General features: G+C 49.8%; 1 protein-coding gene and 1 non-coding gene across 3 annotated transcripts; one reads left to right on the top strand and one right to left on the bottom strand.

The window, feature by feature from the left end:
- The first annotated feature begins 13224 nt into the window (after positions 1–13224).
- Positions 13225–99265, top strand: EMCN (endomucin). 2 transcript variants are annotated; one of them, XM_029077131.2, is made up of 10 exons: positions 13225–13628; positions 54429–54602; positions 59239–59319; positions 62658–62789; positions 87645–87698; positions 90444–90539; positions 92478–92502; positions 93546–93607; positions 95349–95422; positions 98017–99265. In XM_029077131.2, exons 1-9 carry the CDS (start codon positions 13559–13561, stop codon positions 95381–95383), a joined length of 729 nt encoding a protein of 242 aa, XP_028932964.1. In that variant the 5' UTR covers positions 13225–13558; the 3' UTR covers positions 95384–95422; positions 98017–99265. The 2 variants fall into 2 exon arrangements, with proteins under 2 accessions (XP_028932964.1, XP_028932963.1); XM_029077130.2 differs by having other exon boundaries at positions 13226–13628; positions 87642–87698.
- TRNAR-UCG lies at positions 48622–48693 on the bottom strand. Its single transcript has one exon. It is a non-coding gene; the product is annotated as a tRNA-Arg (tRNA).
- Positions 99266–101188: the final 1923 nt, after the last annotated feature.

Consider the following 101188-nt stretch of genomic DNA (forward strand, 5'->3'; position numbering starts at 1 on the left):
CCCAAACCCTCGTCTCACCGGCTCTACGAAGCTCGCGTTCCGAGCTCGATTGCTAGGGACACTTCTGGTCTGTCCGAAGCGGTGGTCTTCCAGTTTTCCTCCGGGATGCGGCCTCGTCTGCGGTTTCGTTTTATGGCGGCCCTAAAGCGTTCCCTCTGCCCCTTTTGTTATCAGTTTTTCCGTTCGCCCTCCATTAAAGCAGCGGCTTGGCCGGCTTGCTCTCTTTAGTTCTCCTCACCGCTCCTACTCAGCTCGGACACGATGCGGTGACCGCGGTTTCCGTGCTAGGAGTCCGGCCGAATTCCAGAACGGCATTGTTCTTGATCCTCTTTTGTCATTTGATGTTCAAGCTGGCTCCCTCACTGGCAGTCAATCATATTTACTGAGCGCTTACTGTGTGCGGAGCACTGTATGAAGCACTTGGAAGAGTACAGTATAACAATAAAAAGGATACATTCCCTGCTCACAATGAGCTTACGGTCTAGAGCGGGAGACAGACACCGATATAAATAAATACCCTTATCTATCCCCCCGTCCCAGCCCCGCAGCAGTCAGGGTGAAAATCAGGGCGACGCAGAAGGAAGTGGGAGAAATACCAATGATAATAATAACTGTGGCATTTGTTAAGAACTTACTATGATCCAGGCACTGTACTGAGCACCGGGGTGGATACAGGCAAAATGGGTTGGACGCGGTCCCTGTCCCACGTGGGGCTCACAGGCTCAATCCCCATTTTACAGGTGAGGTAACTGAGGCACAGAGAAGAAAAGTGAGGTGCCCGAGGTCACACAGCAGACGATTGGAGGAGCCAGGATTAGAATCCGTGACCTTCTGACTCCCAGGCCTGTTCTCTATCCGTTATGCCACGGAAAAGAAAAAGAGGACTTGGTGTGGATTCTTTTGGAAACCCACGCCCTCTCCAGTGAGAGAGATGGTTAGATTACAAGCACTAATAATAAATAGTAATTGTGGTATTTGTTAAGCGCTTACAGGCACTGAACTAAGCACTGGGGTGGATACAAAGAAATTCATTCATTCAGTAGTATTTATTGAGCCCTTACTATGGGCAGAGCACTGTACTGAGCGCTTGGAATATACAAATCGTCATCAGGCGGGACCCAGTCCCACGTGGAGCTTCCAGTCTCAATCCCCATTTTACAGATGAGGTAACTGAGGCACAGGGATGTGAAGTGACTTTCCCAAGGTCCCCCAACAGACAGGTGGCAGAGACGGAATTAGAACCCACGACCTTCTGACTTCCAGGCCCGGGTTCGACGCACTAATAATAATAATGTTGGTATCTGTTAAGCGCTTACTATGTGCAGAGCACTGTTCTAAGCGCTGGGGGAGATCCAGGGTCGTCAGGTTGTCCCACGGGAGGCTCACAGTTAATCGCCATCGGGCAGATGAGGTCACTGAGGCCCAGAGAAGCGAAGTGACCTGCCCACGGAACCCCCTTCCTCCGACTCCTAAACCCGAGCTCTTGCTACCAGGCCATGAGCTCCATAAATGCAGTTGACTGATGGTTCTGCATCTGAACTGACCTGTAGTGTAGACCTGTGGAGAGCGTCTGTGCCAAATATTGGCCCAGACAAAATCTTTTGCCGTAAAGGACACTTGGAGCCCAATCTGGGATGAGATCACACGCGCGCCCCTTGTAAAACCGAAGGGACGCATTTGAACGGACGCCTCCGCTGTCTATTCCGGGCTGATACCCGCAAACTCGGCTGAGAAAGCGTGTGTTTTTCCGCAGATTCCCGATTCTCGGCCTCCTGACCGTGGTCTGGGCTCAAGGCGGGGAGAGCTATCGCACCCGTCTCGTTTCAGAGGAGAGATCGGAGGCCGAGCAACCTATCGTAGCCATGGCGTTTGAAATAAGAAACTGTAAACCGAGCAAGCGGAGACGGATGGCGAAACACCCTCGAAAACGAACTCTCCACACGTGCGACTAATTCTTAACTGAGAGTGCGGGGGGGAAGGGGGTGGGTGGGAAACGGCGTGTTCTTACGAACTCTCGGTGAGAAACTACAGATCTCTCAGGAGTGACTAGGGATGATTTTCTGGGACGTGTTTCTCCTCGCTAGAAAGACTGCCGGGAGCACGAGCTGTAGAAAACATTTCGTTCCCCCATCTCTCTGACAGGCACTGGGAAGGGGAAACAGGAGAAGGACGAAAATGGCTGTGATAGCAAGAATGCTGCCGACACCACACTTCGCTAAAGCAGCGGGAGGATGGCGAGGGTATTTTGGCACAGAGTCATCTGTCCCCCCCCTTTTTTTCAAGTACTTGTAAGATCCTTTACCGTCAGGTGGGCTTAGGACCGAAGGATCGTCTTCACCAGTTGGTGCGTTAGGTTCGCTAGTTCGTCCTTTCGACTGATTCAGTCGTTTTTATTGAGCGCTTACTGTGCGCAGAGCACTGTGCTGAGCGCTTGGGAGAGTACACTATAACAATAAATAGACACGTTCCCTCCTCACGTCGAGCTCACGGTCTAGAGGCGGAGACGGATATTAGCGGAAATACATAAATGACACCCCTGCCTTGGATTTGCGGACTGCCGGGCTGGGACCCTCAAAAGGAATGAGAGAGGGGGATGTGAGATAGAGAAAAAGTCACTCATGCCCGCCGGCCTCCCGGCGCAGTCCGGCAGAATGACCCGAACGTAGAGAAGCGACGTGGCCTAGCGTTCTAATCTGGCTCGCCCATGTGCCCGCGGGGTGATCTTGGATAAGTCACTTTACCTGTATCTCAGTTTCCTCCCCTGTAAAATGGAGGTTCAATCAATCAACCATATTTATGGAGCTCTTACCGTGTGCAGAGCACTGTACTAAGTTCTTGGGAGAGGACCCGAGAGATCTGGAAGTGAGAAGACCACACTGTCACAGAGAGCCTCTGGGTAACTAATCAATAAGTATCTAATTAATGACGCAGATGTTAAGCATTTACTTTGAGTCTTTCGATTGACAGCCCCTATTCCATCACCGAAATTTTGAAACTTCTATTTCCAGAGTATCTGAATTGGGTTTCAGTTCATTTTGTTTAGGACGAATTTCCTCTCAGTTCATTACTCTTTGTGAAACCTAAAGCATCTGGGATGGTACGGGGGTAGATGAGAAGGCAGAGGAGAGATGAAGTGGCAGGGAGGAGGAAACGTTAGAAAATGAAATGTAAAAATCCTTACAAGTACCTTCGTGGATTGTGTCCAACCTGGTTTGCTTGTACGGGGGAAGCGGCCTGGAGTGGTGGATAGAGCATGGGCCTGGAAGGCTGCAGGTCCTGGGTTCTAATTCCGCCCCTGCCGCTTGTCTGCTGTGTGATCTTGGGCAAGTCACCTCACTTCTCCGGGCCCCGGTTAGCTCATCTGCAAGATGGAGGTCGAGACCGTGAGCCCCTCGTGGGACGGGGACTGTGCCCAACCCAGTTTGCTTGTATCCGCCCCAGCGCTTAGCCCGGTGCCTGATCCAAAGTAAGCACTTAATAAACGCCACCGTTATCGTTATTATCCTCCCGGCATTTGGTCCGGGGCCTGGCGTGCAGTAAGAGCTTAAGAAATGCTGTCGGAAATGACCCGACAGCGTAAGACAAGACCCCGGGGCTCAGTACGGGGCTTGGAACGTAGTAAGAGGTTAGCAAATGTCAAAGTTCTTATTACTGTCCCTTCTTTTGAAGGGTGTGCACGCGGGAGGATCGTGTGGAGAAACAAGGTCACAAGAGAAGCAGCGTGGCTTAGTGGAAAGAGCCCGGGCTTGGGAGTCAGAGGTCGTGGGTTCAAATCCCGCCTCGTGGGACTGTGGGCCGGTCACTTAACTTCTCTGTGCCTCGGTTACCTCATCTGGAAAATGGGGATTAAGACCGTGACCTCACGTGGGACAACCTGATGACCCTGTATCTCCCCGGCGCTTAGAACAGCGCTCTGCGCGTAGGAAGCGCTTAACGAATGCCAACATTAAGTTAACAATACGGTCCTGGCGTTGCAAGTTCGCCGAGGGTAGGATCCAGAGACTGCTTAGCGAATGCTCCCACAGTAGCTTCCCAGGAAAGTGCTCTGCACTCCACGGTGACCAGTAAAGTGCTCTGGACTCAGTATAATGTCCTGCACCCAGGAGACCCCCAGTTCGGGGCTATGCATGCAACAGTCATTTAATAAACGTTAGGGAATGAATAGATTATTTTTCTTCTTCTGTAATCGCTTTGTCCGAGGCAGACCTGCGATATCGCACTCAACTGCCCTTCAGATTGAAATGGGTTTTACCTCCGGAGACGCTGAGCCCCGTGCAGGGCATTCTGTGCCCCACAAAGACTCGCCGAACGTGTTTATGAGGTGCGCATCCTGTCTCAAGCTACCGAAATGGGAAACAGTGACTCAGTGTGAGCCTCTCGGAATGCGAAAGGCTTGCGACGATCACATTCTTGGCTGCCTCGGAGGAAACAAAACAGAAGTGTGTGTTCGGGCCAGTCCCGGATTTTCCAAAGGACTGAATCAATCTCCCACTATCTCTCCAGACACGAACCTTCTTCATTGTGTTTGATTAGGGTGAGGTCATTATTTTTGGACGGGATCGCAAGGATGGATGGTGTGGGAAGATGATACACAGAGTCCGCTTCAAGCTTTGATTGCCTGTTGGTTTTCTGTGTCGGTGAACGGTGGGAGATTGTGGGATGGGAGAGCAGCAGCTGCTGGACATTCTCTCCTCACGTGAAAAGACTCAGAAGACGGTGTAAGTAGTAATAGGAGGAGGGGGAGAAGGAGGAGGAGGAAGAAGAATGGTAGGAGTAAGCCTAGTAGTGGTAGGGAGTAGCAGGACTAATAATAGTAAAAGTATTAGTAATAGTAATATATAATAATAATGATAATAATGGTGGTATTTGTGAAGCGCTTACTATGTGCGAATCACCGTTCTAAGCGCCGGCGGGATACAGGGTGATCAGATTGTCCCCCGCGGGGCTCACAGTTTAAATCTCCATTTTCCAGATGAGGTAACTGAGGCACAGAGGAAGTGAAGTGACTTGCCCAAAGTCGCACTGCTGGCAAGCGGCAGAGCCGGGATTAGAACCCATGACCTCTGACTCCCAAGCCCAGGCTCTTTCCATTAGTGATTGGTGATATTAATATACAGTAATAGTTGTAACAGCAGCGGCGGCGGAAGGAGTGGATAGAGTCCGGCCTGGGAGTGAGAAGGTCATGGGTTCCGATCCCCGCTCCGCCACTTGTCTGCTGTGTGGCCTCGGGCCACACACGTCGCTTCTCTGTGCCTCAGTCGCCTCGTCTGCAAAATTCATTCAAAAGTATTTATTGAGTGCTTACTATGTGCAGAGCACTGTACTAAGCGCTTGGAATGAACAAGTCGGCAAAATGCGGGACAGGGGCTGTGTCCAAACCGATCTGCTCGGCTCCACCCCAGCACGTAGCACAGCACCTGGCACACGGTGAGCACGGCACAAAGACCGTATTATTATTATTATAGAGGATGACCGGGATAGGAAAGGAAAAACGATACTAATGGAGGTGTTAATCACTTACTAGGTACCGAACACTGTTCTAAGAGTTGGGGAAAAGGCACGATAATCAGATCAGACACGGTCCCCGCGCACACGGGCTCAAAGGCTAAGGGGGAGGAAGAACAGGGAATGAAGAGCCATTTCGCCAAGGAGGAAACTGAGGCACGCGGAGGCTAAACCACTTGCCCCGGGTCACACAGCAGGTAAGTGGCAGAGCTGGGATTAGAACCCAGGTCCTCTGACTTCAAGGCCAGTGATCTTTCCATTAAGTCAGGCGGCTTCCCAAAAATATCGGCCGTACAACATCTGGCGCTCAATCTTTACTGGACTGTCCAACATAAAACAGGGTAGCTGACCATCCTACAAGAAAAGTGTACGCATGTGGACCCCTGCCGTGTCAGCTGTGGTCGAGTACCTTTCCTTAACGAGTTTTCCCCATCGTGGGATCTTGCCCGAACACAAAAGTAGAGGGAGAGAGGGTGGGGCGGAATCAAGACATCTAATCCCCCCTCTGCCACTTGCTTGCTGTGCGACTTTGGGCAAATTACTTAACCTTTCTGGGTCTCTGTTTTAGTTCTCTGTAAAAACGGGGCTTCAAAAACCCGTTCTAGATCAGTGCCGGGCTCGTTCTCTAGGCCGTGAGCTCCTTCTAGTCGGGGTACGTGTCTACCAACTCTGTATTCTCTCGAGAACTTAGTACAGTTCTCTGCATTCAGAAAGTGCTCAGTAAATACCGTCGTTTGATTGTCTTCCTGTGTAGACTGTGAGCTCCATTTGGGCTGACTATATTGGCTATACCGAATGCTTAGCACATAGTAAGAGCTGCACAGATATCACTCTTATTATTTAGAGAGTGATTGAGATCTATTCATCGAGTGTGTAAGTGTATAATAATGATGGTATTTGTTAAGCGCTTACTACGTGCAAAGCACTGTTCTAAGCGTTGTATGTGTGTGTATATACATATATAGAGAAGCGCCCTGGAGTATTTGGCCTGAAAGTCAGAAGGTGGTAGGTTCTAATCCCAGCTCTTGGCTGCTGGATGACCGTGGGCAAGCCACGTCACTTGTCTGTGCCTCAGTTCCCTCATCTGTGAAATGGGGATTGAGACCGTGAACCCCACGTGGGACCGGGACCGCGTCCAACCCGATTTGCCTGGACCCACCCCAGCGCCTGGCACTCAGTAAGCGCTTACCAAATACCACCGTTATTATCATTCCAGAAACGGGCACATACGCAGACAAAGAGAGTTGCTCTCTGTCTGGATGTTGACGCCTCCGAGACCGACGTTCATCTGTGAGCGAATGTGAGGCAGTAAAGATCCGGAGCGGAATCCGCAGTCCTGACCGCACCAAACGTACAGATAAATACACACCCACACCCACACAGAGTCTGCTTTGTTGTCTGTGCCTCCTGACTCTGCGTCTTTTGTCTCCTCATCCCACTCAGGCGTGTTTCAGAGCTTCTCCTTTCTGGATGCCACTGTGCACCCCGGTCCGTTTGACGGTTTGTCTCCCACATTTCGGTTCAAACGGGCCCGTTCGTTCATTCCTTCAATCTCATTTATTGAGCGCTTAGTGCGGGCGGAGCGCTGTTCTGAGAACTTGGGAGAGTCCAAAAGGACGATACTGTCTGAGTGTGAACGTCGAGAAGCGGCGCGGCCCAGTGGATAGAGCGTGGGCCCTGGGAGTCGGAAGGTCCTGGCTCCAATCTCAGTTCTGCCAGTTGTCTGCTGCGTCAACTCGGGCAAGTCACTTCACCTCTCTGGGCCTCAGTGGCCTCATCCGTGAAATGGAGATTGCGGCCGAGAGCCCCACGTGGGACGGGGACTGTGTCCAACCTGAGTTGCTTGTATCTACCCCGGCGTTGAGTTCGGTGCCGGGTAATAGTGAGTGCTTAATAATACCATTATTATTATCATCACCTCTATTATTAAAGCCAACGATCACCATTTGCTGAGCACCTATTTGGTGCTGTGCACTGCCCTAAGTGCTTGTGAAGAACAGAATAACCTACTGACATGCTTCCTGCCCACAGGGAGCTTGAATTCGGGGAGAGAAGACAAACATAAAATCATTTATATTACAATTTTTTAAAAAAATTGAGTGGGTGTCTCCTCTCTCATTTTTTTGGTCCCATCCAGAGCAGGATTCTGGGTGACTTTCTCTTCCCCATCCAGACTTGTCCCATAACAAACAGGATGACAATCATCTCTTCAGACCAGCCATTCCCCGGGACCCAGGAATGTTGACACAGGGAGGAGGAAAGGTAAATATTGTTAAATGTAAGAATGAATTGTGGTGGAGCAGGATTATGCGGGTGGAATTTGTTTTTTTTAAAAAATGGTATTAGTTAAGCGCTGGGGTAGATTCAAGATAATCAGGTTGGACAAAGTCCCTGTCCCCATAGGACTCACAGAGAAGTTAAGTGACTTGCCCGAGATCAGACAAGTAGCGGAGCTGGGATTAAAATCCAGGTCCTCCGACTCCCAGGCCCATGCTCCTTTTTTTTAAGATATTTGTGAAGCACTTACGACGGGCCAGGCACTGTACTAAACGCTGGGGTAGATACATACTAATCAGACGGACACACTTCATGTCCCAAACGGGGCTCACAATCTTAATCGCCACTTTACAGATGCGGCGACGGAGGCCCGCAGAAGTGACTAGCCCGAGTAAACACGGCAGACGGAAGCAGGATCAGAACCCAGGTCCCCTGACTTGCAGACCCGTGCTCTTGCTACTAGGCCACATTGGTTAGAGAATGGGAGCAGTTCATCCGGGAAAACTTCCTGGAGGAGACGGATCTGGAGCTGAGGTAATAATAATAAGAATAATAATAAATCGGTGGTATTTGTGAAGCGCTTACTGTGTGCCAGGCTCTGTACTAAGCACTGGCACAAGCAAATCGGGTCGGACACGGTCCCTGTCCCACGTGGGACCCCCGGTCTCAATCCCCATTTTACAGATGAGGTAACTGAAGCCCAGAGAAGTGAAATGAGTTGTCCAAGGTCACACAGCAGACGAGCGGCAGTACTCCTGCTGACGCCCGGGGCCGGTGCTCTGACCACTTAGCCATAAAGGAGGGAAGGGAAGGAGCGTGGCCTTTACTAGTGGAGGATGGGCAGGGCAGATCACTAAGTGGTAGAAAACAGGTCACCGGGCGGCTCCAGGGCTGGATGAATGTGAGATTCTGGGGGTTGTAGCCCGGGGCCTTGTGCAAAGAGGGTCTCGTCGGCTTCCACCGACGCCCACACCATAGGGCACGCTTCCCTGCAGCCTCTGTGGCAGGGCCTTCACGTTGCACCCATCTTCCCTCATGGTGACCAGGTTTTCTGGCTCTCAGACCTGGACTTCTTCATTCATTCATTATTCATTCAGTCAAATTCCCTGCCCAAAATGGGCAGTCTAGAGTGGGGGAGGCAGACATCAATACAAATGAACTGAAAGATCGATAGGTACATAAGTGGTGTGGGGCCGGGACGGGGGGAAGAGAAGAGGGAGCAAGTCAAGGTGACGCGGAAGGGAGTGGAAGAAGAGGAAAAGGGGGGCTTAGTCAGGGAAGAGATGGGCCTTCCCTGAGGCTTTGAAGTGGGGGAGAGTCACTGTCTGGTGGATTTGAGGAGGGAGGGCGTTCCGGGCTGGAGGCAGGATGTGGGCCAGGGGTCGGTGGCGAGACCAACGAGATGGAGGCCCACGGAGAAGGTTAGCGCTAGAAGAGCCAAGTGTCCAGGCTGGGCTGTAGAAGGAGACAATCAAGGTGAGGTAGGAGGGGGCAAGGTGATGGAGTAGCGAGGCCTAGTGGAAAGAAAACTGGCTTGCGAGTCAGGGGAGGTGGGTTCTGATCCCCCTCTTCTGCTCGTCCGGTGGGTGTCCTCGGACAAGTCGCTGAACTGCCTCTTGGCTTCCTCATCTGTAAAATGGAGATTCGATACTTGTCCTTCCTCCTCCGTCCCACACAGGACAGAGTCCGTGTCTGACCTGATTATTTTCAATCAGTCAATCAGTCAGTGGTATTTATTGAGCACTTACTGTGCAGAGCACTACGCTGAACGCTTGAACGAGTACAACAGGGTTGGTAGACACGCTCCCTGCCCACAGTGAGCTTCCAGTCTAAAGGAGATTTAATATAAATAAATAACGCACATGTAATTTACAGGCATGTACACATGCACCTCGGGGTTGAGGGCGGGCGAATACCAAACGCCCCACTTTATATCTACCCCTACGTCTGGCATGTAATAAACGCTGACCAAATTCCACAACTGGTATTATTCCTGTCAGGAATGTTTTACCTTAAAGCTTCAACCCACTACAGACCCAGGTGAGAACGGCTTGGGAAAACCAGTGGGTCTGCCAAAAACCAGTCCGGGAGAGACCCTAGCGAGAAGAATTCCCCCAGCCCTCCTCACGGCTCAGCTCAAATTCTCTAAAATCTCCACGCTCTGGTTCCGGCGAAGGCAGGAGCAGGAAGTGGGGCGATGTGAGCAGCTGCAGTCCAGTGTGACCTCACCCTGGATTATTTCTGGAAAGTGCGCAGGATAATCTCTCCCCTCACACCGCTCTCTTTATCCTGGCCAGGATATGTCTCGGGGAAGGGCAACACTGAAGCTTTCTGAGAAAACCCACTCCGGAGAAATTGGAAAATGACCCTCCCTCAGTCGCACGGAGGATCTTGGGCTTCTCTTTTCTCGCCTATTCTCTTTCAGAGTATCCGTTAAGCGCCTAAGCTGTACCAGCAACTGTTCTAAGCGCTGGGGTAGATACTACATAATCAGGTTGGAAACAGGCCCTGTCCCACACGGGATTCCACCGCCTTACTCCTCATTTTACGGGAACTGAGGCCCAGAGAAGTGAAGTGACTCACCCGAGGTCACACAGCAGACAAGTGGCGGAGCCAGGATTGAGAACCCAGGTGCTTCGGCCTCCTGGGCCCGGCCTCTAGCCATCACGTGGCCAAAGCTGCTTCCAGCTCCGTCTCCACCTCTTTCTTGTTTGTGGTTTCTCTCATCTTGCTTCGGGGCAGAGAAGGGAGGTCGAGGTCCCCCCCCCCCCCCCCCCACCCCGTGGGACGCTGGAGCCTCCAGGATCTGACCCAGGCTGGCTCCACAGACACCTTCGGTCACGTGATTTAGAGCTGGATGTAGCCTCAGCACCCGCGTGCTCCCTGACGATCCTAATTCTGATATCTGCTAAGTGCTTTCCCTGGATCAGACACCTTTCTAAGCACTGGGGTAGATATGAGATCCACAGGCAGGATACAGTCCCTGTCCCGCAGTTTCAACTGGAGGGAGAAGGTTTTAAACCCCATTTTACAGACGAAGTACCTGAGGCCCAGAAAGGGGAAATGACTCGTTCAAGGTCCCACGGCAGGCAAGTGAAGGAGCTTGGCCTAGTGGAAAGAACCCAGACCTGGGAGTCAGAGGACCCGGCCTTTAGTCCTGCCATCCTGCCTCTGCCCTGTGCCGGCCGTATGACCTTGGATAAGTCACTGCCCTTCTCTGGGCCTCAATTTTCTCATCTGCAAAATGGGGGTTCAATATGTGTTCTCCCCTCTACTAAGACTGTGAGCCCAGTGTGGGACAGGGACTGTGTCTATCTTGATGGCTCAGTGGAAAGAGCCTGGGCTTTGGAGTCAGAGGTCATGAGTTCGAATCCCAGCTCTGCCACTTGTCAGCTGTGTGACTGTGGGCAAGTCACTTAACTTCTCTGTGCCTCAGTTCCCTCATCTGTAAAATGGGGATGAAAACTGTGAGCCCCACATAGGACAACCTGATTCCCCTGTGTCTACCCCAGCGCTTAGGACAGTGCTCTGCACATAGTAAGCGCTTAACAAATACCAACATTATTATTACTCTGGTGCTTAGCCCAGTGCTTGACCCAGAGGAAATGCTTAATAAGCATCACATTATTACCAGGGATTTCGGGGGGGCTTGGGGGCCAGTGCCAGATGACACTTTGGGTGATGAGTTGAAACTACCATCGGTGATTTCCCCAGGAAGGTATAGCTTTATAATAATAAGAAGAATGGTATTTGTTAAGTGATTACTATACGCCAAGCACTGTTCTAAGCACTGGGGTAGGTAGAAGGTAATCGGGTTGGACACGATCCCTGTTCCACACGGGGTTCATTCTTTCTTTCATTCATTCAGTTCATTGAATTGCATTTACTGAGAGCTGACTGTGTGCAAAGCGCTGCACTACAGTCTCGCTCCCCATTCACAGACGAGGTAACCGAGGCACAGAGAAGTTAAGCTACTTGCCCCAGGTCACGCAGCAGGCATTTGGCCGATCTGGGATTAGAACCCACATCCTCTGACTCCCAGAGCCGTGCTCTTCCAAAGTCACCTTGGGCATGTTATTTCTGACAGGGAGCCCAAGCACTGAACATCTGGGAATTTAGTCAGCTGATGTCTTATCTGCAAAAGCCTGTCGTTCTTCACCACACCTGTTTAGGCTTTCCGTATTTCTTTTTCCGAAGAGCTTTTCCGCTACTGACCACTCCACCCTGTGAGGGTAGGAGAGATGGGTGACACTGTCATACTCTCCCAAGAGCTTAGTTGGTCACTCAGTCAGATTTACCGAGCGCTTTCCGCGTGCAGGATGCTGTACTAAATGCTGAGGAGAGTACAGAACCAGAATAAGCAGACACATCCCCTGCCCGCAAGGAGCTTACGGTCTAGAGGGGGAGACAGACATCGATAGAAATAAATTATAAATACGTATATAAATGCTACGGGGCCGGGAGGGGGGATGAATAAAGGGAGTTAGGGTGACGCAGAAAGTCAGCGAAGGCACTCGGTAAAGGCTCAGTAAGTAAATGCCACCGATCCATCGACAGCTCGTTACGGACAGGGACCGTGTCGGCTAATTCTGTTGTTTTGTACTCTCCCAAGCGCTTAGTTCAGTGCTCTGCACGTAGTGAGTGCTCAGTAAATGCCCCTGATCGATCGACTGACTGAATGATTGTCCAAAGTCACCCAGCACCCCTGAAGGAGGAGCAGAGCCTGGAGGCCAGCCATCCGCCACCGGCCTGAGTCAAGCTCTCTCCATCAGGCTACTCTGCCTCTTGAGAAGCGGTGTGGCCTGGTGGAGAGAGCACGGGCCCGTGAATCGGAAGACCTGGGCTCTGATCCCAGCCCCGCCACTTAGCCGCCGTGTGACCTTCGGCAAGTCACTGAACTGCTCTGTGCCTCGGTTTCCTCATCTGCCAAGCGGAGAACAAATGCCCGTTCTCCCTCCTTCTCAGTTCGAGAGCCCCGAATGGGACAAGGACTGTGTCCCAACTGCTTCTATTGTATCTGCCAAAGTGTTTGGCACATAGTAAGTACTTCGGAAATGCCAATTAGGACAATTATCAACGCCCTACTTCTTTTTATTGCCCTTTAGCGTTTTTCCTCATTCTCAAATTGGAAGGAGAAGGGAAAACTTTAGCGATTAACTGGCTCCTTGCTCCGGGTTCAAATAATAATGGCATTTGTTAAGCGCTTACTATTTGCCAGGCACTGTACTGAGCGCTGGGGTGGATGCAAGCAAACTGGGTTTCACACAGTCCCTGCCCCCCTCGAGGGGATCATCCCCATTTTACAGATGAGAGAACTGAGGCACAGAGAATGCTCATTAAAGAGCCACACCTGACCTTGTTCCAACCCCATTAATAAGCCACTCCTTTAAAAGCCTTCCACAGGGCCCTGATCGACCCCCGGTAAGAAAGCCGTGAGATCCCCGCTAAAGAAAGCTCTGCTTCTATTCCAAACCTTTCCTGACCTCTTTGTTGAAGAAGGACAAACTAACGTACGAACAAAAACACGGGTGCCTGCCAAAGGAAAAAAAAAAAAAAAAGGAGTTCCTGTAAAGGATTGAAACAATAAATCTCCTCTTTGCTGAACTCCCAGCGGGAGAGTGTGTGGATTTCCTGCCGTTCTTTATCAAAGCCCCCAAAATAAGCAGAAATATGGGCAGAGGCAGCTCTCAGGCAACGCACCTTTTCCATTTGCTAATTGGGCCCTGCGGGGAGTGAATCCCTAGCCGGGCTCGGGAGGGCGAGAGCCTCAGTCGCCATGAAGCTGCTTCAAGTCACCTTCCTGTCCCTCTCTCTCTTCAGCCTCAGCCATCTGGATGAACAACCGAGTAAGTGTCCACCCACCCGCCTCCCTCCCTCGCCCGCCTCCGGTAGCCGCCCTCACTGGCCACCCGGGCTCGCTTCTCTTCAGCGTGGTTTGGGCTCACCCGGGACTCTGCCGTTCAGCGCGTGTTGCCCGGAGGGGAGGAGGGTGCGCGCGGGACCCCGGAGGCCCGGCCTGACAGGAAAGGCGACTTCTCCGGGGGTCTGGCGGACAAGGTTGGACGGGCCCTGTCACAAACGCACGTTGGATAGTCAAGTCTTCGCGAGAGAGCTCTGTTGGCCATGTACCTTTCCCCCAACTCTCAGCCTTTGCTTCTCGTTGGAAGATGACTGGAGGTTTGACGTGTTGAAGGGAAGCCCTGTGCTTAGTCAATCCAGTTTTGAATTTCTTTCGGAGCGCCGTGGTGTTCAGGGGAGCGAAAGGGCCATCAGTCGTGCTACCGTACTGGTAGAGAGCCACTGGTAAAGGAAAGGACCCTACTTAGTGGCTTTTTAAACGTTCCCCGGCCGAGGGAAACAGCGAGGGACCTCCTGGTTGGACTTCTAATTTTGTCGTGGTGGCTCCACCTGGAAAAGTTTCTGGCTCAAAAACCTGCCCGGGATAACAGTAAATGTTAATTGTTATTGCCTGGCCAAGTGGAGCGTTGTTTGTGGAAAGATCATAGAGCAAATATTTTTCTCTTGTTCCTCCTCAATCAATCAACTGTATTTATTGAGTGCTTACTGGGTGCAGAGCATTCCTCACAGCACTTGTTGAAAGGTCCAGGGGCAAAAGAAGCAGAGACTGTTTAGTTTGGGGAGTCTTTCTGTGGTATTTGTTAAGCACTTACTATGTGCCAGGCACCCTAAGTGCTGGGGTAATCCGGTTGGATGCAGTCTATATCTCACAAGGGTCTCTCGGTCTTAAGCCCCATTTTAAAGATGAGGTAACGGAGGCCCAGAGAAGTGAAGTGACTTGCCCAAGGTCACACAGCCGACAAGTGGCAGAGCCAGGTCTCGAATCCTTTTGACTCCCGGGCCCTGTGCTCTACCCACTAGCCCACACTGCCCCTCGTTTCCTCCACACTGCTCCTCATTTCATTCTAAGTTCCCTGGTGAGAGTTGCTACGGCGACAGCCCTGTGTTAAAAACCGCGTTGTTGTTTTTTTAAGTGGCAGGCACTGTATTAAGCACTGGGGTAAGATACAAGATAAACGGGTCCCACATGGAGCTCACAATCTAAGCAGGAGGGAGAACAGGTCCAGAATCCCCATTTTACAAATATGGGAACTGAGGCCCAGAGATGTTTAGTGACTTGCCAAGGTCACACAGCAGGGGTGTAGCTGAGACTAGAACCCAGGTTCTTTGACTCCCGGGTCCGTGCTTTCTTCCCCCAGGCCGTGCTGCTACTCTTTTGGCCGTAGGAGCCCAAAGTGGGAAAAACTGAGATGCAGCCAATTAGGAAATTACAAATTCTTTGTGGCACCTGGGATTTGCACTTCAGTCATATGGGCCTCTTTTCCAAATGCACGAAGAGGCGGCTGACAGAAATACCCGTGGCCACAAAGAACACGGCGTCTAAATTCGCGTCATGTCACTGCAGACTCGCAGCGTTCGTGTTAGACTCCTGTTTATCCTCTGGGTGCCAGCATCAGTGAATAAACAGCCTTCCTGTCATTGTCAGACCTGGAAGGAATCAGTCTTTCTTCGGAAAGCCGTGTGGCGTCGGATCAGTCGAAGCGGAACGGAACCTGCAAAACTGAGGTCCTGGAGGTGAAGGAGAGATCGGGATGAGGTGGCAGGTTTATGAATTTCCCGACTCCCCCCCCCCCGGGGAACGCCCACAGACAAACAGGACCCCGGGGCTAAGTGGGCTTCGTTGTTCTGAGGTGGGAAAATTGGTGGCCGTTGGACGGAGAGCGGTTAGGCCTGGTGGAAAGAGCCGGGGCCCGGGAGTCCCAAGACCCGGGTAATAATCCCAGCTCCACCACTACTTTTTTAAAATTATGGTATTTATAAGACAGTTACTCTGTGCCAGGCACTGGGTAGGTACGAGAAAATCAGGTTGGACACACATCTTGTCTCATATGGGTTTAGATGTAATGAAATCAAACAACGCCACAGGTAACTCGCTAAGAGGGATCCAGACGTCTTTCTACCCAGCCCCTTCTCGCAGCCGGAAGAGTCCTCGCCCCTTCCATCTATTCAGATGCGGAAGTATTTCCATCCCTGTGGTCATTTTGGTTGGCCCGCTCTGACCCTTCTAATAATAACGATCAGCTGTGTGACTGTGGGCAAGTCACTTCACTTCTCTGTGCCTCAGTTCCCTCATCTGTAAAATGGGGATGAAGACTGTGAGCCCCACGTGGGACAACCTGATTCCCCTGTGTCTAGCCCAGCGCTTAGAACAGTGCTCTGCACATAGTAAGCGCTTAACAAATACCAACATTATTATAATGATGATGGGTTTTGCTAAGCGCTTACTATGTGCCAAGCAGCGTTCTAAGCACTGAGGTAGATATAGGGTTATCAGGCTGTCCCACGTGGGGCTCACAGTCTTAATCTTGAGAAGCAGCGTGGCTCAGTGGAAAGAGACCGGGCTTGGGACTCAGAGGTCATGGGTTCTAATCCTGGCTCCGCCACTTATCTGCTGTGGGACCTCGGGCAAGTCACTTAACTTCTCTGTGCCTCAGTTACCTCATCTGGAATGGGGATTAGAACTGTGAGCCCCAGGTGGGGCAATCTGATCACCTTGTATCTACCCGGCGCTTAGAACAGTGCTCGGCACATAGTAAGTGCTTAACAAATACCAACATTATTATTAATCCCCATTTTGCAGATGAGGCAACTGAGGCACAGAAAAGATAAATGACATTCCTTGGATAATAATAATAACGGCGGTATTTGTTAAGCACTTTCTTCATGCCAAGCACCGTGCTACGTCCAGGGATAGATACAGGCAGATCAGACGGAGTCCCTCTCCCACGGGGGGTTCACAGTCGAAGGGGGAGGGAGATCAGTTCTCGAATCCCCGTTTTACGGATGAGCAGATGGTTGCACGAGCAGGAGAGTGGTGAAGCCAGAATTAGAACCCAGGTCTCCTACTTCCTAGCCCGGGGGTCTTTCCGCTAGGAAATTTCCCTCTAAAACTTTCGATTTCTGTCTTCAAAGCCTGCCAGATGGGACTGGCAGAGAACCGGCCTTAGCGCCCCATCTTTCTTTTCCCCCAGAAATCACTCGTCCCAGAAGCTTCGTATTTTTGTCCAAACTTAGACGATCCATTCCACTGGCCTGCTCAAGTGATCCTGGGAGGGAAGGTTTAAGAGAGCTGTCATCATTAGGAAACTCACAGACTGTCAAACAGATCACCATCCCTTGCACAATACAGTAATTCATTTCCAAATAACGCCCTTGGAGAAAAATAACTGTTGTTCTTTCCTCCTTCATGACATCCTTGACATCAGATTTAAATAAATCCTGTGTTTTTCTTCTGGTTGCTTGTTCACCTTCCCACATTCTCGTGGGAGGCATTCTCTGCTCTGTGGGCGGTTCCGTATTGTAGCGTCTCAAATCTGAGGATCTCTTGAACGGCTTAAGTGCATGTGTAGGTGGGGGAGGGGGAGGAGTAGTGAGGAACTTGGAAAAATGCTGAATCCCCACACGGGAACTGTCACTTGCTCCAAAAGCGTACAAAACTGGTCGTGAAACGGGGCTGGTTTCTATAGCACGTTCCCTGGGGGAGCAAACTCTGACCTTTAGTCTCCAGACCGTAAACTCCCTTTAGTCTCTAGACCGTAAGCTCGATGTTGGCAGGGAATGTGTCTATCTATTGTTCTATTCTATTTATTGCTATTGTTCTTGTCTGTCCGTCTCCCCCACGTTAGACTGTGAGCCCGTCAAAGGGCGGGGACTGTCTCTATCTGTTACCGATTCGTCCATTCCAAGCGCTTAGTACAGTGCTCTGCACATAGTAAGCGCTCAATAAATACTATTGAATGAATGAATGAATATTTTACTCTTTGAAGTGCTTAGTACAGTGCTCCGCATGTAGCAAGCGCTCAATCAATACGATTGACTGGTCTGTAAGCTCCCTCCTGTCAGAGAACGGGTCACCCAACTCCGTTATATTGGATTCTGTTTTATTGCACAGGAGAAGTAGCGGGGCTGGTGGAAAGAGCACGGGCATGGGAGTCAGAGGACCTGGGTTCTAATCCTGCTCCGCCATTTAGGGCCAGTCACTTCACTTCTATGTAGCAGAATGGAAGAGTAGATAGAGCACGGGCTTGCGAGTCTGAAGGTCTTGGGGTCTAATCCTGGATCCGGCAGTTGTCTCCGGTGTGGCCTTGGGCAAGTCACTTAACTTCTCTGTGCCTCAGTCCCCTCATCTGAAAAATGGGGATTTAGACCGCGAGCCTCTTGTGGAACAGGGCCTGTATCCACCCCCGTGCTTAGTACGGTGACGGGCACATAGTAAGCACTTACCAAATATGTGCCTCAGCTCCCTCATTTACAAAATGGGGCTTCAAAATCTGTTCTCCTTCCTCCTTAAACTGTGAGCCTCATGTGGGACCCGTTTATCTTCCATCTACCCCAGCCCTGAGTACAGTGCTCTTCACAAAGTAAGTGCTCAGTTAGTGTGGGGCAGCCACATCGGATATTTAACCTTTCATTCATTCAGCCGCATTTATTGAGCACTTACTGAGCACAGAGCACTGTACTAAGCGCTTGGGAGAGTACAGTGCGGCAGACACATTTCCCGCCCACAACGAGCTCACGGTCAAAAGGACGGGACTGACGTTTCAGTCTTTGACCTCGTTAAGTCTTCCAGATATTTTGTAAGTTTAAAAATCGGAGACTTCCGACTCCCTTATCCCGTAAGGTGTTCCAGGCCAGGGGCAGGACGTGGGCGAGGGGTCGGCGGCGAGACAGGCGAGATGGAGGCCCAGTGAGAAGGTTAGCACTAGAGGAGCGAAGCGTGCGGGCTGGGTTGTAGAAGGAGAGAGGGAGGTGAGGTAGAGGATAAGATGATGGACTGCTTTAAAGTCAACGATGAGGAGTTTTTGTTTGATTCAGAGGTGGATGGGCAACGACTTGAGTCTTCTGAGGATGGGGGGGGGTGAAATATCCTGAATGTCTTTTAGAGACAAATGATCCAGGCAGCAGAATGAAGTATGGACTGGAGTGAGGAGAGGCTCCAGGCTGGGATGTCAGCAAGGAGTCCCCCGACTCTCAGGTCCATGCTCTTCTCGATAGTCATAGTAGAGAAACAATGTGGTCTAATATTTCTACTACGACCTCTTACACTATATTACTATTATGTCTACTACAGTTAATACTACTACTCTATTAATCTAATTATTCCTCCTCTCCCTCCTGGCCCTTCTCCTCTCCCTCCTGGCCCTTCTCCTCTCCCTCCTGCCCCTTCTCCTCTCCCTCCTGGCCCTTCTCCTCTCCCTCCTGGCCCTTCTCCTCTCCCTCCTGCCCCTTCTCCTCTCCCTCCTGGCCCTGCTCCTCTCCCTCCTGGCCCTTCTCCTCTCCCTCCTGCCCCTGCTCCTCTCCCTCCTGCCCCTGCTCCTCTCCCTCCTGCCCCTGCTCCTCCTCCTCCTGGCCCTTCTCCTCCTCCTCCTGTCCCTTCTTCTCCCCCTCCTGCCCCTTCTCCTCTCCCTTCTTCTTACTAGTCCCACTTCTGCTATTACTACCAATTCTCCTACCACCACGACTTTGTTTTGGACCAAAGAACTAAATTTCCCATTAGTGATAGCTCCTGATTCTACACTTTAGACCTTATTGTTTCCCTGGTAATCTCATTCTAAGATTCCTCCTCCTCTCAGGCAGTTAACTGCCCTCCCTACTTCAAAGCCTTTTTGAAGGTTCAGCTCCTCCAAGAAGCCTTCCCTGACTAAGCCCTCCTCACCTCTTCTCCAGCTCCCTCCTGCGCCGCTCTTACTTGCTCCTTCATTCATCCTCCCTCCCATCCCCACAGCCCATAGGTATGTATCTGTAGATGTTCTCCCTCTAGACTGAGAGCTTGCTTTGGGCAGGAATGTGTCTGTCTGTTGTTACATTGTGCTCTCCCAAGACCTTAGAACAGTGCTTTGCATACAGTAAGTGCTCAATAAATACGACTGAATGATTGAATGAAATCCCCTTCTCTCCATCAACAACTTGGAGTCATTTCCCACCTCCAAATTTCAGAGGAACTTTCTCCCGCCTGTAATTGATGTTCCGTGCCCGTGCAGGTGGCGTCGAGCGTGCGGAAACACGCCTCTGGCTCGTTTAGAGCCATCTCATGATGGGCCAGAAATGCCCAGTGGATTTTAGAAGGAACTCATTCGGGCGGAGGGGGAAGGCAGGTGAGGTGGTTTCTCGGATTCCTTCTCACAAAAGCAGCTTCCGCCCGGGAAGGACGAGTTGGCTAAATCAAATTTAGAAAGAGTTCCTGTGGGGTGGCTGAGCTTCCTGGCCCGGGGGTGGGGTTGGGGGAAGGACAACTGGATTGTAGGAAAAGCAGCCAGAGGCCTCTGTTCTGCAGCTTCCTTCCAATGCAGGGAACCAAGCCCACACAGAAGCAGCGTTGCTCTCGACATCTTTCCCATTTATTAATTTTTTTATGGTATTTCCTAAACTCTTACTTTGGGTCAAGCACCGTTCTAAGCGCTGGGGTAGATACAAGAGCAGCAGCATGGCGTAGTAGATAGAGCACGGGCCTGGGAGCCTTCTGGTCATGGGTTCTAATCTCGGCTCCGCCACTTATCTGCTGGGTGACCTGGGGCAAGTCACTTCACTTCCCTGTGCCTCAGTTCCCTCATCCGTGAAATGGGGATTACGACCATGAGCCCATGTGGGACAGGGCCTGGATCCAACCTGATTATCTAGTATCTACCCCAGAGTTTAGTACAGCGCCTGGCACAGCGTAAGTGCTTAACAAATGCCACATTTCATTCATTCATTCAACCGTATTTATTGAGCGCTTACTGTGTGCAGAGCACTGTACCAAACGGTTGGAACGTACAATTCGGCAACAGATAGAGACAATCCCTGCCCAACAGTGGGCTCGCGGTCTAGAAGGGGGAGGCAGACAGCGAAACAAGTATATTAGACAAGGTAATGATTCCCCATTTTATAGTTGAGGAAACAGAGATCCAGAACAGTGAAGTGCCTCACCCAAGGTCACACATCTGGCAAGTGACAGAGCCGGGATTAGAACCCAGGTCCTGTGATTCCCGGTCCCATGCTTTTTTTTACAAAGCCACACTGCTTCCCATACTTTGGGATGGATATGGATGTCTAATCTTGGTCTTTGGTCCCCCAACCCAATCTGCCCAGGGAGAAATCCCTAAAGATATCCAAACTCATGTTTATTAGCGATCTAAATTGACTCCACCTCCGTGAAAAAGGGACTTTCAAATCCAATAAAAACTCCGAGATTGGGTCCCCTCTTTTTCTCCTCCAGAGATCAGCACAGTGCTTGGCACATAGTAAGTGCTTCACAAACACCACAGTCATTAGTTTTATCACTAGCTCCCTTTTATGGTATTTGTTAAGCGCTTACCACATGCGAAGCACGGCGTGAAACACTGTTCTAAGTGATCGGGTAGATATAAAGTAATCCCGTTTGGATCCCTGTCCCACGTGGGTGTCCCAGTCTCAATCCCCATTTTACAGATGAAGGAACTGAGGCACAGACAAGTGAAGTGACTTGCCCAAGGTCACGCAGCAGGCAAGTGGGGGAGCCGGGATTAGAACCCAGCTCCTTCTGACTCCCACGCCCGTGCTCTGTCCACTCGGCAACGCTACTTCCTTTTCCCGGCACTCTGGGCGGACGGGGAGTTCCCACGAGCAGAAAGCTCTGGTCAGCGGCCGGTCAGAGGTCAGGGGATGAGTCACTGCTGGAAGGCCTGTCGGGGGCGAGCCCGCGAAAACATGGAGTTTGGGACGTGGGATGGCAGGCTGCCCTGGGTCCCCTGATGGGTTTGGATTGCCCGTCCACCTCCGCATCAAACAAAAACTCCTCACTATTGGCTTGCAAGCCCTCCACCACCTTGCCCCCTCCTACCTCACCTCACTGCTTTCCTTCTCCAACCCAGCCCACACACTGCACTTCTCTAGCGCCAACCTTCTCGCTGGGCCTCCATCTCGCCGTCGACCCCTGAGCCACGTCCTGCTTCCGTCCAGGAACGCCCTCCCTCCTGAAGCTGACGGTCAATGGCTCTGCCCCTCTTCAAAGCCTCAATGAAGGCACCTTTCCTCCAAGAAGCCTTCCCAGACTAAACCCCCCCTTTCTTCTTCTCCCACTCGCTCTCTGGGTCACCCTGACTTGTTCTCTTCCTACCCACAGCACTTAAGTACATAACTGTATTTATTTTTTATCAGCGTCTCCCCCCACCTTCTAGACTGTGAGCTTTTCGTGGGCAGGGAATATGTCTGTTCATCGTGGTACTCGCCCAAGCATTCAGTACAGTGGTCGGCAAACAGTAAGCGTTCAATAAATCCCGTGAATGAATTAATGAATGAGTCTGCTTGATGGACGCCCAGGAGTGCCAGGATTCAAGAGTTTGAGGGATCCGTTCCCCTACTTCTCTCGCCCGGGGTGGGGGGTGACCCCTCTGTGGCTGGGAAGACAGCAGGGAGACCCTCCCTAGGGGAAGACAGAGAGGAGGCTTCGCAGGTCAGGCCTGGAAAGACCCAAATGTGATTATCTTATTTAGGGATTAGTTCGAGACAATTGAAATATTAGGGTTTGGGTAATTAAATCGAGCGTATTAATGAGCTACTTATGAGATATTCGGCTCTTTTTTTCCTTCCTTTCATGTTTTGCCCCCTCTCAGTTTTCAAAAGATAATTCTGCGGGATTCAGGAGTGGAAAGACTGCAAGTTCGGAGAGATGAGAAGGGAAGAGTTTGAACAGAATAGCTTTTTTCACGTACACTACTCCGGGCTCTACTTGGGGAAGCGATATTGTTCGAACCGCCGACGAAGCACAGTTACGCGTGTGTGGGCAGAAGGTGTTTAAGGGATGTCTTGCAGGGAGTTTGCTCATCTCGGTCCCCTGAGAACGGAGACATTATCTCCTGGAAAACAAAAATGTCATCCCAACTCGTCTCTGGAGATATCCCTCTTGTACCAAGACACCTGCCTCTCCCAAACGATCTTCCAAGAAGTGAAATCTACCTCCCTTTCATCCGGAATGTTCTGTCTTCATATTCATTGATCGGTGGTATTTATTGAGCACCTGCAGTGGGCAGAGCCCTGAGCTGAGCGCTTGGGAAAGTATAGTACTACCTCGGGCCTGGAATGCCCTCCCTCCTCACATCTGCAAAACTAGTTATTTTCCCCCCTTCAAAGCCCTACTGAGAGCTCACCTCCTCCAGGAGGCCTTCCCAGACTGAACCCCCCCGGTTCTCTGCTCCTCCTCCCATCCCCATCACCCCTACTCCCTCGCTCCCCGCCCCCAAACACTTGTATATTTATGTATATATTTATTATTCTATTTATTTTATAAGTGATGTGTACATATCTATAATTCTTTTTATCTGTTTTGATGCTACTGAACCCTGTCTACTTGTTTTGTTTTGTCTGTCTCCCCCTTCTAGACTGTGAACCTGTTGTTGGGTAGGGATTATCTCTCTCTGTTGCCAGATCGTACTTTCCTACTGCTTAGTACAGTGCTCTGCACACAGTAGGCGCTCAATAAATACAGTTGAATGAGTGGACATGATCCCTGGCCTCAAGGAGCTTCTGGCTTCCGTGGGGGAGACATGAAAAATAATTTACAAATAGGTGGGGATGGGGAGCTGAGAAACCGGGTTCCAATCCTGGCTCCTGCACTCGTCCGTTGTGTGACCTTGGGCAAGTCACTTCACCTCTCTGTGCCTCAGTTACCTCATCTGTAAAATGGAGATTAAGACCGTGAGCCCTTGTGGAACAGGGACGGTGTCCCACTTGATTCGCTTGCATCCCCTTCAGCGGTCGGTACAGTATATACCACTATTATTATTATGATTGCGTGCTCTCCCTAGTGTTTAGTGCAAGGCCGTGCACATAGTAAGTGCTCAGTAAATATGATTGATTAATTACGTAAGTGAATTCAAACGCAAGTGGGGTAGGCAGTTGTGAGTGAATCGATCAATGGTATGTATTGAGCACTTACTGTGCTCACTTTAAGCACTTGGGGAGGAAAATATAACAGCGTCGGTAGACACATTCCCTGCCCACAGTTTGCTTCCTGTCAGGGTTGGGGCAGGGTGGAAGTGCTGAGACTGCAACTGGGAGGCTATCAGGCAGCCAATCAATAATGTTTATTGAGCACTCACTCTGTGCAGAGCACTGGTGCAGTAGTTAGCCAGCACGATCCCTGCTCTCAAGGAGCTGACAGTCTAGCCGGAGAGACAGGTGCTAAAATGAATTACAGGTGGGGGAAGCAATAGACTACGAAAATGAGTACATACTAGTTAAAGGTGTGAGGATGAGAACTCCAAAATTCAAAGTCATGTGGAAAGGCAGTAGGGGAGAACTGGGCTGGGGAGATGAGCGAATAATCAGGGAAGACCTCCTGAAGATGAGGGGCTTTCAGAAGAGCTTTGAATATGAGATCTGACCTAGAGAAAAAGAAAAAGGAATAATAATGTGGGTATTTGTTAAGCGCTGACTGTGTGCAGAGCACTGTTCTAAGCGCTGGGGTAGATACAGGGTAATCAGGTTGTCCCATGTGGGGCTCACAGTCTTAATCCCCATTTTACAGAGGAGGTCACTGAGGCACAGAGAAGTGAAGTGACTTGCCCACAGTCCCACAGCTGACAGGTGGCAGAGCTGGGATTCGAACCCATGACCAGTAAGTGGGGAAAGCCTCCTGAAAGAAGTGGAATTCCAGAAGGACTTTGAAGGTGGTTGAGTCAAGCAATCCCAGGTATTTATTAAGCACTTCCTAGGTGCAGAGGACTGTTCTAAGCCCTCCGGAGAATACGAGAGAAGATGAGCAGAGCTGTAGTCTGGTGGACATGAACGGGGTGGCATTTCGGGCCTACTTCGGTGCTCCTCCCCATTATTCATTCATTCACTGTCATTTACTGAGCGCCTACCGAGAACAGAGCACTGTACTGAGCACTTGGGAGAGTACCATAGAACAGTAAACAGACACCTTCCCTGCCCAAAATGAGCTAGACTGGAAGCCCTGTGGGGAACAGGGACTGTGTCCAGTCTGATGACCTTGTAGTAATAATAATAATAATGTTGGTATTCGTTAAGCGCTTAGTTAAGTTATTCATTAAGTTTTCGTTAGTTAAGTTAGTTAAGTTATTCGTTAAGTGCCGAGCACTGTTCTAAGCGCTGGGGTAGATACAGGGTAATCAGATTGTCTCCCATGAGGCTCACAGTTAATCCCCATTTTCCAGATGAGGTAACTGAGGCACAGAGAAGTGAAGTGACTTGCCCACAGTCACACACAGCTGACGAGTGGCAGAGCCGGGAGTCGAACTCATGACCTCTGACTCCCAAGCCCGGGTTCTTTCCACTGAGCCACACTGCTTGTACCCACCCCAGCGCTTAGCGCCGTGTTTTGGCCCATAAAAAGCACTTGACAAGTATCACAGTCTTCAGGATCATGACGAGACCGATGATGCGCTTCTCCGACCAGGTGGCAGGACCTGTAAACTCCCCCCTGGTTCTTCCATTCGGGCTCTCATGGGTTTGTCAGTGTTGGTGCCCAGGGTGGAGAGGCGGGTTTTCTTGAAGAAAACACCCTAATTGGTGACTAATGCTGTCAGTTAATCAATCAGTGGTATTTATTGAGTGCTGACTGCGTGCAGAGCACTGTTCTACGTGCTAGGGAGAGGACAATACAGCAGAATAAGCAGACACGTCCCCTCCCTCCTCAAATCCGACAGTCACTTACTCTCCGCCATCTTCAAAGCCTTATTGAAGGCATGTCTCCTCCAAGAGGCCTTCCCGGATGAAGCCCCTTTTTCTCATCTTCCACTCCCTTCTTCATCGCCCTGACCTGCTCCCTTTACTCTCCCCCATCTCCATCCCAGCTCCACAGTCCTTATGTCCATATTTATCATTTTATTTATTTGTATTAAACTCTGTCTTCCCCCCAACTCTAGACTGTGGGCAGGGGAATGTCACTGTGGTTGTATTGTGCTTTCCCAGGTGCTTAGTACAGTCCTCTGCACGCACTAAAGGCTTAATAAATATGACTGAATGAACGAATGTTCCCCGCCCATAATGAGCTTACAGCCTGGGGGTGGGCAGACACGTTTATGAATAAATAAGTAACTTTACAGTAATTGAAAGACACGTACGTGAATGCTGCGGGGTTGGGAGTGGGGAAGATATCAAAGGTCCTGAGGTCACAGATGGAAGTATTCTCCCTGCAAAATGACCTGGTACTCTATAATAATTATCATTATTATTATTGTTTTTATGTTTAAGTGCTTACTATGTGTTGACGACTGTTGTGATAAGCTCTGGGGGAAGATGATACAAATTCATCAGGTCACATCCAGTCCCCGTCCCATTTAGGGCTCACGGCCTAAGTAGGAGGGAGAATAGAGAGGGATTGAATCCCCATTTTACATTTGAGAAAATTAAGGCACAGAGAAGGGAATTGATGTATTGTACTTTCCCAAGTGCTTAGTACAGTGCTCTGCACACAATGGCAGAAGCGGCATTCATTCATTCATTCAATAGTATTTATTGACCGCTTACTATGTGCAGAGCACTGTACTAAGCGCTTGGGATGAACAAGTCGGCAACAGATAGAGACAGTCCCTGCCGTTTGACGGGCTTACAGTCTAATCGGGGGAGACGGACAGACAAGAACAATGGCACTAAACAGCGTCAAGGGGAAGAACATCTCGTAAAAACAATGGCAACTAAATAGAATCAAGGCGATGTACAATTCATTAACAAAATAAATAGGGTAACGAAAATATATACAGTTGAGCGGACGGGTACAGTGCCGTGGGGATGGGAAGGGAGAGGTGGAGGAGCAGAGGGAAAAGGGGAAAATGAGGCTTTAGCTGCGGAGAGGTAAAGGGGGGATGGCAGAGGGAGTAGAGGGGAAGAGGAGCTCAGTCTGGGAAGGCCTCTTGGAGGAGGTGATTTTTAAGTAAGGTTTTGAAGAGGGAAAGAGAATCGGTTTGGCGGAGGTGAGGAGGGAGGGCGTTCCAGGACCGCGGGAGGACGCGACCCAGGGGTCGACGGCGGGATAGGCGAGACCGAGGGACGGCGAGGAGGTGGGCGGCGGAGGAGCGGAGCGTGCGGGGTGGGCGGTAGAAAGAGAGAAGGGAGGAGAGGTAGGAAGGGGCAAGGTGATGGAGAGCCTCTAAGCCTAGAGTGAGGAGTTTTTGTTTGGAGCGGAGGTCGATAGGCAACCACTGGAGTTGTTTAAGAAGGGGAGTGACATGCCCAGATCGTTTCTGCGGGAAGATGAGCCGGGCGGCGGAGTGAAGAATAGACCGGAGCGGGGCGAGAGAGGAGGAAGGGAGGTCAGAGAGAAGGCTGACACGGTAGTCTAGCCGGGATATAACGAGAGCCCGCAATAGTAAGGTAGCCGTCTGGGTGGAGAGGAAAGGGAGGATCTTGGCGATATCGTAGAGGTGAAACCGGCAGGTCTCGGTAACGGATAGGATGCGTGGGGTGAACGAGAGGGACGAGTCAAGGATGACACCGAGATCGCGGGCCCGCGGGACGGGAAGGATGGTCGTGCCATCCACGGTGACGGAGAAGTCTGGGAGCGGACCGGGCTCGGGAGGGAAGATGAGGAGCTCAGTCTCGCTCATGTTGAGTTTTAGGTGGCGGGCCGACATCCAGGTGGAGACGTCCCAGAGGCGGGAGGAGATGCGAGCCCGAAGGGAGGGGGAGAGGACAGGGGCGGAGATGTAGATCTGCGTGTCATCCGCGTAGAGATGGTAGTCAAAGCCGTGAGAGCGGATGAGTTCACCGAGGGAGTGAGTGTAAATGGAGAACAGAAGAGGGCCAAGAACTGACCCTTGAGGAACTCCAACAGTTAAAGGATGGGAGGGGGAGGAGGCTCCAGCGTAGGAGACCGAGAATGATCGGCCAGAGAGGTAAGAGGAGAACCGGGAGAGGACAGAGTCCGTGAAGCCGAGGTGAGATAAGGTATGGAGGAGGAGGGGATGGTCGACAGTGTCAAAGGCAGCAGAGAGGTCAAGGAGGATCAGAATGGAGTAGGAGCCATTGGATTTGGCAAGAAGGAGGTCACGGGTGACCTTAGAGAGAGCAGTCTCGGTAGAGTGGAGGGGACGGAAGCCAGATCGGAGGGGGTCTAGGAGAGAATGGGAGTTAAGGAATTCTAGGCATCGATTGTAGACGACTCGTTCTAAGATTCTGGAAAGGAAGGGTAGTAGGGAGATAGGACGATAACTGGAGGGGGAAGTGGGGTCAAGAGCGGGTTTTTTTTAGGATGGGGGAGACGTGGGCATGTTTGAAGGCAGAGGGGAAGGAGCCCTTGGAGATTGAGTGGTTAAAAATAGAAGTTAAGGAAGGGAGGAGGGCAGGGGCGATGGTTTTAAGAAGGTGAGAGGGAATGGGGTCCGAGGCGCAGGTGGAGGGGGTGGCGCTTGCGAGGAGGGAGGAGATCTCCTCTGAGGATACTGCAGGGAAGGATGGGAAAGTAGGGGAGGGGGTTGTTGGGGGGGAGGGGAGAGGCGGAGGGGTGACTTTGGGGAGCTCAGACCTGATCGTGTTGATTTTCGTGAGGAAATAGGTGGCCAGATCATCAGGGGTGAGAGATGGGGGAGGGGGAGGAACAGGGGGCCTAAGGAGAGAGTTAAAGGTCCGGAACAATCGGCGGGGGTGACGGGCATGGGTGTCGATGAGGAGAAGAAGCTTTGCCTGGCGGAGGAGAGGGCAGAGTTAAGGCAGGAAAGGATAAATTTGAAGTGTGTGAGGTCGGCTCGGTGCTTGGACTTTCGCCAGCAGCGCTCAGCAGCTCGAGCATAGGAGCGTAGGAGGCGGACGGAGGAGGTGATCCAGGGCTGTGGGTTAGTGGAGCGAGAGCGGCGGAGGGAAAGGGGGGCGAGAGAGTCGAGATGAGTAGAGAGGGTGGAGTTGAGAGCGGAGACCCGATCGTCGAGAGTGGGAAGAGAGGACAGGGCGGCGAGGTGAGGAGAGATGCTATTGGAAAGACGGATGGGATCGAGAGAGCGGAGGTCTCTGTGGGGCCGTAGCGAAGATTTGCAGGGGGAGGGAGTGTGAGAGATGAGGCAGGTGAGAAGGTTATGGTCAGAGAGAGGGATTTCAGAGTTGGTGAGGGAGGAGATAGTGCAGCGGTAGGAGATGACGAGATCGAGGGTGTGACCGAGTCGGTGAGTGGGCGCGGTATGGTGGAGGAGGAGGTCGGCAGAGTCGAGGAGGGATAGCAGGCGGGCGGCAGAGGAGTCGTCGGGTACATCCGTATGGATGTTGAAGTCTCCGAGGATCAGAGTGGGCAGAGAGAAGGAGAGGAGGAAGGTGAGAAAGGGGTCAAGGTGGTTGAAGAAGTCGGAGGTGGGACCGGGAGGGCGGTAGATGACGGCGACAAGTAACTGGAGTGGGTGGTAGAGGCGAATGATATGGGCTTCGAAGGAGGGGAAGGAGAGGGAGGGGGAGGAGGGATAGTGCGGAAGCGGCATCGGGGCGAGAGGAGGAAGCCGACGCCTCCTCCCTTACCGGTGAGTCTGGGGGAGTGGGAGAAGGAGAGGCCTCCGCCGGAGAGAGCGGCGGCGGAGACCGTGTCTTCGGGAGAGAGCCACGTTTCCGAAAGGGCGAGGAGGAGGAGAGAGCGGGAGAGGAAAAGGTCATGGATGAAAGGTAGCTTGCCTGTAATAGAGCGGGGGTTCCAGAGGCCACACTTGAAAGTAGCTGTGGGTGCAAGGGGAGGAGGGGGGGAAGGGCGGGGGGAGGGGAGGGTTTGGATGGGAAGGAGGTGGCGGGGCCCTGGACGAGGAGAGGGGGATGAGGGGTGGCGCTGGGACAAGAGGACTGGGATGGGGCATGGGTGGGGAAGAGAGAAGGGGGGAGGGGGTGAAGAGGGGGTTTGGTGGGGGGAAGAGTAGGGGGAGGGGGAAGAGGGGTAGCGCTGGTAAAGTGGGGTTCTAGGGCGGGAGAGAGGAGGGGGGGAGGAGACAGAGGAGAGAGCGGGAAAGAGCTGAGCGAGAGAGGGGAAGGGGAAGGGGAAGGGGAGGATAGGAAGGGGCGGGAGGGAGGAGGGGGGGAGGAGGGACATGGCGAGGCCAGAGAGGTGGGTGGCAGCACTGACAACAATAAACAGTAATAAACGAAATCGGTAATATAGCAACATGATACAATATGATACAATACAGTGGTGCTAATATAGCAACATGATACAGTATGATACAATATAGTCGTGTTAATAAAAGGGGTGATGACCAGGGTCGGGGGTAGACTCGATTAAGGGGCGACCTGATCAAATTCAAAATCTGACGACAATAAACAATAAAAAGCGAGATCGCAAATATAGCAACATGCTACAGTAAGGCACACTACAATAGTGTTAATAAGCAGGCGATGACCAGGGTCGGGGGACGAGCCGACCCTACCCGATCAGACTCCAAGTCAAGCGGCCAGCGGCCGAGAGAGTCCCAGAGCTCATGACCAAATAACCCTGTGGCGGCGGGGGGGCCCTGAGGTTGTCCGGGGTGGGTGGCGGCCGTAGGCGGCGGCTAAGGTAAGGTAACATGGTGAGAACAAGGACGTCGTCGCCCGGGGCGGGGGCGGGAGAGATGAATCACCTCAAGAGGGAAAAGGGAGTGAGGCCTTCCCAAAATGGCCGCCTCAGGCAGAGTGGGGGCTTCCTAAAATGGCCGCCTCGGGCGGAGTGGGGGAGCGGTTGGGGAGCACAATGTCCCCGGGCCCGAGCAGGGGGACACAATGTCCCCCGAGGACACAATGTCCTTGGGGCCGAGAAGGGGAGCACAATGTCCCCAGGATCGAGAAGGGGAGCGCAATGTTCCCGGGCCCGAGCGGCGGGGGGGGCGAGTGGACTGGAAGCTGGTGGCTGGGGGTGGAAAGAGCATGGGCTTGGGAGTCAGAGGTAGTGGGTTCTAATCCCACCTCTGCTACTTAATTCATTCAGTCGTATCTATCGAGGCCTTACTGTGTGCAGAACGCTGTACTAAGTGCTGGGGAGAGTGCAGTATAACAGTATAACGGGCACAGTCCCTTCCCACGGTTAGCTTAACAGTCTAGAGAGGCAGGCGGCCCTCGACCTGTGAGATGGCTAAGGTTGTTTCGGCCGCTCCGTTAAAAGTTGCCCGGCAGGAACTTGCCAAAAGCTCTGCCCGCAGGGAGCCTTTGGTAAATCACAGCCGTCGACAAAAACGAGCCAGACGCATTTTCATGATGTCACCCGGGGAAGTTAGGAGGGGGTCTCCGGGGACGCAAGAACGATACCGAGATACAAATAAAGCTCCGGAGAAACGAATCCCGGGAAAGCCTAAGAGAGCCGCCCAAGCCCGATTCCGTTGCCCATCCCACAGAGTAATCCACCAGCTTGCCTCTGTCAGCGGCTCTCCCGCTCTCCCTTCTCTCCAACCGGCTGCCGCTTCTGCTTCCACAATGATAACTGTGGTGTTCGTTAAGCGCTTACCGCGTGCCGGTTACTAAACTAAGCCCTGGGGTGGTTACAGGCAAATCGGGTTGGACACATTCCCTGTCCCACGTGGGGCTCCCACCCTCAATCCCCATTTTACAGATGAGGGGGCCGAGGCCCAGAGAAGTGACTTGCCCAAGGTCACACAGCGGACAAACGGCGGAGTCATCTTCTGACACCCAGGCCTTTGTTTCCCGTGTGGGACAGGCCTGTGTCCGGCCTGATTAACTTGTATGATAATAATAATGTGGTATTTGTTAAGCCCTTACTATGTGCAGAGCACCGTTCTAAGCGCTGGGGTAGATACAGGGTGATCAGGTTGTCCCACGCGGGGCTCACAGTTTTAGTCCCCGTTGACAGATGAGGGAACTGAGGCACAGAGAAGTTAAGTGACTCGTCCACAGTCACACAGCTGCCAAGTGGCAGAGTCGGGATTTGAACCTCTGACTCCCAGGTCCGGACTCTTTCCACTGAGCCACGCTGCTCCTCGTATCTACCCCAGCGCTTAGAGCAGTGCTTGACGTGTAGCAAGTACTTAAATACCATCAAAAAACCCTCTCTTGTTGACTGGTGTTCTGCCGGGAAAGTATTTCAAGTGAAGCAACTACGTTTTGCCTTCTGTAGATTTTCTCTGGAGTGTTTCGTGCCACTTCGGTTCTGCCTAGAGATAAGGGAATGGTCTTGCCGACGACCTCTTGAAATCCCTTCCAACTCTAGGATTGAATGATTCTGTATCTGTGAGTTTTCTACCATTCCTTCTGCGAGATAACGTCACGGCGAAAGGGTCGCTGATATGAAATCTTTCCTCGAATTCTTCCCGGATTTATCTTGCTTCGGGTACCTCCTGTTTTTCCTAGATATGCCAGCTATACAGAACGGACTGTCCAAGGCATTCCAGTGTGTTCACATCCTTCGAGTATTTTCACACGGGGCTTTCGGGAAATGTCTGTTCTTCGGTGCGACGGCCGATTCCCCCTCTGAGGGGGTTGGTGTTAACCGGTCTTTGTTAGGGGATTCGTCAAGGAAAAGCAATAGCCCGCATTCTAACTTGTTAATTATTTGCGTATTCATTAGATGATCGAAAGCTGACAGAGCCGGACCATTCAGTTTAATTCCTGAGCGAGTCTTCAGTCCCCTCCCTATCAATTAATAATCCGATCGATCGACAGTATTTATTGAGCCGTCACTGTGCAGAGAACAATATAACAGTAAACAGACACATTGCTTGCCCACATCGAGCTTAGAAGCAAGCGATCCAGTGGATAGAACATAGGCCTGGGAGCCAGAAGGATTTGGGTTCTAATCCCGGCTCCGCCACTCATCGGCAGTGTGACCTTGGGCAAGTCACTTCACTTCTCTGGGCCTCAGTGCCCTCATCTGTGAAGGGGGGATTAAGATGGCGAGCCCCATGTGGGACATGGACTATGTCCGACCTGATTAGCTAGTAACCACCACAGGACTTGATAAAAAGCCTGGCACATAGTAAGCGCTTAAATTCCATAAAAAAAAAAAATGTGGTCTTTTAGCTTTTTCAATACCCCCCATCCCCATTTTGCCCTTGGTTGGTTTGATGTTCAGTAATTAATCGTCAGGCTATTCATTAGAACTCCGTCAACTAAAGATGAACTCATTCCATTGGTTCAGAGAAGCAGCGCACGGGCTTGGGAGTCAGAGGACGTGAGTTCTAATCCCGGCTCTGCCACTGGTCTGCTGTGTGACCCTGGGCAAGCCACTTAACATCTCTGTGCCTCAGTTACCTCATCCGGAAAATGGGGATTAAGACTGTGAGCCCCACGTGGGACCTCCTGATTACTTTGTATCTACCTCAGCTCTTAGAACAGTGCTTGGCAGATAGTAAGCGCTGAACAAATACCATTATTATTATTATATTATTCTCTAGACTGTAAGGTCCTTATGGGCAGGGATTGAGTCTCCCTACCCTCTTATACTGTCTTCTATTTATTTGTTTTGATGTCTGACTCCCCCCAAAGACTGCGAGCTCATTGTGGGCAGGGAATGTCACTGTTTATTGTTGCATTGTACTTTCCCAAGTGCTTAGTACAGTGCTCTGCACACAGTAAGCACTCAATAAATACAACTGAATGAATGAATGCTCTCCCAAGCATTTAGCACTGTGTTCTGCACATAGAAAGTGCTTAATAAATACGACTGATTCACTGATTCCTCATTTTACAGATGAGGCAACTGAGCCACAGAGAAGTGAAGTGACCTGATCAAAGTCACACAGCAGACACCTGACAGAACCAGAATCAGCACCCAGGTCCTTTGACCCTCCCCGGACCTGTGCTCTTTCCACTAGGCTTTTCCGATGAACAAAGTCCCTCCTGACCTGTCCCCTTTTAGATTCCATCTGTAAAAGTGCTTCACTCTCAAGTATCCGTGCTCGTTCTCTCTTTGAAAATGCCAGTCTCCAGAAGCCAGGAATAAAGCTTTCAATGAGTTATATTTATTGAGCACTTACTGTGTGCAGAGCAATGTCCTAAATGCGTGGGAGAGTACACCGTAACAATCTAACAGCGTTTGTGTTATTCTACCAGCAGCCTGGTACAGTGAGTATTCATTCGGTTCGCTTATAAATCATTCCGTTGCCAAATCGTACTTTCCACAAGCGCTTAGTAGAGTGCTCTGTACACAGTAAGCGCTCGATAAATACGACTGAATGAATCCGGTTGCGGGGTGGCTTTCGCGGCCAAGACACAGTTTCAAACCACCATCCGCAAGCCCGACAGCGACATTAGCTAGTCACAGCTCTGTCGTACTCCCTGATCTCAGATGGTTTGTGAGGGCCCAAAGGCAGAGGGACTAATGTACGTCCTCACAAGCCCCCATCCGGCTCTCTAATTCTAAACAATAATAATTATTATTATTGTATTTGCTGAACACTTACTATGTGCCAATCACTGTTTTAAGTGCCGGGGTAGATACAAGGTAATCAGGTTGGACACAGTCCCTGTCCCTCATGGGGCTCACAGTCTTAATCCCCATTTACAGATGAGGGAACTGAGGCACAGAGAAGCTAAGTGGCCTACACAAGGTAACACAGCAGACAAATGGCAGAGATGGAATTAGAACCCATGTCCTCCGACTCCCGAGTCCCTGCTCTTGTCACTCAGCCACGCTGCGAATAAATGAACTGTGGATATTTACATAAGTGCCGTGTGGCTAAGAGAGGGGTAAATAAAGAGTGCAAATCGAGGTGCAGAGGCGGAACAGAAGGAAGTGGGAGAAGAGGACATTAGGGCTTAATCGGGAAAACCTTTTGGAGGAGATGTGCTGTTGACAAGACTTTGAAGGCGGGGAGAGGGATAGTTTCTGTCCGATCCGCAGAGGGAGGATGTTCCAGGCCAGAGGCAGAATGCGGGCAAGAGATCGGAGACCAGATAGACGATATCGAGGTAGAGGAGGTAGGTTGGCATTAGATGAGAGAAATGCACAGGCTGGGTTGTAGTAGGAAAGCGGCAAGGTAAGAAGGGGAAAGGTGATTGAGCGCGTCAAAGCTAATGATAAGAAGTTTCAGTCCGATGCAGAGATGGGTGGGCAACTGCTGGAGGCTCTTGGAGTGGGGAACTAAACTCTTTTGTAGAAAAATGAACCAGGCAGCAGAGTGAAGTCTGAACCGAAGTAGGGAGAGACGGAGGAAAGGAGGTCAGCAAGGAGGCTGAGACAGTAATCGAGGTCGGATAGGATAAGTGCTCGGATAAACGTAGAAGTAGTTTGGATGGAGAGGAAAGGGCAGATTTTAGCGATGTTGTGAGAGTTGAACGGACAGGATTTGATGAACGATTGAATACACGCGTCGAATGAGATGAGCCGAGGATAACGCCAAAGTTAGGAGGGTGGTGATCTACAGTGATGTTAAAGTCCAGGGAAAGGGAAGGGTTTGGGTGGAAAGAAAAGGGGTTTTTTTTTGGACCTAAGTTTAATGTGCCAGCAGGACATCTGAGTAGAGACGTCCGGAAGGCAGGAAGAAGTTTCAAGCCCGCAGAGGAGGAGTGAGATTAGGGCTGGAGATGTAGATTTGGAAAACATCTGCAGGTAGAGACGGTAGTTGAAGCCATGAGCGCGAATGAGTTCTCCAAGGGAGTGGGTGTAGATGGAGGATGGAAGGGGACCCAGGACTGAGCCTCGAGGGACCCCCACAGTTTGGGGGTGGGAGGCCGAGAAGCCCGTGAAAGACACTGAGAATGAACGGCCAGAGAAGTAGAAGGAAAACTAGGAGAGGAATGTGAGCTCTAGACTGTGAACTCATTTTGGGCAGGGAATGTCCAAGCACTTAATACAATGCTTTGCAGAGAGTCAATGCTCAATACATATGATTGAATGAATGAATGAATGAATGGGAGGAGAGCGCCACTGTAGCCGAGGTTGGAAAATTTTTCCAGCAGTAGAGGTTGGTTGATAGTGTCGAAGGTAGCTGAGCAGTTGAGGAGGATTAGGATGGAGTAGAAGGCGTTGGATTTGGCAAGGAGATCATTGGTGACTTTGGAGAGGGCAATTTCCGTGGAATGAAGGAGATGGAAGCCAGATTGGAGAGGGTCAGGGAGAGAATTGGAGGTCAGAAAGCGGAAGCAGTGGGTGTCGACAAACTCGCTCAAGGAGTTTGGAGAGGAATGGTAGGAGGGAGACAGGATGATGCCTGGAGGGAGCAAGGGAGGGTTTTATTTAGGATGGAAAGACATGAGGATGAGCATAAATCCTACCCCCGCCTGTTTAAACTGTGAGCCCTATGTGGAAAAGGGACCTTGTCCTACCTGATTAACTTTAATCTACCCCAGCTTTTAGAACGCTGCTTGACACATAGTTAAGGGCTTAACAAGAATAGTAATAATACTAATTAAAATAGTTACAGTGATAATAATAATTTGGAGAGGAAAGGTAGGAGGGAGATGGGGCGATGCCTGGAGGGAAACGTAGGGTCAAGTGAGGGTTTTATTTAGGAGGGAGCTACATGAGAATGAGCATAAATCCTATTCTTGCCTGCTTAGACTGTGAACCCTATGTGGAAAAAGGGAAGGTGTCCAACCTGATGAAATCTACCCCAGCTTTTAGAAAAGCGCTTGGCACATAGTTTAACGGCTTAGCAATTATAATAATAAAAGTAGTCATAATAATAACAATAATACTACTTCCGCTATCGCCTCAGGTAGAATTCTGGATAATAATTATTATAATCCTGAATTCTACCTGAGGACGTAGAAGGGCCAAATGAGGCCACAGGCTCCTGAGGTTCAGCCCAAGGTACCCAACCTAAAAGTCCTTCACCCCTCACCCCTCACCGTGTTTCCCATCGAGTGAACTTCCACTACTGTAGCCATCCCTCCTCCTTTCCCCGCCAAAAGTCCCCCTCAAGACGTCCTGGGTGGAGCATGCCTTCCTCCATAATGGTTGCCCCTCCATTAATACAACTCCCTCTCCGCCCTGCAGCTCCGTCATGACGCTGAGAACAGGGTGAAGGACGCTCGTGACGGCTGCGGATCTGGCCACCTGGACTCGGCTTCAATAATTTGGGAAGGGGATGGGGGGGAGAGGAGGGAATCTTCCCTCACCTGTCCTCTCCTCTCCTCCCCTTCTCCTGTCCCTCAAACCCTTGCTTGCGAGAGAGCCGACCCAAGCGAAGCCACACCTGCCGTGGCCCTGAGACCACCCCGGTCATTCGGTCGTATCGAGCGCTTACTGAGAGCAGAACACTGTCCTAAGAGCTTAGAAGAGTACAAAATAACAATACACAGACCCATTCCCGATCCTGGGGGCCCCCGAGCAGAGTGACCCCAGATATTAGCTGGCTAACAACTCCGCTGCTTAGCCTTAGCTAATTGCCCCAGCCATTAGGATTCCTAAATTGATAGCCAGGGGATTAATGACCGCTAAAGATCGGGGCCACCCTGGGCAGGAGCACTAGCCCTGAATTGGGAGCTCATTAATAGCCCCTGGGCCAGGAGAATGGCACAGAGGAGCCAGTTCGTCAACGGGGGTCCATCGGTGAAGCCGGAGAGTGACTCCAGGGTTGTCACAAGCAGAGCGATCTGGCATCACGTGGGGACCCCTCAAAGAGACATTCATCGAGGGCCAGCATAGGAGATGAACACGACCCCAGGTTGTCCCCCAAAATGTCTACGTTTTGAGTGCGCAGAGGGTGGGAGGAGTGCGGCGTCGGTGGGCTGTGGAGACTGGAGGTGGAATCTCTTTAGTTGCCATTGTTTTTACGAGATGTCCTTCCCCTCGACTCTATTTATTGCCATCGTTCTCGTCTGTCCGTCTCCCCCCGATTAGACCGTAAGCCCGTCAGACGGCAGGGACCGTCTCTATCTGTTGCCGACTTGTTCATTCCAAGCGCTTAGTACAGTGCTCTGCACATAGTGAGCGCTCAATAAATACTATTGGATGAATCTCTGGAGATGTGGGCTTCTGGGGTTGGGACTTCAGAGAATATGACTTCCTTCTAAACCGACTATCCAATGGCGATATTTTGAGGATTAAATGAACTGTAAATCTGGGCGATTACACAATTTGTTTTACCAAAAGAGCAGGGAGTGAGGGGGAAGGTAATGTTTTTTAATGATTCTATAAATCCCACACACTCTGACCAAAAATAGAATACAGAATTGGGAAGCACTTCAGATAGGGCAGATAGCAATTTTATGCCAAAAGAACATTTATTGTTATAAAAACACCAGCAACTTGACTTTGTTCCATAAAACTTTCCAAATCAAGCCGAGGCAGAAAGGAGACAATCCACCAATCAATCAGTCATATGAATTGAGCACCTACCTTGGGCAGAAGGTTCTACTGACCATTAGGGAAAGTCCTCTGAAACAAATAGACATGTTTCCCTGCCCTTAAGGAGAGTTGCAGTCATTTAAAGGTAGGAGACAGAAGGAAAATGGGATGTTTAGTGGGAGTAGGGTGGGCCTACTGGAAGGTAGGAGTCCTGACTAATTCCCTGTGCTTCAGTTTTCTCATCTGTAAAATGGGGATAAAATCCCTTCCCTCCTGCTCTCATAGACTTTGAGCCCCATGTGGCACAGAGAGTATCTTGAATCTATTTAAGTAGTAGCAGTAGTTGTAGTCTTTATTGAGCACCCACTTGGTTGGGTGCACTGTACTGGACGCTGGCGAGGTATGAAGTAAAGAAATGACATTTACCTTGCCCACACAGTGCTTGGCACATAATAAATTCTCACTAAATACCATCATTATGGTGCATATATTTTACTACACTGTACAGTAGCACACTATATACTGTCAATCAATCATATTCATTGAGCACTTACTGTGTGCAGGACACTGTTCTAAGCGCTTGGGTGAGTACAACACCATGATATAACATTCATGCATTCCCTGTCTACAGATATATATATATATATATATATATGTGTGTGTGTATATATATATATAATGAATATATATATGCGTAGACAGATGGAAAGACAGACAGAAAAATAGACAGGTGGACAGGTAGACAGAAAAATAGATCTTTAAGTCATTGCCTACAGGTATGATGTACAACATATGCTATTGTATATATTATTACTAATGGGCGAGTAGAAAGCAGTGGAAATTGTCAGGTTTGAGTGACAACTGAGAACAACTCAACTGTTTAACCATTTCAGGGGTCTCTGAGGTTCATTCATTCTTTCAGTCGTATTTATTGAGCGCTTACTGTATGCAGAGCACTGTACTAAGCTCTTGGAAAGTACAACTGAGATCAGAAACAGGGTCAACTTCCTCAGGATTGACAGGAAACTCTCAGTGTGGCAGAGCAGAAATCTGGCCAAGTTGGATTTGTCTATGGAATCCTGGAAGAGATTCCACAAGAAACAGCTTATTCTTGAAAATGCCCAACCAGTCTAGAAGAAGATTCTGCTATAACCTCGGTAGAACCTGTAATGACTTTGATGAAAATAGTCCCATGCAGTAAAGGATAATGATTGAAGCATAGTTTCCCACAGGAAGCATAAAAGGCATTAAAGCATTCCCAAGAACAGCAAACTGACCCAAATAATTTATTTAAAAATCATGATTTCAAAAGCTAAGTGATCAAATGACAATATGAAGATCACCCAGTAATGAAGGATTTTTTGGGATGCTTTTCCAGGGGAGGCCTGGATCCTCGAGACAGTCTAGAAGAGGAGACCTACTTTAATAAAAGTGAATAATTTATAATACATAATTTATAGCTATGTAAGATCATCCCTCTAAACTGTAAGCTCACTGTGGGCAGGGAACGTGTCTACCAACTCTGTTGTATTCTAATAATAATGTTGGTATTTGTTAAGCACTTACTATGTGCAGAACACTGTTCTAAGCGCTGGGGTAGAGACAGGGGAATCAGGTTGTCCCACGTGGGGCTCACAGTCTTAATTCCCATTTTACAGATGAGGTAACTGAGGCACAGAGAAGTGAAGGGACTTGCCCAAAGTCACACAGCTGACGAGCGGCAGAGCCGGGATTTGAACCCATGATCTCTGACTCCGAAGCCCGTGCTCTTTCCACTGAGCTACGCTGCTTCTATTCTCCCAAGCGCTTACTCAGTGCCTTGCAAACAGTAAACACTCAATAATAATAATATTTGTTAAGTACTTACTATGTGCCAAGCGCTATTCGAAGCACTGGAGCACTATTCTAAGCACTGGACAATAAATACCATTGATGGATTGATCACAATCAAATGGTTTAAAGTTCCTGAATTCCCAAAAGCAGATCAGGCTCTTTCTGGTACCCAGCCTGTGAGACAACTACTGTTTCAGGCGCTTTCTCAAGGGCAATTTTCCAAATATTCCCAGACCAGCATCTGGAGCCCTCGGGAACAGGATTAGTGTCTTTGGAGATAAGAAGATGACCAGGAAGTCCATCTTGAGGTCCGAAGTCAGAGCAAAGCCAACGAGCATCTCAAAACAATGGTTAATCTGGGAGGAAGGGTGGAGAGAGTGATCAAGTGAGGGCTCTGTCGTTTGTAAATTGTCTTTCTGCAGATCTCTCGGTGGGCAGCTCTTCCTAAATTGATCCTGCACACTCCATCACCCACAAGGGAGCCTTTCAAAGGCAATTAATAAACAGCAAAATCTCCTTCCATGTTTACTGAAGGGAGCTTTCTCTCCAGACGTGGTCTATGGCCCACAGTTTGGAAAATAATTCTAAATGGGGCTGGACTTCACTTGCCCAGAGGAATCGCTTCCTATAGTAATAGTGGGATTTGTAAGCCTTTACTCTGGGCTCAGCTGTGAGATATCAATTAATCGGTGGTATTTCTTGAGTGTTTACCGTGTGCAGAACACTGTACTAAGCAATTGGGAGAGTGCATTTAACAGAGTGGGTGGACATGTTCGCTGCCCACAAGGAGTTTACAGTCTTCAGTGAGCTGTAATGATAATAATGGTATTGTTAAGCACTTATTACGTCCCAGGCATTGTACTAAGCGCTAGGATCGATCCAAGCAAATCTGGTTGGACCCAGTCCCTGTCCCACGTGGGGATCGCTGTCTTAAACTCCATTTTACAGATGAGGTAACCGAGGCCCAGAAAGGTGAAGTGGCCTGCCCAAGTTCACACAGCAGACAAGTGGCTTCTGGCTCCCAGGCCCTTGCTCTATCCACTAGGCCATTTTGCTTGATGTGATACAGTCATATCTGCAAATATCATTTGATATGATCGGTATGATGCAATCAGGTGACCATGTATCAGAAAGGGCTTACCTTCTATAAGGGAGGGAAAATGGGTATATAATCCCTATTTTCCAAGTAAGGAAAGTGAGGCCACAGAAGTCAAGAGACTTACCAAGGTCACACAGCAAGTGAGTGGCGGAGCTGGAACGAAAACTTGCTATAGTACCATATGATGCGATGATAGATGTGATGCAGTCAAACATAGACCATGGCCCACGAAGGGGTCACAGTCTAAAGGGGAGGGAGAGCAGGTAGGTAATCCCAATTTTACAGAACCAGAGAAGTCAAGTGACATCCCCAATGTGTCTGCTTCTTGTTGTACTGCATTCTCTCAAGCGCTTAGTACAGTGCTTTGCTCACAATAAATGTTCAGTAAGCACAATTGAATGAATTAATGAATAAATGAATATGATGAATTTCAGGCTGGAGAGATATGGAGATATACTTCTAAATGACCTACTTAAGGACAAGTTCCCTGGAATTAATAAATTAGTGAGTGCAGAGCACTGTACTAAGCACTAGGGAGAGGTTCTAAACCCTGCTCTGCCTCTTGTCTGCTGTATAACGTTGGACGAGTCAGGTAACTTCTCTCTGCTTTTCATTCATTCATTCAGTAGCATTTATTGAGCGCTTACTATGTGCAGAGCACCGTACTGAGTGCTTGGAATGCATATCCTTCATCTGTAAATGGGGATTAAAACTATGAGACATGGACTGCATCCAACCTGATCAGCTTCTATCTACCCCAGTGCTCAGTACAGCGCCTGGCACACAGTGAGTGTTAAACAAATACCTTGATTACTATTATTTTTATTATTATCCTAAGGTGAGAAGATGAGAATTACAGGAGATAAGTTAGCCGGGGAAGTCTTTTGGGAGCAGTTAGGATTTTAGTATGCCTTTGAAATCGGGGAAAGTGGTAGACTGTCAGATGTGAAGAGGAAGGGCACTCCAGGCAAAAGGGAGGATGTGAGGAAAAAGGGATCAGCGGGGAGAGAGAGATGAGATGGAGGCCTCGTGAATAGGTGTGGGGCTAGAGAAGTGGAGAACGTGGGCTGGAGCGTAGTGAGACGGGAGCGAGAATCGGTAAGAGGCGGAGATCGAAGTTGAGGGTAAGGAGTTTCTGCTTGCGGTGGAGATGGATGGATGGCTTTATTTACCCTCTCTACTAAAATCTAATTTATTCCAGAAAGACTTCCCTGACTAGCTTCTCATCTTGTCACCCCATCTGCCCTCTCTCCTGTGTCACCTACGCATTGAATCAATCAACAGTATTTACTGAGCACTTAATGTGCCCCGAGCACTGTACTAATTACGTGGGAAAGTACACTACGGCAGAGTGGGTAGAGACATTCCCTGCCTACAGTGAGCTTCCAGCCTAATAAGCTTACACTTAAACCTTCTTCCTAAGAACATAGATTTCTCACCCCACCCCTACAGTACTTAGGAACCGAGTCTTATACTCTGATGCTTCCCCTTTCCCGAAATTTATTTTGATGTCTGTAACCCTAACTTGACTGTAAATTCCTAGAGATCGAGGATCACGTCTAGTTTACAGCGTTGTTCTCTCATAAGAGGTTGGTACAGTGTCCTGAACTCAATAAGCGCTCATTAAATACCATTGATCTATTGTACTCTCCCCGATACTTAGTGATCGGCACACTCTGGGCACTTGGCAAATACTCTCGACTGATTGGGAGCGTAAAGGCTGTAGGGACCAGGTCCCGTGCATGTGAAACAGTGTGGCCTAGTGGAAGGAGCACGGGCCCGGGAGTCAGAAGACCTGGGTTCTACTCCCAGCCTCTCCACTTACCGCTGTATGACCTCGGACGACTCACTTCGTTTCTCCGCGCCTCAGTTCCCTCACCTGCAGAACAGGGATTCAAGACCTGTTCTTCCTCCCACTTAGACTGTGAACCCCATTTGGACCTGATTATCTCGTATCTTCCCTCGCGCTTAACACAATGCTTGGCGTATAGTATGCCCGCTTAATGTATACCGCAATTACGTTCTTTAAGCGTTTCTAAGCCCAGTGCTTTTCGCCCTGGGGACAGTTGCCATTCCTTGCCTGAAGGAAGAAGCTGAATTATATCTAGCTGACAGCAGATGACTGTTTGGAAAAAGTTTATAAAGTTTTGGGGCTCCTTTGGTAATATGGGAAGCAGTTCTGAAGTCCAACTGCACCGGTGCAAATTTATTTAGCAGCTTGTTTTCAGAAAAGCCCACTTTTACAACCCCAGATGAATCGTTCCATTAAAAACAGGGAAGGAAAGAGAAATCAAACCTCACCCTGCTCTTCCAATCCCACTCCAAGACCCAGTCATTAATCCAGGCACGACAGTGTTTTTGCTTCGTCACTATTAAGAATATCGCGCTAGCTTTCAGTCGATTCCGAACAATAAGGATGCAGTGTGACCTAGCGGGAAGTTATTCAGTCAATGAGTCAATCTTCTTTATTGAGCGCTTACTGTGTGCAGAGAACTGATTCTCTTTCCCTCTTCAAAACCTTACTTAAAAATCACCTCCTCCAAGAGGCCTTCCCAGACTGAGCTCCTCTTCCCCCTCTACTCCCTCTGCCATCCCCCCTTTACCTCTCCGCAGCTAAAGCCTCATTTTCCCCTTTTCCCTCTGCTCCTCCACCTCTCCCTTCCCATCCCCACGGCACCGTACCCGTCCGCTCAACTGTATATATTTTCGTTACCCTATTTATTTTGTTAATGAATTGTACATCGCCTTGATTCTATTTAGTTGCCATTGTTTTTACGAGATGTTCTTCCCCTTGACGCTGTTTAGTGCCATTGTTCTCGTCTGTCCGTCTCCCCCGATTAGACTGTAAGCCCGTCAAATGGCAGGGACTGTCTCTATCTGTTGCCGACTTGTTCATCCCAAGCGCTTAGTACAGTGCTCTGCACATAGTAAGCGCTCAATAAATACTATTGAACTGTACTTGGCGCTTGGGAGAATACGATATAACAGAAACATTCCCTGCCCACAGTGAGTTTACAGTCCAGGGGCAAGCCTAAAGTCTAAAGAGTGCGGGCCTGGGAGTCAAAGGACCTGAGTTCTAATCCTGGCTCTGCCATGTGTCTGCTGGGTGGCCTTCGGTGAGTCACTTCACTTCTCTGCACCTCAGTTACCTCATCTGTAAAATGGGGATTAAGACTATGAGCCTTAGATGGGCCAGTGACTGTGTCCAACCTGATTAGCTCGTTCCCGCCCCCGTGCTTAATTCTATGCCTTAACACTTAACAAATTCCATGAAAAGGGCTTCAGTACCCCAAGAAAGAAAAACTCTCCATTACTCAACTGGGTCACCCTGGAGACAGATATAATCAAATAGAAAGTAACTCTGTTATTTTCTCTACCGAATATATTATTTCCCCCATGATTCAACAGATCAGCTCCCTGTCTCTCCTCCCTTGCCAAACCGTACGTGGTTCTAACTCGATGAGGCGTGGGAGGGAGGATTCAGCCGAGGGATGGAATCAAGGATGCTGTAGCTTGCGGCGTGTCCCGGAGGACAGAATACTCTCGAGTTTCACAACCGACTGGGACACAGGGAGACATCCCAAACCACTTGATGATTGAATTGTCTGTTGACCCCCTAGGTTCTTGAGTGAAGAGTGCTCTTGACCCCCCCTTGTCACGGTCACTGGAAAGCAACGCAAGCCGTTGCGGACTGAATTCCAGCGGTCACAAGGAAGAGAGCAGTCGTGCTTTCTGTGACAGGAGGGAAAGATGAGAGGTCCTCTGAATGAATACTCTATCACCTTAGCATTACTTAAGTGGCTTCTGCCCGCGGTATTGGAGGAAGCTGAAAGAGATCTTTGTTCTTTTACCTTCAGAGAGGAAGCTCTTTTCTTTTTTCAAATGGTATTTGTTAAGCCCTTACTATGTTACGGGCACTGTAGGAGCGCTGGGGTAGCTTCGAGATAATCCGGTTGGACACAGCGTGTCCCACATGGGGCTAACAGTCTTAATCCCCACTCATTCATTCATTCATTCACCCGTAATTATTGAGTGCTCACTGTGTAGAGCACTGTATTGTGAGCTTGGGAAAGTACAATGTAACATTAAACAGACACATTCCCTGCCCACAGTGAGCTTACTACAGCTCTATGTTATTATTATACCCCATTTTATAGATAAGGTGACGGAGACACAGAAAAGTTAAGTGGCTCCCCCAAGGTCACACAGTGGTGAAGTCGGGATTAGAATCCAGGTCCTCTGACTCCCGGGCCCGTGCTTTTTCCACTAGGCCCCACAGTTGATTTTTTTAGGGGGCTGATCAAGCCATAAACTGGCAGACTCCTCCTCATAAATAATAATAATTACAATATTTATGAAGTGATTTCTATATGCTAAATGATGGGTCAGTATTAGTTCATTCAAAGCTGCGTGGAAAGAACCCTGGGCCAGGAGTCAGAAGACCCGGGTTCTAATCCCGCCCCTATCACTTGTCCGTTGGGTGACTTTGGCCCTATCCCTTGGCTTCTCGGAACCTCGGTTGCTTCATCCATCAAATGGGGAATAAATACCTCTTCTTCCTCAATCATTCAGTGGTATATATTGAGTGCCGATTCTGTGCAGGACACTGTACTAAGTACTGGGGAGAGGACAGCACAATAAAGTAGACAGATCTCTGCCCATAGGAGCTTACAGTCTTATGGAGGGAGACGGATATTAAATTACATTACAGATGGGCTTTATGTCTCATCTGATTGCGTTGTATCTATCCCTGTATTTGGCAAATACTATGTGCTTAACAAACAAAATTATAATCATCGTCAGATCAGACCCATTTCCTGTTGCACGTGGTCACCTAGCCACAGGATAGATCAAATCTTCTTCCATCGAAATCAATCAGTAACATATATTGAGCACTTACTGTGTGCAGAGCCCTGTACTAAGTGTTTGGGAGAGTATTCATTCATTCAATCGTATTTATTGAACTCTTACTGTGTGCAGAGCACTGTACTAAGCGGTTGGAGTGTACAGTTTGGCAACGGACAGAGACAGTCTCTGCCCAACAACGGACTCACAGTCTAGAAGGTGGAGACAGACGGCAAAACAAGTAGCTAGACAGAGTAGAATGGCACAGTAGATAAAGCAGGGGCCTGGGAGTCAGAAAGTGATGGGTTCTAATTCCGGTTCCGCCACTCGTCTGAGTGACCTTGGGCAACTCACTTTACTTCTCTGTGCCTCTGTTACCTCATCTGTAAAATGGGGATTGAGACTGTAGGTCCTACTTGGGACAGAGCCTGCGTCCAACCCCATTTGCTTTGATCCAGCCCAGCGCTTAGTACGTAGTAAGCCTTTAACCAATGCCACAGTTATAATCACAACTATTACAGTATAAGAGAGAAGGTAAACATTTTCCCTGCCCACAGTGAGCTTACAGTCTGGAGGGTGTCTAACCTACTCTGCTGTGATTCAGAAAGGGAGAAGCAGGGTTTCAGTTCCACCTCCAAATTATAAATTCCAAATCAGTGGGGTCTGAATTTACTATAGTTTTACTATGAAGTTCAAATAATTTTGAGACGGTCCTTTCCGGGTACGGAAGCAGCGTGACCTTGTGGAAAGAGCATGGGCCTGGGAGGCAGAGGATCTGGGTTCCAATCCTGGCTCTGCCACAGGCCTGCTGTGTGACTCTGGGCAAGTCACGTAACTTTCTTTGTGCCTCGGTGACCTAATCTGTAAAATGGGGATTCAATCCTACTCCCTCCTACTTACACTGTGAGCCCCATGTGGGACAGGGATGTGTCCCACCTGATTAACTTGTTTCTACCCCACCACGTAGAACATAATAAGTGCTTAACAAGTACCACAATTTAATTAAAAACGGCCATCAATTAAGGACTTCAACTGAGGAGAGGGATAGCAGAAATTTGGGATTTTAATTTCTCCTTTCTGCACATTTTTAGGTCTGAGTAATAATCTATTGCCATAGATTACTGTTAGGAATCTAGTAGTACTTTTATGTCAACTCCAGTGTATAGTAAGCACAAATACGGCATAGGGTATAAAATATAGTAAAGGCTGAACAGATATAATACAATCCATATATATAAAACACACACACACCCTTCCCTCTCCCCCCGCCCCCTCCCCACACAAACCCCTGACCCTGCCTTTCACTATGTCATGTCAGCAGGGACCTGGTAACAGAATCAAAGTCACAGACGGAGGGACCAAAGTCACAGTCAGAGTCCGTCTGCTTCAGGGGCAGGTGAATGAAAGCACCGGGAGGGTAAAACAGAAGGAGACCCCCAGAGATATATATTCCACGACACTCCGTCGGTGTTTCTTTTTCCCAAATTAAAAGACGATAGTTTGGCGGGTCAAACCCTGGGCTGCTTCCATCTTTTTTTCAAAATAGACCACCTCTACAGCTTCCACCTTACGTAAATTTCACCTGGCCGTTCTCCTCATTCCGAGCGAACGAGATGTTTGCGGTCTAGGGACGCATGCTGGATTTCTCTCTCCGTGGGGGCTGCTGGGGAGGAGGGTTGGGGAGCTCTCCCCTTTCTTTGTCACAGCGGAGACCCAGTCGATCGATCATATTTACTGAGAGTTTACTGGGTGAGCAGAGAGCTGCACTCAACGCTTGGGAGAGTTCACTGAAACAGCGTTGGCAGAAACATTCCCTGCCCACAAGGAGCTTACAGTCTAGAGGGAGAGACCGACCTTAATATGAATCACTAAATTACGGCTGTGTCCCTCAAAGTGCCACCAGGAGGAGGGAACGGATTTCCCCCTCCTGCTCCGTGCGACAACCAAGGGATGTCCATCCTGTTCCCCCATTTCTCCAGGGGGTCCCCGATCCCCTTTCACAATCCGGGGTTAGCGGTTTCCCTTCTCCGGTCTCTGTTCTGGGGAAGTGAGGACGAGTTCTTTTCAATACTCAGCTGACCCTCTTATAGTGTGCCCGTGGACCAGTAGGTCGGCCAGTAGGTCTGGAAGTGCTCGGAGGGGACGTCCCGTACAGTGACGACGGCAACAGTTTCCTTTTAGGTGTTGAATAGTAGTCATGATAATAATAATAAGGCTATTTGTTTAGTGTTTATTACATGCCAAAAACTGTACTAAGCACCAGGGTGTAGATACCTATGGATCAGTTCCTGTCACGTATGGGGCTCGAAGGCTAAGGAGGAGAAAGAACAGGTAGTGAATCCCCATTTTGCAGATGAGGTAGCAGAGGCCGACGGATCAAGCGCTTAGTACAGTGCTCCGCGCACAGTAAGTGCTCAATAAATACGATCGAATGAAGTTAAGTGACCGACCAAAGTCACACAATAGGCAAGTGGCAGAGCTGGGATTAGAACCCAGTCCTGCGGTTCAAAGCAGCACGACGTGGCGGATAGAGGAAGGGCCTGGATGCCAGAAGGTCTTGGGTTCTAATCCAGACTCTGCCACTTGTCTGCTGTGTGGCCTTGGGCGAGTCACCGTCCCTCATCTGTAAAATGAGGATTGAGATTGTGAGCCCCATGTGGAACAGAGACTGTGTCCAACCAAATTTGCCTGTATCCACCCCAAAGCTTAATAATAATGTTGGTATTTATTAAGCGCTTACTATGTGCAGAGCACTGTTCTAAGCGCTGGGGGAGATACAGGGTAATCAGGTTGTCCCACGTGAGGCTCACAGTTAATCCCCATTTTACAGATGAGGGAACTGAGGCACAGAGAAGTTAAGTGACTTGCCCACAGTCACACAGCTGACAAGGGGCAGAGCTGGGAGTCGAACCCAGGACCTCTGACTCCGAAGGCCAGGCTCTTTCCACTGAGCCACGCTGCCTGGCACATAGTAAGCTCTTAACAAATACCATACTTATTATTATTATTATTATTATTATTATGAGAAACAGCGTGGCTTAGTGGAAAGGGCACGCGCTTGGGAGTCAGAGGTTGTGGGTTCCAATCCCGGCTCCTCCACTTGTCGGTTGTGTGACCTTGGGCAAGTCACTTAACTTGTCTGTGCCTCACTTCCCTCACGTGTAAAATGGGGATTAAGACTGTGAGCCCCATGTGGGACAAACTGACTACCTTGTATCTACCCCAGTGTTCAGAACAGTCCTTGGCACATAGTAAGCACTTAACAAAGATCATTATTATTATCATCCACTCCGGTTTAAATTGTTGATTTGTTCCTATATGTATCACCTTTTCCCATTGCCCAGCTTGGGCCCTTGTGGACTAGGTTTAGATCTGAATTCGTATCTGGGAATCTTTTCCAGTGCTAAGTACTGGGCTCTACACCTTGTGAATCCTGGATCGGTGATCTTGACTTTTATTGATTAATAAATGTCACCACTCACTTCAGTCTTTCACAATACCCTATGGTACATTAATATTATTAGAAATGATGACAATTATGCTATTTGTTTAGCACTTACTCTGTGCCAAACACTGTATTAAGCCCTGGCGTAGATGCAGGATAATCGGATTGGACACAAACCCCGTCCACACAATACGCACAGTCTAAGGGAACTGGCTAAAACAAAGGCGTGGAAGTCAGAAGGACCTGGGTTACAATCTCAGGCCCGCCACCTGTCTGCTGTGTGACCTTGGGCCAGTCACTTAACTTCTCCGTGCTTGGTACCTCGTCGGTAAAATGGGAGTCCCACGTGGGATATGGATTACTTTGTATCTATCCCAGCATTAAAGTACAGTACCTGGCATAGAGTAAGCACTTAACAAATACTATTTTAAAAAAAACGGGCAGGGAGAACAGGTTTTGAATCCCCGTTTTTCAGATGAGGAAACTGAGCCACCGAGAAATTAAATAATGACAGTAACGATCGGTGTTAGCAAGCTAGTGGGGGAGCCAGGATTAGAACCCAGGTTCCGGGTTCTGTGACTTCAAGGCCCAGCCGTGCTCTTGCTAATAGACTATGCAAATCACGTTGTCAAGTGCACAGTAAGCGCTCAATGAATATGACTGAATGAATGAATGAATTAATTAATTAGGATTCTGGAAACCAGGTCATCTCAAGATCAAAGGATATGGTAGTTCTAAGTCACTGAATTTTTCAGGGTAGGTTGTGTTTGAGCTTCAGTTCCATTCGGGGCAAATCTGTGGTCTGGCATCCAGCTACAGACCGGCTGCAGGTGGTGGAAAGGTTGCATTTTAATAGGCAAGAAGTCTACTCTTCATCCTACGAGCCTCCTCGCTGACCTCCCTGCCTCCAAACTCTTCCCGCGTTAGTCCGTACTTCACGCTTGACCCCGAATCATTCTTCATTTTGCACTCATCTCCCCTATCCTCCAAATCCTCCCGTGGTTGCCCTTTCCTCACCAAGCACCAACTCCTCATCATGGACTTCAAAAAAGCCAATCCACTCTCTTCCTCCTACTTATCCTCACTCACCGTCCACTTCACCCCAGCTCACACCTTTACACTGTGCCTTGTTCTCATCTCTCCCACCACCGACCTCTTGCTTGTACCCTCCCCGCCCCCGCTCAGAATTCCCTCCTCCTTCACATCCGGGCCGACGGCTGCTCTCCCCTTCTTCTAGGCCCTTCTGAAGCCACGTCTCCTCCGGGGCGGAGAAGATCTCTCATCTCCACATCCTATTATCCCTCTACTGCCGACGCCACTTCTTCCTCATCTGTGCACTAGAACCTCACCTCATAATGGATCAATCAGTGATATTTATTGAGCACTTACTGTGTGGACAGCACTGTATTAAGTCTTGAAAAGTCACCCTTTCTTGCTCCACTGCAGTAGCACTTCAGTTCATACCGCTACCCTGACCTGGAATTTATTTTAGCATCCAACTCCCCCCCTCCTTGATTATAAGCTCCTTCAATCAATCGATCAATCGGTTGTATATATTGAGCACTTACTGCATGCTGAACACTTGGGAGACAACGATAGAACAGATCTGGAAGACGTTCCCTGCAGCGTGGCTCAGTGGAAAGAGCCTGTGCTTCGGAGTCAGGGGTCATGGGTTCGACTCCCGGCTCTGCCACTTGTCAGCTGTGTGACTGTGGGCGAGTCACTTCACTTCTCTGGGCCTCAGTTCCCTCATTTGTAAAATGGGGATTAAAAGTGTGTGAGCCCCACGTGGGACAACCTGATTACCCTGTATCTACCCCAGCGCTTAGAACAGTGCTCTGCACATAGTAAGCGCTTAACAAATACCAACATCATTATTATTATTATTACAGGGAGCTTACAGTCTAGAGGGAATATCCCTTGATGTCTACATTATACTCTCCCAAGCGCTCAGTACGGTGTTCTACACCCAGTAAATGCTCAATAAATACCATCGATGGATTGATCGACTGACTAGGTGCTCGTGAAGTACAGAATAAAGAAGCGACCAGCTCCCTTCCCACAAGGAGCTTACACTCTAATGGTGAAAGAGGAGTACAGAACTATTTAGAGGAGCCGTCAAAGGAAATAATTAAATGTACATCCCGATAACCACTATCCGAACGTGATGAGGATGGGCTGCTATCCCTTTTAGGGAGTGGAAAGTGAGAGCGTGTGAAGATACATCAGAGGTGGAAAAAGCTTTTCATTCGAGTAAAATCTGTGAAAATTCAGCCCCACGACTTCTATAATTGCCCACCTTCCAGATAGTTCCTAGCTGTTCTATCTAGACCCAGCTGATGTTACCTGCTCACACCGCTGACACCAGCGGTCTTAAAAGTGAAAAAAATCAATCGCCAACTTGACACTCTGCCATCAGCTGACAAGGTGACATTTCTTCTGGCTACACCTGGATAGGCCAGCCTTGGAGACCATTAGCACTCAGGTGTTCTGTTGTTTTATTTTTGTGAGTGCCGAATGTCGGCGAAATCCAATTTTTCCTACCGTAGAAGGTGGCCACAGGGGTCTAGGGGAGCTGATTTGGTTTTGTGCACTAACCAAGTTCCTTAAGCCCTCTTTTCCAAACTCCCTCTCTCTTCCGCGTCGACGACGTACACGGATCTGTACCCTTTAAGCCCATGATTATTACCCCCCTCTCAGCCCCACAGCACTCATGTACCTATCCATAATTTAGTTACATATAATAGTAATAATGTTGGTATTTGTTAAGCGCCTACTATGTGCAGAGCACTGTTCTAAGGGCTGGGGTAGACACAGGGGAATCAGGTTGTCCCACGTGGGGCTCACAGTCTTAATCCCCATTTTACAGATGAGGTAACTGAGGCACAGAGAAGTGAAGTGACTTGCCCACAGTCACACAGCTGACAAGTGGCAGAGCCGGGATTCAAACTCATGACCTCTGACTCCAAAGCCCCGGCTCTTTCCACTGAGCCACGCTGCTTCTCTATATACTCTATATACTGAGATCTGTCTCCCCTTCTAGGCTGGAACAATAATAATTGTGGTATTTAAGTGCTTACTGTGTGCTCAGCACTGTACTAAGCACTGTGGGTTTGGGAGTCAAAAGACCTGGCTTCTAATCCCGGTTCTGCCACTTGTCTGCTGTGTGACCTTGGGCAAACCACTTCGCTTCTCTGTGCTTCAGTGACCTCATCTCTAAAATGGGGAGTGATACTGTAAGCTCCACTTGGGACAGCCTGCTTACCTTGTGTCTACCCCGGCGCTTAGAACAGTGCTTGGCAGATAGTAAGTGCTTAACAAATACCATAATTATTATTATTATTATCAATAGGAGCAGCAGCTGGGCCTCAGTTACCTCATCTGTAAAACGGGGATTGAGAATGTGAGCCCCATGTGGGACAGGGACTGTGTCCAACCCGATTTGCTTGCGTCCACCCCAGCACTTAGTACAGAGCCAGACGCAGAGTGAGCGCTTAACAAATAGCATAATTATTATCATTATTACCGAATGAAACTCTAGAGATGAAAGGGATTTCTCCCGAGTCTCACTGAGAAATCCGCCAGCTTGGTTCACTGATGGTTGATGCTTAGTCACCTTCAGAAAGGATCCATCATCCTTTCCAATTCCAGGATTCCAGATCCTTTGGTCTTTGGGATGTGAGAGAGAATGAGGGGGGCGGGGAGGGAGGCCAAGAAAGGGGAAGATCTAGGGGAGAGGAGGAAGGGAGGATGGGGGGAATCAGAAGCGATAAGGGAAGGAAAAGGGGAGGTAGCAGGGTCTAATATCAAAGCAAGGACACACTGCCCTGCTGTGTGACCGTGGACAAGTCACTTAACTTCCCTGTGCTTCTGCTTCCTCATCTGAAAATGGGAATGAAATCCCTCTCCTCCCTTCATCTTGAACCGGGAGTATTGTGGGGGACAGAGTTGGTCTCTGATGCTTAGCACAGTGTTTGATGCCAAAAAAAGCCCTCACTGTGAAAGCCGTGGCAGATGGTGACTGTATCCGATCTGCTCAGATCGCACCATCCCCACTGCTTGGCACATAGTAAGTGCTTAACAAATATTGTTCTAGTCCCACACATTCAACCGGATGATCGGTCGATCAACGGTTTGAATTCATCGAGCACTTAGTGTGTGCAGAGCAGTCAGTCCGGTCGTATTTATTGAGAGCTTACTGTGTGCAGAGCACTGTACTAAATGCTTAGGAGAGTACACTATAACAATAGCTTAACAACTTAATCGTTTAGTTATCAATTATTAGTTATTAATCGCTTAGTGATTGATTATTAGTTATTAGTTGTTCATTGCTTAGTACAGTGCTCTGCACACATCCTTACTATATTAGTAATGCTATTTGTTGAAGAACAGTGTGGCCTGGTGGAAAGAGCATGGGAATCAGAGGACTTGGGTTCTAATCCTGGCTCTGCCACTTGTCTGCTGTGTGACCTTGGGCAAGTCAGTTAAATAATGGACTGTGCCTCAGTTATCTCATCTGTAAAACAGAAATTCAATAACTGTTCTCCCTCCTACTTAGATCGTGACTCTTGTGTGAGACAGAGATTGGGTCCGACTTGATTATCTTGAATCTTCACCGGTGCTCAGAACACACAGTAAACACTTAACCAATACCTTAATAATGATAATGATCATTATTATCATTATTATCATGATTACAGACATGAGGAGCTAACACTCTAGTGGGGGAAACACATGAAGCAGTGTCGTCTAGTGGATAGAGTACGGGCCTGGAAGTCATAGGACCTGGGTTCTAATCCTGGCTCCACCCCGGTCTGCTCTGTGACCTTGGGCAAGTCTCTTAAATTCTCTGTGCCTCAGTTCCCTCATCCGTCAAATGAAGGTTAAGACCGTGAACCCCGCGTGGGACGCGGACCGTGTCCAACCTGATTGGCCCGTATCTGCCCCAGCGTTTAAAATGGAACCTGACCAGTAGTAAACTCTTAACGCTCAATCATTATCACACGTGTCCGGCGCGTAGTTAGCGCTTGACATATTAAAAGATAATACGAATCATTGTACGGGCAACTGATTGTGCAGATACACGTGAGCAGGTCGGTCTAGGGAGCCTGTCGAATATCGTCTGGATACGTGTGGAACCCGGAACTCCAGAGCTCCCGCTGTCAAAGAGGAGTGGGGAAGGAGCGTGATCTAGGGGCCTGGGAGTCAGAAGACCTGGGTTCTAACCTCCGCTCGATTGTCTGCTTGTTCAGGTAATATCACCACCTCTGTAGCCCCGAGTTGGACTAAGCAGGAGACGGATGCAACGCCAGCCTCGACGCCGTCGGCATCGGACACGGTCTTGACGACGCCAGTGACGTCGTCAGAAACCGCTGTTGCCTCAACAACAATCTCTCCGACCACAGGCCGCAACGTCGCAACGACAGGTGAGTCTCTCTCGCCTCACACACCCTGGCGTCCCTCCTGACGTTCCCGGAGAGGAGGCAGGCGCGTACACAGACTGCGACTTGTTCAGTCGGTCTTTGTCGGGTGTCCGGCGACTGAATGCCTTGGTAAACGGGGCCCGGGGGAACGTCATGGGGGAAGACGACGGGCGGCGTCGACGTCTCGTGCGGTGTTTCCCGTGGTCAGGGACGGTGCTCTCTGAAGAGGAGGGGGAAAGGAAACGGAGAAACGAAAGGTTCAGAGACAAAGAAGGGACAGACAGCGACAGAAAGGGAGAGGTCTGCTCACGCTTCATCGTCTGTGAAAGCCATGGCAGACGGTGACTGTATCCGATCTGCTCAGATCGCACCTTCCCCAGTGCTTGGCACATAGTAAGTGCTTAACAAATATTGTTCTAGTCCCACACACTCAACCGGATGATCGGTCGATCAACGGTTTGAATTTATCGAGCACTTAATGTGTGCGGAGCAGTCAGTCCGGTCGTATTTATTGAGAGCTTACTGTATGCGGAGCACTGTACTAAATGCTTAGAAGAGTACACTATAACAATAGCTTAAGAACTGAATCGCTTAGTACAGTGCTCTGCGCACAGTAAGCGCTCAAAAAATGTGATTGAATGAACAACAGAACACACCCATTCCCTGCCCTCAGCGGGATTACTTTCTAGAGGGGGAGACTGACACTAACTGTACTAAGCGCTTGGGAGAATGCAATATAACAGAGTTGGCAGACACGTTCCCTGCACGCCACGAGTTTACAGTCTAAAGAGGAGCTTAGAGTCATTTGTCCGCGACCTTGGGCAAGTCACTTTGCTTCTCTGGGCCTCAGTTACCTCATCTATAAAATGGGGATTGAGACTGTGAGCCCCATGTGGGACAGGGACTGTGTCCAACCCGGTTTGCTTGTATCCACCCCAGTGCTTAGTACGACGCCTGACACACAGTAAGTGCTTAGCAAATACCGTAACTATCATTATTATTGGTAAGAAGCAGCTTGGGTTAATGGAAAGACCACAGGCCTCGGGAGACAGAGAACCTGGGTTCTAATTCTGGCTCCGGTATTTGCTTTTCATTCATTCAATAGTATTTGTTGAGCGCTTACTATGTGCAGAGCACTGTACTAAGCGCTTGGAATGTACAAATCGGCAACAGATAGGGACAGTCCCTGCCCATTGACGGGCTTACAGTCTAATCGGGGGAGACAGACAAAAACAATAGCAGTAAATAGAATCAAGGGGATGTACATCTCATTAAAACAATAGCAGTAAATAGAGTCAAGGTGATGTACATCTCATTAACAAAATAAATAGGGTAATAAAAAATATATTCAAATGAGCGGACGATATACAAATTTGCTTGCTCTGTGACATTCGGGAAGTCACTTCTTAACGTCCCTGGGCCTCAGTTTCCTCATCTGTAAAAAGGGAATTCAATGCCTGGTCTCCCTTCCAGTTAGAATAAGGGCCCCATGTGGGACAGGGACTGTGTCCAACCTTATTAACCTGTATCTACCCCAGTGCTTAGAATAGTGCTTGACATATAGTAAGTGCTTAAAAAAATACCATAATTATGATTATTAATTATTAGATGAGGGAGAGATCAGGGAAGACTTCCTGGAGGAGATGGGGTTTTTAGAATAGTTTCGAAGATAGGTGAGGCGTGAATGTCGTGGGTAAAGAACGTGTCTGCCTACTCGGTTGTACTGTGCTTTCCCAAGATCTCAGTATAGTGCTCTGCATAATAATGTTGGTATTTGTTAAGCGCTTACTATGTGCAGAGCTCTGTTCTAAGCGCTGGGGGAGATACAGGGGAATCAGGTTGTCCCACGTGAGGCTCACAGTTAATCCCCATTTTACAGAGGCACTTAGAAGTTAAGTGACTTGCCCACGGTCACACAGCTGACAAGCGGCGGAGCCGGGAGTCGAACCCATGTCCTCTGACTCCGAAGCCCAGGCTCTTTCCAGTGAGCCACGCTGCATATAGTAACCACTAAATAAAAACCACTGATGACCAAGGAACTCTCAGTAGCTCACTGATTTTATCAGCGACACCGCATATATTGACGCATCAGAAGCATCACCTTTAAACCAATCTGCCCAGAACTTGCTAAGCCGAGCCCAGAAAATGACACTTTAGGCACGTTGGCTTTGAATACTGGGGGCAGCTTGGCCTAGTGGAAAGAGCAAAGATGGGGTTTGGGACCCCGTTCTGCCCCTTTTCTGCCACGTGACCTTGAACAAGCCATTTAACCTCTCTGTACCTCAGTTTCCTCATCCGTACAGTGGAGGTGAAATATCTGTTCCCCTCCTTATACTGTAGGACAGAGCCTGTGTCTGATTTGATTCATTCATTCAATCGTATTTATTGAGCACCTACTGTGTGCACAGCACTGTACTAAGCGCTTGGGAGAGTACAATACAACGATAAACAGACACATCCCCTATCCACGATTAGCTTACATCCCTAGAGGAGGGGAGACGGGCATCAGTAGAAATAAATAAATGAGAGGTATGGACATAAGTGCTGTGAGGCTGGGATGGGGGGAAGAACCAAGGGAGCAAGTCAGGGTGATGCAGAAGGGAATGGGAGAAGAGCAGCCTCTGCTCCATCCTAATCCTCCTTGACCTCTCTGCTGCCTTCCCTTTCCCTGGAAACACTATAATAATAATGTTGGTATTTGTTAAGCGCTTACTAGGTGCCGAGCACCGTTCTAAGCGCTGGGGTAGACACAGGGTAATCAGGTTGTCCCAAGTGAGGCTCACAGTCTTCATCCCCATTTTACAGATGAGGTAAGTGAGGCCCAGAGAAGTGAAGTGACTTGCCCACAGTCACCCAGCTGACAAGTGGCAGAGCCGGGATTCGAACCCATGACCTCTGACTCCAAAGCCCGGGCTCTTTCCACTGAGCCGCGCTGCTTCTCTGACACTGTCCTCTCCTGGGTCTCCCCCTGTCTCTCTGGCAGCTCGTTCTCAATCTCTTTTGAGAGTTCCTCTTCTGCTGTCTTCCCCCAAGCTATGAAGTCCCTCAAGGCTCAGTCCTGGGCTCCCCCTTTATTCTCCATCTACACCCACTCCCTTGGGGAACTGATGCCCTCCCGTGGCTTCAACTTCCATCTCTGTGCAGATGATTTCCAAATCTGCATCCACAGCCCTGATGTTTCTCCTCTGCGGTCTCGTATTTCCTTCAGGATATCTCTACTTGGATGACCCGCTGACACCTCAAACTTAACTTTTCCAAAACGTATCCCCCCCCCGAACCCCGCCTCTCCTCCCCCCCAACTTTCCCATCACCGTAGACAGCACCACCATCCTCCACGTCTCACAATCCCGTAACCGTGGGGTTATCTGAGACTTATCTCTCTCTCCAACCCACGTATTCAATCTGTCTCCAGATCCTGTCGGCTCTACCTTCACGACATTGCTAAAATCTGCCCTTTCTTCTCCATCCAAATTGCTACCATACTAATCCCAAACATTTAGCCTCTCCTGGCTTTGATTACCGTGCCAACCTCCTTGCTGACCTCTCTGACTCCTGCCTCTCCCAGCTCCATTCCGTACTTCACTCGGCTGCCTGCATCATTTTTCTACAAAACCATTCAGTCCATGTTTCCCCACTCCTCAGTAACATCCACTAGTTGTCCATCCACGTCCACATCAAACAGAAATTCCTTACCATCAGTTTCAGAGCAGTCAATCACCTTTCGCCCTCCTACCTCACCTCCTCTTACAACCCAGCCCGTACATTTCGCTTCTCTAATGCCAACCTACTCACTGTACCTCCATCTCGTCTATCTCACCTCCGACCACTGTCCCACGTCCGGCCTCTGGCCCGGAACTCCCCCCTTCTTCAAATCCTTCAAATCTCCCCATCTTCAAAGCACATCTCCTCCAAGTGGCCTTCCCTGATTCAGTCCCCATTTCCTCTCCCTCACTCCCTCCTGCATCCCCTTCCCCCTTGGATTTGCACCCATTATTCTCCCCTCCCTCAGTCCCACAGCACTTTTGTGCATATCCTCAATTTCTTCATTTAAATTAACGTCTGTCTTTCCCTGCAGACTGTAAACTGACAAGCCGGGAACGTGTCTCCTTCCTCTGCTAGAATGTACTCTCCCAAGTGCTTAGTACAGTGCTCTGCACGTAGTAAGCCCTCAATAAATGATTTATTGATTGATTAATAGCAATATGATGCGTGCTAGTTCCCCACTGGCCAGCCGTCGTCCCTTAAGCAGGTGACCAGCTACACAAGGAGCGATATTTCCCTTTCCTTCTCATCCACCTACTTGGGAGCATTTCTTCTGGCAGGTGGGATGAGAGCCATGCCGGGTCTAGTGGAAAGAGCCGGGGACTTCCCGTGAGTCAGAGGACCCGGGTTCTAATCCCTCCACTTGGCTGCTATGTGACCTCGGGCTTCTCTTCTCTGGGCCTCAGTTTCCTCAGTACAGTAAGGGAATTCAGTATCTGTTCTCCTTCTGGCTTAGATTGTGAGCCCCATGTGGGACCTGATTATCTTCTATCACAGCACTAGGTACAGCCCTTAGCCCATAGTAAGTACTTGACAACCACTATAATGATCGTTATTAATATTATTACTACTAATAATGTCATTTTTGCATTCACAGCTGCAGATAGTGTGAAAACATCATCGAGCAAACCTGTGACTACAGCATTCAACATATCTGACTTCACCTCTTCTATGGACAGTAGGTGCTATTTTGTTCTATAATCTTGTTCATAAAGGAAATTGAACTACTACACCTCTCTACTAGAGAAGCAGCGTGGCTTAGTGGCAAGAGCCCGGGCTTGGGAGTCCGAGGCTGTGGGTTCTAATCCCCTCTCCACCACTCCCCAGCTGTGTGACTGTGGGCAAGTCACTTAACCTCTCTGTGCCTCACTTACCTCATCCGTCACGTGGGGATGAAGACTGCGAGCCCCACGTGGGACAGCCTGATCACCTTGTGTCTACCCCAGCGCTTAGAACAGTGCTTGGCACATAGCAAGCGCTTAAATGCCATCCTCATCATTATGACTACTTCCATCCCCACCACCGTGCGTTCGATCGTGTCTGTTGAGCGCTTACTGTGTGCGGAGCACTGCACTAAGCGCTCACCAGTACTACTCCATGGAGGAACTGGTTCGGCACCAGGCGTACGTAGACTGAGTTAAGCACCTCACCGGCAACAGGGGTGAGCAGAAAAATCAGCCAACCCAAAGAGTGAGCAGAATGCACTAACGTCTAACCAGCCTCGGGTGTGAGCAGGCAAAATTAACCGGCAAGAGGTTTCGGCAGACTGCGTTATTCTCTAGATCGTAGGCTCGTCGTGGGCCAGGGAAGTGTCTACCAACTCTGTAATGTTATGTTGAACTCTCCCAGGTTCTTAGTGCTCTTCCCCGAGAAAGTGCTCAATAAATACAACTGACTGATGGGAAATCAGCAGCAGGTATGAGGAGATTGAGTTGACCAGAGCCAGATGAGAGCAGGCTGAGTTAACCAGCACCAAGGTGTCAGGAGATTGAGTTTTCCAGCCCCATGTGGGGCGGGGACTGCGTCCGACCTGATTAACCTGTATCTAGCCCAGTGCTTAGAACAGCGCTGGGCATATAGGAAGTGCTTAACAAATACCATCTGGGTGTTATCTGTGTTATCTGTGCTTTGTCAGCTGTTCTCCACAGGACTTCAGATGCTTGGGCAGACCTGTGGTCATCGGACCCAGCCCCGGAGGTGGATTTTGCGTGGGGTCGTGAGGGGGCTTGGGAGTTGACCTCAGCAGAGACTAATTTCTCATTCATTCACTTATTCATTCGATCAATTGTATTTATTGAGCACTCGCTGTGTGCAGAGCACCGTTCCAAGCGCTTGGAAAGTACAATTTGGCAACAGAGACCATCCCTACCCGACAACGGGCTCGCAGTCTGGATTTCAAGACAGACATCTCCAGACCCTCAGACACCTAAATCCACCCTCCCCACACTAAATCCACCCCCCGGGCTCCTTCTTATGGCCATAGGTCTGCCCAAGCATCTGACGCCGATAATGCCCAACTGCGAGCCGGGAGTCTTAATGATAGTATTTAAGCGCTTACTACGTGCCAAACACTGTTCTAAGCACTGGAATAGATTCAAGGTTTTCAAGTTGGACCCAGTCCCTGTCCCACGAGGGGCTCGCGGTCTTAATCCCCAGATGAGGTAACTGATCACTATCCACTGATCGATTGTTTGAAAAATTTCTAATTCTACTTCTCCCGGTTCTCCTGTTTCTACCACTATTTCTATTTTACTATTTACTACGGCTTTTCGCTCCTATTTCCACTTCACCACTTCACGTTGTCTTACGGCGTCCAGTCGCGTCCGCCCGATAACGACGCCACGGACGCAGCTCTCCCAGAACGCCCCGCTTCCATCTGCAATCGTTCCGGTAGCAGATTCAGAGAAGCAGCGTGGCTCAGTGGAAACAGCCCGGGCTCGGGAGTCAGAGGTCATGGGTTCGAATCCCGCCTCCGCCACTTGTCAGCTGTGTGACCGTGGGCAAGTCACTTCTCTGTGCCTCAGTTACCTCAGCTGTGAAATGGGAATTAACTGTGAGCCTCACGAGGGACAACCGGATTACCTTGTATCTCCCCCAGCGCTTAGAACAGTGCTCTGCACATAGTAAGAGCTTAACATATACCAACATTATTATTATTAAAAATCTGGAGGTGGTTTATCATCGCCTCCTTCCACTCAGTTAATGAGTCTCTGCCTTCGACTCTCTCCCGTGAGGCTGCCTGTACTTCTCTTATTATTGGTACTAGCATTTTTATTGCTATTACTATTTCTACTTTTATGACAACTATTATCCCCAAGTCTGTAACCTCATTATCCTCTAGACACTGAACTCGATATCCTCTGGAGTCTAAACTCGTTATGGGCAGGGAATGTATCTCCTAATTCTGTTGTGTTTTACTCTCCCAAGTACAGTGCTCTGCACATCGGAAGCGCTCAATAAATACCAATGATTGATGATTTAGAGAAGCAGCGTGGCTCAGTGGAAAGACCCCGGGCTTGGGAGTCCGAGGTCATGGGTTCGAATCCCGCCTCCGCCACTTGGCATCTGTGTGACTGTGGGCGAGTCACTTCACTTCTCTGTGCCTCAGTTACCTCATCTGTAAATTGGGGATTAACTGTGAGCCTCACGTGGGACGACCTGATTACCCTGTATCTCCCCCAGCGCTTAGAACAGTGCTTGGCACATAGTAAGCGCTTAACAAATGCCAACGTTAGTACTATTATTATTATTTCTACTAAACTACTCCTACTAAGACAACCACAACTACAGCTATTACTATCACGCAATCAATCAGTGGAATTGATTGACTGCTTCTATGTGAAGAGCTCTGTACTAAGCACTTGGGCGAGTACAATACAGCACTGCTATTGCTATCATTCATTCAGTGGTATTTATGAAGTGCACACTGTGTGCAGAGCACTGTACTAATAATAATAATGTTGGTATTTGTTAAGCGCTTACTATGTGCAGAGCACTGCTCTAAGCGCTGGGGTAGATACAGAGTAATCAGGTCATCCCACGTGAGGCTCACAGTTTATCCCCATTTTCCAGATGAGGTCACTGAGGCACAGAGAAGTGAAGTGACTTGCCCCAGGTCACCCAGCTGACAAGTGGCAGAGCCGGGATTCGAACCCATGATCTCTGACTCCCAAGCCCGGGCTCTTTCCACTGCGCCAGGCTGCTTCTCAGCGTTTGGGAGAGTACAATAATGGGGCAGGGATTGTCTCTCTCTCTGTTGCCCAACTGTACATTCCAAGCGCTTAGTCCAGTGCTCTGCACATAGTAAGCGCTCAGTAAATACTATTGAACGAATAATAAACGGATAGATTCCTTGCCCACAATAAGCTTACAGTCCTGAGCGCCTGGGAGACGACAGTGCAAAACCGCTACCGTTCGTCTTCCTCCCCCTTCCTCCTTGTCTTCTTTTCTTTCTCCTCCTCCTAATATTAATGCTGTCGCTACCCCCACCATCTGACAACTGTCCTGGCGTTCCAGATGCGAAAGTCAAGAGCACTCCGTCAAGCAGCCCCCAGGAGAACGCATTCAGCACAGTAAATGCCAGCGCGCACCTGTCAAGCATCCAAGCTTCAACCCCCTCAGCGACAAGAGCGAATACCAAGCCACGCGGTAAGTGACGAGATGGGGGGCGGAGGGAGGAGGGACGTGCCCGAGTCTGCGAGTTAAACAAGGGGACCACCCCGGGGTGAAAGCAACGTCCTACTGCCTGACCTCGTCGTGGACGGGGAACGTATCTGTTGTCCTCTCCCGAACGCTTAGTACAGTTCCCTGCTGACCGTAAGCGGTCAGTAAGTACCACTGATTGACCCAGCAAGGTCTATCTAACGCTAGGACAAGGCCAGGGATTGGGTCTACCACTCTATACCATCCATTCAAAAGTATTTATTGAGCGCTTACTATGCGCAGAGCACTGTACTAAGCGCTTGGAACGGACGAATCGGCAACAGATAGAGACAGTCCCTGCCCTCTGACGGGCTTACGGTCTAATCGCTCTCCCAAATGCTTAGTACAGTGCACGGCAAGAAGCTGGAGCTCAGTACATACCGTCGATGGGGTCGAATGAGAGCACGGCCCTCCCCTTCTGTCCCTTTGAGTCCACGGCCTTGGTCTAAAAGGGAAGGAGCTTCCGGTTTGGGGAGAGGGAGGGATCGGGACTGACAGAAGCCACACACTCCGACACGTCTCTGCTCCCTAAGGGTGAGGATGGTGCCGGGGGAGGGCACTTCTGACGGTGCGGGGATGGCTGTCGCTATGGGGGACGCTGAAGGGGAGTCAGCCTGCGCCATGGATAGAGCACAGATCTGGAAGTCAGAAGGAACTGGGTTCTCGTCTCGGCTCTGCCGCTCATCTGCTGTGTGATCTTGGGCGAGTCACTTCGCTTCTCGATGCCTCGGTTCCCACATCTGTAAAATAGGCGTTAAGACCGTGAGCCCCACGTGGGACAGGGACCGTGATCAGCTTGGATCTCCCCCAGCGCTTGGGCATCTTGAGCCCCGTACTAATTCTGTGTGCCGAACACTGTACTAAGCGCTTGGGAGCCTACAGTGCAACACTATTACTGCTATTATTACTCCTCCTCCTACTACGACTACTTTACCACCACCACCTCAAAGGGGCTCAAAGGGAAAAAACATCCAAAATGCAGAATTTGGGCTCCTACGATCTGCCCTGGCCAAGAAGCATAGAGGCCGCTCCCAGGAGGCTTTCAAGATTCTTAATTTTCCTTAGATTCACGCGTCAACGCGCCCTTCAGCGGAATCCAACTGGGGCAGGGGAAAGGAAATGTAGGGAGAGAAGGGAAGGAGGAGGGTATCACACCACAGAGTTGGTAGACATGTTTCCTGTCCACAAGACATTTTTAGTTGTCTAAAACAAGATGAAACCCCCTGCCGCAAGGCTAGTGAAAAGATCGTGGGACTGGGGAGACCCAGGTTCTAACCCCGGTTCTTCCACTTGCCTGCTGTATGTGTGTGACCTTGGGCAAGTCACTTGACTTCTCTGGGCCTTAGTTTCCTCATCCGTGGAGATGGAGACTCAAAGCCTTTTCTCCCTCCCCCTTAGACTGTGAACGCTGTGTGAGACAGCAACTTGGTCCGATCTGAGTGTATCGTATCTACCCCCACGCTTAGCACTGTGCTTGGCACACAGTTTAGCACTTAACCAATACCGCAAGTATTATTACTATTACCGTTTTGCATACACAACACATCACAACTCCTATCACAGATGCACAAACCGACCTAGCATCCCGGCCCTTCAGCCTTCCCAGTTTACTCAGCCAGCTGCAATAAGTTCAAAAAAAGATCCCAGCAGGGGCTCCAAGGGAAAAAAGCATCCAAAATGCAGAATTTTGGCTCCGATCTGCCCTGGCCAAGAAGCATAGAGGCCGCTCCCGGGAGGCTTTCAGGATTCTTAATTTTCCTTTGATTCACGCATCTCCGTGCCCTTCAGCGGAATCCATCTGGGGCCGATTTTCTTTCCTTCACCTTAAGACGTAGCTGGAAATGGCTGCCCTCCAAATAGTTAAAAAGCAACCAAACCCCCAGAGAAACAGTTTTACGAAAGGAAACTCAACCACTTCCCTCGAGGTTTTTGACGCTCTGCGGGGACCAGCTGAAAACGAAAACCTTTGCCATCTGCTGTTCCATTAACCGGACCCTCCGTAACCTGGGCCAAGAGGCCCCGACATGGCGGCTCACTGGCCTTTCCGCCCCCGCCAGGATTCAGTTTGGCCCGTTGAACACCTTTCTTGTAAATGATGCGTCTGGTGGAAGCGGTCCCAGAATTCCATGCTGTTGAGCCCAGCTGCCTCCCTTTCCCACCCCTCGCGGCTCTGGAAACTGGCCCGGGATTCCATGCTGTTCAGCGCAGCTGCCCCCTGCCCCTCTGGAAACTGTCCCAGAATTCCACACTCTTCAGCAGAACTGCCCCAGCTCCCGGAAACCGTTCCAGGATTCCATGCTGTTCCACACGGCTGTTCCCTCCCACCCAACCTACTACCGAGGAGGCTGACGAGAGCCGAGGAGACAGTTGGAAAACCTCAATCTAGCAGTTGCAGGAGGCTGCCCTTTATCTTTCCCTTCCTGTCCGGCAGCTGGGCCCCTTCCCCTTCCCAAACATCTGGCCGTCGGCTCCTTTAGACGGCAAAGAGCCGAAGAAGGCATTGGCATCATGTACAAGAGAGCCTGAGAGACCCAACCGTGTGAGAAGTCTCTAGGTAACTCCACCCGCCGGAGACTTGCCTGTCAATGGATTGTGGTGAGTTTTCCTGAGCGACGTGGAGAACCATTTGTTTCCGTTTCTGAGCTCAAGCTCGCTCTCCTTCCTCACCCCATTACTGAGAGTGCTTTCCCCTTTTGGGTGGCTGACTCTGGAGGAGAACACATAAAAGGTAGCGCGCCAGTGATATCTGATTCCCTGAATAAGACGGTCAGGAGCCGGATGGTGAGGGACTGGTTTAGTCTCAGTTTCCTCACCTGTAGAATGGGAATAATTCACCTGACACGCAGGATTGTTGTGGAACGGTAACCGTGACCAAGGAGAACGATTCTTGATGGTGGTGATATTCGCTGACCATGCCTGTTCTTTCACTCAATCAATTGTAGTTATTGAGCTCACTGTACCAAGGACGGTATAATATAGCAATATAACAGAGTTAGTGGACATATCCTCTGCCCAGAGTGAGCAAACCATCTAGAGAGGGAGATAGACATTAGTATAAGCAAATAAATTGCAATTAAATAATTAACGCTGTGGGGGTTTAAAGGTGTGACTAAAAGGAGCAAATTAAGAGGACATGGGAGTGGGAGAAGAAAAAAGAACGGCTTAGTCAGGGAAGGCCTCTTGGAAGAGATGTGCCTTCAGTAAAGCTTTTAAGGTGGGGAGAGCAAATGTCTGTCGAAAATGAAGAGGGAGGGCATTCCAGACCAGAGGCAGGATGTGAGTGAAGGATTCGATCAATCACTGGTATTTACTGAGCACCTAATGCACAGCACTGTAGTAGAGCTTGGGAAAATACAATGCAAAAGACTTGGTAGGCATCATCCCTACCCACGAGAAGCTTACAATCTACAGAGGGAGATGGATGTGGAAGTCAGTTATAGATACGGGGTAATAGAAGGTGAATAAAAAGTGCAAACCCAAACGAAGGGGGCTGTGATGAAGCAGCGGGGAAGGAGAGAAGTCAGAGGGAGCGAGAGGACCTGGGTTCTAATCCCGGATCGGCCACTTGCCGTCTGGGTGACTCTGGGGGAGCCACTTTACTTCTCTGTGCCGCAGATACCTCATCTGTAAAATGGGGTTCAAGACTGTGAGCCTCATGTGGGACAGGGACCTGTGTCCAACCTGATTAACCTGTATCTATCCCAGCGCTTAGAACAGAATAGATACAGGGTGCAAAGATACGTTTTTAAGTGCTGTGAGGCTGAGGGTGGGGTGAATATCAAGTACTTAAAGGGTACAGATCCAACTTCATAGGTGACGCTGAAGAAGTAGGGAGTAGAGGAAGTGAGGGCTTAGTCGGTGAAGGCCTCTTGGAGGAGATGATGATGTTGGTATTTGTTAAGCGCTTACTATGTGCCAAGCATTATTCTAAGAACAATATAAGCTCTAGACACAGGGTAATCAGGTTGTCCCACGTGGGGCTCACAGTCTTAATCCCCATTTGACAGATGAGGTAACTGAGGCACAGAGAAGTAAAGTGACTTGCCTAAAGTCCCACAGCTAAGTGGCAGAGCCGGGATTAGAACCCACCATCTCTGACTCCCAAGCCCGCGCTCTTTCCACTAAGCCACGAGCTGGGATTCGGGGAGGGATTCGAAGGTGGAGAGAGTGATGGTCTGTTGGATGTAAAAGGGGAGGGGGTTCCAGGATGGAGGAAGGACGTGGGTAAGGTGTCGGCGGTGGGATAGATGAGAGGCTGATTTGCCCCTGGAAGTAGGCTATAAGCCCAAAGCCCTACTCAAAAGAGCTCTTTCTACTCGCTTTATAAACAGATTTAGCATATTTACTCTCATTCTTAGGAATCGAGTGCAAAAAAGCCATAAAACACTGGTTCTCCCGAGACCGTGACTGCTTCTTCCTGAATAGTTTAGCAGACAGAATGCCTGTAGATAGACTGTCAGAAACCGTGAAGCGACTGATCGAAAACTGCCGCAGTCCTTTAAAGAAGTCCAGGTCCTGGTCAAAAACGGTCCGTCCAAGTGCGATGCTTTTGGGAAAAAATCGTGATCCGCATAGATCTAGATGAGACAGACAAAAATCAATCGATCCATCGATAGTATTTATTGAGCCCTGACTGTGAACTGAGCACCGTACTAAGTACTTGGGAGAGAACAATATAATGGAGCTGGCAGACACGTCCCCTTCCCCACAAGGAGCTTACGGTTTAGAGGGAAACAGACATTAATATAAATAAATGAATTACAGATAGGTAAATATTGTGGGGCTGAGGGCTGAATAAAACGTGCAAATCCAAGTGAAGGGGGAAACGCGGTGAAGCAGCGTGGCCTTGTGGAAAGAACCCAGGCCTGGGAGTCAGAGGATCTGGTTCTAAGTCTGGTTCTGAAGCTCCCTAAGAAGCAGGGGGTAAATGGGTCCTGTCTTGGGGGCCGGGAAAGCCCAGGATCTTATCTGTCAGTCGGGTGGATCCGGGATCTTACCTGTCAGTCAAGTGGATGCGATGTTGTCAAGTTTCCCTAAAATCCCGCCCTGTGATAGAACTCACAGTACCTGAGACCAGAAGGCAGAAATTGTGTCTACCTTCTTTACTGGACTCCTCCTGTTGCTTAGTACAAAGCTCTGCCCATGGAAAGCGCTCAATAAATACCACCGACTGATCGATTGTTCCCTGTTTGGAGCAACCCCTCCTAGTGAGAAACGGCGTGGTTTAGTGGAAGCAGCGCGGGCTTGGGGGGCAGAGGTCGTGGGTTCTAAGCCCGGCTCCGCCACCTGTCAGCCGTGTGACTTGATTTCTCTGTGACTCAGTTACCTGATCTGTAAAATGGGGATTAAGACTGTGACCCCCACGTGGGCCAACTTGATTACCTTGTATCTACCCCAGCGCTTAGAACGGTGCCTGGCACATAGTAAACACTTAACAAATACCATTATTATTAGTGTTACCTTGGTATCAGAGTCTGCTGGAAGGAGCCTTTCAGAAAGCCCCAGGCGGAGCTGACAAACTCCCTGTCCGAGTTTAATTTTATTCCTCTTCCCATTAAAGGACCAAATTCTGCTAATGGCTCCATCCTGAGACCTCTCAGGGAGGGGTCTACAATTTGGTGAGGTGGCGAAGGTTGAAGGAGTGTGATTTCACTGCTGCTGTCCTTTCTTCCTATCCTCTCCTCCTATCGCTCTGGGCACTCATTCGAGGTCTCCTTCGCGGGCTTCTCCTCTCACCCCCTAACTGTGGGGGTCCCTCAAGGCTCAGTTCTGGGTCCCCTTCTATTCTCCATCTACACCCACTCCCTTGGAGAACTCATTCGCTCCAGTGGCTTCGACTACCACCACTACGCAGATGATTCCCAAATGAACTCTCCAGCCCTGATCGCTCTCTCCGCAGTCTCATGTTTCCTCCTGCCTTCAAGGCAACTCTACTTGGATGTCCTTCCATCGCCTTAAACTTCAAGTGTCAAAAATAGAACTCCTTATTTCCCACCCAAACCCTGTCCTTCCCCTGACTTTCCCATCATTGTAGACAGCACCACAATCCTTTCTGTCTTACAAGCTTATAACCTTGGCATTAGCCTTGACTCCCCTCTCATTCGATCCACATCTGTCACTAAATCGTGGAACCCTTCACCACGTTCCCGCCCTTTTCTCACCATTAAAACTGTGATCACAAGAGACTAAACGTTTATCCTATCCCACCCTGATTACTATATCAGCCTCCTTGCTGACCTCCCCGCCTCCTGTCCCTCCCCACTCCAGTCCGTACTTCACTCTGCTGCCCAGATCCATTTTCTCTAAAAACATTCAGCCCATGTTTCCCCACTCCTCCAGGCCCTCCAGTGGTTGCCTATCCACCTCCACATCAAACAGAAACTCCTCACTGTCGCTACTCTCCTACTTCAACCCAGCCCGCACACTCCACTCCTCTAATGCCAACCTACTCACTGTACCTTGATCTCGTCTATCTCACCCCTGACCTCTCGCCCACATCCTGCCTCTGGCCTGGAACCCGCTCCCTCTTCAAACTCAACAGACAGTTATTCTCCCCACCTTCAAAGCTTTATTGAAGGCCCACCTCCTCCCAGAGGCCTTCCCTGACTTAGCCATCTTTTCCTCCTCCTCCACTCCCTTCTGTGTCACCCTGACTTGCTCCCTTTATTCATCCCCCCATCCCAGCCCTCAGCACTTAAGTACATGCCCAAAATTTATTCATTTATAGTAATATCTGCCTCCCCCTCTAGATTGTAAACTCATCGTGGGCAGGGAACATGTCTACCAATTCTGTTGTACTCTCCCAAGTACTTGGTATAGTGTTCTGCACACAGTAGGTGCTCGGTAATATGATTGTGCATTGTGAGCAGGGAATGTGTCCATTATATTGTTTGTGTTTTACTCTCCCAAGCGCTCAGTACAGTGTCCTGCACACAGTAAGCATTCAATAAATACAATTGATTGATTTGACCCACAATGAGTTCGAGTTTGGCACTAAGCCTTGGCAACCCCCTTTCTTCCACCTTAAAACTTGGAACCTAGGCGGAAGGGGATCTCCGAAGGCCGAGGGCTCCACAAATCACAGACGGGAATCCCGGGGCCATAATTAACAGATCCGTTGGGAAACGGGCCCAAAGAGTTAACGGCCCAGTAAGTTACTTAGCAACTCTTGGCTGGGTTCCCATGGAGACTCAGCTCAAGCCGGGGAGATGTGACAGGCAAATGGAATTTGTCAAAAAGCCATCGATCCTGGTTTAGTGACCTCTCCAGACCGAGAGTCATGTTGTCACTGGGGGCTTATGTTTGTTTCCTCCACAACATCTGTAATTCCCCAAGACAGGAACCCCCTTAAAGATGGGGAGGTAATGCTCTTTCCACTTAGACCCCATGGCTTTCCAGGAGGACTTTTCTCCTCTCTCTTTCTCTCCCTCTCGCCTTCCCTTTTTTCTTTCCTTCACTCTTCCTCCCTTCCTCCCCTTTCCCTCTCACTGCATTTCTCTTTCCCTTTAAAAAAAACTATGCTATTTATTAAGCACTTACTCTGTGCCAGGCACTGTACTAAGTCCTGGGATAGATACAAGCTAATCAGGTTGGACACCATCCGTGTCCCAAATAGGGTTCATAAGCTGAAGTCAAGTGACTTGTCCTGGGTGACACAGCAAGCCAAGTGGAAGACTGGGATTAGAACCCAGGTCCCCTGACTCTGATCCATGCTCTTTCCACTTGGCCACCCTGCTCCTCACTCTTCTGCTCCTCCAGCCCAAGCCCTGGGGGGGCTTTTTTTTTTAATGGTATTTGTTAAGCACTTACTATGTGCCAGGCACTGTACTAAATGCTGAGGTAGATAGAAGCTAATCAGGTTGGACAAAGCCCATGTCCCACAGTGGGCTCACAGTCTTAATCCACATTTTACAGATGAGGAAATTGCGGCCCAGAGAAGTGGCGTGACCCAGGCACAAACTATCCGCCTGGGTAGCAGAAAGTAGCAGAGTTTAAAGAAAAATATACAAGTGTTACATGGAAGCGATTGTACCTAAGTATTTAGGGGGTGGGGCTCAAGTTCACAGGTGTCACAGAAGTGTTGAAATGACGGTGGGGAGAGGAGAGATCAATCAGGGAAGACTTCATGGAGGAGGCATGATTTTTCTTAGGGTTTTGAAGATGGGAAGAACAGGATATGAAGGAGGAGGGAGTTCCAGGAAGGAGGTAGGACGTGAAACAGGGATCATCAGCGAGAGAGAGGAGAACGAGGCACAGAGAGAGTAGGTTGGCCTTGGAGGAGTGAACTGTGAGGGCCGGGTTGCAGTCGGAGAGGAGCGACATTAAGTAGCATGTGAGAACTGACGAACTGCCTTAAATCCGACGGTGAGAAGTTTCTGCTCGATGCAGAGAGGAATGGGCGACCGCAGAAGCTTTTCAAAGAGCGGGGAGATGCGCCCACCATGACTCCCGGTGTAATCCAGAGGATCCCTTCTCGTTTCTCGACTGGAACCCTAAATCTGCTGCATTCTGTTCTGTCATTACTTTAACCCTGGCCCTGTTTTTTGAATGAAAGTTATCATTAGTAGTAATAATAATAATAATGAATGTGGTACTTGAGTGCTTACTATGTGCCCGGTATTATTCTAAGTGCTGGGTTCGATATAAGGTAATCAGGTTTGGAAACAGTCCCTGTCCCACATGGGGCTCACAGTCTTACAGTTGAGGAAAGAGAGGCACAGAGAACAGAAGTGGCTTGACTAAGGTCACACAGCAAGCAAGTGGCATAGCTGGGTCCTGACTCCTAGGCCCGTGTTCTATCCACTAGGCCACACGACTCATTTAAGATTTCAACTAATGCATTTTTGGAGAATGTCATTGAGGGGAATTCTGCTATCTCAACCCAGTAGGGGCATTGGATGGTTTTCAGGAAGCCTCTTTGGTCATGGGAATTTCTGAGCAATTAATTCTTGTTCCCCGTACCAGAGAAGCAGAAGGTCCAAGGGGATAGGACAGGGATCAGCTGGAGGGAGTCAAAGCAGAATGGTCAGCGCTTGGGATAATCTTCCATCCCTACTCCAGCTGTTGCCACGACTGTCACAGAATCTCCCTCATCCTCTCCAGTGGCGGCCATTACCACCCTTCACCTCCCCCTGGCATCTTCCCTGACCCTGACAAATAGCAGAGGAGAGAAAGGAAAACTCAGAGAGGATCGGGAGAGAGGGATTGTAGCCGGGACCACAATAGCTGGCAATAGGTCACTGTGTCCCGACAGGTTATCACCCAAGCTAGCAGCAAGAGTGTCCCCATCCAAAGCCTGGAAAATGGAGAAAAAAGATTGCGCGCCCCGTGTAGGGCGGCGACTGCGTCCAACCTGAGGAACCTGTATCTACCTCAGAGTTTCGTACAGTGTTTGAAAAATAGTAAGCACTTAGCAAATACCATCTTTATTATCATCGTCATTATTATTGCTATATGCAGAAAACCATACTAAGTATTTAGGAGAGTACAATCTATCAGAGTTGGTAGACACGTTGCCTGCCCAACATGAGCTTACAGTCTAGAAGCCCGGAAGGACGAGGAGCAAGAAGACGGGTAGGGACACAGTACACCACGATGGCGGTAAAAAGTTTTTTCCCCCCTGTGTAAAACCTCTTTATGGCCGAATTAATAACTGGATGTGCAGCTAAATGTGAGTGCAGAGCACAGAGGTTCTAGAAGATACTCAGGTTACCATAATGAGGCTGTTGGGAATTAATGGGGGAAGGCTTCCAGGAGGAAGTGGGTTGTTAGGAGGGCTTTATTGATAATAACAATAATGATGATAATAATGATAGTAACAATAGTATTTGTGAAGTGCCAAGCAGTTTTATTTGAGCGCTTACTGTATGCAGAGCACTGTAAACGCTTGGGAGAGTACAGTACAGCAATACACCAGACACATCCCCTGCCCACAGTGAGCTTTAAGTCTAGAGGGGGAGACAGACATTAATATAAAAAAATAAATCACAGCTATGTACACAGTGGACTGAGCTCTGGGCTAGGTAAAGGACACAGCCCCTGTCCCACTGTGGCTTCGATGACTGAAAAATCTCTGGTCGTGACGGAGTTCTGGATCGGGGAGCAGTATGAGCAGCATGGCTTAGTGGAAAGAGCACGGGCTTGGGAGTCAGCGGTCATGAGTTCGAATCCCGGATCTGCCATTTGTCACCTGTGTGACTGTGGGCGTCACTTGACTTCTCTGTGCCTGTTACCTCATCTGTAAAACGGGGATTAACCGTGAGCCTCACGTGGGACAACCTGATTACCCTGTATCTACCCCAGCGCTTAGAACAGTGCTCGGCACATAGTAAGCGCTTAACAAATACCAACATTATTATTATTATGAGAAAGGGGAGTAATGGGGGGGTCTCAGGAGGAGGTAAAATCCAGTTGGAAGGTGAGACTGGGAGGAATGAAGGTGAGCTGAGAAATAGCGGCTCCAGGGAAGTCGACGGGAGAGTCGAAGAGTACTGGTGGGGAGCCTTGAAGCCAACGCTTGGAAGGGATGGAGAGGAAAATGGGCAGCCATTGGAGGTATGAAGAGTGGACAGATGGGTACTGAGTAATGTTTCATTCATTCACTCATTCGATCAAATTCACTCAGCGCTTACTGTGTGCACAGCGCTCGCACTCAGGGCTCGGAAGAGTATAATACAACAAGAAAGATACATTCCCTACCCGCAACGAACTTACCGTCGAGACGAAGGCAGCAGGATGGGGAATGTGGGGATGTCTATTCTTTGAGCACTTGGGATTCACCCCACCTTCAGCCCCATGGTACTTAGGTACACATCTGCAATTTATTTAGACTGTAGACTGTAAGCTCCTTGTGGACAGGGAACGTGGCTAGTAATTCGGTTATATTGTACTTTCCCAAGCGCTTAGAACAGTGCTCTGCGCACAGTAAGCACCCGATAAATACCATTGGTTAACCGATTGATTTTTGACGTCCTTTCCTCTCAGCCGAACAGATCCCACTCAAACTGCCCTTATTGAGCTTGGATAAAATGCGTGTCGATATGACCCTGTTCTCCCCACATACCATCCATATTTTTGAGAGGAAAAGGTGCATTGCAGACTTTATGGCGTGAAGCTTAGAAAAATTCCAGAGACATGATCAGGGTGATTGGATTCACTGGGTTCAGTTTTTATTTTGTAGTCTAGCTTGCTTTTTAAAAAATATATTAGGTCATTCTCTGCAGACTGTGTGGAAAAATAAAAGGGAAGGATTACACTTGAAAAGGGAAAAGAGATCAAGATTCTCCCTAGTGTGGTGATTTTTTTTTTATGAATGTCAAAAGCTTCACTGCACCAAAATGATGCAGCCCAAAGTGTAATAAGCAGAGTCGGGGCGGGGGTTTAATTCCCAAGCGGTGCAGAAAGATTCTGTCGGGGACTCCTCCGTCATGCAGAACGTAAACGATACAGTGAAATCTGTCTACCCAAACAACCGCATTCGAAACTTGCTTTTCCGGAGAAGGCGGACGAAAGGAGTCATCCCAAGATTTGTTGTATTTATTCTTATCAAATTGCTTTTCCATCCAGCCTGGAGAACTCGATATTGCAAAAACATATCCCTAGATCATTTAAGATATGGATTATTGTATTCTCTTTTTCCTTTTCACGGTTTTCTGGCAACGTTGCCTAGTAGAAAGAGGCCAGGAGATTTAGGTACTAGTCCACTCGACTGTAAACTCCTTGAAAGCATTGGATCATGTCTGATAACTCTATTGTAATAATAATAACTTATTATTATTATGATATTTGTTAGTTATGTGTCAAGCAATGTTCTAAGCACTGGGGAAGATGCAAGTTAATCAGACTGGACCCAAGTTAGCAGGGTGGCTTAGTGGAAAGAGCCTGATCTTGGAAGTCAGAAGTTGTGTGTTCTAATCCCGGCTCTGCCACTGGTCTGCTGTGTGACCTTGGGTAAGTCACTTATCTTCTCTGTGCCTCAGTTACCTCATCTGGAAAATGGAGATTGACACTGTGAGCCCCATGTGGGACAACCTGATGACCTTGTATCTATCCCAGCTCTTAGATCAGTGCTTGGCACACAGTAAGTGTTTAACAAATACCATCATCATCATCATCCCACATGAGACTTACCATCCAAGTAGGAGGGAAAACGGGGATTGGGTTCCCATTTTACAGGTGAGGAAACTGAGGCACAGAGAAGTGAAGTGACTCACCCAACTTCACACAGTGGGCAAGTGGCGGAGCCAGGATTTGGGGACTAGGCCACCATCCACCAGGCCACACTGCTTCCCTGTTGTAGTCTCCTTGGCAGAGGGCTGTGCCCGGAAAATGCACTTAATGAACAGTATTAATAATGTTGGTATTTGTTAAGCGCTTACTTTGTGCCGAGCACTGTTCTAAGCACTGGGGTAGACACAAGGGAATCAGGTTGTCCCACGTGGGGCTCACAGTCTTAATCCCCATTTTACAGATGAGGGGAACTGAGGCACCGAGAAGTTAAGTGACTTGCCCAAAGTCACACAGCTGACAAGTGGCCGAGCGAGGATTCGAACCCATGACCTCTGACTCCAAAGCCCGTGCTCTTTCCACTGAGCCACGCTGCTTCTCTGCTTCTCAGTATTGATCAGTTAACCCTGACTCTGCCACCTGACAGCTGGGTAACCAAGGGCAAATCCTTCAACTCCTCGGTACCTCAGTTTCCTCATCCGGAAAATGAGAATACAGTAGACGCACTCTTCCCACATTGCATGGGACGGGGGCAATACCTGGTATTGCGATCTTTTTCAACTCATCCTCTACACCCTAAACGCCCTGGAGGCAGGAATCATGCCAACCAACTCAGTTGTGCTGTAGTCTCCCAAGCTCTTGAAACAGTGATCTCCACGAAGTAAGTGCTCAATAAATACCATTCATTGATGGGAAAAAAAACCACCATTTGCTTATAATCGATCACCTACCTTTAAAGTTCCTGAATCGTCAAGAGGGTTTCTTCACAGAAAATCCTCTGAGAAATAGTTCCGGAAAGAAATCTGGGACGTTTCAGGGGCATTTGTCAAGACTCGTTATTTACTCCGCCAACCTTCCGTAAATTCACGCCACAGCCACCACAGGAAAGGTTGTAGATAATGATAATAGTAATAATGGTGTTTGTTAAGCGCTTACTATGTGCCAAGCACTGTTCTAAGCACTGGGGTAGATACAAGGTCATCAGGTTGTCCCACGTGGGGCTCACAGTCTTCATCCCCATTTTACAGATGAGATGACTGAAGCGCAGAGGAGTTAAGTGACGGCAGGCAAGTGGCGGAGCCAGGATTGAAACTCATGACCTTCCGACTCACAGGCCCGTGCTCTATATCCATTATGCCATGAAGCTTCTCAGAGGGAGTCAGAGGACCTGGGTTCCAATCCCGACTCCCTGCGGCCCGGGGTCCGGCAGCCAGACCCTGTGGCCTCGGCGGCCACCGTGGCCACCCAGAAGCCCTCCGTTCTGTGGAGGCCTCACACTGAGGCTGCTTCCGCCCTTCCCCACGCCGCAGTGGGAGGCGGGACGGGGTCGGGGAACATTTCAGGAAGTTGAGGCAGAGCCTCTATTAACCGAACGGGGTCTTCATCCCGATCTGCAGTCTGGAGACGGGGAAGGAAAGCGAATCCGTGGAGCCAACACAGACCCTCGCTGTGGTCTGTGGAAAATTCCTCGACTAGATGACCCGGGGGAACCGGTCTAAGGCTGGGCCCTCACGTTCTCTGGGATTTGGGATAGATCTGAAAAGAGTTGATGAGGGAAGGCAGAGGAGACGGGGGTGGACGGTTGTTTCCAAACCCTCGAAACCTTTCTCTAGGCAGCGATGCACACATAAGGCTCACATTCCAAGGGGGAAGGAGAACGGCCTTTCCAACCCCTTTTTACGGATGAGGCAACCGAGGCACGGAGCAGTAGAGTGAATCTGACACAGGCAAATGGTGTGATTTGAGTTCCGGTTTCCTGACTCCCAGGCCTGCGCTCTTTCCACTAGGTCATCTTCTGCTTCCAAACGTGGAATGAATCAGAGCGAGAAGCCCGAATATATGCCGAGCTCTTCCATTTGACATTTCCCCAGGCCCTTAGAATACCACTAATAATAATTATGGTACTTGTTAAGCGCTTACTAGGTGACAAGTTCTGTTCTAAGAGCTGGGGTGGATACAAATTAATCAGGTTGGACAGTCCCAATTCCTTATGAGTCTCTCTGTCGAAGTACGAGGGAGTAGGATTGAATCCCCGTTTAACAGATGGGTTAGTTGAGACACAGAAAGGTTGACCGAGGTCACACGGTAATAATAGCAGTGATAATAATTATAATATTTGTTAAGTACTTTCTAGGTGATTAGTGCTGCTCTAAGCGCTGGGGTAGATAGAAGCAAATCAAGTTGGACACAGTCCCTGTCCCACAGTGGGCTCACAATCTTCTTCCCCATTTTACAGGTGAGGTAACCGAGGCACAGAGAAGTTAAGGCTCGAGGTCACGTAGCAGACACGTGTAAAGCTGGAATTCGAACCCAGATCCTCCCGACTCCCACACCCGACCTCTCTCCATTAGGCCACTCTGCTTCTCACGTGTGGCAAAGGCAGAATTAGAACCCAGATCTTCTGATTCCCACACCTTACTTTTTCCGCAAGACCGCGCTGCTTGTCTAAAAGAAATCCATTATCACCCACACCGACTACGTGTAGGAAAAACACTTCCGAGGCACCTGGGAAGCTCAGATTTGGGAAGCTGATGGCCAATGCCGATGGAACTCTATGGAAGTATCAACGTGGCTGAGTGGAAAGAGCCCAGACTTGGGAATCAGAGGTCATGGGTTCGAGTCCCGGCTCCACCACTTGTCAGTTGTGTGACTGTAGGCAAGTCACTTAACTTCTCTGTGCCTCAGTTACCTCATCTGTAAAATGGGGATTAACTGTGAGCCTCACGTGGGACAACCTGATTATCCTGTATCTCCCCCAGCGCTTAGAACAGCGCTCTGCACATAGTAAGCGCTTAACAAATACCAACATTATTATTCCCCCGATTAGACCGTAAGCCCGTCAAAGGGCAGGGACTGTCTCTATCTGTTACCGATTTGTACATTCCAAGCGCTTAGTACAGTGCTCTGCACATAGTAAGCGCTCAATAAATACTATTGAATGAATGAAAGTATGCACATTTGACCTTTGCAAAGATGAATTCGATGGGCAGATAATAATAATAATAATGTTGGTATTTGTTAAATGCTTACTACGTGCCCAGCACTGTTCAAAGCGCTGGGGTAGATACAGGGAAATCAGGTTGTCCCACGTGGGGCTCACAGTCTTAATCCCCATTTCACAGATGAGGTAACTGAGGCACCGAGAAGTTAAGCGACTTGCCCAAAGTCACCCGACTGACAGGTGGCGGAGCCGGGATTAGAACCCATCGCCTCTGACTCCTAAGCCTGTGCCCTTTCCACTGAGCCACGCTGCTTCTCTATCTGCAGATATCTCTAACTGCATAGCGATGGGAGACAGATCACCCTTGGTAGTCTTTTTTGTCGGTTTCTGTGCAAAAGAGCAGAGGTAAAGTGTGACCGATGGGTTCGGTGAACCGGGCATGATGAGAGGAATTCCAGATAATCCTAGCGGGATTGTGCGTACTCAGAGCGTGAGCGGCCCAAAGCCTGCTAAGGCCCCGGCCTCACCCGTGAGTCACGTTTTTCTGCCATCGATCTGCCCGTCTCCTCCCTTCCCTGGATAGAGCCCGGGCCTGGAAGTCAGAAGATCACGGGTTCTAATCCCGGATCTGCCACTTGTCTTCCATGTGGCCTTGGGTAAGTCGCTTCACTTCTCTGTGCCTCAGTTGCCTCATCTGTAAAATGGGGATTGAAACTGTGAGCCCCACGTGGGGCAGGACCTGTGTCCAATCTGATTTGCTTGTATCCACCCCAGAGCTTAGTCCAGTGCCTGATACATAGTAAGCGCTTGACAGATAACATTATTATTATTATTATTTTTATTCTCTGGATCTTGATGTGAGCTGGAGGGGCTCAGATGCCCTGGAGGTTAGGAGAAGGACTCCTGACTCCCAAAGACTTTCCGGATCCCGCTGATTATCCCGATCCAATTACCCGCTGCGTGACCTCGAGCAAGTCATTTCTTTGCACCTTGGTTTCCTCATCCACGGGATGAGGATTAAATATTGTTCTCCCTCCCCTCTGAACCGTGATCCCCCGTGTGGGGCAAGAACTGTGCCTGATCTGATAGTTTGGCCTCTACCCTGGTACTTAGAAGCAGTATGGCCTAGTGGAAAGAGCACAGGCTTGGGAGTCGGAGGACCTGGGTTCTAATCCTGTCTCCTCCACCTGCCTGCTGTGTGACTTAGGATAAGTCACTTTACTTCTCTGTGCTTTGGTTTCCTCAGCCGTAAAACGGGGATTAAATCTTCCTCCCTCCAGTTTAGACTGTGAGCCCTATGTGGGACGGGGACTGTGTTCAACCTGATTATCTCGTACCTACTCCAGCACTTGATACAGTGCGTGGTGCTCAGTGGAAAGAGCACGGGCTTGCGAGTCAGAGGGCGTGGGTTCAAACCCCGGCTCTGCCACTTGTCTGCTGTGTGACGGTGGGCGAGTCACTTAACTTCTCTGTGCCTCAGTTACCTCATCTGTAAAATGGGGATTAACTGTGAGCCTCACGTGGGACAAATTGATTACCCTGTATCTACCCCAGCACTTAGAACAGTGCTCTGCACATAGTAAGCCCTTAAATACCAACATTATTATTATTATTGCACAGTAAGCACGTAACAAATACCATAAAAAGTACCAGAATTATTAGTATAGAGAGCACTTAAAAATATCACAATTACGATTTCCAGGTGGCCAAAGAGAAAGGGTAACTTGCCCATTTTCAGACAGCCTCCACTTGGAGGGAAAATAATTTGCAGGCCCCGGTCGGTATCAGAAACGGGCCCCGGCTTTCATTTTCTGAGAAACGAATGAGCAAATTATGAATCGGCGAGCTACTGAGCGTGTACTCCGTGAGGGGAGGCAGTGTTACCTAGTGGAAAGAACACAGGACTGACCATCAGGAGCCCTAGGTTCTAAATCCCACCTCTGCCACTGGCCTGCTGCTGGGTGACCTTGGGTTAGTCCCTTATCCTCTCTTTGCCTCAGTTTCCTCATCTGCAAATGGGGTTGAAACAGATTGTGGAGGCGGGAACTGGGTCCAGTTGGATTATTTTATATCCAGTCCAGAGTTTAACACCTAGTGGGTCAGTAAATTCCCAGATAATAGAAAATGTTAAGCATTGGCAAGAAGATCCAGGTTCCTGGGCTGACAGCCAAGGCAGATAAAGTCAGGTTCAGCTCCAGTTCTGGTCCCTCTTCTTCGGGTCCTGCCGGCCGGCTCCTTGCTGCTGACCCCCCAACGGGTAGGAAAACAGCTGATATGTAGATTTTGCAGACACATTCCATCTAAGTTAGTTTTCTAATTTTTTAAAAAATGGTATTTAAGTGCTTAATATATGCCAGGCACTGTTCTTGTACTTTCCAAGCGCTTAGTATAGTTCTCCGCACAGAGGAAGTGCTCGGTAAATCTGATTGAATGAATGAATAATCACTGGGGTAAATATGCAGTAATAATAATGGTGGTATTTGTTAAGCGCTTACTATGTGCAAAGCACTGTTCTAAGCGCTGGGGAGATGCAAGGTGATCGGGTTGTCCCACGTGGGGCTCACAGTTTTAATCCCCATTTTACAGATGAGGTAACTGAGGCACAGAGAAGTTAGGTGGCTCGCCCAAAGTCACACAGCTGACAAGCGGCGGAGCCGGGATTAGAGCCCATGACCTCTGACGCCCAAGCCCGGGCTCTTTCCGCTGAGCCGCGCTGCTTCTCTATCAGATCGGACACAGTCCCTGTCCCACATGGAGCTCAAAATCTTAATCCCCATTTTACAGAGGAGGTCGCTGAGGCCCAGAGGAGTGAAGCGACTTGCCCGAGGTTACGCAGCAAAGTAGCAGAGGCGGAATTAGAACCCAGGACCTTTTGACTCCCGGGCCCAAGTTTTATCCGCTAGGCCACACTGCTGCTGCTGCTGTTGTAGTTGTAGAGTAATGGTAGTGAAAGTATGGATGAGGCACCTACCCTGTACAAAGCACCGGGCTGAGGGCTGGGAAGATGAAAATTAATTGAAGTCCCCATCCCTGGGGGCTCACGGTCTTAGAATAAAAGTGGGCAGGAGACTCCTCAGGCAATATGAAATCATCTAAGTACAAAAACACAGCTCAGGGTCCAAATAATAATAATAATGTTGGTATCCGTTAAGCGCTTACTATGTGCAGAGCACCGTTCTAAGCGCTGGGGGAGATACAGGGTGGGCTGAGAACCAATCAATCATTCGGTGCGTATTTCTCGAGTATGGTTACTGGATGCCGAGCACCACACTAAGCACTTAAGAAAGTACAAGACAACAGAGCTGGCGGTCCTGATGCCATCCGTCAGTCAGTCAGTCACGGGTATTTATTGAGCTCTTACCGTGTGCAGAGCACCCTGCTAAGCGCTGGGGAGAGTACAGTAGAACAATAAACAGACACATTCCCTGCCCACAATCAGCTCACAGTCTAGAGGGGAAAGAGACTGACAGAAATGGATGAAAGGATTGGCTCACTGGAAAAACGTGCGTTATCCGTGGATCGCATTTATTCGTGGCACCCTTTCCCCTCCCCGATGCTCTGCCGTCTCAGAAACTACTCGAGGACAGCCTACTGGCTGGTAATAATACTCCTAAGAACTTACTATGTCCCCAACACCGCACTAAGCGCTGGGATAGATGCAAGCAAATCGGGTAAGACACAGTCCCTGTCCCAAAAGGGCTCCCAGTATCAATCCCCATTTTCTAACTGAGGCTCAGAAAAGTGAAGTGACTCTCCCAAGGTCACACAGCAGACAAGTGGAAGAGTCAGGATCGGAATCCATGACCTTCTATTCCCAGGCCCGTGCTCCATCCGTTACGGCACACTGATCCTCAGCACGGGCTAAGCACTGTGTTAAACACTGGAGTGGATTCAAGGTAACCAGACCGGGCACAGTCCCTGCCCCACATGGGGTTCACAGTCTAAGAGGGAGGGAGAACAGGTGTTTAATCCCCATTTGACGGATGAGGAAACAGGCCCAGAGAAGGTGTTGTAAATGGTTTCTTGCTGAATTTCTCCCCTCTGCTTCTTTCCTTCCTTTGCTTTGGTCCTCCAGGGCTTAAAGCATTTCCCGCCCACGTTCATGTTGACTCCAAAACTTCAAGTGAGTCACTAAGTGCATTAAAATAGGGCGGTTGCTTCCCAGATCCTCCATCTGTCCAACCGGATCTGCTTGCATCCGCCCCAGCGCTTAGTACGGTGCCTGGCACTTAACAAATACCATCATCATCATTGTTATGAGGGTCGGGGTCCGGGCTCTCCTCCCCCTTTATGTTTTGCATTTCATTGTTCCATAAACATTCTGGTCTCTAGGGGCTGGGCTTTCATCCTTTGTAACTCTAGAGTTCCAGGGACCAGGATTTGGCTCTCTAGAAGAAACCAATCTCAGGAGGAGAGAACATTTAGCCAGAGGCTGGGATTCCCCTGGGCATTTGCAAAACCTGAGCCCTCTTGGGGCAATAGTGTGGCTGACCTGATGACGGAGGGAATGAAATCCTTTCTCGCTCAATTGTCAGGAGGCCCGGGATAGTCTGGTTCCGTAAGATGGCGACGGCTAATCACCCCCAACTGGAAAATAACCCTTCATTTCCTGGAGAGCCCTTACTCAATCACCTCCTAAGTCTTTTCTTCTTCAAACGATAGTCTTTAACCTTTCTGCAGCCTGTAATTCTTTTTCCCAGCTCTTAACCACCTCTACTGTCCTCTTCCGAATCCTTTCCCGGAAGCAGTGTGGTCTAGCGGGAAAAGGACGGGCCTGGAAGTCAGAGGGCCCGGGTTCTACTCCCTGCTCGGCCACTTGCCCGCAGTGTGACCTTGAGCAAGTCACCTAATTTGTCTGGGCCTCGGTTTCTTTATCCGTCAAAGGGGGATTCACTACCTCTTCTCCCTACTTAGACTTTGAGAGCTATGGGGGAAAGGGACTGTGTCATTTCTTGATCACCCAGAGCTCAGTACAGTGTTTGACCCATATGAAGGGCTTAACAAAATACACGGTTATCATAATTCACATCCATCCTGTGACACAAGGAAAAGGAAATGCCTTCTTTGTAGCAAATGCGGAAACAAAAACCCAAACTGTGAAAATAAGACTCCTAAAAGGATTCAAGCAATCCATCGCATCAATCAGTGGTATTTAATGATAATGTTAATAATGTTGGTATTTGTTAAGCGCTCACTATGTGCCGAGCACCGTTCTAAGCGCTGGGGTAGACACAAGGGAATCAGGTTGTCCCACGTGGGGCTCACAGTCTTAATCCCCATTTTACAGATGAGGTAACTGAGGCACAGAGAAGTTAAGTGACTCGCCCACAGTCACACAGCTGACAAGTGGCAGATCCAGGATTCGAACCCATGACCCCTGACTCCCAAGCCCGGGCTCTTTCCACTGAGCCTTAGTGGTATTCAGTGGCTTCAGCTACTTCACCTGTAAAATGGGGATAAAGACTTTGAGCCCCACGTGGGACCACCTGATTATCTTGTATCTACCCTAGTGTTTAGAACAGCCCTCGGCACATAGTAAGCGCTCAACAAACACCATCGTCATTATTATTACTAAGTGCTAGGGTGGATACATGCAGATCACAGACTGTCCCTGTAAATCAGTGGCACTTCTCTCCAGAGCTGGAATTCATTCCTTTATTTCTACGACTGTCCGTCTCCCCCTCTAGACCGTAAGCTTGTTGTGGACAGGGACTGTGTCTGCTCTGTTGTTCTCTCCCAAGCACGTAGTACAGTGCCCTGCACACAGTAAGTGCTCAGTAAGTACCGTCGATTGATTTATGGAGCCCTTATATGCAGAGCACTCTTTCTAAGTGCTTGGGAAGCAACGTGGCCTAGTGGAAAGAGCACAGGCCTGGGAGTCACAGGGCCTGAGTTCTAATCTCAGCTCTGCCACTCGTCTGCTGGGTGATCTTGAGCAAGTCACTTAATGGCTCTGTGCCTCAGTTCCCTCATCTGTAAAATGGGAAATTGAGACCGTGGGCCCCACGTGGGACAACCTGATTAGCTTGTATCTACCCCATCGCTCAGTACAGTGCCGGGCACATAGTAAGCACTTAACAAAAGCAAATAATCATTATTATTATTATCTAATCCCAGTGCTAAGCAGCTTGATATATGGTATAATTATTGGTTTTTTGTTAATAAAGTGGATACTTAGCTCGATAAGGCTGGTCTAGATAAACTATCAAGGTCCCTTCCTTCACGAGACATCAATGATTTTAGGGTCGAAATTGCTAAAAATCATCTCTCACCAAGGCATAACTCGGTTCTGAGGACCTTTGGAATGGATCAGCCAATCCACTAGTGACATTCGTTGAGCACTTCCCATGTGCAGAGCAATAATAATTGTGGTATTCGTCAAGCTCTACTATGTGCCAGGCACTGGACTGAAGTGCGGGGGTGGATTCGAGCAAATCGGGTTGGACCCAGTCCCTGTTCCACATGGGGCTCACAGTCTCAATCCCTATTTTACAGGTGGGGTAACTGAGGCCCAGAGAAGTGAAGTGACTTGACCAAGGCCACACAGCAGACAAGTGGCAGAGCCGAGATTAGAGCCCACGACCTTCTGATTCCCAGATCCGGGCTCCATCCTCTCCGCCAAGCAGTCGTTAGAGTCCGCAGGCACCATCCTTGCCCTCAAGAAGCTTACAGTCAAGGGTAGTTGTTGAGTGGTTTCAGCGTGCGGAGCACACGTTCAGTTGTTTTTATTGCGTACTTACTGTGTGCAAAGCACTGTAGTAAACGCTTGGAAGAGCACGATATAACGGAGTTGAGTACCCGACCCTCGCCTTCGTGTTTCTGGCACGATCTCTGCCAGGCCAGTGTCAGAGCAAGTACTGAGTCTCAAATGGGGCCAGACAATTCATTCAATCATATTTACTGAGCACTTACTGTGCGCAGAGCACCGTACTAAGTGCTTAGCACTGCATTAAGCACTTAAAATAATGATGGCATCTGTTAAGCGCTTACTACGTGTCAAGCACTGTTCTGACCATTGAGGGAGATACAAAGTAATCAGGTGGTCCCACGTGGGGCTCACAGTCTTAATTCCCATTTTGCAGATGAGGTAACTGAGGCGCAGAGCAGTGAAGTGACTTGCCCAAGGTCACACAGCAGACAAGTGTGGGAGCCGGGGTTAGAACCGACATCCTTTGACTCCCAAGTCCATTTCCTTGCCGCTAAGCCATGAGCCGGCGTGGGCGACCCACGGGCTTCGGCGGATGCTGGCGGAGGGCGGATCCCAGCCAGAGGCGAAGAAGCGGAAGTCTTGGATGAGCAGGGAGATATCATTCGTTCATCCAATCGTATTTATCGAGCACTTGTGTACAGGGCACCGTACTAAGCGCTCGGCAGAGTTCGCTACAACAGTAAACCGACACATTCTCCTCTCTAGACGTTGGCTCGTTTGGGGCAGGGGATGACACTGTTTATTTTTGTATTGTACTTTCCCAAGTGCTTACTACTGTGCTCTACACACAGTAAGCGTTCAATAAATACGATTGAACGAATGAACGAAACTTCCCAGCCCACGACGAGCTTCCAGGCCAGGGAATGTTGGAATGATCCTTTCTGAAGAGCAGCAGGGGTCAGCCAAGTCTGGGAGAAATAACTGACCCCCCTCCCCGGCTCGCAAGTCTTGGGCGACCTTGGCAATTGCCCCCTACTTTCCCCCTGCTCTGCTTCCACTAAACCCCGGATCGCCCCTTCGCTCCCCTAATACCAGCCTGCTCGCCGTGCCTCGATCTCATTTTTCACCTAAGACCCTTTGTTCACATAAGGACTCCCGTATCCTTCATAATAATTACAGTATTTGTTAAGCGCTCACTGTGTGTCGGGCACTGTTCTAAGCGCTGAGGTAGATACAGGATAAACGGGTCGGGCACGGTCCCTGTCCCACATAAAACTCGCGGTCTGGATCCCCGTTTTCCAGATGAGGGAACTGAGGCACAGAGAAGAGAAGTCCTTTGCCCAGTCACGAAGCAGACAAGTGGCTATGAGAAGCAGGGTGGCTCAGTGGAAAGAGCACGGGCTTTGGAGTCAGAGGTCACGGGTTCGAATGCCGGCTCGGCCACTTGTCAGCTGTGTGACTGTGGGCAAGTCACTTGACTTCTCGGTGCCTCAGTGACCTCATCTGTAAAATGGGGATTAAGACTGTGAGCCCCAAGTGGGACAACCTGATTCCCCTGTGTCTACCCCAGAGCTTAGAACGGTGCTCGGCACATAGTAAGCGCTTAACAAATACTAACATTATTATTATTATTATTACTTCTCTGGGACTCAGTTACCTACCTCATCTGTAAAATGGGGATTAAGACTGAGATCCCCATGTGGGACGATCTGATTACCTTGTATCCCCCCCACCCCGGCGCTTAGAACAGTGGTTGGCACATAGAGCTTAACAAATGCCATCATTATTACTGTTATTTTTAAGTGATATGAATCACATCTCCTCCAGGAAACCTTCCCTGACTAATCTCTCATCTCCCTCCCTCCATTCCCCATCACTTAGGCCCTTGAGTCTTCACCGCCCTCAACACATAGGCGTTCACGCCACCCCACGGCACATAAATACATATCCTTATACTCAGTTGTTTCTCTTTTTGGTCATTGATTTTAGCGCCTCTCTGCCCCTCTTCTCGAGGGTGGGATACAAATGTACTAACTCTAATGTGCTCTCCCACGCTCTGAGTATGGTGCTCTGCACAGAGTGAGTGCTCAGTAAATGCCACTGCTCTACAGACCACTAACTGGGACTCACTGTTACTTTATTGTTACTCCCACAACTGGCCTGCCTAAAACTGCTCCATCACCTTCCTTGCTGCTGCTAGAACAGACCGGAAAGGACGCCGGGCAGGATCTTTGTGATTCTTCCCTCCCTCCACCCCTTCTCCCCGTTATTGGTATATGTTGTTAAATACTTAGATGTCCGGCACTATACTAAGCACTGGGGTAGATACTGGACCCGATCCCTGTCCCACACAGTGCTCACAGCCTTACTCTCCATTTTATAGATGTGGTAACTGAGTCGCAGAGAAGTGAAGTGACTTGCCCAGGGTGACCCAGCAGTCAAATGGCAGAGCCAGGATTGGGACCCAGGTCCTCTGACTCCCAGGCCCTCACTCTTTCCATTAGGCCCCGCTGCTTCTCCTCTTTCACCTGCTCTTCCGCTATCACCAAAACTGACCCGAATCCTGGGAGGGTCTGAATTGGCTTCACCCGAATCAGATGTCAACCAACACCGCTGCTCAGATGTCCGTAAAGCCACCCACGAGGATTTCAGTCACGAGGAAGGAAACTCGGGCCCAAAATTTGCCTATTCACCTCAGAAATCAATTCCCTGTGGTAGATTTCTCCAGTCTCTGAAGGAAATAAAACACCTCTTTCTCTTCTAAAGTCTACATCCTAAGGACTTAGAGAATGGAAGCTTAGAAGAATACACTTAGAGAAGGTCTGATCTATTCAGATAGTTCCACCTTGGGAAGGTCTTTGGGGCCGTGGGCAGTGGAAAGGTCTTTGGGCCTGTTCCCCAAGTAGCCTGCCTGAAAGTTAAGATTGAGGGAGCCGGTGAGCTCCACCTTTCCCTGAGATTAATTCCTCTTTTTCCTTCGCAGTAGAATCGAGCACCGTGAAAAGCACCAGCTCCCCTCTCGCCAGCCCTGCCTATTCCGGTGAGTAAATATATTCCTGCTTCATTTTGTCCCCCCTTTCGGTTTGCCGCTGGCACGAGCCCGTGTGCGTGTGTGCCTCCGACAGCCTTATCTCAACCCTCCCTGCATCCTGGACCCCATTAGAATCTCTGCGTCCTCCTCCAAGAAACCTTTCAGATCGAAGGAGGGTTCAGCTAAAGGCTGACTGGTTGCCTTTTGTATCCTAGGACACCATAATTCCTTCCCAGGACTGAGGAAGAAGTAGACTGTGCACAGAGCGCTGTACTAAGCACCTGGGAAAGTACAGTCGATAGTAAACGGTGACATTCCCTGCCCACAGGGAGTTCGCAGTCTCCCGGGGGGAAGACAGACATCAATCCAAATAAATAAAACTACAAATAATAACAATAATAATAATAATGTTGGTATTTGTTAAGCGCTTACTAGGTGCCGAGCACTGTTCTAAGCGCTGGGGTAGACACAGCGGAATCAGATTGTCCCACATGGGGCTCACAGTCTTAATCCCCATTTTACAGATGAGGTAACTGACGCACCGAGAAGTTAAGTGACACAAATATCTAACAGATATCAAATTAACACTGAAAAATTCTCACCCCGGATTATCTACGGCTTCACTGATATCTTGGCAAAGGCCCCAGCCGACGGTGCCGGTAGAAAGATGTTTTTCTCTGTCATTTATTTATTTTTGTTAATGTCTGTCTACCCCGTAACTCGTTTTGGACAGGGAATGGGTCTATTTATCGTTAGAGTACCCGCTCCCTAGTGCTTAGTGCAGTGTTCTGCACACAGTAAGTGCTCGATAAATACAACTGACTGAATCTAAGCTACGGAAATGTCCATCCGGGCGGGATGGAAGGCGGGTTATCCAACCTGGCTGTGCAAGGCCTGCGGGGAAGACACCAAACCTGATCGACAAGCTGAAATCCCTGGGAGCAGCAGTGTGGAAAACAAGAGATTTTTGAGAGAGAAAGGCTGCTTCAATCTGCCGGGCGGGATACATTTTGATGATGTATCTTTACTGCCTCAACCTTTTCTCTTCTGCACCCTCTTCCCTTGTCAGAAAAGAAGATGGATGCTGGGAAAAAGAGAGAGATGTCTTATTTTAAGTAGCGGGGAAGAAAGCTCTCCCTTTTCTATTCCTGATCCAAACCGCCGTGGAAACATCCGTCTCGGGTGCCCAGTTCCCCGGAGATGTTGGGTTTTAACTGTTGACTCATAGAGAAGGGCTCTTGTTGGCCCTCACGCCTTCTGGGCCTGGATAGATGCAGCTGTGGGGAGATGGCAGCAGTCGATCCTCTGGCTCTGGGGCTAGACGCCCCTCTCCCTCCCCCATACCTGCTGTCTGAACCCAACAGCATCCCCACAGCGGTCCGGGAAGGCCGGAAGGAAAAGGGAAGGAAAATGTTCCTGCTAAGAGTGCCTCTCTGCCTCACAGGAGCAGCAAGCCTGCCACCAAGCGGGTACGGGAGAGGTGGGAACGTTCCTTCGGAGAGGGGAATTTCTCCGGATCCGCTGGAATCCCGACAGGGAGAAAAAGAGTCCCTTGGCTTGAGGGTGGGATGGGACGTGGAGGCAGGTGAAACCGTTTAAAGTAAAAGGGGGAGAGAGGGAGGATTTGGGTAGGGAGCTCTCTGAGGTCAGGGGTCGTGTCTACAAATTGTACTCCCCTGAGCGCTTAGCACAGTGCCCCTTCCCGAGGAAGTGTTCGGTCAATCCCTTCGATTGCTAGGCTGGTTCGTGGTGGAGTGGTCCGTGATGAGAAAGTGTGGGATGTGGCGGGGAAAGACAAGGGTGTTGGAAGCCCCCTCCATAATAATAATAATGTTGGTATCTGTTAAGCGCTTACTACGTGCAGAGCACTGTTCTAAGCGCTGGGGGAGATACGGGCTTTGCAGTCCGAGGTCATGGGTTCGAATCCCGGCTCTGCCACTTGTCAGCTGTGTGACTGTGGGCGAGTCACTTCACTTCTCTGTGCCTCAGTGACCTCATCTGTAAAATGGGGATGAAGACTGTGAGCCCCACGTGGGACAACCCGATTCCCTTGTGTCTACCCCAGAGCTTAGAAGGGTGCTCTGCACATAGTAAGCGCTTAACAAAAAAAAAAAATACAGGGTCATCAGGTTGTCCCACGTGAGGCTCACAGTTAATCCCCATTTTACAGATGAGGTCACTGAGGCACAGAGAAGTGAAGTGACTCGCCCACGGTCACACAGCTGACACGCGGCAGTACCGAGATTCGAACCCACCACCTCTGACTCCCAAGCCCGGGCTCTTTCCACTGAGCCACGCTGCTTCTCCATCCCCCTCCCCCCCCTCCCCCCATCAAGCATCTTAGCGCAGGAGACAGAATGGACAGAGGGCCCGATCCAAATTAAGCATCGCTTTCTCAGATAATAATAGCAATAACGGTACTTGTTACGCACTTACTATGCGCCAAGCCCTGTACTAAGCACTGGAATAGATACGAGTTAATCAGGTTGGACAGAGTCCAGCTCCCACATGAGGCTCACACTCCCAATCCCCATTTTCCAGATGAGGTAACGGAGGCCCAGAGGAGTGGAGTGACTTGCCCACGGTCACGCAACAGAGAACTGGCGGAGCCAGGATTAGAACCTAGGTCTTCGGACTCTCACCCGGTGTCCTGTCCACTGGGCCTCGCTGTTTCTCATCATTCTCAGATGGCAGTTATGCGGTTTGGGGCGACAGTGTTGCCCAGAGTAACACCTTCTCCCTGGCTCCTCTTAGGTGTGATTTTGCCGGTGGTCATCACCCTGATAGTGATCACGCTGTTGGTTTTCATCCTGGTGGGTTTGTATCGGATGTACCGGAAGAAGGACCCGGGTAAGTGATGAACGTCTCTGTACGGGAAGAGCCTCCCCTCCCAGCACCCCCGGGGGTCTGACTCCTGACCCTAGGTCCTTGGGAGCCGAGGAGGGGAAGGGGAAGGACCTGATGACTGGGAATTTTCTCCCTCCCTTCAGGCAAAAGGAGGAGAAGGGGATCTCGTCTGGGGACAGTGGGCGGGGAACGTCTTTATCGACTCCCCCAAGTGTGTAGCGCAGTGCTCTGCACACAGTAAGTGCTCAATAATCACCATCGATTGATCGACTGGGGCCTCGGGAATGAGCCCGTCCCAGAATAGGTGTCCCGATGAGGTGGAGGCAGGGGCTGCTTCCGCTCCAGCCTCTTTGGAACTTCCCTTCCCAGAGTCGATAATAATATAATAACGCTGGTATTTGTTAAGCGCTTACTACGTGCCACACACCGTTCTAAGCGCTGGGGTAGATAACCAAGTAAGCAGGTTGATCCACGTGAGGCTCGCGGTCTTAATCCCCGTTTTGCAGACGAGGTGACTGAGGCCCAGAGAAGTGAAGCGGCTTGCCCAAGGTCATACAGCAGACAAGAGGCGGAGGTGGGATTAGAACCCACGTCCTCTGACTCCCGAGCCCGGGTCCTTTCCACTAAGCCGCGCTGCTTCTCCCCAGTTCTCCCGCTGCCCCAGTCCCCCTCTCGTTCCGCGTGCTTCCCCGCGGCCGACGTCAGTCGGGGGGACACCAAGGCGGCCACACAATCTCCCTGCTCAGCATCTTCCCGTCTCTCTCCCCCGGGACCGTTTCACCCCCGTTTACAGTTCCGGCGGGTTCCACCCGGATGTGGGTTCTAATGTCGGCCTGGGGCAAACCACTTAACTGCTCTGTACCTCAGTTTCCCCATCCGAATAGTGGAGATCCAACCCCCGTTCTCCCTCTCCCTTAGATTGAATGGGTCAGATGCGTCTGACCTGCTTGGTCTTGCATCTGCCCCAGCGTTTGGCCCGCAGTAAGCATTTTGCAAATACCACAGTTTTCATCACCATGGTGAAGTCACTGGAATTTAAACACTAGTATTTATTGAGCCTGACTGTGCAGAGCACTGTACTAAGCATTTGGGAGAGTACAATGCGACAGAGTTGGTAGACACATCCGCTGCCCACAGAAAGCTCACAGTCTAGAGGGAGGATCGTGTCAGTCGGTCAACAGGTAAGTCGGTCACGTTTATTGAGCGCTTACCGTGCGCAGAGAACTTTACTAAGCACTTGGGAGGGTACAAAATAACAATATAGCAGACACATCCCCTGCCCACAACAAGCTGACGGTCTAGAAGGGGAGAAAGACGTGAATATAAATAAAATGACAGATAGGTACATAAGAACTGTGGGGCTGGGAAGGGGATGAATAAAAAGAACAAGTCAAGGTGACCCGGAAGGGAAGGAGGAGAGGAAAGGGGGGGCTTAATCAGGGAAGGCCTCTTGGAGGAGATGGGCCTTTAATAAGGCTTTGAAGCGAGGTAGAGTCATCGTCTGTCAGATGTGAGGCGGGAGGGCGTTCCAGGCCGCAGACAGGACTTGGGCGAGAGGTCAGCGGCGAGATGGATGAGACGGAAGTAAAGTGTGATGGATAGCGTTAGAGGAGGGAAGTGTGCGGGCTGGGTTGCACTAGGAGAGTAGCGAGGCGAGGTAGGAGGGGGCAAGGGGATTGAATGCTTCAGAGCCAAAGGCGAGGAGTTTCTGTTTGATGCGGCGGTAGATGAAAGCCTGCGATGGGTTCCCAGCCCGTGGACCTGAGAGACTCAGAAAGACGCTGCCTAAGGGAAACCGCCTTCAGTTGACAGTGGGACCACTGAGTGGGAACCGATTCCCCCACCCATCGTCCCCTTTCACGCTAGAATGGACATCATCTGGTTTCTTCTCTGGGAAAACTCCGGGTCATGTCAGTGACTCATCTCTGTCTCTTCCTCTAGGGTCACCGGACAACGGAACTGACCAGTAAGTAGCATCATATCTCTCGAAGTTTCGATCCCCGGGTGGATTAGGGGAAAAGACTTCCTCATCGGCATCCGTGGTATTTACTGAGCCCTCAAGGTGTGTGCGGGGCACTGGACTGAACGTTTGGGAGAGTCCAGTGCAGCGGAGTCGGTAAACACGTTCCCCGCCCACAAGAAGCTTCCCAACATTAACTTTACGGGGAAACTTTCCCGCATAGACAGGATGCTCCGGGATTTTGCGGGGGGGCTAGCTCTGGCTCGGTATCCGCCCTTTCCTTTCCATCCAAACTGCTACAGTCACTCATCCTATCTCGCCTGGATGATTGCATCAGCCTCCTTGCTGACCTCCCAGCCTCCTGCCTCTCCCCACTCCAGTCCATACTACGCTCTGCTGCCTGCATCATTTTTCTACAAAAACGTTCAGGACATGTCACCCCGCTCCTCCAAAAACTCCAGCGGTTGCCCATCCAGCTCCGCATCAGAGAAAAACTCCTCCCCGTTGGCTTTAAAGGTCTCCATCACCTTGCCCCCTCCTACCTCACCTCGTTTCTCTCCTTCTTCGACCCAGCCCTCACGCTTCGCTCCTCTAGCGCTAACCTTCTCACTGGGCCTCCGTCTCGCCTGTCTCGCCGCTGATCCCTCGCCCACATCCCGCCTCTGGCCTGGAACGCCCTCCCTCCTCAAACCCGACGGACGTTTACTCTCCCCACCTTCAAAGCCTCATCGAAGGCCCATCTCCTCCAAGAGGCCTTCCCGGACCAAGCCTCACTTTTCCTCATCTCCATCCACTTTTGCGTTGCTCTGACCTGCTCTCTTTGCCCTTCCCCGCCCCAGAGCGCTTATGTATATAGCTGACATTTGATTTATTTGCACTGATATCTGTTCCACCCCGCCCCCACCGACTTCAAGCTCATCTGTGGACAGGGAATGTCACGGTTTATTGTTGTATTGTACTTTCCCAAGCGCTTAGCACAGCTCTGTGTACAGAAAGCACTCAACAAATACGAGTGAGTGAATGAATTAATTCGACTCTTTCTTTAACAGGCCCCAGTCGGATAAAGAGAGTGTTAAACTCCTGACGGTGAAGACGCTTTCTCCTGAAACTGGTAAGGCCTTCTCCACTGTGGGGGCAGACACCGGCGGAAAAGACTCGTTTTGCAAAGCAGGTGGCCGTGGGCCATAGCTGGGCCATTTGATGGCGGAGGAGGGAGGAGGTAGGTGGCCAAAGGCCGGGTTTCCAGATCGGGGGATGATGTGACGGGGAAGAGGCGGGAGAGCTGAAGGGGCAGGTATTTCGGGGAACAACGCGGCGTAGTGGAAAGAGCAGGGGCCCCGGGGACAGAAGGCCATGGCTTCTAATCCCAGCTCTTCCAAATACTTGCTGGATGACCATGGGCAAGTCACTTCACTTCTCTGGTCTCAGTTACCTCAACTGGAAAATGGAGAGTGAGACTGGGAAACCCGTGTTGGACAGAGACTGAGTCCAATCTGATTAGCTTTATCCACCCCAGTGCTTGGCACATAGTAAGCACTAAACAAATACTATTATTATTATTATGAAGATGTTTGAAGCTGGCCCTGGTCACAGTTAATGGACAACCTGGGAGACAGCTGACAGCATCGGGGAGAAGCAGGACAGACTAGGGGAAAGAGCATGAGCTTGGAAGTCAGAGGTCCGGGATTCTGATCCCACCTCTGTCCCTTGCCTGCTGTGTGACCCTGGGCAAGTCACTTCACCTCCCTGTGCCTCAGCCTCCTCATTTTTTAAATGGGGATTCAATGCCTGCTTTCCCCCCTACGAAGACTGTGAGCCTCATGTGGTACGAGGACTGTGTTTGACCTGATCATCTTTCATCTACCGTAGTGCTTAGTATAGTGTTGGGCACGTAGTAAGTGCGTAACTATTATTATTATCATTATTATCATCAACTCACTGACTGACATCCATGGACCAGAGTCCAGTACACCCACAGCTGATGAAATACATCTCTGTGTTGAAAGTTAAGTGTCAGGGAACCTTTTTTATAATGATATTTGTTTTTTGGATTATTTGTTTTTGTAGTATTTGTTAGGCAGTTACTCTGTGCCAGGCACTCATTAAGCCCTGGGGCAGCCCGTGTCTCACATGGGGGCTCACCGTCTTAATCCCCATTTTACAGCTGAGGTCACTGAGGCCCAATGAAGTTAAGTGACTTGTCCAAGGTCGCACAGCAGACGCGGCTTGGAATCATGATTAGAACACGGGTCCTCTGACTCCTAGGCCCCCGTTCTTTCCACTGGGCCACTCTAGGAAGAGAGCTGAGGACTGAGAGACAAGAGATGTGTGTTCCAATCTTGACTCCGCTGCTTGCCGGTTGGGTGACAGTAGGCAAGTTGCAACCTCTCTGTGCCTCCGTTTCCTCATCTGTAAAATGGGGATTAACTATCTGTTCTCCCTCCCCTTTAGACTGAGAGCCCAGTGTGGGATGTGGACTGCCCCACTGCTTAATACAGTGCCTGGCATATAGTAAGTGCCTAAGAAATACCATAGAAACAAATAAACCGAAAAGCAAATGCCACGGACTATGTCTATGCTGATTATCCTGTATCTACCCTGATGATCCTGTATCTACCCCAGTGCTTAGGTCAGTGTTGGGCACACGGACAGTGCGGAAGAAATATCACTATTATTATCATTAGGAAAAGCTAGAAGTCTGGGCCGACCGTACTACTGAGAGGCAACCTGTCGGCCGCTGATACTATCCTCGGGAAATTAAACTCGCTCTGAAAGGGCGGCCTGGAAAGTGATGTAGCGGGCCTCGTTCCATTTCTGGGCTCAGGGAGCCAAGCCCATCTTCTGTTTCGTAGGAGAGCAGTCAGCTCAAGGGAAAAATAAGAACTGACAGCCGGACGGATGGTCTCCACACCTGGGCAACTGACGCGTAAGTTTTCTGCTTCCATTCTGCGAGCTGCGTCTCTCGTGGACCTCTGCTGCCGGGATCCGATGGGATTCGGGAGATGGGATAGGGGAGCCGGGAACGGGAAGCCGGGAGCGACTTGCGGGCGTCCTCTCGTTGCGAGTTCGGTTGCGACCCGGAGAGCAGGCGGCTTGTTCCGCGGAAGACCCGGCAGCCCGTTTGGCAAAGACGGTTTTTTGCAGCGGAGGTGCCAGAAGAAATGAGTTCATCAGGGCCGCAGGGGAGCTTAGATTGTGAACTGCAGTAGCGCAGGCTGAAGAGGAGTCCGGAGTGTTTGCTACTGTCCTATAGGCTGCGGGGCAGGGGTGGGGGGAGCGGGGAGGGCCCGAGAGTGTCCACCGCGGCAATGCGGCGTTCACGGAGTGTGGCCCAGCAATTCAGGCTGCAGGAGACCCCGGCAACCGCGGGGAAACTTTGGAGCCCGGACCATTATAGTGCAGGTTGCCGGGGAGCCCTGGACTGTGTGTGGCCCAAGCCCAGCCTCCCGAGACCTGGAGCGATTTCCCCTGGGCCCGTGTATTATAATCATCATCATCATCATCATGCTGTTTGTTAAGCGCTTACCATGTGCCAGACACTCTACTAAACGCTGGGGTGGATACAAGGAAATCGAGTAGGACACAGCCCCTGTCCCGCGTGGGGCTCACAGTCTCAGTCCCCTTTTTACTGATGAGGTAACTGAAGCCCAGAGGAGTTAGGCGACTTGCCCAAGGGCGTACAGCAGACGAGCGGATTAAAACCCATGACCTTCTGACTCCCAGGCCGGGGCTCTATCGGTTACGTCACGCTGCCTCTCTGTTTCCTCTTGGGATCCGGATCCTTAGGGCTAGGAGAGACTCCTCTCCGGCTTCCGGCTTCTGGCTACCACTTGCCTCAGGGAGGACCCGCACTGTGACGATGCGTACTTCGAGCCTCCCCTTCGGCCCGCGTCGCCGTAGGACACACTCTCGGTAAAATGCGGCGAGCCGCACCAACGTACGAGGCTGGTATATCTGCCTCGGGGGCCGGAATGAGGCCTCCTACTCTGCTGGACTTGCTCTAGCGCTGAGCACACTGCTCTGCACAAAGTAGGGGCTCAATCAATGCCACTGAGTGATGGATGGATGGATGGATGGATGGATTAGCTGGGCTTTCTCTAAGGCCGCTCTCCATTTAGGCAGAGAGGAATTGGCAGAAGCAATCAGCAATTTTTCTGCCCAAGGAAGAAGAACCCCACGTGTTTCTTGAGACAGCAGGGTGGACACTGCACGGTTTCTTTCCCTCACCATTATCCTGGGCTCCCTCCCGTTGTCACCTGAACCAAAACGGCATCTTGACGGGCGATTACTGTTCGCATTTCTGCAGTGGGGATTTGAGACGCAGCCTGGCCTAGCGGAAGTTGCTCCACCACTTGCCTGCCATCTGATCCCTGTGGGCGGGGAATGTGTCCGTTTATGGTTATAATGTACTCTCCTTAGTGCTTAGTAGATGCTCTGCACACAATAAGCGCTCAATAAATACGGTTGACTGACTGAATGACTGACCGTGGGCAAATCCCTCAGCTTCTCTGAGCCTTGATTTCCTCATCTGTAAATGGGGATAATAATAGTAATAATGTTGGTATTTGTTAAGCGCTTACTATGTGCCGAGCACCGTTCTAAGCGCTGGGGTAGACACAGGGGAATCAGGTTGTCCCACGTGGGGCTCACAGTCTTCATCCCCATTTTACAGATGAGAGAACTGAGGCACAGAGAAGTTAAGTGACTCGCCCACAGTCGCAGAGCTGGGATTCGAACTCATGAGCCCCGACTCCAAAGCCCGTGCTCCTTCCACTGAGCCACGCTGAAATACCTCTGTTCGCCTTCCCCTTAAGACCGTGAGCCCTAGGCGAGACAAGGACTGATCTGATTATATTGTAATAAAAACAGTCTTTAGTCCTCGGAAGCGGCCTGGCCTAATCGAAAAACCTGGAAGCTGGGAGTCAGAGGACCTGGGTGCTAATCCCGGCTCCACCACAAGTCTGCCGGGTGACCTTGAGCAAGTCACTTCACTTCTCTGGGCCTCAGTTACCTCATCTGTATAATGGGGATTAAGAGTGTGAGCCCCATGTGGGACAGAGACTGTGCCCAACCTGATTAACTTGAATCTACCCCGGCGCTTACAAAAGCGCTTGGCACATAGTAAGCGCTTGACAAGTACCCTAATTAATTCTCCGTGCCTCAGTTACCTCATCGGTAAAAAGGAGATTAAAACTGCAGGCCCCACCTGGGACTTGGTCTGTGTCCAACCTGATTATCTGGTACATTAACCATTGCGGTATTTACTGAACGTTTATTATGTGGCAGGTGCTATACTAAGCGCTTGGGTGGATACCAGCGAATCAAGTTGGATGCAGTCCCTGCCTCAGTATCTACCCCAGCGCTTAGTGCACTATCCAGAACATAGAAAACGCTCAACAAATGCCGCAAGCGTTGTTATTGTAAATGCCTGTCATCCCGTTGTAACGGAAGGTTTTCTAGGTGCTTCTCGAACTTGGACAGAGAGTGCTTCCTAACCTGAAGTCTTTCCTGTCTTCTCAGGTGTCAGAAAGTTCATCCCGTCCTCGCCGGGAACTTTGCTCAGAGAGTGTGTTCCAACTGGGAATTCCGGCACATTGACCGAGGCTCAATCACGGGCAGACCACAGACCCCCTTCCCCATCGCCAAACACAAATTCCCTGCGGTTCTCGGTCTCCGGGCGAGGTTTCTGGCTTCTCGGTGGCCTTCGATATTTATTATTCTCTGTTTTTGAAAGCAAGGAAAGGTGGCCTCCCTCGGCACCTCCCACGTGAAGATGACGTCCACGACGGTGAGATCCCATCCCTCTATAGGATGGGACCAAAGTTTGAGACCAACATTCCGTTCCACTCCGTGCGCGTGTAAAAAACGTCCTTGGCACGTCCACTTGTTTGCTATCATTTGCAAGGCCTGCGGTGCTGTTCTAATCTGCCTCTTGGGATCAAAATGTTCCCAAGGTCCCCACTCAAGGAGGATGGTCCTTCTCCCGGGTCCTGTCCACCATCTTGTTCTGCTTACCCTCGTGTTCTTCCCGAACGCTGTATCACACGGTGGAGCTGTGGGCTACGTTTCTCTCGTCTTAAAAGCGTTTGCCCTCCATGCTTGTAGTTACCCATTCAACAGCTGCTTGGACACCCTGCCGCCCTCCATTCTCCCCTCGCGTCCCACCCAGCGGAGCCATGTTGCGATTCTCCGGTGCCGTGAGCTTGTTGTTCCGGGGCCTCCTTGTCACTAACCGAGTCCGAGGTGACACTTTTGCAACTTCTCGGGGAGCTGGGCGCGATTCTGCGGTAGATCCAGTAGCCGCGGAGGATTTCCGAGCACCGGAGGGCACGACTCTCGCTCCGTCGGGCTTCAGTTTGGCTCTCGGCTCGTTGTCTTCTTGTTGGCCGAAAGACGCGCTGGTCTTCTCGGTTCCATATTCTACTTCTCTGCATCGTTGAGTCCCGTGTTGCCAGCGGAGCGGATTTCAGTGACGACGTTCAGTTCTGGGTCGTCGATGAAAGCCTTGTGCTTCCCTGTGAAGGGTTTCGATGGACAGGCTGGTACATAACCTAGGTTTCCTTTCGGGATTATTCTCAACTCAGAGCACTGTCCTTATTCCTCAAAGCAGTTTATAATCATCTGTCTGTCTTTACATATATAGAGAGAGAGAGAGCTGTCCGTCGTGCCATATTGTACATATAAATGTTTTATTCATTTTATTCATCTGCCGGGGAGGAAAATGGTGTTTCTTTTTAAACTTCTAATAAATAATTTACTACCCTCAAAACAGTTAAATGTGATTATGAAGATGCAGCGGCCTATATTATCTGAAACTTGGAGTGTTTTGTTAACGGCTGAAGTCTTGAACATAACCACAGAGAGCGAAAAACACGTAAGAAAACGATTACGAACCAAAGTGGTCGCAATGGGTGGTGGATTGGCAGGTTACCAGTAGAGTCCCGCGAGGCCTTTCCATTTTTAATAGATCCTGGGAGTTGAAGGATCTGACCACATTACAGACAACATTCATCAACGCGATAAGGGTGTAAATCGTTTTCCCCTTTCCACCTTTTTCCAGCTACTGGGGGCATTGTTGATCTCTTTTAGAAACTGAATGACTCGCTCTGGAGATTGTTGCTGAGGGAAGCAGCGTGGCCCAGTGGATAGAGCCCGGGCCTGGGAGTCAGGGGACCTGGATTCTAATCCTGACTTCGCCACTTGCCTGCTGTGTGACCTCGGGCAAGTCACTTCACTTCTCTGTGCCTCAGTTCCCTCCTCTGCAAAACGGAGATTCAATACCCGCCCTCCCTTCTTCTTAGACTGTGAGCCCCACGTGGGACCTGGTTATCTTGTAACTACCCCAGACCATACTTAGTACAGTGCTTGGCGCGCAGTAAGTGCTTAACAAAATGGGTCGCAGCCTGGCATAGTAGATAGAGCACGGGCCCGGCAGTGTGAAGGTCACGGGTTCTAATTCCCACTCCCCCACCTGTCCGCTGTGTAAAATCCCCATTTTACAGATGAGGTAACTGAGGCACCGAGAAGTTAAGTGACTTGTCCAAAGTCACACAGCTGACAGGTGGCGGAGCCGGGATTAGAACCCGTGACCTCTGACTCCTAAGCCTGTGCTCTTTCCACAGAGCCACACCGCTTCTGCAAGTACAATATAATAGAGCTGGCAGTCCTATTCTCTGCCCACGGCAAGCTTAACAATGTAGCTGTGCTTTGGACGATACAAAACGCGCAGTTTGAACGATTCTAACCCAGCTCTTTAGCCCTCTGTGGGATATTCTTTTGAGATTTTTGTTTATTGCAAAAAAACAGTTATTCCTAGGATTTCCCTTTTGCTCTTATTCTTCATCTGTGTCTGCCTGGGCCCCCGTTAGACTCCAAGCTCCTCAAAATCCCCTCTGGACTGTGAGTCCGCTGTGGGAAGGGATTGTCTCTATTGCCGTATTGTACTTTCCACGAACTTAGTACAGTGCTCGAGCACACAGTAAGCGCTCAATAAATACGGTGGACGGAACGAACGAAAGCAAGGAGTTTCTCTCCTTCTTTTTATTGTCCGCTCCTAAGCACCGACTTCACTGCTCTTTATGCGGTAGGTGCTCAATAAATCCGGGTGAAGATGCTTCCAAAATAGGACGTCAGCCTTCTGTCTTCTCCCGGCGTGAAGTGCTGATGATGACGATAAGAAAAATGATACTAATATTTACTGACTGATACTACGCGCCAAGCACTAGGGGAATTTCCAGAGAATCAGGTCGGATACGGTCCCTCTCCAACATGGGGCTCAAGGTCAAGAGGGAGAACTGTTATCCAATCTCCATTTTACAAGTGAGGAAACTCTGCCGAGGGTTAGTTACAGCGCTCTGCACACAGTAAGCACTCGATAAATATGATTGATCGCCTGACTGACTGAACAGCGCTCGATACAAAGTTAGCACTTCACGAATATCACAATTAGTGTTATTATTATTGTGGGAAGAATGATTCCGGGTCACCGTGGCCAAAGTTGACACGGGAGACATTGATCTCCAGCGCCCGCCATAAGTTGGGGAAAAGTCCGAAGGCCACGGGGATTCCAGTAGAAGGAGTAGTTCATTCGTTCAATCATATTTATTGAGCTCTTACTGTGCGCAGAGCACTGCAATAAACACTTGGAAAGTACATTTCAGCAACAGATAGAGACAATCCCTACCCAACAACG

The sequence above is a fragment of the Ornithorhynchus anatinus genome, chromosome 12, assembly GCF_004115215.2.
Source record: "Ornithorhynchus anatinus isolate Pmale09 chromosome 12, mOrnAna1.pri.v4, whole genome shotgun sequence".
Classification (NCBI taxonomy): Eukaryota; Metazoa; Chordata; class Mammalia; order Monotremata; family Ornithorhynchidae; genus Ornithorhynchus; species Ornithorhynchus anatinus.

Excerpts from the sequence above, each read along its gene's own strand:
- EMCN (XM_029077130.2), top strand. The coding sequence starts at position 13,559 with ATGAAGCTGCTTCAAGTCACCTTCCTGTCCCTCTCTCTCTTCAGCCTC. Across the intron at positions 54,603-59,238 it reads CCGCAACGTCGCAACGACAG|CTGCAGATAGTGTGAAAACA; the intron begins GTGAGTCTCTCT and ends TTGCATTCACAG. Across the intron at positions 93,608-95,348 it reads GACGCTTTCTCCTGAAACTG|GAGAGCAGTCAGCTCAAGGG; the intron begins GTAAGGCCTTCT and ends TCTGTTTCGTAG.